At 40.3% G+C, this 144,179-nt stretch overlaps 1 protein-coding gene across 5 annotated transcripts; it reads left to right on the top strand.

Annotated features, from left to right (window-relative positions):
• The first annotated feature begins 53,361 nt into the window (after positions 1-53,361).
• Positions 53,362-134,138, top strand: ITGB6 (integrin subunit beta 6). Of its 5 annotated transcripts, none has more exons than XM_046019735.1 (16): positions 53,362-53,476; positions 53,584-53,659; positions 54,440-54,519; positions 57,503-57,707; positions 58,319-58,565; positions 70,597-70,762; positions 72,011-72,172; positions 75,629-75,724; positions 94,772-94,861; positions 105,910-106,044; positions 106,259-106,676; positions 111,614-111,836; positions 114,279-114,376; positions 119,993-120,112; positions 125,803-125,969; positions 131,988-134,138. In XM_046019735.1, exons 1-16 carry the CDS (start codon positions 53,432-53,434, stop codon positions 132,084-132,086), a joined length of 2,427 nt encoding a protein of 808 aa, XP_045875691.1. In that variant the 5' UTR covers positions 53,362-53,431; the 3' UTR covers positions 132,087-134,138. The 5 variants fall into 5 exon arrangements, with proteins under 5 accessions (XP_045875691.1, XP_045875694.1, XP_045875692.1 ...); XM_046019738.1 differs by having other exon boundaries at positions 53,407-53,476; positions 57,503-57,534; XM_046019736.1 differs by lacking the exon at positions 54,440-54,519 and having other exon boundaries at positions 53,407-53,476.
• The last annotated feature ends 10,041 nt before the right edge of the window (positions 134,139-144,179 follow it).

Raw genomic sequence — 144,179 nt, 5'->3', positions numbered from 1 at the left:
CGTTACAGGAAAAGCTGATAGGAGTTTGCTCGTTGGTTTGGATGCCAGCTCAGCTCCTAACTTGCCCGGTACTATTTTGGAGTATTAAAATCTATATGTGCTCCATGTCCCAGCCACCCTGCCATCCATTAAGTTTGAATGTCCTTTAGGGAATGAACTTGATCCCCGCCAGGCCCCCTCCCAACCCCGCCTTACTTTTGGTCTCTCTCCAGAGCAGCGAACACGCTGGCATAGTTCTGCCATTTGTCAGCCAGAAGTCTGGTTACACATTTGCTCGTCAATCTAAACCTAACCTATTCTCATACGAGCACTTGGGGTTTCATGTAAATCAACCAGACATTCTGTCATTCACCAACAATATCTCTCCATAGTAGACTACACCAATGTGCCTCCACGAAATATTTCACTATGTTTGTTGAAGAAATATTCAAATGAACGTGCTTTTTCAGGAATGGTGACACCAGAATGTTCTAAATCTGTTCATTACCACAACAAGGATAAATGGTATTTCTGCCAAAGACTTGATAACGGGTGCAGTAATGCATCTCAGCACTTTCTGAAATTAAAGGTCTGCCCTGAGAGGTAAGTAGTATAATGCATGACTAACAACGCAAACCCAAACTTGGGAGCTAAGTTTTCCTTGTCCGTGTAATCGATCGTTTCCTACAGACGCTGCCTTAGGAAGCGTCTACTAAGTCTAAGTTACTTCTAGTCTCTAGAAATTAACGTCCAGGTGAGGCTGACCCCCTGGTTTGTAAAAGGGTGGTTCCTCATTAATTGAGCATGCTTTCTTGTGATTTTTCTTACATTTGAATTCACACACACTTTTCACAGCTGTACTTCAAAAATCTGCTATGGTTTAAGGGCAGTATTTCATGGAATTATTAATTCATCATTAAGGAAAATATTGTAACATTCAGTTGAATAGTGTCTTAAGCAGATTTTAAGGGTACATGTTTTTGGTTATAGTAATTAATTTGTTAATTCTCTTGAGAAATGGGCAGTTTGACTCTGGCCTTCACTAGGTCTTTTGGCATTTTCAAGGGGTCACAAAGGACATATAGAACTGGGAATTTAAACAAGAAGAATTATCAGTTCTCATCGAAAGGTGCATGACATTAGGTCAGTTAACTTCAGTGTTACTAGATGATAAAATGATGTTTTAATGTAGACCTAATTCATGAGAACTATGGAAAAAACGAAGAGGGGAGGGCTGCCAGTCTAGGATATTTATAAAGAGCTCATTTTATTCCTATAAGTACCTGAAAATGCCTGGTATCATTACTATTCACTTTGAGCATTGGAAGTATGACTACCAGTGCTATAAAAAAAAAAAAAAAAAAAAAATCCAATATCTGTGAAACGTTACCCATCCAAAGAATGCGTCCTCTAAAATTAAAGACTCACAGAGTTCTATCATATTGGCTGTCAACATGCCTAAAATGGACAGAATACAGATTCTGATCAGAAAGTAATGGTTTTCCTTTAACTGTTTTGGATTCTGAATAGGCTCAGCAGATCATAGTTAAAGTTTTTTAGCACTGGGTTTCAAACATAATGTCACTTGGTCACAATATAAAGATTAGTGTGTACCTAAGTGAAATTCTGTTCCTTGGGGAAATGCAGAAATGCCCTTCTCCTCAGTCTCTTCGTTGCTGTACATTCTGAGATGGCCTTTTCCTCTATCTGACTTACGCCCTCTAGTGTTTTCTGGATGAAGAACAGGAACTAAAGCTCCATTTATACACAAAAAAACGTTATTGCAATTTCTCGATATTTTCCCCAGTTATCATACACAAAAGCACACTTACCACCAGGTGTTTTGATGTGAACACTGAGTGACTGCAAGGATTTTTTTTCTTTTTTCTTTTTTTTTTTACTTGACAGAGAAAGACATCACAAGTAGGCACAGAGGCAGGCAGAGACAGGGGGAAGCAGGCTCTCTGCTGAGCAGAGAGCCCGATGCAGAGCTCAATCCCAAGATCCTGGGATCATGACCTGAACTGAAGGAAGAGGCTTAACCCACTGAGCAACCCAGGCGCCCCAGGATTTTTTTTATCAGAGAGTCTCAAACTTAAATTCCTGTATTCCAAAGTCCGCTCCCCAAAGTAGGCATTGACTTCTAATCTGTCAGGGTTACATTCCTTTTTTGCCTTTGAACTCTTATATTCTAATTCACTTTTATTGTGATAAGCAGAAGGGGGAAAGATTCTCTAAAGAACTAAGGCATGCAAGCAGGCATTTCTTTGACATACGTTCCAAGAATAGAACGTTGACGCTTTGGTTCTAAGTTACCCAAGAGGTTCAAGGAGTTTTGCTCCAAGAGAAAAGTGATAAATTTTTTTAAATAGCTTTATGGAAACACTGCATATTTTCTGCCATAGAAGCCCTTAATCAAACCAGGAAGAGTAGCTTCTTGGGAAATGTACTGTTTATGGGCACTTTTTCTTTACAGAGAAGAAAATATACTTCCAAAGCTGTCAGCTGCCGTTGCTGCTACTTTGGAAACCAGCCACAGCTGATGTGAGAGCTAACTATAGGCCAAGGTCATCTGGGGATCTCCCCAGCCTGCATACAGAGATGGCACCCATGCCTCATTGGAGTGCATGGGTTTGCCAGTCCAGCCCAGGGAGCTATTTTCAGCTGGAGTTCCCACAAGCAGGGCCTTGATCGTCCTTCATGCAGCTGGCAGTCACTTTTATACTTAACCATTCTCAACCATCTTCTGCTTGATATACTGGCCTCTTCTCCCCTTTATACCATCCTGTCTGTTTCCAGAACCCCCAGATGGGGTTCCTAGGTATGGCCAATGATAATATTAAAAGTGACCTTTACTGATCTTTGTTGAACAACACAAAGCTTACTGATGCATATGACTCTACTTGGTCAAATCACTTCAGCTAAGTGCTGGAGCAGGAAGCCCTCAGGCTTACTGACCTTCCTCCTTTACTACCATCATCCGCCAGCCTCTGATCCCTGCTCTCCTCTTCCACGTCCGCTGTCACTACATTTCATCCACTTTTGCCTAGATTGCTGAAATAACTTTCCAACCAATCTCTTGCCTCCAACTCACCAACATTCCACCACTGGTTAGCTTTCAAAATTACAAATCAGAATACATAACTCTTCTTTTTTTTTAATGTAAGATTTTGTTTATTTACTCGAGAGAGAGCACACCAGAGAGAGAGAATGCGAATGAGGGTGCACAAGCACAAGCAGGAGGGAGGGGCAGAGGGAGAGGGAGAAGCAGACTCCAGCCGAGTGGGAAGCCTGATGACGTGGAACTCGATCTCAGGACCCTGGGATGGTGACCTGAGCCTCAGGCGGACGGTTAACAGACTGAGCCTCCCAGGGGCCCCTGGAATGCATAACTCTTCTGTTTAAAAACGTTCCTTGATTCCCCATCACCTACCAGATAAATCTGATACTCTCTGGATTAGCATTCTGCTTACTTTTCTAGGCTCATCTCTCATCATTCCCTTCATGCCCTCTTTCCATCACTCCCTTCATCACATAAATACCTCCCCTCCCTCAAGCCCATCATGCTCTCCCATGTCTTCAGATCTGTCTAGGGATCTCATCTCCATAGTCATCTTCTATATTTATTCCATCAATATTCAGTTTGAGCATTATCTTTTTTTTAATTTTTTATTTATTTCTTATTTTTTTATAAACATAGAATGTATTTTTATCCCCAGGGGTACAGGTCTGTGAACCTCCAGGTTTACGCACTTCACAGCACTCACCATAGCACATACCCTCCCCAATGTCCATAACCCCCTCCCCCTCTCCCAACCCCCCCTCCCCCCAGCAACTGCCAGTTTGTTTTGTGAGATTAAGAGTCACTTATGGTTTGTCTCCCTCCCAATCCCATCTTGTTTCATTTATTCTTCTCCTATCCCCCTAACCCCCCATGTTGCTTCCCATGTCCTCATACTGAGCATTATCTTTTTGATGGAGCTTTCCCTGACACTCTTCCAAAGCTCCCCACTGAGCTCATACACACGTGTGTGCCCTTGTCCCTCCACCTGTGGTGCTCCATAGGCCACTGTCGACTCCTAGTTCTTGTATCACCACACAAACACACACATGCACACACACCACAGACACACAGATTTTGGACTCTACCCTACAAGACTATGAGGCTCTTTATGTAAGGATCTTATATGACTGATTTTTTGTGTGTGTTTCTAACAACCACAGCCATACTTAAATTAAAACAGTATATACATTTTGTTGTATTAATAAAAATATAAATCTCACAAACAAATCATCCAATCACATCCAGAAAAGGGTATTTTAATTTAAGTCCTATATTTACCTATGCCCTTTTTTAAACAGAAATTGATTTAGCAGGTTTCCAGCTGAGTTGTGGTCTAAGGACCCATATCTGTGCTTCAGGAAAGTACCAAGAGAAAAACTACAAAAATATTGGGGACCAGGGAATTAGGTCAGAGGAAGAGTCAGGAACAAGGATGTGCGAGAGCTGGGCTGGGCTGTGCTCTCCAATGAACACAGTCCAATTCTGGAAGACTTTGGAACCAAAGGAGCTATTAAAATTGAGGCAGACACCATGTATGGTTCATACATATTGTATGCCTCTAGGCTTTCTCTTCTCTTACTTACAACCCTTTATCGTCTGTTCATCCATGCAAATTCTCAGCTTAGATAAAGGCTTAACCTGGTAACTTTGACTACAAGATCAATTACAAGCATGGTTCTTACTTTTGCCTTTCTAAGTTAGTTGTCCCCCACTGCCCCCAATGAGTTTTTCCCAAGACAAATACTTCTTCAAGAGAGGCCAAGGTTGAACTAATCTCTGCCTACCTTAGGTGACATTTGGGAGTCACAGTTTATGACCCACAGTCTTCTCTGTACCTGCTTGTCACACCAAGTATCAACACTTCTTAAGCTCTGCTCAAAACTCAAGCAGATGTTGATCCTCAGTAACTGAAAACTTGACTCCTAAAGAAGTCTTTTGACCATGAAACTCCTCTGGCTCCTTATCTAAACTTCCCTTACTCTTCGTCTTTAGAACTTTCCAATTTTTCATTATCTTATTATTTTAAAATAAAGTTACTAAGCTTTTCTTTATGTGCCAGATCTGAGGCATGGGCAATAAATGAGATGAGCACAGCTCTTCTCTCAAGAGCTTGCGGTCCAACGATCTCTCTGTTGTCCCTTGAATCTGACCTATAGGTAGGAATCTGTCTATGTGCACTGACTATGCTCATGCCTGCCATCCCTCGGGGCCTACGTGAATTCTTATAATTCATCAAAATTCCATTCAAGTCTTCCCACCAATGCCTGGTGTTGTCTCCCTCTTACAGAAGGGCATGTTAAGAACTGGCTAAAGCTCCATATCTAAGGATGCTGTTCCAGTGATGATCTTAAGGAAGCCTCTAGTAGTATCTTCAAGGGCTCTGTCATACCTACAATGTGTATTAATTGTAGATTTTGATACACAAAGAAAGGGCGTGCTTACTCCTTGTGTGAATAGCATGGGTGGGTAAGAAAGATATCCAACCACAGAAACAAAATGTATTCGTTATCTTTCACTACATAGCAAACCACACCAAAACCGAGTAGCTTAAACAAGTATTTATTATCTTAGAGTTTCTTGAGTTCACAAATGCAGAAGCAGCTTAGCTGGGTGTTCCTGGCTCAGGGTTTTTCATGTAGCTTCAGTCAAGATGTTCGTCAGGACTGTAGTCATCCAAAGCCTTAATTCGGGTAGAGGGTCTGCTTTGAATCAGGCTCACTCACGTGGCTGTGGGTGGGAGACTTTGGTTCCTCACCATGTAAGCCTGTCAATAGGCTGCATGGGCATCCTCAAGACATGGCAGGAACATCCCTCAGAAAGAGCAAGCCAAGAGAAGAAGGAAGTCATAGTTCCCTTAGGACTTAATCTTTAAAGCCACCCACCATCACTTCCACTTTATTCTGTTTATTAGAAAGAAGTCACTAGGTCCACCTGTACTCTAGGAGGGGAATTAGGCTTCCCTTGAAGGAAGGAGTATTCAAAAATTCTGTGATTATATTTTAAAAATATGGACGCTGCTAAAGAATCTTGAAGATTGGGGCTGTGGCTACTTCTAATCCTAGGGTGTGAAAGATACAATTTCCCAGCAGTCTGAATGACAACTCTTACGAGTTTTAGTCAACAGAAGTCATTATGGGCCTGCTCCAAAACTCAGTGTGATCCTCGGCCATATGAAAAACCAGGTGCCGTCTAGGGTGAGGAAGTGAGTCATGCCTACTCTACTGTGTTGGGGTCAGATCAGAGCAGAGAGCTATACTCACTTTGGGGCATCACGTGGAGGCACACACTGGGGCCCATGTGGAAGACAGCAAATAGGGTGGTCAAGAAATTTGGAATCATGTCTTATAAAAGGTTGTTGAAGGAACAAGAGAAGTTTATGTCAGAGAATCCCTAGGTATGCTATGGTCGTTATGCTCAAGAACGTGAAGAACTTTCATGTACAGAGATAGGCTTGTTCCATTCGCCTTGTGCTGCAGCCAGAACCAGTGGGTTGAAGTCATGGGAAAGACACTTTGGATCGATGTAAAGAAGGCATTTCTAAAGTCAAAACTTACCTAAGATGGAAGCAGCTACCTTCAAGGGTGACTGGTATTATCAGAGGCATTGAAACAGTTGGAGGGCTGACTTGGCACGTAGGAAGAGGAAACTAGTGCGGTGGCCTTGCATAGAGATTTTGTGATCTCACAGGCACTTTCCTCATGTCAGTGTGAAGTTACCATTATCTCAGCATGAAGTAAATTGATAGCAGTAGTCAGACTCTGTTCTTGGACTGGATTGGAGAGCAAGACATGTTTTTGGTTTTTTAAACAAGGATCACTAACTAGTTCACATTTCTTTGACTTGGAAATTTGGGCTGGCCTCAGCTGGTTGGTTCTTCTGCCAGTATCATCTAGGCCAGATGCTTGGTCTAGGATGAGCCTCACTCGGGTGACTGGTGGGTAACAAGTTGTCGCTGGGGCTTTGAGCCTCTTTTTATGGTGCTCTCATGGATCCAGGGAAGTAGGAGCTGGTAAGCTGCAATATGCCAATGATTTCAAGTCTCTACATATATTATGTTTGCTAATATTCAATGATCAAAACAAGTTACATAGTCAAGCCCAGAGTCAAATAGATTTCTTGATGGGAGGAGTGGCAAAGAGGCCAGCATACAAGAAAGGTATTTATGACCATTTTGCAATCCACTACAGAGACCTTTTCAAAATTACCTGAATGAAGCCTAGATGTAATTTTGGAGACCCCTCTGCTTTCCTTGAGAATCAAAACTCATCCATTTGTGCATTACTTTGCAAAATCCAGACCACAAGAAGGGTGTTCTCTCTGACATGGTGAGCCCAATGACAATATGGAGTAATCATTGCCCAACAGTCATGTACTAAGAGCTCAGATCATACCTATGAGTTGACAAAATGGGGGAAACCTCAGCCTTCTGGAGAAGTCTCCCAACCACTTGGGGAAAACAGAAGGACAAAACAAACTTAATTCTAAGGGACCAAACGGCAACATACTCCATGACCTGTGTAGGAAAGAAAGGTGTTTCAGAGGAATTGAAGATGTATTCTGGGACCCCATTTTCACTCAGCAAAAAAGCAACATGGCGCTTAGTAAGCAGCAGCTCCCTGGTAATAACCCCCAAGCTCTGCATCTGGACACAGTCCCACCACTTCCATGGAGCTTTTCCAATTGTTTCTTAACATTGAACTCTGCCATTGGTTGCCATTTGAATTGGCACTTACCCTACTGTTGTCTTATAGGAGAGTTGAAGAATATACCTTTTTCTCTATTTAAAAAAAAAAGTAAAAAACTAGAAATAGACCAACAGGGCTGTCATTCTGTAGTGAAAAAGACTATTCCTATGTATTAAATATACAAAGAAAATGTATCTGTGTCCAAAAAAATACCTTAAGGAGCTGTCATGTAACAGCTTCATACCCTCATCCATTCACGTTGCCTATCTGACCCCTGTAGTCCTCTGAGTTTTCCACTCCTGATGAACAAATATTCACCATATTTTCCAAGCTAAGTCTTAAACTTAACTTGTAAGATTTTGCTTCTTGCTGTACCCTTGGCTTATTAGTGTCAAATGAGATGGGGAAGTTTTCAACAAATATTTGACCAAATGATAGCATGGAGTCAAGTTTTTGGGAAGAAATAAAGATGAGGGGAAAGGACCCCCTTCTTCTTTTAGATACTGTTTTGGCAAACCCAAAGGGCTGATTCACATCTAATCATTGCATTTTAAGCAGGGACAGCTGGAGCTTACTGCGTGCCTCCTGCCCAGTCTTTATTCCTTCTATGAAGGCAGGAAACAGAAGGGCTCTGCGTACAGCAGTCACAGACAAAGTCAGAGACAAACCACTGACAGGGAATGTCACAAGGAAAGGCTTGTTGACCCAGTGATGACATTTGGGAACCACATGGAGGCACACGCTAAGGACCCTGGGCAGCAGCCCTCTCCCTTCATCTTTTGAGAGTGGAGGCTGAGGAACAAGGCTCCCTCAGTTTCCTAACAAATGACCTATTTCAGTGAAGTAAGAAAGGGAGGGGTCCCCCACAGTCGGTCAGTCAGTTGCATGCCAAACTGTAGCGATGTTAGTATTTCACACCACTCATTCAGTCTAACAGAAACTCACCCTGGCTTTTTTCCATTCGTTTTAGTGAGATTGCAGTTGTAAATCAGCAAGAGTGTCCTGGAGCCTCCTGCTTCAGGTGGGCTGTGGGGAGCAGTCTAAGAGGAAGAATCTTCAGAAAAATTTAGAATGTGAGTCTAAGAGGGAAGGTCAGTTTTGCTACTTAGAACCAGAGAACTACCAAACTCGGCTATGAAGGGATGCTCTAAATGGAGCTTTGGCATTTGAATGTAAAATATCTAAAAAACACGGTAGTTCATACTTGTACTACCATGAGACTTAGTTTGAGTTCTCAGCTCTGACCTCTGAACATCCTCTGAACTGGGGAGGCCCTTTAATAAAAATCCTCTTTGGAGTGGTAAAATCCTTTTTCACTCATAAGAAGAGTTCCATTTGTAGCTCCAAGAGGAACATAGGGTAGATGTTGTTTATTTCCCACATCCTCCAGCCCCTGGCAACTACTTTTCTACCCTCTGTTTCCATGAATTTGACTTCTTTTGTTTTTTAAAATTCCACATGTGATGGAACTAGAGATTATATTATGATAAGTGAAATAAGTCAATCAGAGAAAGACAATTATCATATGATCTCACTCATATGTGGAATTTAAAAAACAAAACAGGATCACAGGGGAAGAGAGGAAAAAATAAAACAAGATGAAACCAGAGAGGGAGACAAACCATAAGAGAATTTTCACTATAGGAAAAAAACTAAGGGTTGCTGGAGGGGTGAGGGGTGGAGGGATGGGGAACTGGGTGATGGACATTAAGAAGGGCACGTGATGCAATGAGCACTGGGTGTTATACAAGACTGGTGAATCACACACCTCTATGTCTGAAACTAATAATACATATATGCTAATTACTTGAATTTAAATTAAAAAAATAAAATAAAATTCCACATCTGAATGAAAACCATGCAGTACTTGCCTTTCTCTGTCTGACTTAGCTCACTTAGCATAATGCCCATCTGTGTTGTCACCAATGGCAGGATTTTCCTCTTCCTCATGGCTAAATAGTATTCTTTTGTGTGTATATATATATGTGTGTGTGTGTGTGTACCACATCTTCTTTATCCATTCATCTTTTGATCGGTGGTTTCCACATCTCAGCTAATGTGAATAGTGCCACAACGAATGTGGGAGTGCAGATATCTCTTCGTTATCCTATTTTCATTTCCTTTGGATAAGCACCCAGAAGTGGGAGTGAGTGCTGGGTCAAATGGTAGTTCTAATTCTTACTTTTTCTTTTTTTTTTTTTTAAAGATTTTATTTATTTATTTGACAGAGAGAGATACAAGTAGGCAGAGAGGCAGGCAGAGAGAGTGAGAGGGAAGCAGGCTCCCTGCCGAGCAGAGAGCCCGATGCGGGACTCGATCCCAGGACCCTGAGATCATGACCTGAGCCGAAGGCAGCGGCTTAAACCACTGAGCCACCCAGGCGCCCTAATTCTTACTTTTTCTAGTCCTACCTCTTAATAACAGTGCCAAGGTCCTTTGGGAAGTACTTTGACCTTTCTGGGCTTCTTTTTCTTTATCTCTGAAGTAAGAGATGGAGTTATTTCGAAGAATAAATGAGAAAGAAAGTGTTAAATGAGAAAGAAAGTTTGTAAAGTGTTAAGAAGGCCCAGTTAGACACTGGATGGCCGGTCACTCGCCCGGCCTCTGCAGAGCCAGGGCTACGGCCTACACGCCTCCTGACTCAGCACCTAGCCTAGTGCCTTGTTAACTACATGAATCTGTATTTTCCTCTGACACCAGACTCTCTGGACTGAAGACTGGATTGATGTGAGGCACAAAGTAAGCAGAGCATGGAAGGTTGGATCTATCCACTTCCTGCCCCTGTTCGGTCTACCCTGCAACTCCTCCAGATTTACCTAATCCTCAGTAAGGCCCAGACACAAGCAAGACTTGTAGGCATTCTTTTTTTTTTTTTTTTTTAAGATTTTATTTATTTATTTGACAGACAGAGATCACAAGTAGGCAGAGAAACAGGCAGAGATAGAGGAGGAAGCAGGCTCCCTGCTGAGCAGAGACCCCCCCCCCCCCCAATGTGGGGCTCGATCCCAGGACCCTGAGATCATGACCTGAGCTGAAAGCAGAGGCTTTAACCCACTGAGCCACCCAGGCACCGCAATATCTCTAAAGTCTTAAAGATGACCCTCTATGGACTTAAAGAGGAAGAACACAGACTCTGGGGACAAAAGCCAACCCCCTTTTAAAACAGCCTCATTCTTGGCCAGTCCCACAGTACCATTTTTGATCAGAAGCCACTGGGATAGAAAGAAACAGCTCAAGTAATATTTAACTCTGCTCACACTGTTTGCTTTAATTATTAACATTTGGCAGCCAGAAGAAATAACAGCACTTCATCTAGACACTTAAGAAAGAAAAAGGAACAGCTCACACCCCAGCCTTTATGAAATGTTTGAGCAATCGTCTTGGATGGGCACATGCAGTCTTCACACATACCAGCAAACACTGTGAAGTGTGATGACTGATTCATTCACTGTGCAAATATTTATTGAACTGGCACCGTTCTAGGTGCTGGCAATACATCGATGAGCAAAACAGACAACAATCTCTGATCTTCTGGAGGTTATATTCTAGTAGGAGGTGGAGGAGGCAAATATTCAACAATAAACATGATAAATAAGGAAATTACATGGTGTGTTAGGAGGTAAGAGAGAAAAATATAGCAGGGTAAGGGGGATGGGAAGTGCTGGTAGAGAGAGGGCCCATTTTATATGGGGTGGTCAATGTTGGCCACATTAACTGGTGACAGTTTAGCAAAGTCTTAGAGGAAGAGAAGGAAACCAAAGGTATCTGGAAAGTGGTGCTAGAGACAGACAGAATAGCCAGTGCAAAGGTCCTGTGGTAGAGCATTGAGTGGAGTGTCAGTAGAACATCAAGGAAACCAGTATGCCTAGAATGGAGTGGATGAGGATGAACATATAGGAAATGAGGTCATAGAGGAAACAGTGGCCAGAGAGGTAGGACCCTGTAGACTGATGTATAAGCTTTGTTTTCTTTAGAGAAATGAGGCCATTGGACCCTTTGGGGTACAGTGATCTGACAGGATTTAAATGGATCCCATTCTCTATGGTTTCATTATATGTTCAGACAAGGTCACGGAGATGGACATTTTGCATGGAAGACAACCGCTCCCATTGCTTTTCCTCCAAGATGTTCAGAGTTGGCCGGCTTCCTGGCTAACACATCAGCATCCTCCACAGAACTGAACTCCTCTGTGGCTCCCTCAGAACTCCCTGCCCCTCTGGAAGCAAAGCCCCATCATCTACATCCCAGCCTCACCTAGAGATGGACAGAGAAAAGGAAGAATCTCCTCTTTCCCTGTTTGCAGCTCCCCAGTAATTCAGACCCCACCTAGCAAGAGCCATTAGAGCTGATTAACGACCCTCCTTTCAGTAGGTGTCTCCTCACTATGATTAATTCTCGGTCAGAGACAGAAAGCTTGTTCCATTATGGTTCTTTTTTTAAAAATTATTATTATTCAGGCTTCTAATACTGGCATGAACTGCGGGTGAATTTTTGAAGTCATGTTACTTAGCTGTCACAACTAGTAATAGAAAAATTCAATTTATAAAGAATTAGAAGAGGCAGGAGAGGCATGCTCTTCGGTTTAGAACAAAGGAGATCAATCCTGACACAATGGCAGCATGACATCCGCGGACTTTGAAGATTCCAGCCTTCCTCTTCATTAATTAGAGAGAACCAAGAGTTCTGGTGGTTAATTATTTGCAGAAATCGTGCTCTGCAAAAGCAGATGCCAACTCCCTCCAGCCGCCCCCAGCAGCGGCTCCGCATGCTAATTAAAGCGCGCGTCAGTCCCAGGAGTCATCTCGGTAGGCAAATACACACTTGGACGACCACTGCCCTCCGCCACCCCTCAGGCTTAGGCAGGGCCGTGGGACTTCCTCATGCAGGGACCCTGGAAGGCCAACACCGCTCTGAATGGACTCCCCTGGATAGGTTGTGCTTTTAAAATCTGCATTAAGAAACCTAAGATCCAAGTCAGCGAGAATCTGCTCTTACAAAGTGTGTGCTTCAAGGGAGTCAAGTGTATTTGCCAACAGGGTCCGTTGGTACTCTTGTGTTGCCCCCCACCACTGCTGCTTTGTGCCGGAGTTGAACAGTTTTCATTAAAAAAGAAAACAAAACAAAACAATTTCAGCTTTTAATGTCCTAATTACAAAGGTAATATACATCCTTTGTATCAAACTGAAGCAATGTGGAAGTGTACAAAGTAAAAAGTGAGGGCTCCTTTGTGCGCCCTTCCAATCCCACCCTCCTGAGAACCGTGATAAGGTTTGAGGCTTTCCTTCCAGACTCTTCCCATGCTTTAGGCTGGAGTTTTCGAATTCTTTTATGACCCATCAGGAACTGACATCTTTTAAAATTATTATTATTATTATTTGTATTAATGTATAGCGTATTACTTGCCCCAGGGGTACAGGTCTGTGAAATGTCAGGTTTATACACTTCACAGCACTCACCATAGCACATACCCTCCCCAGTGTCCATCACCCAACCACTCTCTCCATACACCCCTCCCCCCAGCAACCCCCAGGTTCTTATGTGAGATTAAGAGTCTCTTATGGTTTATCTCCTTCCCGATCCCATCTTGTTTCATTTTTCCTCTTAACATGACCTTTTAGCATCCCAGCTGCTTTTCCTGTACCCGTGAGAGCCACCGTTGTCCTGATTCTGTGTTTCCACAAGATTCCAGGGCAGATTTAACACCAGGGCAACCTTAGCTCAGGAGTCGTGCCATTGGCCTTGAGCACATAGACTGGCCATAAGAAAGCTCTGGCCACTTCATTGTGCGATCTGAATCTTTCTACATCGGACACGAGAGGTACATCAGACAATCCTCTCTTGGTGTTAGCCATGCATTGGCAACTAAAGATACTGAGCCCAGACTTTAATTTGACAACAGATATTGTTGGAAAAAGAAAAGATGCACACTAGAAAAGCCATCAGCACTACTGAAGTAAACAGGTGCCTTTCATTTGCTTATATGCCAAGGGGAGGGAAACAGAATGCAATGCTGCTCTTCCAGAAATAGAAATGTTGCTGAAGTTAGCCCAGGGGCCTCATGTACCATAGGTGAGGCAGCAGACAGAGTCACATCTCTAATCTGCCTTCCCAGGCATCAATTTCTGGGGAAACGTATTCAGAGGACTTCAGTTCTAAAGCTGAGCAGGACCCTGGAGGGGTCTCGGAATTCAGGAAAAGCTGTGGGCAACAGAACGAGGTGGCTGCCTGGAAGGCCTTTCCTCAAATACCCAGATCGCCCTGGGTGTTTTGACATTTGCTGGCATTAAGACTCTGTGGCCATTTCACAGCCCATTTATTTGAGGTATTTGAAACTCTCTCTGCGGGGCAGCTAAGGTTGTCGTATTAGCTTGGCAGACATCAGACTTTCTCTCGGGTTACCACGTCGTTCTGACCACCTCGAGGTTTCCAACTCTAAACAGCAGGAAGCAAGTTTTATCTACATCTCGATTATGGCATGTGTTAAACTCATTTGTGATGATCTCCCTTCCTGGAAAGTCGTCTCCATGACGGCAAGTGTTTTAAGCATTTGGCAGCAGCTAGCACCTAGCCAGAAATGGGGTATCGGTTTTAAACTCTGTTTTACTGGGTTTTTGTTACGTGGTATTTGTTTGGTGGCAGGTTTTCTGTGGCGGTGGTGGTAATTGTTTCCATGTAACTTGACGTAACTTGACACAAGGTATGAAGGTTAGTTTTCCATGTCATTTGGTTAGGCTTGGTTAGCACCCAGTTATTCAATCAAACATTAATCTAGGTGTTGCTGTGAAGATATTTTGGACATAAGATTATCATCTACAATCAGTTGACTTTAAGTAAAGGAGATTACCTTTAATAATGTGGGTGGGCCTTATCAAGTCACTGAAAGTCCTATGAGCAAAACCGGAGATTTCCTATAGAGGAAGAAATTCTAAGACTGCAGTATTAGCTCCTGCCTCCTGAGTTTCCAGGATGCTGGCTTGCTCTGTGAATTTGGAGTTTGCCAGCCCCCACAAGCATACAGCCTAATTCCTTAAAATAAATACCTATATGTCTATATCCATATCTAAAATCTCTTACTGGTTTTGTTTCTCTGGAGAACCCCAGCGGATACACATCATATACATGGATCTCTGTAAAACACACCATTCTTTCATTCATTCATTCATTTCTTCAGTTCACTCCATAAATATTTTTTTGAGTCCCTACAAAGCGCCCGGTGTTGTGCTAAGTGCCAGAAATAATGGCTGAAAGAGTCCCAGATCTCAAAGAGAGCTTTTATTTAAGGCAAGTCCAAGGCGGTGCTGGAGGTCTCCTAAAGAAACAAACGCAGCCTAGAATCTGCAGGAACTAGACTCAGATGGTGAGTCACCTGCAGCTGCCATGGCCTGGGGCAGGGACAGAGACAAGAAGGAATGAATACACTTTGCCCAGGCATTCAGGGCACCCGGTTTCACCGTGCCAAGAGAGAAAAGAGAGAGAGAGAGAGGAAAGAAAGAAAGAAAATGAAAGAAGGAAAGGAGAAAAAGAAAAAAATAAGACAAAAGCTCAGTGGGGGAGAAAACGAGATGTTCAGTGTAGTTTTTCTGGATACAGTCAACCTTAAGGATGAAAAAACTTTCTTCCCCTCAAGATACTCACTCTCCAGAACTCCCCTGCCTGCTGTGATGGGATGACCTCACTTCCTTTTAAGGAGCCCTGGGGATTTCTCCTCTGCCCAGAAGCTTCACGGAAAGTCTGGCTTTGAGTTCTGTCAATGCACCTTGAACACACCGGCCCAGAAACAGGGCTTCTGGGCATGAGCAGGAAGAGCCTTCACTCTGAAGATTGAAAAGTGGCGCATTTTAAACTGGCTTTTAAAGGAATATGCTATCCTAATGTCTCTAAGTTCCAGTTGAAAAAAAAATGTAAGAGAAAGCAGTGTGAAAGGGAGCAAACCAAAAGATTCAAAGAGAAGCCTGTGGGAGGATTGTTAACTTTCATATAAGCCAGATCCTTTCCTAACCAGGTGCAGCTCCTTCTAGCTCCAGCTGTCTCCCTGAGTGAGAGCATGACTATGACTCTCCTCCTCACTCGAGGACAAAGTAGCAAGAAGAGAATTCAAGACTCAGATAAGGTATCTCTGCCCCTGTCAGCAGCTCAGGATTCAGGCCGTACTGGGTGAGCCCACAGAAAAGTCTTTTATGAATAAGAAAAAACTTTCCTTAAAACCTTTGGCTGCCATCTGTCATGAGATGGTCTTAATCAGTATAGGAATCTACAGTGACTAGGATTTAAAGATTGCCCCCTGGGGTCTGGCAAGGCACAACCCTGTATGGTGGACCAGGAAGTATCTGGGCTTCCTCTCTGGAGCTCCAGCGCCAGGCCATGCTCGTTTCCCACACTTCAGGAAGCCGTGGCTGGGACTTGCTCAGTTTAGCTAAGAAGCATCCACAGCTTCAGATCTCTCCCTAAATGGGACTGAATCCCCCAGGGTCCTCCCTGGGGGCTCACTCGGGAGTTGTGGGGCTCCAGAGCAAAGAACCGCAGAGCTACTCACCTGGCAACAACATGTGGTAGAAAACTTCCAGGTTCACAATCATCTTAATCTCACTCGCAAGTGTCTCCTCTTGTGAAGAGAACTGCAAGTATCTTCCTGGTTAGTTATTTACCTAAGAATCTCAATAAACCTAACACTTCTTTGGCTGAAAAATAGCCAACTGATTTTGATGACGTTTCATCAGCCAGTAGTGAAGCCCAGAGCTGTGATGGGCAGCCCAGGCATCCCTGTTCCACTTCCTCTTCAGGGATTTGTCTGAAGGCTGCAAACGCCCGGGCAAGTCATGCTCCTGACAAATGATTTTTTGCACTGGCTACTTGGGTTCTGTTGTCCCTCAGCAGCCTTGGCTTTGAGGACACAGACCAGCAGAAAACTTCCTCGTAGGCTTGACTTGATTCATCTGGACTTTGCCATCATTACCCCTTGGAGAGAGAAAAATGGTGCTCACTTCATCCTTGTCCTGCCCTCCATTACAGTGTCTATTCGGGTGATCTGAGGTGGAGGAGGAAGTCTACTACTTTGAGAGAGACCTGACTCAGTGTTAAGTGGGCCCCTTTCCCAGGGTGCAGGTGTACCCGCTGTCAAGCCCTCTCCTCTTTCTCACTGAGTCTTTGATTATCCACATTTCTCACTTGTACTGGAAGACAGACCCTTTTATTCTTTTATTTCTGGCCCGACAACCTTGTTAGTAAAAGGAAAGAAAAGCTAGTTGGATGTATGTGTGCCCTTGCCAGATGCTGTTGCCTTTTCTCCAAATATTCGAGGCTGTTTTCTAAGCTTACCACTCATTCCCAGGAGAGGTGTTTTCCTTTAGCAGTCCCCAGGCTTCTGGAAGGAATTGCTGTAAAGGAATAGCCAAAAGGAAGACTTTTTTTTTTTTTTTTTAAAGATTTTATGTATTTATTCGAGAGAGAGAGAAAGAGAGCACCAGTTGGGGGTGAGGAGGGGCAGAGAGAGGGAGAAGGAGACTCCCCACTGAGCAGGGAGCCTGATCCAGGACTCCATCCCAGGACCCTGAGATCATGACTGGAGCTGAAGGCAGCTGAGCCACCCAGGCGCCCTGCCATAATGAAGACTTGACAAGTGGTTGGGAGAATCCATTAGGCCCTGGTGCCATTTTCGAGCATGATTGTGGATGCAAAGGCTGTGGGGAGGTGAATCGCCCACTAACTGGGTGATTGGAGATGTCAGTCATAATTCCTGCTTCATAAGGTTACTGAGAACTTTAAATGAGGTAAAGGTACATAATATGCTTGATGCATAGCAGGTACAAAATGAGTACTTCTTTCCCGCTCTTAGAAGAGTTCTGTATAAACCCGCATTGTGGAGAGATCCATGTGGCATGCTTCACTAGAGTGGGGTGGCTTCAAGCAGGGCCCTTGGAAACAGGCCCTGGGCTTGAAGCCCTCATCTGCCACTTAACAGCTGTGTGGATTTAGTAGGTCTCTTAGCCTTTCTGTGTCTTATTTCCCCACCTGTAAAATGGGACTGACGGCAGTGGTGCTTTCCTCATAGAATCTTTTGTGAGGATTATTCCAGGTATGCAAGAAGTGAAGATGTAAGTTGACTGTTCTTATACTGTGTTATTACGCTACTGATTGTTGTTCCATTTCTGCATGTGCGTGAGTTGCAACACCATCCACAGTTTATTCCTTATCTCACAAATATTCTCCCACACCTGTGTCGTCCAGGATAACACTGCACAATTATGTGCTACAGAATTCTAAGTTTACAGGGTATTCGTAGGTGCTTTGTGAAAAAAAAATAGATCTGTAGTTTAAGAAATATGTGATTCTTTGACTTAATGATGTTAAACAGGTACTTTTACTGCAGGACGTCACAGATCATTTCACATGCTGACATGCTTCAGGTGGAGGTCTCTCCATCCAAAGTTCCTCCCAGACCAGTGTCACCAGGACACACTTTGGGAAGTGCGGGCCTAGGATCAGGCAAAGAAAGGATGAATACCCAGTTTGCATCAACAAGGATGGGACTAGAGGAGATTAGGCTGAGCGAAAGAAGTCAAACAAAGAAAGTCAACTATCATATGGTTTCACTTCTTTGTGGAACATAAGAAATAGCATGGAGGACATTAAGAGAAGGGAGGGAAACATGAAGGGTGGGGATTGGAAGGGGAGACGAACCATGAGAACCTGTCAAGACCACCTTCTTAGAAGGATGTGGTTTCTCATCTAGATACCCATAAAGAAAGGGAAAACACAGGACACCTGTGTGGCTCAGTCAGTTGAGTGTCTGCCTTGAGCTCAGGTCATGATCCCAGGGGACTGGGATCAAGGCCCACATCCGGCACCCTTCTCAGCAGGGAGTCTGCTTCTCCCTCTGCTTGCTGCTCCCCCTGTCCTCTCTCTCTCTGACAAATAAATAAATAAATAAGTAAAATCTTTTTAAAAAAGAGAGAAAGAAAAGGAAAATATTTCCATGTCATCCAGGGATATTAGAATTGTGACAAATTCAATACTCTTGGAATTATTCGTTTGCTTGTTCTCGCTTATTTGTTTTTTAAATTAATGTTATAAATTATTTTTATGACTTAGGCTAGGAAATAAGATCAATATGAATGTTTATATCTCCTTTTGCCCACAGAATATCTAAGGCAAGGTATTAATATACCATGTTGCGATGGAGTTTCTCTCTTCTTGAAAATGGGAGCTAGAGAATTCTTAGGTCCTCATTGCTTCAGGTATAATAGAAAGATAAGTATATGAGGACCAGGAGGTACCTGGTCCTGTCATTATCTAGCTGAGTCATGGAGTCAGTCCCCTAGGACTCTTTCCTCATCTCTAAAAGGTGGACAATAAATCTGTTCTTCCAATTTCATTCCATTGACAGGAACAAATAGAGTAGAAATGACATTTCTTTTAAGACTTGAAAGAAAGACTTGAAAATCCTAGAAGACATGGTGTTATAAATTACCAAAAAGTTAACTTTGAAATGTTATCATAATCTGGATAATTGGGAAAAGCTTGGTCCTCTTACTTCAGTCAGGAAAGTCCCAGGTTTTAAGCAAGAGTTGAAATTATTCAGAATCTGCTATTTGTTTTGAGCCATTATCAATAACATAAGCAGGCAGCTTAAGTCTTAAGTGCTATAAAATATATTTGTAAAAGGAGAGGCCAGAAAGAACAAATGCTGTGTTGAGTGAATGCTAAGTTCCTATCTGCATTTTTCCTACTGGTCAAGTTAGGTCATTCACACTTTAAAATTGGGAAGAGGGCCCATGCATTTCAAGTATGACCCTGATGGAAATCTTTCCATGTTAACTTCAGAATAAAGAACTTCTCTCCCTGTGGGGCCTGACTCAGGTGTCTAGAATGTATGCTTGCTCATAAATAGCAGGAGTGTTCAGCGCTGTGCATATTTTTCTCTACCTGGGTTGTTTGGAGAGTTCAGTTCACTCTGGGTAAATGATTAGTGTGTATCCTGATAGAAAAAAAGCTATGATGTGTGAGGGAAATTCACAAAAGATATTAACTGCTGGTGCTATTCCCCTGGCCAACAGAAACTAGTATGGGCACAGCCCCTTCTGCTCTAAGAGTTACTTACATACCTGGCAGAGTTATTTCAGCTCATCAGGATTCTTTCTCAGAAGCAAACCTTGGGGGGCAGAGAGAAGACAATGTCTGTTGTTTTAAAGTATCAGTAGGTAGAGAATCAGGAACCTGACATTCTTATCCTGAATGAGTGACAGTGTGACTATGGGTAAGCCACTTGTCCTCTCTTGACTTCAGTATCTCATCTATAAAAGGAGAGGATTCTTCAGCTGTACAAATGTCAAGAGACAAAGCCAATGCTATAAGTGCTACCTGTCCAGTTTGCCACACATCTCACTGGGTGGGCCTTATCTATAGGTAAATAAAGAGGTAGAAAATGAGGCCTAGTGGGCCAAATAAAACCCTAAAGCAGATTTTTATAGGCTCTTTATAATAATTGTTATAAGTTTTTATGTCATTAAAAATCCTTAGAAATCAGAAGACATTGCATAAGAAAGTAGATTTCTGGTTGCTCTTGAAAAATCAAAGATCTGGCTGTATTGGGCTCAAATCCAAATATGGCAAAAATTAGCTGGAGCTGGGTGAGGCTGTTCCCTATGGATCAGGCATGTGAGCTTCTGTTTGCCACAGTCCCCACCACTCCCTATTGCTATATACACCTGCTCTCCTTTATGCTATCCTTCTGATCCCTTTAGGCACTTGAAATTATGATCCTCACCCTAATATTTCTCTCTTGATCCCAGATGCATTATTTTTCACTTTCAGTACCTTTTCTGAAAGTAAATTTTCTGCAGAGAGATAGAGAGAGATATCCTTAACGCCCTCGCATGAAGTCAGTGAGCAGATGATTGTTCTCCAGAGAGGAGGATCTCAGGGCCCTAGTGAGGAGGAAGGAGGGCTGAGAAGCTGGAAAATACCAGTGGAAGGGTAGAAAATTAGGTAAAGAAGTTCTGTAGAACAGAGATATCATGCAAGCCATAAATAAGAGCCACTTGAAGCACCTGAAAAATTTCTAGTAGCCACATTAAAAAGAAGTAAAAAGAGATAGGTGAAATTCTTAGGCAAACATATCCCAAATATCTTCATTGCATCGTGTGATCAATTTAAAGGTTATTAATGAGATATTTTATATACTATCCACACAAAGTCTCTGAAGTCCAGTGTGTATTTTATACACGTAGCTCTTCATCATTCATGCTAACCACATTTCGAGTACTTAACAGCCTCACCTGGTCATGGTTCCCATAGACGACAGCACAGAGCTGGAGAACCAACTTACCAGTGTTGCCTAGAGCTCTTGCAGCTACGTAGCATTCAAAAGGGAACCACATGGATTTAGAGCTCACTATGCATTATATGAAATACAAGTACAATTTGTTTTCTTTTTGTTTGTATGTCTCACTAAAAAAAGATAACTAGAGCAGAAGGTAAATACCATTGAAACGGATGGTATCAAAATGCATCTCCTACTATTGCATGGTCCCGGACTTCATATTTTTTTAGGCTCAGTTTTCTCATCTCTAAAGCTGGTAATAATTGTATTTACCTTAAAATTTTTCTGTAAAATTCATGAAAATGTTTTACAAACTATAACTATGCAGGTTTAACAAAAAGAACAAGAGCTGTATTTTTTTGAATGCTAGCCTCTGTGCGAGAAACTTTGCACGTGTTGTCTTCATCTTTTTAATATCTCTATCCAGTGGTATTATTATGCAGATTTTAAGAAGAGGAAACTGAGGCTTTTAGAAATTAAATATCTTGTGCAAATTCACAGAGGTAGTGAGTGACAGAGCTAACTATGGTTTTGAAAACAGGTTAGATTATATCTATGATTTTATTCTGCTTACAGAGCCAGAGCGAGCAAGGGAGACACTTCACTTTTTAAGACACTTTGATAAGTGTATGAAAGATGAAAAAACTGGAGCCTTATAATTATACCCAGGATCACATGTGTGGCACATGAATGGTCCTGGGAAATCTGGAATTGGACAGTCTCTAAAGTTATCATTCTGGTTTTAAGTCCATTGAACCTTCTGAGCCAAAGGAATCTTCTGATTATTGAGATTATTTTTTAATTCTAAAAAATGTAGAACGAGTCCCTTTGAGGTTGAACTTCTTCAATGGATGGAAATGAATGCATAGTGTTAGGAGGTGAATTTGTTACCATTGGGTGATTCTGCCCCTTCTTTCCTTAAATAACTTCAGTATGAGTCCATCCCAAGTCATCCTGTTTCCCAGGAATTGTGTTACCACTTCTTTAATGAGATGTTTTATCATCGATTTTCCCAGCTCCAGCCTGACTCATGCAAATATAGATAAGAGAAGTGATTTGTCACCAAGTTCCTCCGCAACTGTACACAGACTCTGTGTGAACTGAGGCATCGTTGCCACCAGAGAGATGTTGTTTCCACCACAGCAAATGACATGAATTGTTAGTATCCATTATTGTTAGTATCCATTAATATTATCCACTATTAATTGTTAGTATCCATTATCCACATATCCATGTGTCTCGGCCAAACCACCTTCCCGGGTGGGTCCCTCCTGCTGCATGCACACACTAACCCCTCCCAGCGCACTACCTTTGTACACCCTGTTCCCACTGCCTGGAGTGCCTTGTCCTACTCTCTCCCATCCAAGTCATGTTTGTCTTTCAAGGATCATTTAGCCGAGGTCAGGATCCTGACAAGTCTACGATGCATCTTTTCTATGTCTTCCAAGCACCATCCGCTCCTCTCATTTTAGTCCATCTCACACTTTACCATGTTTTGTCATGGAATTTGAATATGAACTTGATTCTCGTGTGTATTTTCATCCAATTAGGTGAAGGTTCCTGGAAGACGGGGCCTAAATTACACTTTCGCAGTACTTAACACATTTTATTTACTAATTGCATGCACTTATTCTGTACAATGGGGCTGGGTTTATAATAGGTGTGTAATTTCTGTTTTAGATAAATAAGTTTTATCTTAAATAAGTTAAGTTTTAGATTTGAAAACCATATGAGAGTAGTTATTCAGGAGGCCACAAGCTCTGCCATAATTTCAAGGTGTTTTACTGTCTCATTCTCCTTTCCTCTCTGCCCCATCTCTGTAGACCTTGAATATGAGTTACTAAATCTTGCCATATTTCCATTTTTACATCTGTTTAAGAGTACTTTGATAATGCTACTTCTTACTTACAATACGTATTATTAATACCCTCAAGCAAAAGACCGAATTATCTCACAAAGTATGTGATCAGCATAACATGGAAAGCAATAAAGCTGGTGTGGATATAGAAAAACTTTGCTCCAGGTGAAAATGAAAAACCAATTGAAAGCAATGACTCAGTTGTCTGCATTTTCCCTGGTATACCAAAGCAGCATGAAATGTACGGTGGCCATGGATAAATTCTTAAAGCCCTTCCAGGTAATGAGTAACTATGTGTGACTAAGACAGAATTAGGAGAAAGTCTCAGACATTGGGAGAAAAAAGTCCCCATGACTATCTAGTCCTGGATACTCCCAGTTCTGGGAAAGATTATTATGTCCTCAGCTTGAGTGACATCAGCATTTTTATTTGTCAGTAAGAACCTGAAAGAAGCAGTTACTATCTTTATGTTAAAAGAAAGTGCAATTATAAAATCCAGATATCTGGAATTTCCTTGAACTCCCTCAGGGTCCTTATTTCATATGTTTACCCTTCTGTGGGGTTTTTCATATTTTCATGGAGATGTATTTGTGAAATCAGCAAACACTGGGACAGAGTGAATGTTGGCAAAGCAGAATGTCCTTCCGAGTCTAGGTTTTCAGGTCCTTAAAGGACAGACTGGGCTGGCAGTCTTCACAAGAGTAGGCACTCCGGTTTACCTTTAAGTTAAACAAATTACATTCCAACGTGAAGACTGTTATCACAAGTACCCATGCCCAGCCCAGCTCCTGAACTCTCCCTCTTGCTGCCATGGATATTTTATCTGGTAAATAGAACTATTGGCTACTTCAATGCACTTGACATGCCTTGGGCTATTTTTAAGTTATCTGACTCTCTAGCCTGTGGAATTGGTTATGGTTTGCTTCCAAAAGCTGTTTTTTAAAAAAATCTGGAACCAATTGATTCCTCTAGAAGATTTTCTCCATGTTTCTCCTATACCTGTACATACAGGGAGAGGGGGTGATGGGAGTGAAGGAGGAAGGAAGAGAGGGATAGGGAAGTGCTCATGCCCCTTTCCCCTCTCAAACCTGGAACAAGCAACCCTCCAGATACTTTGACAACCACCCTAGCTGAGGTCACCCACATCCCAAACTGGTGAGGGGCTTGGTTCCCTCTCTTGCCAGTTGAGAAATCCTTCTGGAGTCCCATATTTTCCTCAGTCTCCACAGCCAATCAGTAAGTCCTGTCAGCTCTGCTCCCAAAGATCCTGAATCTGTCTGTGGTCCGGGGTCTGACCATAGTCACCTGGTCATCATCCTCTCCCATCTGTCCTACCACATCAGACTCCTGTGTTATCACCCTGCTATTTTTTGCTCCTCTAAAGTTCATTCCTCCCACAGAAGCCGATATTCTCTTTTTAGAACATAAATCAGATTATGTGGCTCCCCTGTTTCAAACTCTAATTGCTTCGCATTCTACTTAAGACAAACACTAAATGTCTCTCCTGCCTCAGCGAGCTCTCTACCCCCTGGGTCTCTCATGGTGACTGACTGGCCTCTTCTGGCAGCACCCTCCCCTTCCCTGGACATCCTGTATTCTTCCCATCATCAAGACTCCTAGAGCGGGGCGCCTGGGTGGCTCAGCGGGTTAAAGCCTCTGCCTTCGGCTCAGGTCATGATCCCAGGGTCCTGGGATCGAGCCCCGCGTCGGGCTCTCTGCTTAGCTGGGAGCCTGCTTCCTCCTCTCTCTCTCTCTGCCTGCCTCTCTGCCTACTTGTAATCTCTATCTGTCAAATAAATAAATCTAAAAAAAAAAAAAAAGAAAGAAAAAAAAAAGACTCCTAGAGCATGCCTTGCATCCTTGACTGTGCTGTTGCTCTGCCTGGAACCCTCTTTCCTCTGATCTTCACATGGGTGGTGTCTTCTTCGTGCTAATCTCAACTTGTAGTCACCTCATCAGGGAAGTCTTCCTTGGTATCCGTCTCCAAAGGAGCCTCCTGTCACCCTACCATATCACCCTCAAGCAATTCTTTGCAGAGCACTTATCACAGTCTGATATTTTCTTATTTATTATTTTTATTTAATTTCTTTAACATTTCTCTTTCCCCATTCTTTCACTCACCCTGTATCTCCAATGTCTAGGCCAGAGCCTTCCAAAGAGTAGGTGCTTTTAAGTAGATTTGGAGTGGATGACTAGACAAATCATAAATGTCATGGCCAGTAGCCATTCAGTAATGGTACCTACGGAGCATCTACAATATGTAAGGTTTTAACCTTGTATTACAATGACATGGCCAGTTTTAATTTAAGTATAAGCTTCACCACATTATCACATATGATCCTTGTGGGAAACTCTGAAGAAATTAAGGGAAAGGAATCAAAGACACTTACTGCCAAGAAGCTGTTACGTTGCTTTCTGTCTAATGCCAGAAAAAGGAATACACATGTTAGGGACTCAGTCCTTTCCTTATAGCAGAGCCAGCTAAGCCCAAGCAGAAATCAGACATGTGAGACCAGGACCCACCAATAGTTTCCAAGCATTTATTTGCCTGGTTGATCTGCATCATCTTGTTTCCCAGCTGATGGTGCAAGGAAGAGTTTAATGAATGGGGAGGGATGCTGAAGGTGAAATGAGGGGACCCAGCAGGGCTTGATCCCTCAGAAGGCAAGACAAGAGCCAGAAGCTGAGGTGCTATTTGCAGGAAAGAATTTGGGATCTTTGAGCACAAGCAGAACAACTTTGGGACTCAAGGTATAAAACATGGCCCAGGGTGGGGTGAGGGTGTTTTCCCTTTCTCTTGCAAGGAATGAATGCAGTGTGCTTGCAGCATGAGCAGCAATGGCCAGGAGCACAGAGCTCAGCGGAGCTCTGCCCATGGGCCAAGGGCTGGGGGGCAGCTCTGGGGTGCTAGAATACAAGGATATTCTACCATTTCCCTCTGAGCAGCGCCAAAGTCCCAGGGCACTGAATGCAACCCTAGGCCACTGTAAAGTTCTGCACGGCCTCAGTACCCAAAAGCGCACAGAGGCCCTGGCCAGAAGCTCAGCACCCTGTGCCAGGCGGGGCTGAGTCAGACTTGGGCCCTGTGCAGACATGTTTGCTTTCAGGGCACCAGCAGAGTATAGTTTCAAATGACCATCAAACCATGTACCCCCACGAGTGGCAAACTTTGACTGAGTGTACTTAATACATCCTGCGGACTTACCCCAATAAGGAGAGAGACTTTGAGAGAGGATGCATTTGGAGGGCTAGCATGTGGAGCCATCAGATAGTAAAATGTGGGTGAAAATACGGTCTAATTGGCCCCCCGCAGGCTGGTGAGGCCTGGGGACATTTGGTTACATACTTGCCAAGGAGGCTCAGTAAACAGGTTCAGACCTACTCAATCGGGAGGCAATTAAGTACCAATGCCAAGGGGAAGCCAAAGGCAACAATGGGCAGAACAATGGCTCTACTGTGACACCCAGCCCTTTGTGAGCTGCTGGGGGGGTTGCTCTCAGCCCATCGGCCACTCTGCCACTATGCTTAAGTAGGCATAATTAATTAACAGGAGCTAATTGTAATGGCTTCTGCCTAAGGGGTTACATGCTGCGTAAGTTTACAAAATATGGAAAATAGTTTCCTTCTCTGCAAGGACACTGTCAGTCCAACAGAAAGGTGCCCCAGAACTGTAGCAAAAGTGTTCAATTCAGATTGGGTTTCTAAAGTTCTCTACTTAGGAGCCAAATATAAAACACATGTAATTGTCTTCCAAAGCACCAGCAAGAAATTTAGCTCAGTATAACCTATGCATTCTTCCATCCTCAAAAGCCTCCCTGAGATCTTGCACACAGTAGGCACTTAATATCTGTTGCATGAGAGAATGGACTTGCATCAAGAAATGAATGTTCTTTCTGACTTGGCAGCTCATCTCCAGAAGTGAAACCCTGGAGGGCAGGATAGAGGGGGCACTTTCCAAATGACATGGAGAAAAATCAGTTCCTTTCCCATTAACATTCCCAGGAAAAAAAATAAAACAATTCTGCTTTATAGAGCTGAAATCAAGGTAAAGCAAGATTTTAACAAAACAATTCTACCTGTGTGGTGGTCTAGCTGTCCCCACTATAGAAAAGATTCGCATGGTTGGTTTCATTCTGTTCGTTGGAAAGCTCTGTGAGTACATGTGAGGATACGGTCTGTGGGGCGTGTGCAATGTTAACAGAATGACAGAAACCATTACAGCCTACAGCCACAATGGTGAGCACTGTGAATGCCATGCTAAGCAACTAGAATAAAGTTCATCAATGTTCAGGATGGAGACTTAAAGGTTGACCTAAAAAAAAAAATGGGCCTTGTCACCATCGAGCAGCCCGGGGAGTTTGGAATGGCCATAAAAGAAAGCCCTAGATCAGTGTGGGGTTGCAAGAAAGCTGGTTGTTGTGCCTAAAGAAGATGGTCATGTTCACAATGTAGCAGGTATCTGCTGGAACAGAGTAAGGAGTTCACAGCCATGTCTCATTTACCCCTCCCTAGACGGTCTCCCTGGGGCCACAAGGTAGACCATCTAATCACATTGTCCCATGTGCAATCCAGGCAGGATCACCAACAGCTCAGAGAGTCTGCCTATCTCTGAGCTGACTTCACAAGTGAATCTCCCAGGGATTTTCAGGTGACCTCAGAAGGCCTTCAGATCGCGGCATCTTGGGGTGGGTTCGGTATACAATAATCATTACTTTGCATCACTACAACTGTTATGACCAGGAAGGGAATGAATCCTTTAGGAAATGTGTCTGTCCTTAAGGGATAGCCTACACTTTTAGAGAATTCAGGCAGCCCCAAGATCCTGACTTCAATTTCATATGACATATTACAGCTATCCAGGTTCCCAAGACCATTCTCAATCTCAGATATCCTGTTCCCTTGCCTGGCAAGTGCCTCCTGGGCAGCTCTCGTCAGGGCTTAGTGTTTGCCATGGGCGGGGAGTATGGAACTGCCCTAGTTAGAGAGCAAAGTTGAGGTTCTTTCCATCAACAGTTGCTCCCGAAATGATGGTGACTCACCCGTGCCCATCACCTGGAGAGCTGAAGGTGAGTCATCATAGAGGCAGGAGATGGTTATGCAAACCCTGAGGATCTGGGTTTAGGAAGGAAAGGACCAAGTCAGACATGACAGGAACAAGCCAGAAGTCCTTACCCACTCTCCCTGAGCCAAGCCATGCTAAGCTTTAAATAAATTTAATCCCATTTTTCTCCCAACACTTTTCATTTCTATTTATCGCTACCCGTTGAGCCAGAAGCAGAATGGTCAAAACATTTCCAGTGAATCTGAATTTTCAGGGTATTCCCAGTCCGCCTGGAAGCAGCAGGAAGTGGGATTTATAGATTGGTGTTACCCGGCAGGCAATTTCCCAAGCCTCAGCATTTGGACTTGTTTTTAATTAAATAAATGTGCAGGCTTAATGGGACTGGATCTCTGGATCCCTGGAGGTCTCCCAATAAATTGAGATAAGATCCTTAACCCAGAGGCATTAGCATCCCCCACAAAGCCCCGACAGGTGGGTGTTCGAGCGAGTGGGAAGGATGATTGCAGAGTGAAGTAAATCCCTGGGAGGTCAGGAAGTTCTTGGCAGGCGTGGAGAGTACCACGGAGTACTACGAGGATACAAGGAGAAGGTTCTCACAGATGAGGAGCTTTTCAGCAATGGAGAGGCAGCAACGATAAAAAGCATGGCTTTTTCTGCTTGGGCTTGAATTCTGGCTCCTGTCCTCATCGGCTGGCCAAGAGGGGACTTGGATTCTCTAAGAGAAGCTTCCTGGTATTAGAACAGGGATAATAATAGTATTTCCATCAAAGCTTGCTATGTGCAAACCTCGAATGGCTTCTGACTTAAGAGCCTTATCTGCCTATATCAAACCACATAATTCTTCTGCTCAAGATCCGCCAGTGGCTCCCATCTCATTGACAGGAGAACCCAAGTGTTCTCTGAGATCTCCAGGGGCTGGCTGCCTGCTGGCTCTCCCAGCTCCACCACCTTCCCCGCACCCTAGGTCCCAGCCCCACTGGATGGCTTGTAGTTTCTGGCACACAGAGTAGCCTGACCTCCCCGCTCCTCGAACACTTTGAATCAGTTCCCTCCCCTGGAAATGCCCCCATCCCCATGTCAGGCTCCTCCCTCAAGGTCATCTGAGGTGCCATGCCACCTCCATAGAGAGGACTACATTGGCCACCTGGATACAACAGCCAGTAGCATTGTCTTCAGTGCTCCTAAGTACGGCGTGAGGGAAGAACAACAGGCTCTCAGCTTCCCCCACAGGTCTCCCAGCTGTTTCTTGGTGGTTGTCTCCAAAGTCCATGATGTTCGTAGATATGAAGAACGGAGCGGTGGTCTGAACCTCCAGTTAACATTTGTCATCCCAGGGGCTCGCCACTCCATGTCTCTTGCTCCCGAAGCTGCAGAGAGCTTCTCTGGCAGCACCCATCCTTGGCCAATTGGGGTTTCTGCCAAGGTGGCAGCCAATGCCTGCTCCCAAGGCCTACGGTTCGCAGGGGCCAGAAGAGAACTGGGTGCCATGCAGAGAGAAGAAGGGCTCCTCTCCTAGCCTCTTGTCCCTGGGCCCTGAGGCAGTTCACTGACCACGCCTCCCCTCACTGAAATTTATTGAGTGGTTTTATCTGCTTTGGCCATCTGCCCTGTGACCAGAGTTCAGAGTCCTCAAAACTGGATGAAGAATAAAGGACACACAGTCCCTCCACCTTCCTCTCTTTGTTCACTCCTCCAGCATTTCCCCCTCCAAAAGGAAAGACCAAACTCTGGTGCATTTCTACGACAGTGTAGACACCAGAGATGCAAACAGAAATCCATAGCGGGGTACATGCATGAGGAAATGGGGTCCAAGTAGACTTAAGAATGCCCACATGGTGTCTTTATCCATGATAGAAGATGGCACCCCCCCCCCTCAAGACACTGTTGTCGTCTCCAAGAAAATTGTCATAAAGAATAGGCAGATCTACAATGTCCACCATGAGGATTGTGTTTACCCTGGTTAACACCTTCCTTCCAGTGCCTGGCACACTGTGGGCAGTCGGTAAACTTCGACCCATTCAATTTGTCATGCTCGTCAACATCCGGAGCCACAGTGAGCCATCAGGCCACAGTTCTTGGTTGTTTGCAAATAATCCTCCCAGCCTCTCTCTCTCTTCATCTACAAAATCAGAACAAAGACACTGGAGGGCAGAAAGGTCCCTCCTGGCCCCCAGACCGCCCCCACCACCGTCCAGCTATCAGCCTGGTCCTCTGGCCCTACACCAGCTGGCACAGAGGGGAGGCCCATGAGGCAGAGGGGCAGGCGGGGGGAGGACTGGTGCTAAGCCTGGCATTCCTTGTCCTCCAGGTTCTGCTGAAGAGCCAGCAAGTTAGAAGGAGCCAATTATTGACTTGAGGCCAATTATTATCAGCATGACTTCGGGCGAATTTCCTAACCTCTCTTAACCCTAAGCACCAGTTACCTTATTCAGGAAAAGGAAAGAACAGAATCAACTTCACTCTACTGGTCAGGGCCCCAGCAGGAGACAGAAACGACACCAGTTATCTCAACAGAAAGAACTAAGCATAAAGAATTGTTGACTGTGTACAAACAAGGCTGTCAGTTAGGAAACTGAAAGTGTGGAAAGATACATCAAAGAGGTCACTGAGGTAGCAAATGTGGGAAGTGGCTATCACCCTTGGGCGGGGGATGGGAGAGAAAAAGGAAGAACTGGGATTATTAAAACTTAGACACTTAAGGACCAAAGGAGAGCTCCCCTGGGGCTGAGACTCAGATCCCTGAGCGGGAGCACCGCTGGGCTGGCACGGGGGGTCTCTGGATGGGGGTGAGGAGGCTGGTTCTGCATGTCGCAAAAGAGCAAACTGGAGTTGACTATGTTACTGGAATGAGCTCCACTGCCAGGGTGTGGAGGCGTCGCTGGGGAGACACTGGAACAGGAAGCAGACAAGAAGCAGCAGGTCCTTCTCCCACCCCCAGCCTTGCAGCTTCCCTCTATTTTGGCCCGTTGGCAGAGCCTGACATGAGGCGCTGCCAAAGCAGAAATGGGGTTTGTAGACTCCCAGCTTCAGGAATACAAACTGGGTAGAGATGGCTGGGTCTGGAGCTCTGAGACATTAACTTAACAAATGGCCCATCCATAGTTGGGATTAAACAAACAAACAAAGCCATATATAATGTTTAGCCCAGGGCCAGGCACACAATACATACTAAATATCCTTATCCTTATCCTCCTCCTCCTCATCATTATTATGATAGACAAATGGGCTTGGCAATTAGATGGAAGATAAGGTAGGGTCTGTGGTGGGTTGACTGTGAGACCGGAGATTAATTTCTGGATTCCTTTTTGGAAGGATCACTGATTATATGTGTACTATAAAGTACAAATATGATATCAAATATAGGAAGTTGATAAATTAGTCATGTGAACTGACCTCTAAATTGTCCATCCCTCTTCATTCCCATGGCCCTGCATGACATCACACCCCCTTCACCTCTTTCCCAAATTCACTAATTCTTTTCTCCCACCTCCAAACACCTAAATCACTACTCTAAGCCCAGTGGTCATTCCTACTGACTGCCTTCCCATCCTTAGGCTCCCAATGCCTATAGGGTAAAAACTAAATTCCTATGACTAACATTAGCACACTCAACGATCTGGTTTGGGAGCCCCAGAAATGCTACCTTCCTTTGGATCTAGCACCGCCCTTCCGACACTAAGGTCAGAATAGTAGAACGAGGAATGGCAAGGAAGTCTGACTAGACCTAAGGAGTCTTTGGATGTCCCAACATCAGCTCTAATTCAGAATGTCAAGAGGAGGAATAATATCCCTTTGCTTCTCACCCACCCCTAAAACTTTAATAAATGCCTCATCACAGCTGAGGTAACATCCTAATGCCCTCAGCTCATGAAGTGCAGCTTTCCTCTTCTTCATTAACTTAGCAACTCCCTTCTCCCTCTTTGTTCTCTTCAACAGAGTCTTCTCTTACAGTTATCGGCTGTATCAGTCAGCTAAGACTAAAATAAGCTGCAGTAACAAATACAACCAATCCCAAATCTCAGTGGGTTTACTCCTCACACATTGTTTATTTCTTACACACACTGTCTGTAGGCTTTGGGTCAATGGCAGCTCTACTCAACTCCCTTTTCAATCCAGGATCTAGGCTTATGAAGCAGCTCCTCTGAGGAATACTACTAGTTCATGGTTGAAGGACATGAAAAGATAGTGGAACCTCCCAGTGGCTCTTAAAGCTTCTGCTTGGAAGTAGCATGTATCACTTCTACTCAGATTTCGTTGGCCAAAGGCCACATGGCTTCTTCTGAGCTCAGTAGGCATAGATATATGATAGTCATTAAATTGGGGTCACTGCAAATCATGGGGCCAAGATTGACATCAGTGGTCATGAATGTACAAAATTAGTGTTTTGATCAATAAAACAATCTACTATACCATCTTAGCCAAGAATCCTATCACCTCACACGTGGATTTTTAAATCTCAGGGGATGACTCATCCTAATATAATCTGGCCCCAATAGAAGTGTTCCCACACATCCTTTGCGGTTTCCCTGCTTCTAGTGTTTCCATGTAATATCAAGAGTGAAGTGGCTGCCATTTTATTATTTCCTAGATGCTGTTATCCTCTTGTCATTCCCTTGCTCAGAACCTGCAGCAGCTCCCTGTTGCCATGCAGTTCAAATCTGTATTCTGCAGCCTGGTGTTCAAGGCTTCCATCAACTGGTCTTACCTTTAATGTCCAACTGCATCGCAGCCCCCAAAATAGATCTAGCCAGGGGTCCGATGCTTTTCTACACCACTACTCCAAGATTTTGTGGTATTAATCTTGCTCCTGCTTTCCATCCTTGCCCTACTCTCTCTTTTCCAATTCTCCAATTTCTTTAAGTTTATATTCTCCAATTTCTTTAAGAGTTGTCTCAAATCTCATCTTCAAACACAATGCTCTTGAATAACTACTCTTCACTCTTTATCTTGCTCAAAATTCAGAATTACAGCTCTATCTATGTTCTGTTTTTATTTTCTCCTTCTGGAATTATTATAAATTGCTGTGGGGAAAGACATTGGGGATTTTCTACTCCACACATCGCACCTCTGCTGAATTTAGGTATGAGGAAATTGAGACTTAGGAAAAGAATGAACAGAAATGTCACTAATTTGCTGAGAGGCTAAATGGGGAGGGAAATTAAATCTCCTAGTACCTTGCTACTATTCTTCCCCTATACCAGTTTGTCTCTTTTAATTTATATCTATTTCTTCAACTAGATGATAATCTTTTTTAGGGTGGGGATGCCTCATTATATTATCCGTTATGGAAGACCCTTGACAAATACTGTCTCTAATTCTAACAACAACATTGCAGGGTAGCAATTATTCTTATTTTACCAATGAGAAGACTAAGTGTTAGGTAAGCCAAGATATGGGCCCAAATCACCAGTAAATGACAAAACCGTGTTTACTGAATGCCTACAGAAATGGTGCTAGTTCTTACTTAAAAGAGATTCAGATACAATTTACTTAAAAAATAAATGTCTCCACTTTAACATAGTTCTTAATAAATCCTAAAGAGTAATATATTCTGGTCTATGGAAATTTGTGGAGGACAGACATTGGGACAAGGTATCAGGAAAGAGATTAGACTTGAGCGTGACAATTAAGTATGCACAGAATACATACAATCTAAGACGACATGGTGGGTGGGTGCAGGAATTTCCAGCAAGGATAGGGGTGTTAGCAGAAACTGGTAAAATGGGCCTTTGGGAAATTGGGAAAGACTTGTTTTTCAGAAACTAGAGTTTTCATAGGAGAGTCACATAGTATACATTATAACAATAGACTGGGACAAAGTTACAGAAGGCTTTGAAGGCTGGGTCAAGGTTTTGGGGTTTTATTCTTTTTTTTTTCCCATTTTATTTATTTTTTCAGCATAACAGTATTCATTCTTTTTGCACAACACCCAGTGCTCCATGCAAAACGTGCCCTCCCCATTACCCACCACCTGTTCCCCCAACCTCCCACCCCTGACCCTTCAAAACCCTCAGGTTGCCCCAACCTCCCACCCCTGACCCTTCAAAACCCTCAGGTTGTTTTTCAGAGTCCATAGTCTCTTATGGTTCGCCTCCCCTCCCCATGTCCATAGCCCCCTCCCCCTCTCCCAATCCCACCTCCCCCCAGCAACCCCCAGTTTGTTTTGTGAGATTAAGAGTCATTTATGGTTTGTCTCCCTCCCAATCCCATCTTGTTTCATTTATTCTTCTCCTATCCCCCTAACCCCCCATGTTGCTTCTCCATGTCCTCATATCAGGGAGATCATATGATAGTTGTCTTTCTCCGATTGACTTATTTCACTAAGCATGATACGCTCTAGTTCCATCCACGTCGTCGCAAATGGCAAGATTTCATTTCTTTTGATGGCTGCATAGTATTCCATTGTGTATATATACCACATCTTCTTTATCCATTCATCTGTTGATGGACATCTAGGTTCTTTCCATAGTTTGGCTATTGTAGACATTGCTGCTATAAACATTCGGGTACACGTGCCCCTTCGGGTCACTATGTTTGTATCTTTAGGGTAAATACCCAGTATAATAAGAGATGAGGAAGGACACTATATCCTACTCAAAGGGTCTGTTCAACAAGAAGATCTAACAATTTTAAATATCTATGCCCCTAACGTGGGAGCAGCCAACTATATCAACCAATTAATAACAAAATCAAAGAAACACATCAATAATAATACAATAATAGTAGGGGACTTGAACACTCCCCTCACTGAAATGGACAGATCATCCAAGCAAAAGATCAACAAGGAAATAAAGGCCTTAAATGACACACTGGACCAGATGGACATCACAGATATATTCAGAACATTTCATCCCAAAGCAACAGAATACACATTCTTCTCTAGTGCACATGGAACCTTCTCCAGAATAGATCACATCCTGGGTCACAAATCAAGTCTCAACCGGTATCAAAAGATTAGGATCATTCCCTGCATATTTTCAGACCACAATGCTCAGAAGCTAGAACTCAATCACAAGAGGAAAGCTGGAAAGAACCCAAATACATGGAGACTAAACAGCATCCTTCTAAAGAATGAATGGGTCAACCTGGAAATTAAAGAAGAATTGAAAAAATTCATGGAAACAAATGATAATGAAAACACAACAGTTCAAAATCTGTGGGACACAGCAAAGTCAGTCCTGAGAGGAAAATATATAGCGGCACAAGCCTTTCTCAAGAAACAAGAAAGGTCTCAAGTACACAACCTAACCCTACACGTAAAGGAGCTGGAGAAAGAAGAAGAAAGAAACCCTAAACCCAGCAGGAGAAGAGAAATCATAAAGATCAGAGCAGAAATCAATGAAATAGAAACCAAAAAAACAATAGAAAAAATCAATGAAACTAGGAGCTGGTTCTTTGAAAGAATCAATAAGATTGATAAACCCCTGGCCAGACTCATCAAAAAGAAAAGAGAAAGGACCCAAATAAATAAAATCATGAATGAAAGAGGAGAGATCACAACTAACACCAAAGAAATACAGACAATTATAAGAACATACTATGAGCAACTCTACGCCAACAAATTTGACAATCTGGAAGAAATGGATGCATTCCTAGAGACATATAAACTACCACAACTGAACTAGGAAGAAATAGAAAACCTGAACAGGCCCATAACCAGTAAGGAGATTGAAACAGTCATCAAAAATCTCCAAACAAACAAAAGCCCAGGGCCAGACGGCTTCCCAGGGGAATTCTACCAAACATTTAAAGAAGAACTAATTCCTATTCTCCTGAAACTGTTCCAAAAAATAGAAATGGAAGGAAAACTTCCAAACTCATTTTGTGAGGCCAGTATCACCTTGATCCCAAAACCAGACAAGGATCCTACCAAAAAAGAGAACTACAGACCAATATCCTTGATGAACACAGACGCAAAAATTCTCACCAAAATACTAGCCTTTGGGGTTTTATTCTATATGTTATGGAAAATCTCCAAAGATGGTTGACTTTTAAAAGTAGTGTTTAATCCAGTGTGTAATATGTGAGTGACGGAAAAGGGACTGAGAGAGAAAAGACCACTTAAAGACCAATTGGAGTGGAATAAAGACCTCTTTAATCACCTCCTTTTTAATAGAAAAGACTGACAAGGGGGTGGGCAGGTTTTAGAGGGTGATAGAAACCATATCATTGACTCAAGAATTATTGCTGTTGTTTGTGGAGGAAGGAGGGAGTTAGATAAGTAAAATAAAGATTTTTTTTAAGTTGCTCGTCCAATACAGCTTTGTTTCCATGAAAACATGAACGGAAGTTGAGGTACAAAAGCTAATGAAATACTTCCTTGAGATGTGGGGCGGTAGAGTCTATTCCTAGAGAGTTAAAAAAACTTTATACCTCCCAATCCCATCTTCACGTTACATGGTCTTCAATAGCAATGCTTCCAATGAGTTTTTTTGTTTGTTTTGTTTTCATTTTGTTCTCTTCTTTCATTACTAAATTCACAGTTCAGTGAGCATCCATGTGGGGCTAAATTTGTGTTGTTTTCAACTTACTTGCTTCTAAGCTTATAATATTTCTTCTTTTTATAAATAATATCAGCAACTTTTTTTCTATACAATTATTTGAAAAAAATAAAATGAACCAAATTTATTTAGCTTAACAAGATACTCAATTTGCCTGAACTTTAAAAACAAAGATGGCACTGTTCCTCAAATGGAAATATGGACCACCCTGACAAAGCAATGTACAATAGCTTATATTTAAAATTTTAATTCATCATGGGGTGCCTTAGGTGGCTCATTTGGTTAAGTGACTGACTCTGGTTTCATGATCTCAGGGTGGTAAGATCAAGCCCAGCACTGGGCTCCAAGTTCAGCACGACATCTGCTTGAGATTCTCTCTTTCTCCCGATGCTCCATTCTCTGGCTCACACACTCTCTCTAAAATAAAACAAACTAAAACACAATGAAATGTTAATTCATCAACTGGCATATGGAAATGTGAATCACTTCAGGTAATTTAATGATTTCATACCTACAATGAGAGTTTTTTAAAAAAAAAAGTATAGATTGAATAAAAATTGGATTTATTATGTATGCATAACTCAGTACATTAATCATTGGAGTAATATTTTCTTTAAGAACTTCTTATTTTTAACCCCAGAATCATTGTTGGGATTCCCTTTTGGCCCTTCTCAAAACTTAGAGTTTTCCTTAACTTTGGGATTCAGAGACATCTGGAAGTATTGGCCTAAAGAACATCAGTGGTGGTCAAAACATAACTCCCAACTACTAGGACTTAGTTAGGAAACTCCAAGTCATGCTCATTTTACCTTTCACAGGGCCAACTTGTACATTTAATTGAACGACCCAGGAATAATGATGTGGCCTACATCTGTGTATCTGATGTTTTAATCTCATTTCAGGGATAAAAAAAAATGAAGAGAATTTTGGATTTTGGAAGGTCTTCAGCCTGCATGACAAGTGCCGTTCCTGACTTAGGGGTTCTAAACTTTTTTGGTGTGGCATGGACCCCTTTGGCAGTCTAATGAAGCCTATGAATCCCTTTGCAGAAAAAAAATGTTTTAAAATTCCTAGGCTAAAATATATACGATTAGGAAAAAAGCCAATTAGATTGAAACATGGTTATCAAAATACTAAGAAAGAAATTTATGTTATAATAACGCATGTCCCTCTTTTTTAACACTTTAAATAACAAGGTCCAGAAGCAGGTCTTAGGATTCTATGATTTTGACACAGTGGCCATTTTTTAAATCATTTTGTGATATCTGCTACAAATATAAAGTGATATGGAAAATATGTGTGATTTCTCCTGGTGAGAGTTAATGGGTACTACTAATATGACAGTGGCTTGTTGTCTACATTTGTAGGAAAGAAATGTTTCATTGTAATCTGGGAATAGTGCAAATTTTTTTCCATTTCAAGGTCACAGACCCTCCCCCTTAAGTTCTGTTAGTGGGAAGACCTCAGGATTAGGAACACCCATGTTAAAGGATTGTTTCTAAGTAAAACACAAGCTGCCAGGGATTTTACAGACCCCCTACTCATGCAACATGGCGGTGACCCCACTGGCACTCTGGGAAGGTGTCCACTGAGCTTACTCACCACTGCAACCAGCACCTAGCATCATGTCTCATCCAGAGCAGATGTTCATTGTAGATATATTGATTGATTGTACGAAGACAGAGTTGGAGAGATAATAGAGGAGATGGCACTTGGCTTTTGAAAGTCCTTTCTGCCTTAATGTTCTGAGACCGTGGCTCTGTGACAAGTGCAAAAGGAATTTCACTGAAGCCAGCTCAGAGGGCTATGGCTGCCAGGAAGTGACCGCAGGAGACAGTGCGGGGAGGGGGTAGAACAACAATGCAGAACAGCAGGGGTGAAGTGGGCCGGGTGTTGAAAACTCAGCAGTGAGTCTTAACTCCATCCCCAAGATAAAGATCCAGATCAGAAAATGGGGCTGCCACATCCAGTGACCACAGAGGGTAACCAAAGGGCAGAGAAACAGCTGAGGCTGCCCAGCTGGTTTTTTTTTTTTTTTCTTTTTTTCTTTTTTCTTTTCCTGCTGCATGTCTATCAGCAAGGGGAATGGACAGGAAATTCATTCATCAAGATTCTGGCTCATAATTCTCTTGATGAGGAGATTATTTGTAAGCCTAAAGTCTTTTTGTGTTTCTGACAAAAGTCATTAGTGGAAAGTGTTGATTGAGGGTGCCCCCCCACCTCTACCCCCTAGAAAAGAAAGAAGGCCGAATTCACACAGCCTTGGGAAGCTCCTGTCAGGACGAAGTGTTGGAAATTAAGACAAAATTAAGACAAAAAAATGTAAAGCAATCGTTAAGGTTAATAATGGTTGTAAACTAGACACAGATGAATGAATTTATTTCAGTTGAGACATTTATTTATTTCAGTTGAGACATTTAACACTTCTGTATTGGGGGCCCTCACGTTAGACAAAAGAACAATAAGAATAGCTATTATTTTTAAAGTATGCCTACCATGAATCAGGTAACTTATGTAATTCTATGATGCTCACAACAAGCCTGTGTGCTTACTAGCCCCTGCAGTGGGTTAAATGGTGGCTGCACCAGAAGATGTGTCTAGCTAGAACCTGTCTGTGAATCTGATCTTATTTGGAAAAAAGCTTTTACAGAGAAATTAAGGATCGTGGGATGAGATCATCCTGGACTATTTGGGTGGGTCCTAAATCCATGACAAGAGTCCTGATAAGAAGAGGGGATGATCCAGACAGAGGAGAAAGCTGCGGGCAGATGAGGTGTTGGGGCCGTGGGTCGCTAACTCAAGGAAGGTCAAGGACTGACATCAGCCACCACAAAGGAGGAGAGAAGTATGGAACAGACACTCCCTCATAGCATCCAGAAAAAAAATCAACCCCGTCAGCACGTTGATTTCAGACTTCTAGCTTCTTGAACTTCGAGGGAATCAATTTCTGTTGTTTCCAGCTTCCTGGTTTCCTCTAGGATGTGCTCGAGACTCTGAGAATTAGGGAACTATTGCTCTACTGTTGAAAACTGCCCATGCGACCGTGGCCAATCCACTAACTAGCGAAGACCCGGGTCAGGTATGCTCACTCCTCTGCTGCCTGACCAGACGCATAACTTCAGTAATTCAAGTTGAAATAATCCCATGAGGGTAATAAAAATTCAGTATGAAGGTTAATCCCATGCCTGGAATCAGAGTGCCTGGATTTGAGGCCAACTTTTCCACTTAGTAACTAGGAGACCACAGGCAAGTTATTTAACCTCTCTCTGTGCCACATTTTTTTTTCTTTTGTATGATGGGAAGAACTCAAGAGGAGCCTAAGGAAATATAACAACTGGTGTAATGTGGTTTCCTGTGTGGGATTCTTGAGCAGAAAGAGGACATTAAGTAAAACCTGAGGAACTATGAATAAAATATGGACTTTAGATAATAACAGCATATCCACATGGGTTTATTATTATAACAAATGTACCATAATAATATAAGATGTTACTAATAGGGAATAATAGGGACCCTTGGGTGTGAGGCATATGGGAACTCTCTCTTCTAATCAATCTAAAACTGTTCTAAAATATAAAATTAAATTAAATATTGTTTTTTAAATGGGGAAACTATCAGTACCTTGCCTCACAGTGTGAAACAAGATTTAGAACAGTGCCTGGCACATTGTAAGGGCCATCGTTTCCTATTATTGTTTTAGGATTAGTATCAAGACCAAGATAATTTTGTCTCCCATGTTTCATGAAACAGGCTAAATAATTCCCTTCAAAAGTAAGATGGTGCTACATTGTTAGAGTAAGGTTGCCTGAAAATGTTTTTGCAACTCTAGTTTTGTCTCACTCCAAAGCTAGTTGAAGCTAAATAAAGTCACTAAACATTCTCTTATACCTCAGTATTTCTTGGTTTTTAGATTTTCAAACTGATTTCTGACACCCATCTTACTATCTGCATGCAGTTCAAATGAATAATCCAGCTTATTTATCTGTGAACAAGAAAAAAATACTTGTCAATATAGCTTTGAAACATGTCTTCAGGTGTTAAAAAATGTTACTGGCTTCCCTGTTTTAAAAACACCTCTACCGCTTTACCCTTTCTTGGAAAATCAAGCAGACTGAATTATAATGACTCTTCCTCTACTATGCTGACACCCCACAAGGTAGTCAAATTATTTGTTTTTTACATATTCATGTAGATTCTCATCTCAGTGAAATAACATTTTTATTCCTGAACAATGACATAAAACTGACCACTATAGGAAGCGAGGTTTCTTGGGGCGCCTGAGTGGCTCAGTGGGTTAATCGTCTGCCTTCAGCTCGGGTCATGATCTCAGGGTTCTGGGATCGTGCCCACATCAGGCTCTCTGCTTGCCAGGGAGCCTGCTTCCCCCTCTCTCTGCCTGCCTCTCTGCCTACTTGTGATCTCTCTCTCCCTCTCTGTCAAATAAATAAATAAAATCTTTAAAAAAGAAAAAAAAAAGTGAGGCTTCTTATGAGAATGATCATGTCGTGGAAGGATGTCTAGATTCAAGCAAACTGTTCCCGCCTCACCTGAAGCCACACACCCAAAGAGTTTGAGTCAGTAGGAAGGAAAGCAAGTTTGGGACAAAGCGTTGCCCACTTTCTCACCTACCCAAAGAAGAAAATGCTATTGTCTTAGAGGGAACTACACTTCTACACCTTTTGCAAGCAAGACAGGCTCAAGGGTCCACAGAAGAGAGCTTGAGGATGGAATGCTGTACTAACAAGAAATAAGCAAAGGGTGGACACAAGCCAGATGGGGATCCTCTGTGTCATAGGGAAGTAACATGCAGTGTTTCATAAGGGAAACCAGACCAGATCATTCAGTACAAAAAATATTTTAAATAACCAAGGTCAAGGCCTGGGTCTGAGTTTCGAGATTTATGAGTCATCACTACCCCAAGTTTTTAATCTGAACTGTCATATAAATGGACTCGTTTTTTGGACTTGCTTGAGAAAGAGAATTTTCTCCAAGAAAACCCATCTTGAAAGGTCTTTGAATGAAATAATACGTTCAAACTGCAGCAGGAAACAAATTCACATGTGGATTCTTGGGAAATCTGGCTATCATGCTTAAGTTTGATTCTGGATCTCCTCAACAGGATCTTAGGTAAAATTTCACAAAACTTTCAATATCTCTATTCTTTCTTCTAGCACTTCTGAAACTATTAGGTGGAAATGGATCTAGGAATGCTAATAAGTACATGAAGAAAAAAGGCTTTCCCTAAGCAATTTTTTGTTTAATTGGCTTTTTAATTGTTAAACAAAGGTAAGCAATTTTCTTCACTGTGGGGCATCTTAAAGTGTTTAAAAGGTTAACGAGCACTGTGATTTCTGATAAGGGAGATTTGATCCTTTGCATTAACTAAACTATAGGAACATTTCGCCATCAGGGCAAGGATTAACAGCTCTCTTCAGAACAGACTTTGAGAGGTAACACTGATACATTATTTTGATCTGAAGTCCATACTTTATTTAATGCCTCTTCCTCCACTGACACCCATAAAAACAAATCATTCTATTGGTTAACATTTAAATCCTGTCTTCCTCATCCTTAACTGCCCAAAGTTTAGACCCTACACCGTCTCGAATTAATTTACACCATGCAACAAATATCCGGTAATCCACCAAGGTCTGGACTGAGACCAGAGCCAACTGCCTTTTCCATGAGTCCTCTATTAATGTTAAATTTTATCAATGTGTAGCAATATTTGCCAAAAAACAAAAAAACTCTCCTAAAATATTTGTGGCTAACACAAATTTTCTTCTACCAAAAAACTTTCATTACATGTGTTTGGGTTGGAATTTTAAAACTTTGAACTCCTTGATATGAAGAAAATTATTCACTACTTTAAAAAATGTTGAAACTATGGTTGAGCCCTCTGCTACAATGGACATCAGTTAAAATCCTGGAACTCCTTCCTCGGCTACCTGGCCCAGGGAAGGACTACCTGCCGGCACAGCTTCAGCCAGAGAAATTCTGAGACAACAGGATGCAGGACAGACAGGCTGTTTTCATAGTTCCTCAAAGTCCCCCACATCTGACAGCTCACTCAAGGCTCTTTTGTCTGAAAGTAATCATATCCAGCAATATATGGATTCATTCCTTCATTTAATTTACATGCCAGCTGAATTTGTTTTTTAAAAATTTTTATTTATTTATTTGAGAGAGAGAAAGAGAGAGAGCATGAGCCAGGGGAAGGGAGAGAAGCAGGCTCCCTGCTGAGCAGGGAGCCGGGACTGGATCCCTGGACTCTGGGATCATGACCTGAGCCAAAGACAGACGCTTAACCGACTGAGCCATTCAGGCACCATGAATTTGCTTTTAAAGACTTTTCATCTTTGTCCTTTTCCAATTCTTTTTTTTTTAAGATTTTATAAGTATTTTTTAAAATTTTTTTAAAGACTTATTTATTTATTTGACAGACAGAGATCACAAGTAGGCAGAGAGGCAGGCAAAGAGAGAGGAAGGGAAGAAGCCTCCCTGGGATCATGACCTGAGTCAAAGGCAGAGGTTTTAACCCACTGAGGCACACAGGCGCCCCCCCCCTTTTAAGATTTTAAATTTTATTTATTTGAGAGAGAGAGAGCAGGAGCTTGAGTGAGGAGCAGAAGGACAAAGAAACAGACTCCCCTCTGAGCAAGGAGCCCAGTGCAGAGCTCATATCCCAGGATCCTGGGATCATGACCTGAGCCCAAGGCAAATGCTTAACTGACTGATGACCCAGATGCCCCTCCTTTCTAATTCTTGAGACATCACCTTGTTAACAACATTTTGAATAGTTTGTTAGAATAATTTATTGGTTAGCCTTTTTAATGATTAGAGCATTCGATGATCTCAATCCCTTTCCCTATTTGACTTTGCATAAACTTACTGGTAGGATTTAGTGAGTGGGAATCAACAACAATCAGAAAAAGTCCATAAAATGGGAGCTGAAAAAAGAAAAATGGGAGCTGAAAGTAGTAAACTCTCTATGGACCTCCTCAAGGATAGTCCTTAAACATAATCATTGGTGACCATTTCTCCCAGCTTTTTAGAAAATAAAAACCTTCTCTACTGTTACAATTGCATGAATTACATCTTCAAGGTTAAAAAAAAATAAGTCCAGAATCCTTCTATTTTGCAAGATTTTTTAAAAATTAAAATATGCCATCTCACCTGCCTTCTTACAGTGCCCTAATGAGGAATTATATTTTTTTAAAAAAATCTGTTAGAATTGGAATTCATCCCAATGGTCTGCCTGTGCAGTTAGAGAGGACTGTGGGACCATGGGGATTTTCCAGGCTTTTTTTTTTTTTTTTTTTTTTTGCTTCTCAAATGCCAAGACACGGGGAATTCAAGAGCAGAGATGCCAGCCAATTGGATTTTCACCAAGCTGAAGGAATGTTAACAATACAAGTATGCAGACAGTCTCACCATGAAGCACTTGCCTGCATTGTTCTGACCCTTCCTATTCTGCCACAAAACACCTTCTGCACAGTCACAATTATACATGACTGCACAGGTTATTACAGCCAACTAAAACTGACCATGACTCTTACTATGGGCAGACCTTATCTGTTATCTCTCTGACATGTCTGGAGAAATCACTGATGATGGTTATCAAGCAGAAACGTTCATTATTCTTGGAGTCTTCCCAGAGCCCTGGATTTCTCTCCTTTCCTACACAAGACCAATTTGTAGATCCTGTCTATCTTGGAAGTATGTCCAGAATCTAACCACCTCTCGCTACATTCCTTGTCTGAGCTTTTGTCATCTCTAGCCTCAACTACTGAAAAATCCTCTGATAGGTCTCCCTGCTTCTGTCCTTGTTTGCTCAGAGTGATCCTCTCAAAACATAAGCTATGTTATGTCTCACAAAACCCCATAAAAACTTCCCTTCTCTATCAGAATACAAATCCAGAGTCCTACCCATGGCCCACAAGGCTCTCCTGAGGAGCTCCTTCCTGGTCTACCCCAGTACCTCCTCAGGCTCACCCACTCTGTCCAACCCAATCTCACCAGTCACCTTGTCTGTTCCCAAATACTGTGCCCCAGGATCGTATCCTTGATCTTCCTCCAGACAGCCCTGTGTCTCTCTCCTTCGCTTCCCCAGAGAATTGCATCATTCCACGTCAGAGGCTCCTCTGGCCACCCCACTTCAGTCATTTCCTGACTCTTCACCATTCTTCATGTTTCTTAGCATGTATCACTGACTTAGCATGTATATCATTTATCTTTGTTTGTGGGCTTATTGTCCATGTCTTCCAGGAATGTAAGCTCCATAAGGAAGAGATTTTGTCAGTTTTAATCAATGCTGTATTTCCAGAACAATGCTTGGAACAGAGTAGGATCTCCATAGAGAGTTGCTGAATGAGTATGTGAATGAACAAATAAATAAATCAGAATCCATTTTTACCAGTAATACCACTGCCTGTTGCAGCCCCAGAAATAAGAGATGGTGCTCGTCAGAAAAAGCATTTGCTTAAAACCAAGGAATCCTAACCTCTAGTTAAACTATTTGAATTACCTTTTAAAAAGAAAAGAAAAAAATACTTAGTTTTGGAAGCTGTGAGTGAGAAAATCACTTTACAGTCTGTGTGTTCATATGGACTTCTTGTCATGCCATACCATTCACTTCATAGATGGGGGAAAAGGGCACAAAGAGAGTTCTGAGTCAAGTTAGAATAAACTCCTAGTCACCGAGATTTTATGAAAAATCTTGTCGTTGGAATTTTTCCACAAACTAAAGTGCAGAAGGAGCTCAATTCTTTAAGCCTTCAAAATCATTTCCAAAACCTGAAGTGAGTGAGTTTCTCAAGCAGGCCTCACATGCAAGACGTACATCAGACTTGCTAAGTAAGAGCTATCTTCCTTGAACCATGTGTGACTAAGTCCTGAACTTCAGAGTTGGGTGGAGAGGGGATGGCAGCTGGAGGAGGAGGAGTTAATCCTGAGTCATTTCCTGGCCACTGGACATGCCTGCGACCGCCCTCTCCTGGACACAATGCCAGGCCTGGATCCTATAGGCAGAGTCACCTTCTCCTGAAAGGGCAAGGCAACAGGCTTTGTTTCATTTGCTTTTAAGTGATTTGTACCAGACTTCAGTCAGAGAAGGAATACAAAGGATTGTGTGATCCAGGACCACATTTCTGTCTCATTTTTGCTGGTGAATGATCCAAGGACGAACAACAAAACAAACCGAAAGGAAGACAGCTGGATACAGAGAGAGAGCTGGAACACGGAGGCTCGAGGTTGAGAAGTAGACATGTCTTAAAGTTCCTTGGGAATTTCATTTCTTGCTGACAGCTGCTTAATGATTCTATGAACACCTTGTGTCTATCAGGAGGCAGTGGGCCTGGTGATGCTAAGTTTGGGTTGGAGGGAGCATTCTGTCTCCAAGGCTTTGCTGCCTGGGCAGCTCTGGGACTCTGGGCAGTTTACAGAGCTTCTCATGCCTCAGTCTCCTCATCTGGTAAATGGAAATAAAGTAGTTCCTACATCATAGAGATATTATGAGAATGAAATAAGGCAATATTACCAGATGTTTAACAGTGCCTGGCAAATAAGGAAGAACTCAATAACACTAACTACAGTAAACATGAATCCTGAGTGAAATCAGAGGGGGTTTTCCATGAAAGGGACAAAGGCTCTGCTGAGGTCCCACCTTGTACAGGTGTGGGGGAGTAGCTGAGAGCAGTAGGTAGCTCCAACTGAGGGCATAAAGCCAGATAACCATCAGGAAGCATTTCTGGTGAACTCCCTGCCTAAGGAGATATCAAGAAGAATGGGACTAGAATCTCCAAGCCTTCCATAGTTTGTCATGTTTTTTTTTCTTTCCTTCTCATTTTAATGACAATAGACCCCTTCATATCTAATTTATTTCCAATTCTGCATTCCTTTTCTTTTTCCTTTCTTTTCTTTTCTTTCTTTCTTTCTTTTTTAAGATTTATTCATTTGTTTTAGAGAGCAAGCGAGCATGTGAGCAGGAGGAGGGACAGTGGGAGAGGAAGAGAGAGAACCCTCAAGCCAACTCCCTGCTGAGCACAGAGCCTGACACGGGACTCATGACCCCCAGATCATGACCTGAGCAGAAATCAAGAGTTGGACGCTTAACCAACTGAGCCACCCAAGTGTCCCCGCATTCCTTTTCTTTAAAAAGGCACCCCAAATCATATCATCTTTAGGCTTTTCACAAATGGATTCATCCCAGAATTATATAATTAAATCTTCACCATAATCTTGAAAAGTAGCTATTATCTCCATTTCTCAGGCTGGAAAGTGCTCAGAGATCAGTGCTATCCCCAGCAAGATACCATAGGACCTGGCAGGACTGCAATTTGAACCCAGGCCTCTCTATATACAAAATATCATTTCTTCCCACTAGACCCAACTTCCTCCCATCATGAGCATCATGATGATTCAAAAGCGAGCTCCAGACTCAAACCGAACCCATGTTCACAGCAGCATTATTCACAATAGCCAAAAGGCAGAAACAATTCCAATGGGTTTGGACAATGAGTAGATAAAACAAAATGTGCTTTATCCACACATTGGAATATTATCTTTGAAAGAGGAATGAAATTCTAAAGTATGTGGATGAACCTCGGAAACTTTATGCTAAGTGAAATAAGCCACATATAGAAGGCTTCATTGTATGGTTCTACTTTTGGCCAATTACCTAGAGTAGTCGAATTCACAGAGGTAGAAAGAAAGAGTGGAGATTAGCAGGGGCCAGGGACACAGGAAGTAATTATTCAATGGGTACAAAGTTTCAGTTTGGGATGATAAAGATTCTGGAAATGGATAGTGGTGAAAGTTGCAAAACAATGTGAATACACTTCATGCCAATGAATTGTACACTTAAAGAGGATTGTTGTGATAGATTTTATGTTACGTATATTTTACCACAATAGAACAAGTGAACTCCAGACTAGAATGTAAGGCCTAGGCCACCAAAAATTTCTCTAACATTTAATACATGTGGGCATTATGCACCAGGATGACAGGAGACTGGTCCATATCCTCTTTAAAATAATTTTTTTGAAAGCCTTGAAATATGAAGACATCATTTTTCAAGTGGATACAAATGTATCCTGCACTTTGCAAATGACACATACCTGCAAGTCATCCATAACATGTTGCCAATGCCCTTCCCTGCATTGCATCACACACATAGATACATCAGGGTCAGACCCTAAGACAAAGCACCCATTTCTGCTGTCTTCTTTCAGCTACTCACTGTGAAACATTTTCCTAGAAAGACAACTAGAGGTAGACCTCACTGGTACTTGAAATAAAGCTGGTAACACAGCAAGACCATCCCCAAAGCTGGCAGTCCTCACTAAGGTCCCAGGGTTTGAATTGGATACCAGCCAGGTCTACTCAGGAGGGTTTTGAGGTGCCCTGGGGCTCGCCCTGCTGGGCTCTAGATCGTCACTCTCTGATGTTGAGTGGCTACGTCAGGAGAGACCCAAGCCAATTATAGCAAGTCAGATGGGTTCGCATGTCTTCCCGAAGTCAGGGCTCCGCTGAGGACAGCCCATTGCTAAATCTCAGAAGCTAAGGCTCGTTGAAGGACAGAAGTGCAGACGTGCTTCCCTGAGCTGCGTTACTCCACCTGCCCCCAGCTCAGAGCCTTTGAAGAAGATCAGACTTCTAGAAAGAGTCAGAGCCCCCAGGCTGGGGCTATGAACAATCGGGACAGTATAATTCTGTAAGCCTGATCAGCCTATATAAAAATGTACATGGTGTGACAGGATCTCTTGAGTTTAAAGAATAGAGACTCGCCTCACTACCTGTAAGTAATGGGAATTTGTTTCAAGGATACACATTGCCCTAAAAGATACAGGATCCTGGGAGACCTAGGAAGAGTCAGGCCTCAGAGAGATTCAATCTGGAAGGGCATTTGGGATCTATAGCAATTATTAGCCTGGGCCGTGCTCCTTTCTCCTTGACAGAGTAAGTTTGCCAACCTGACTCTGGTGCCCTGTTCATGTGGCTATGGGTCCCTTCTCTGCTGCTTTGACTATGGCACTCTGGATGCACCATCTCATCTTCTGTCCATTATAGCTTTCCTCTGCCTTGGGCCTCTTCCTCCTTAAACCTCCTTGTAGCTGCCAATTCCTCCTGTCATCGATCCCCTCCTTGAAGCATCATGTTCCCTCCAAACTGAGTGTACTCCCTGCTAGCTTCTGGTCCCAATACCAAACCCCTGATTTTTAGTCTTTCTTTCCCAGTTCAAATTTCATATGTAAAGGAAGAGAGGTAATTAATCTGGGTGCCTTGGCTAAGGGGACACAGTTTTTATCCAGGATACTTTATGGGCTGCTGGAACAACTCAGGCCACTCCCTCCACAGGGGTACAGAGGATTGGTACTTTCCAGGAAAAGTCACCAGCTACCACATCTTCAGCAAGCAAGAATGTTTTTTCTATACATTATAGCCTGTTACAAATTTTCAGAGTGGTGCCAAGGTGAAAACAGAGTGGATGGACATTTTCTTGTAGCAATGTTCTACTTTATATTTTCTCTTAAATATTTTTTCCCACCCTGATTTTTAAGCTTTTTCTCAGCTTTCGTCACAACCCAAGCAAAGGACACCTTTTCCTTCTCCTAATTGCATTTGTAGCTCCCAAAAGCATTCATTTATTTATTTATCAATTTATTCATATCCATGGAGGGCATGCTTATAAGAGATAAAAGCCTAGACAATGAAGACATAAAATTCATCCACTGACTTGATAAATATTAATTCACTACCTGCAAAGTGCCAGGCTTACACCATTTGCTGGGACTATGAAGATAACTAAGACACAGTCCCTGTCTGATGTGTAGTAAGAAATCAGTAAATACTTGTTGGATAAACAAGTGCCTTAAAGGAGCTCCCAGCTTCATGGGCAAGAGACGCCAAGTATTAAGCAATTACAAGCAGAGTGAAAAAGGCTGTCTGGAGAAAGTCCTTGGGAAGAGACGTGGAGAGACCACGAAGTTCCTCCTGTGGGCACTCGTGTCTCCGCTGAGACATGGCAGTGAGTTGAGCTAGGCAGTGAGAAAACTGAGGTGAAGACGGGGGCCTCCAGCAGCACAAATGGCATAGGCAAAGGCTTGGAAGTAGGGCAGGAAATGAACCTCGAGGGGCTGCAGTTAGAGACAGGGTATATAAAGCCGGCAATGATGATTTTAAGAACTGGGAGGGAAGTCTGTACATCGGATGGTACAGGGTTCTCAATTTAAACACAGGGTCATGTTGAGCATCTGGAATTCCCCCAGGACCTTGATGCTGCCTGTATCTAGTTGGCAGAGGGATAGGTAGATGGTCTGGACCTGGTGTGTACCACTCCCACTCATATTCCATTGGCAAGAGCTAGTCATTGGAATTCTCTTTAACTGTAAGACAGGCTGGGAGAGATAGTCTGACTGTGTTCCCAGGCACAAGAGATTTTTGGCAGCAGTTAGAACCTTAGAGAAAAGGTTCCAGGAAGTGGTCAGTCGCTTCCAGAGTTGTACAGGCATCCTTGATCCCTGCTCATTGCCAGGGAGGGCAGTGGGCAGACAGACTACTCAGTGACCAGAGCAACACTAGTCCATCCGAGGTCCATCAGGTGCTTCAGGCAGTCTGGGTTGTAAGATCTTAGCTTCCAAAATGAGATTTGACAAGAGCATGTTCCATCTATAGAAAAAGGTAGATTTCAAGTAGAAATGGCAAGAACTATAAAGGTCTTGAGATTTTCCTTGCCGGCTAACAAGAGAGCTCATCACAGACTCGTGGATGCTGATAGACACAGGAGTGCTGGGGTCAGAGATAAAGCAATAGCAGCAGCCAGAAGGGCAGCATTTTCTTCCCCCAGTTCCCCAAGGTCAAGTCCCACAAAGTGACACCAAGGGAAAGAGGGGGCACCTGCGCATGTGATGGACAGTGTTCCAACAGAGGAGCCCTGAGTTGAGGGAAACTGAATGCTTTATACTGGGCCCTAAGCACGCCTGCTCCCATTCTAAAGGGTGACAAGATCTCTGTTTTCCAAAGCTGTAAGCAATCTTTTCTTGGCCCGACAGACCGTTTCCGTCCCTTCAGATATCCTTGAAAAGAGAATCTAGAACAAAGGCAGTCAGTGCCTCTGCTTGCAAGACACGCAGAAATGTGAGAGATATTTGGAGAACTGTCTTCCAGGAAAGAGGTTCCTTTTTAGCCAGGAGTGTTCTTCAGCCAGCGGCTTTCTTCACGGGATCCTGCTCCGCCCAACCCCTGGATGTGGGCCTATCCCAGGCTCAGTTCTCAGAGCTCTTCCTTATCTACACTCCTTTCCTTGGGATCTCATTCAGGTTCTTCCCTTTAAATCCATGTTGATGATCCCAAATTTACAGTTCACCCTTCAATACTGCCCCCACTTCCAGACTCAGATAGCGAACTGCCTATGTGGCATCCTCCCTTCCTTATCTTGTGGAAGTCTCGAGCATAGTATTATTGAGTCCTATCCTCCACGGGAAAACAATCTTTCCCCAGCGTAACCCCTCTTAGGAAAGAGTATTAGACATTCAGTTGCTCAGGCCAAGAATTTCTCTTTCTTCCGTATCCACACCAATATTCCATAAACCTATTCTATTTTTGCTTTCTTTCTTTTTTTTTTTAAGATTTTATTTATTTATCTGTCAGAGAGAGATAGCACAAGCAAGTGCACAGGCAGGGGGAGGGGCAGGCAGAGGGAGAAGTAGGCTCCCCACTGAGCAAGGAGCCTGATGTGGGACTCAATTCCAGCACCCCAGGGTCATGACCTGAGCTGAAGGCACATGCTTAACTGACTGAGCCCCCAGGCATTCCAAGCCTATTCTGTTTTCAAATTATAACTTACGTCTGAGCACTGCTATCCTTATAGTACCATATCCTAGTCTCAACCACCTTGTCTCTTAGACAACTGCCATCAATTTCTTTTTTTTTTAAGATTTTATTTATTTATTTGACATAGAGAGATCACAAGTAGACAGAGAGGCAGGCAGAGAGAGAGAGAGGGAAGCAGGCTTGCTGCTGAGCAGAGAGCCTGATGCGGGACTCGATCCCAGGACCCTGAGATCATGACCTGAGCCGAAGGCAGTGGCTTAACCCACTGAGCCACCCAGGCGCCCCAAATTGGCCTCCTACCTTCTAACCTTGCCCAATACGTTCTAACCCCCATGGCAGCCAGAGTAATTCTTTTCAAATGTAAATCAAATAATATTATTCTGCTTCCAACCTTCCAATGACATTCTAAATGCATTTAGAGTAAAATTCAAGGTCAAAACAACATACCCTCTGAACTCTGTCGCTAAATCGACCCACTAGGCTACCCTTCCTCTCCTTTCTTGTTCTCACTGTCTTTGAAAATGCTGAGCATGAGGCTATCTCAGGGCCTTTGAACTTTGTTGCCCAAGTCAGTTAGGGCTCTGCCAGGTGTCAGTTGAGCAGAGAACTCTTCTTGACTATCCTAAATAAAATAACACACCCTCACTACCCCTCTTTCCTTTTAGCCAGCTTTATCATTTTTCTTCACCTTTATTACTGCCTGATTTTAAGCAGCAGCTTAGAATATATGTTTCATGAGTTAAGAACTTGGGTTTGTTTACTGACATACCATCTCTGCTTCTACAATGATACTTGACACAGAGTAGATGCTCAATAAGTATTTGTTGAATGAATGAATGAATGGATGAATGAATGAATGGATGGATGGATGGATGAAAACAGTTAATATGAGGTATGAATATAGAGACAATATCAGGGGCACAGATATTTTATGCCTCAATCTCTTCTTTAAGCTAAATCAATTGATTTCATCCCGTGTTTTTCTCCTAAAAGGCTTATCTTTCAGCTCTTTAATAATTCTGGTTTCTCGCTACAGGATTCTTGCCATGTTCTTTCATGTTCTTGTGTATGATGGAGTTCAAAATTGAACATAGCCTTCTGAGAAGAACCTGAGCAGTCTATAATTAGTTTTCCCTCTCTCCACAGGATTCGCATGCTTGTCTAGAAATATACCTTTAAAAACTAATCTCCCAGGACAAATGCCCAGCCACAAAGAAGCCTGTCCAAGGTCAGACGGTTTAGAGAGTAACAAGGCGAATATTTGATTCTTACCTGTTTGCAGTTTTTACAAATCCCCAAACATTCTCCTGAATACATTGGGACAAATATATAATCAACCTCATGAATTTAGCCATAGATTGTATCTATTTTAAATTGGCCACTCTTCCTTTTAACCACTGATTACTTGCAATGTGCCAGGTGGTGAGCTAGAGGCTGGGACAGAGAAAAGAGCCCTTGGTTCCTATCCAGAAGGATGCCAAATCCTGGGCACCTATGTGTCTGTTTCCATTGTTGTTGTTGTGAAATTATCTAATCTGGCTCTAATTTCATTTTCATATATTATATTTATTTCCAATATCACTTCTTAATTAAGGATTCTATACTCATGGAAAGAATATCTTTCATCCGGTTTGAAAAACAAGGGAGCACAGTGTTTTGCTTTCCCTAGCCTGCTTTCTATTTTAATTGTGAAATAATTTTTATTTTTCAGAGTTCCTTTCAATTATCTGTGAAGGATTTAACAATGGAATTCAAAAATCTCAGGTATATTCCTTTAGCTTATTTTTAAAACCCTCCTTACATATAACTTATATGTTTCTGTTTTGTTTATCACCTTTACTATTGCTACTGAATTAAAATTATTTTAGGAACAACTTCAGATTATATTTCCATTGCTTTTCTGACATTTTATTGATCAACATTTCACTAAAGATATTAACTTTCTCTAGGATGCAGAGAGACTAAGAGAACTCGCACAAAAATTTCTACTGAATGAATTTCCCCACCTTCTTGGTGATTGTACACCTGCTTTCCTTATAAGGAGAACAAGGAAGTAAATCATGTTGAAGTTGCTTTTAAACACAGCTTTCCTTCTTTACCTGTCCAGGTAGCCTGTTTTCATTTCAGTCTTAATGAAAACTTTTAAATTTACATCTCGAGTTTCTTTCCAAAGCAGTGTAAGTAGTATTTAACGTTTTAAACCTCAAGAAAGAAAGACTTTAATGATGTTCAGCTTTGGTCTTATAATGCTGAAGGTAATTCATTTTTTCATCTGTCTGCACAGCGAGAACTGAAACGAATGGGGATTGAACTGCTTTGCCTGTTCTTTCTATTTCTAGGAAGGAATGATCACGTACAAGGTAAGACCTAAACTCTCCGATATATTGCTTTCGTGGTATGCTTGACAAATCTGTCATTTGATTCAGAAACTGTATCTGAAGTCATTTTTTATTTGATCTGTTCAATCGCTTGTTTGCCATTGAACAAACACTTTAACATATTACAGGCAGAGGCAGGGCTGTTCCCACAGCAAATGCTTCTAGGCTTCAGGTAAATAAATACAAAGGTTGCACAGGCATCTTAATGAGGAGAATTAAACAGCTTAACTACACAATAGGGCTCCTTAATTCCTTAGTGACAACCATCTTGATTAACTTTTCTAGCTATTCTATTGACAAAGTCTTCCACTTAAGAGAAATAATACTGAGAAAGAAAAACTTACTTTAAAAATAAAAAATCCATTCGTCTGTTGAACTAAAAAAAAAAAACAAAACATGCATTTAAGAGAGACGCATTTTTTATTGGTAGCAAATAATTTTTAAAAATTAAAGTGGGGGATAGTGAATGAGGATAATAAACATAATGAACGGTCCTAAGTTTGTGAAAGTTGAAGTAGTTTTGTATTTTAGGAAAAAAAGAATGATCCCTTTTGGCTAAAAAGACATACGTCTTCTCCATGGGACAGATGTGAAATATGAACTTTTTAACGAGTTGCTAACATCTTAAGGACTGATCTCTGAAGGCTAACATCAACTCTGATGTTGCTTCGTTCAAGCACATTAAGAACTAGACCTCTTTCTCGTAAATGAAAATGAATGTGAGTCTGCTGAATCCTTGTGTCTTGCTGGGTTTAAACACAGGTGGCTGTGCCATGGGAGGTGCAGAAACCTGTGAAGACTGCTTGCTCATTGGACCTCAGTGTGCCTGGTGTTCTCAGGAGGTAAACAAACCACCTCAGCATGCTGGTAAAACTGCAGTTACGGGTTATGCGGCTTCCCTCGATGATTGCTCTGGGAGTGTCCTGCCTTCTGTGGGGAACAGGAGTGAGACGAATAGGGAAAGGAAAATAAAAGCGTCAATAGGCCACAATGTCATTCATGTGATTACCTCCAAAAACAACTTGTGGAGGTCGCAAATGTCAAATCATTGTGAAAATTACTGACCTGGGTTCCTTTATTTAACCCGATTCCTCCTCTTACTTTAAAGTCATTTCTCACTGGTTACATGTGAAATACCAAGGCTCTGAGTAATCGGAGATCATGGAGATGATATTTTCTAAAGTTAAATGTACCTAGGATTTCCGTATCATAATTGCGTTCCGTCTGGGAACCAGGATCCCCTGGGAACTACTGCTAGCTCTCAGAGAAATCTTCCAGATTTGGGGCAAATTCTACTGCTCAGACAGTATCCAGTTCTTTTTAAAAATTAAGCTTTCATGAGCTTGGTGACTGCACCACACCGATGACAAAGCCTGAAGCAGACATTCCTTATATGATCAAACTGAAAAGTATGTGAAAGTAATATAAGGGGTGGGGGCATGGAATCCCCCAAGTAACAAGGAATCCCAAGTCACTGCCTCCCGTGGCCCTGAAGAACAGTCTGTAAATGATTCTGCGTAAGAAAGAGCCGCCTTAACTCTTTCTGGAGTTAAAACAGTTCTCTACTGAATCTCGTAAAGATCACCTGAGCATAAATGAAAGCATACAAATGCCAGGTTCAGCGAGAACTGAGTAACAGGCTCAAAGGGGAATAAGCCTGGGTGCCTGGCCCAGGAGGAAGGGGAGAGAACTATTAAGACTCAGATTCCAGGTTGAATGTATTCCATGGAGGAAGGCCTCACAGGCACAGAGTGTGAACCAAGCTTACTCCCCCACTACTGCTTTGACAGATGGGCCATACGTAACAGTGCGAAAGAATTATGCTTTTTTTGAGCTCATGTATCAAAAGCGGTTTTGAGAACATACCAAGAGGGGAAAACCCGTGTATTTTTTTATGTTGACTTCCTGAAGAAGACAGTATTAGTTGCATGCCAGAGACATAAAACAACAAATCAGTCTAACTGTAGGCCTACCTGTAGAATTTTTATTTAAATGTATTTTTTTAAAGAATTCATTTAAGAGAGCTTCTTAAGTTACTATTGATAGTTTTACTTGCAGATGATACTTATTAGCCAAATCACTGTTGATTTTTTTTAAAAGATTTTATTTATTTATTTGAGAGAGAGAGAAAGTGTGTACGAGCATAGGTGCGGGAGAAGGGCAGAGGGAGAGGGAGAAGCAGACTCCCTGCTGAGCAGGGATCCTGACACAGGACCCTGGGATTGTGACCTGAGCCCAAGGGAGACACTTAACCAGAGCCACCCAGGCGCCCCACAAAACACCATCAGTTTTTAAGGCCACATTTTTCTAAATGCTCTCTAATAGTAGTAGTAGTTGAAGCAACTGAAGCCAAAAGTACATTAGGCCTCTGTTTAGAGCAGATTGATAAAACAGGTCTAAGGTTAACACCACCTCTGACGCGCTGGCCAACACTGTGGTTACAGGTGGTAGCAGCAACACTTGCTGAGAAGCATCCTGAGACCTTGTCAAGCCACTGTTTGCCTTGGACATATCAGGAGAAGGTACAGCGTTCGTGATGTTTAGTCCAGGGCCTCAAATATGCACAGGGCTGACTGACAGATAATGAGTTATATTGTAAAAAAATCAATTTCGGGGGAGCCTGGGTGGCTCAATCTGTCAAGTATCTGACTCTTGATTTCGACTCATGTCATGATGTCATGGTCATGGGATCCAGCCCCACGCTGGGCTTTGCGCTCAGCAGGGACTCTGCTTGAGAGTCTCGCTCTTCCCTTCTTCCTCTGCCCCTCCTTCCATGCACACGCTCTCTTTCTCTCAAATAAATAAATGAATCTTTAAAAAATGAATTTCAGGAGAAATGTAATTTTTTTAGTTGGTGAAATCGCTAGAGTGGCTTAGAATTCTAAGAGATGAGGAAAAACAATATGCACATTGGTTTGCTTCTTTCCAAGCATGAGAGTCAATAAGCCTCAGGCTTGACTTTGCTTAGAGCTGAGAGTACCTCTAGAGCAGCCTTGGCTCTCAGGTAAGACAGGTCAATGTTGCAAGGTTGTACTGGCCACAACTCTGCCTGGAAACATTAATCTTGCCGTCTCCTGTTATGACATGGATCAGAAGGGGCCTGGGAAACTCCTGAGTCCTACACAGAAAGGTGGCCTTTTATGCCATAGTCCCTTTTGCTTCCCACCTCCAAATCTTGGAGAGAAGTTCTACAAGACCTTGAACTGGAACACTTTCAGACACGGAGTCTAAAGTCCCCAAGAGGCCTACTTTAGCGAAGTAAGGCTGCAACAATGGGGGTAATGAGGCTTCCACGAATTAAACCTCAACAGAGAGCTAAATAGGGAAATGTCACCATCTTTCGCCCTTTCAGACCCCACAGGAAAGCCTGTCTTTGCCACCAGATGTGGTAACAGACATACTGAGAGCTAAGACAGTCCAGAAACCTACACATCAACCCAAACAGATAAACCCATGGGATGATATTAACTCTAGAACTCAACTGTTTCAAGGATCTGGTCACGGCACCGAAGAAGCTTTAAAGAAGTGAACATTAAAAACAAAATGGCAATGCCAACAAATAAAAGACTGTTAGGTGAATCCAACCGGGTCTAGTTAAAAGGAGATTCCAATTTTACTCGGAATTTTACTGGCAGAATTCTCTGGTTATTCTGCTGAAACTTAATTTTAGACCTACAATTAACATCAGGCACATGGGAATATGATATACTGAGTATGGCAAGATGCCTAACTAGCAAAACAAGCCAAAAAAAAATTTTTTTTTTGTCCTATAAACAAATGGAGATTTGTCTTCTTTTTCTTTGTCTTTTTTTGTCTTTTTTTTAGAATTTTACCCATCCATCTGGAGTTGGAGAAAGGTGTGACACCCCAGCAACTCTCTTAGCTAAAGGATGTCAACTCACTTTCATCGAAAACCCTGTCTCCCAAGTAGAAATACATACAAATAAGCCTCTCAGTGTAGGCAGACAGAAAAATAGTTCTGACATTGTTCAGATTGCGCCTCAAAAGTTGACTCTTAAATTGAGACCAGGTATGTTATAATTTCCAGGAGCATTGGCTCTTGTAATACATCTCATGCCACATATGGTAATACCACTATTAAGCTAACATATCATGTACCATCTTACATATCATTGATTATTTTGACTCAGATTTCCCATTCTGAAGGAAATAGAGAATCACTGGCCTAACACTTTCCTTCATTCACATTGGTCACTTGCACTCCAAATGCCTTACTAAAATAAGCTTATCTAACAGTAAGCATTTGAATTACTCAAATGTTGTTAAGGCTCACCTCACATTTCTTTAAGCGCTGTAATGTAGCTTTAAACTCCTCTTTATGTTCTTCTCTTTTGCACATACAAAAAATTCAGCTTATCTTCCATCTAAATGGATGCTAGTTCTCCCAAGGAGATATAAAATATCCTAACTTTTACCTCCTTCAGTAGCTCTAAACTAGCTGCTGAGAGATTGTCATGGTCTCATTCACTTGTAAACTTTACCAGATAGTTTATGAAATCCTAAGTATCTTCAACTTCAGTTCTCACTGAAATGAAATAGCCAGGTGACCCAGTAACCGGCCACTCACGAAGAAGTCTCGAAGTATTTTCATGGATTTGCTTTTCTCCGGGGGCTTTGCAGGCAGTGAACAGACTCTACAAGTTCAAGTCCGCCAGACAGAGGATTACCCAGTGGACTTGTATTACCTCATGGACCTCTCGGCCTCCATGGATGATGACCTCAACACCATTAAAGAGCTGGGCTCTCTACTCTCCAAGGAGATGTCTAAATTAACCAGCAACTTTAGACTGGGCTTTGGCTCTTTTGTGGAAAAACCCGTCTCCCCTTTTGTGAAAACAACACCAGAAGAAATCGCCAACCCTTGCAGGTAAGTAAATGATTCTCTGGCATTGTGGATCACTGATTTTCTGTAAAGATAGCCCCACTCAGAGCTGTGCTTGGCAGGATATTGCTAACTCCCTGGCATTTCCCACCTTCCAGGTTGGATCTCAGCAGCTCTCTCAGTTGCCTGGGCTTCTTGAAACCAAGTTGACCTCATCTTAATACCTGGTTCTAGTCTTGGGTTCTTGCAGCTTTCTCATGTCTGTCTTCCTGTGTAGCAGCTTTTTCAGGATGTGGCAAATTTGACTTTGTGTTTTGTAGACTAGGGAAGCAAATTTTTCACTGTAGGTACCAATGGCCTGTGTCCATCCCAGCCCCTCAGAGACCTTCTAGGCCCAAGGACCACCACTTTCTGAGGCTATTGGACAGTAATTCACACATCCTCAAGGTATCTTTCTCCATTACTATGACTTCTGCCAAAATAACAATTTGTGCATCTCTGTCTGACATACTTTGGGAAATGCGGATTTCTCTTTCTGCTTGGAGAAGGACTTGGCAACCTTCACTCCTATCCAATTCGGTAGGAAATGAAGCATAATGGACCTCACTATACCCTGTTATTATCAGCTGTTAAAATCATTTATTATCCGGATGATTGTCGAGGGCAAGGTGCTTTGTGATGGCTTACCTGTACAGTCTATGACATATTCAGGATCAAATTATTCAATCTCTCTCTATTAAGAAGATCTATCATTTGCTCTGTGCCAGACTCTGTGCTGAAGGTTTCACATACATGACTTCATTCAATCTTCATAATAACAGCAGTTGAAAGCAGGTTTTATCATACCTATACTCAGAAGAAGTAACAGAGGCTCTGCCAGGTTAGTAATTTTCCCAAGGCCTCATGACTAATCAGTGATCTGTACCAAGTCTAAGCTGATCCCAAACCAAGGCCCTTTCTACTACGAATCTAGTGTATATGCAATGACTTTCCAAAACCATATTGACTTTTAATACTTGTATATACCTAAGGCATCATCTCTAAAAGACAAGAACCTTTATAATGTCATTTAAAAACACTTCAGTGTGGTTCTTAACAATAATCTAACACAGTCAAAATAATTTGACCATGAAAGGAATTCATCACTGATTATAACTGTTAGGAACTGTGTTTGGTTGCAAGCATCAGGGATAGTAGCTTATAAATGGAGAGTTTTTTTGTTTCTCACATGAACAGAGTCTAGAGAAAGGCAATTCAGGGCTGATACGTCAGGTCCCCACATCAGGGATCTGGACCTTTTCTGTTTTCTGCTCTACCATATTGGCTCTTGGATTTTATCTCCAAGGCCCAAGGAGTTTTCAGGGATATTACTCAAAACTTCTTCATTGTAGGCAGAAAAGAAAGAGGAAAGAGGGGCAGATCAATAAAGGGCATTGTCTTTCTCCCCACCTTTTATTTTGAGGTATAATTGACATGTACCAAGATGCACACATGGAAAAGCTCAGACTGATGAGTTTTGACAATTGAATATACCAACATAATTTCTACCTAAAACGTGATGTAAAACATTTCCATCACTTAGAAAGTTTCTATGTGTGTATTGTAGTCAGTTCTACTCCCCCAGAGGTAATCACTTTCTGAATTCCATAATTTAGATCGGTTTTTGCCTATTCTTGGATTTCATATAAATGAAATAATACAGTATATACATTTTATTTCTGGCTTCTTTTGTTCAATATAATGTTTTTGAGTTTCATCCATAATTTTGTGTTTGTCAGCAGTTTGTTCCTTTTTGTTTTAAGTAATAGTCCTCTCTATATATTTACATACTTCACTTATTCATTCTTTCATTGAGGGACATTTGGGTTGTTTCCCACTTTTTGGCTATCATGAAAAATGATGCTATGATTGACCACTTGTTTATAAATCTTTGTGTGTAGGTATGTTTTGTTCTCTTGGATAGATACCTAGAATTGGAAGTACTGAATTGTGTAAGAAGTGTCACTTTAATCCTTAAAGGAACTATCAAATTTTTTTCCAAAGTAGATGTGCCATTTTACATTCCATCAGCAATGTTGAGGATTCCAATCATTCCAAATCCTTGATAACATCTAGTATTGTCAGTCTTTCTAATTTTAGCCATTCTAGTAGCTGTGTATCTTCCTGGAGCTTTAATTTACATTTCCCTAGTAACAAATGTTGTTGAGCATCTTTTCATGTGTCTCTCTCCCATTCTCATATCTTATTTTGTGAAGTATCTTTTCAAATTTTTTGCCCATTCTTAAAAATTAGATTTTCTTCTTAATATTGTATCATATGAGTTCCTTGTATATCCTGGATAAAAGCTCTTCACCAAATCTATGCTTTATAAATATTTCTTCCCAGTTTGTGGGTTGTGTTTTTATTTTTGTAGTAATGCCATTGGCCAACCAAAAGTTTCTAGGTTTGTTGGAGTCTGGTTTGTCAATTTTTAAAATTTTTGCCCAACCAAATAACCCAAATTGTCTCCTTTTTTGATTCTAGAAATTTTATGGTTCAAGCTCTTGCATTTAAGTCTATGATCTCAAATAACTTTTTTATGTTTGGAATGAGGGAAAGGCTTAGATTTGTCTTTTCTTCCCCTGCAATTATCCAATTGCTCCAGCACTATTTGTTAAGCAAGATTTTCCTTTCTCCATTGAATTATCTTTATGCCCTTTTTAATAAGCAATTGAGTGCATATGTATGAGTGTAATTCTGGACACTTCATTCTGACCCACTGATCCACTGAATTACACCCATGTAAACACCAATGCCTTCCCATTTTTATTACTGCAAGTTTATAAAAAATCTTGAAATCAAGTGTGTAAATCTTCTTTGCTCCCCTTTTGTTTTGCTATTCTAAATACTTAGCATTTCTACAGAAATTTTAGAATCAGTTTGTTGATTTCTTCAAAAAAACATGCTGAGATTTCGATTAGAATTGCACTGACTCATAGGTCAATTTAGAGAGAATGGATATCTTAAAAATACTGAATGTTCCAATCATTACATATGACATACATTTCCATTCATTTAGATATTGTCTTCTTTCTCTCAGAAATGGTTTGTCATTGTCAAGATAGATATCTCACACATCCTTTGTTTGATTTATTCCTAGGGTTTTTAAAAAATATTATGGTTAATGGTGTTTTCTACTTGTTTGTTGAAAACATATAGAAATGCAGTTGATTTTGCATACTCCCATTGTATCCTGCAACCTTGATAAATTTTGTCATTGGTTCTAGTTTGATTTTTTTATAAATTCCTAAAAATTTTCTGTGCACTTGATCATGTCATTTATGAATAACAACTTCTTCCTCTTTGAACTTCTTCATTCTTTTTCTTGCCTTATTGCACTGTTAGGGTCGTATTAAAGTGGGGAAAGATGTCACTTATGTTTCTTGTGATTTTAGGAGAATATCTTCAACATTTCACCATTGATTGTGTTGTTAGCTAGTGGTTTTTTGGATTCCTTTTATGAGATCAAGGGAGTTCCCTTCTATTTCTTATTGGGTAAAATTTTTTTTATCATAAATGGATGTTGAATTTTATTTCCTCAATTTAAGGAGTTTTGTCAGAAATTTTCCTCACATCTTTATATTTGTATCTCATTGGTAGACTATGTTACATGGCTACAGCTAGTTGCAAAAGAAGCATATTGTACCCTAAATAAAGCCAGGATTCTGTTAGTAGGGAGGAAAAAAAAGAATGGATCTTTCTAGCACTTCCAACAACAGTGAACAAATAAATTTCTAGAGAAAAGATTTATGCTGTATAATAAATAGTAAGGTATGATTACTGTTATCAGTTGTTTGATTCACTTGTAAAGTGAAATAAACTTTGTTTTAACACCTCCTAATTATTTAATATAAAAGCATTTCTAATGCTCTGCCCCCCCTTTTTTTTAATCAGAAAAAGTCATACCTGTTTAAAATCTGTATTATTTAGATCTTAGGGTAGCGAGTCTAGCAGTGTAGTTTCATTTAGGATTTCGAAGTGTTACCTCTGTTTCAGAGGGCTTGTTTAAAATTATTCTTTCTGTCACAGGCCAGATAAGATGTAGGAATATGAAGTACAATTATGACAATGGGAAACAATGCTAAGGTATGTTTCCAGAGAAAAAAACTAAAATTAACAAATAAATGGCACAGCTAAGTGGGCAGGCCATCATCTAACAAGACCCTGCCTTTAATCAGATTCCTAGAAAAAAGAAAGGAGTTTGACCTTTCAGAGCTCTGACTCTTTTCATTCATGCATTCTTTTATTCATTCATTCAACAAAAATTTACTGTGCTCCAACTATGTACCAAGCACTGTGTTAAGCATGGGGATATCTGGAAGAAAAAGATTTGCTCCCAGTCCTCAGAAAGTTGAAATTCTTTGGGGAGAAGGCATGCAATATAGCATGGTGATATAAGAGCATGGGTTTAACAGTCAGCCCTGGATTTGGTTCTGATTCATCTACTCACTTATAACTTATAACTCACTTATAACACTTATAAATGAGTTTTTCATCCTCAAAGCTTTAGTTTGGAATAACCAGACGAATCACACACAGTGGTCATAAGGATTGGGTGAGGTAATGAAGAATTTGGTACTGGCCTTGACCATGAAGTGCTCCATAAGTGGTACTTACTAACAACACCAAAAGAGTGAAGTTAGGGGGAGAGCAGAGTATGGTATAAGGTGTGGTGAATGGGGTCCCAAACAAGGATTATACAATTGATCTCTTGGAAGGTCAATATTTTCCCATTTTTTAAAAGGTATTATCTTTATTCTTATTGACAAAACCACCATTAGTGGGGCGCCTGGGTGGCTCAGTTGAAGCGTCTCCCTTCAGCTCAGGTCATGATTCCTGGGTCCTGGGATTGATCTTGACATCAGGCTCGTTGCTCAGCAAGGAGCCTGCTTCTCCCTCTCCCTCTGTCTGCTGCTCCCTCTACTTGTGCTCTCTCTCTCTCCCTCTCTGTCAAATAAATAAATAAAATCTTAAAAAAAAAAAAAGACCATTAGTTAAAATTATAAATAGCAAGTTCTTTCCCACATTATGTTTTTTTCTTGCCCATCACATTCTTAATTCTTCCACTTTCTCTGTCCAGATTCTACCTCCCAGACATACATACACCAAGAACTCAAATACCAAACATAATAGTCAATCCTTTGATCAATCCAGACCTTATAATTATGGAATAAAATGTTCTTTAGTAGGAAGACAATGAGAGGTAGGAGGAAAGAGTGTGGAGTTTTTCAGACCTGGGTTTAAATCATAATTTTAGACAAACAACTTACACTCTATGAGCTTGGTCTCTTCTCTTGTAAATGGGGATAATAATATTCACATCCTAGGATTATTGTGAAAATTGAGTGAGTTTAGAACATAACAAACAAGTGTTAATTTTCTTCCTCTCATCAACTCTTGGTATCTCTAGTTATTTTAAGCTGGAGTCCTCAAACTTTTAGATGTCAGGACTTTCTTACACTTCTAAAAATTAAGACCCCAAAGAGCTTTAGTTTATGTGGGTTATATTTATCAATATTCAGCATATTAGAAAATAAAACAGAAAATTTTAAAATAATTATTTATTGAGTCATTAATAATTACAATAGGAAACACACAGCACATTACTATAAAACTGTTACTATAAAACTGCATCTTTGTTAAAAATAAATTTATTTTTCAAAGCAAAACAAAAATTGGGCACCTGGGTGCCTCAGTGGGTTAAGCCTCTGCCTTCGGTTCAGGTCATGATCTCAGGGTCCTGGGATCGAGTCCCACATCGGGCTTTCTGCTCAGCGGAGAGTCTGCTTCCCCCTCTCTCTATGCCTGCCTCTCTGCCTACTTGTGATTTCTCTCTCTGTGTGTCAAATAAATAAATAAAATCTTTACAAAAACAAACAAAAAATTAGCAAGAAAAGTAGCACTGTTTTACATTTTTACAAATCTCTTAAAATATCTGGTCTAATAAAAAAATGACTGGACTCTCATATCTACTTCGGCATTTTATTTGTTGCAATATTTGTTTGGTTGAACTCCATGAAGAAAGTCAAACCTCACATAGATACACAGTTGGAAAACAGAAAAGCATTTGATTTCTTCTTATAATGTCTGTGGACATTCTTCTCTGAGACTATGTTCAACCTAGATAAGATGTAAAAGCTAGTTTCAAGGGGTATCTGAAACAATGTCAATGAACTTTTCATAAATCCATTGGTCGGTCTTGCATTTTAAAAAAAATTTTAAAAATGATTATATTTATTTGTTTATTTGAGAAAGATCTTGCAAGTAGGGGGACGGGGCAGAAGGAGAGGGAGAAGCAGAGAAATCCAAGTATACTGTGCTGAACAAGAAGCCTGGCGCAGGACTAGATCCCATGACCCATGAGATCAAACATGAGCTGATAACAAGAGTCGGAAACTTAACTGACTGAGTCACCCAGATGCCCTGTCTTGCGCTTCTAATGGCTCTTTTACTTTGGTATGAGATTTTGTAATATGCTTCAGCCATTTGGAAAATATTGTTTCAGTGAATTGTGTAGATCTTCCAAGTTTCATGACACAGTATAAAAAAAGTCACATTTGTTAATATCACCATAAATCTCATCAGATTAAATCCTGAAGTACTGACAAGCTATTGATCTCATGGGTAGCAGATTAAAGTTTTCCAAATTTTAATTTTCTAGTTACCTCAAATTTTATCATTGGCAACAAATACTGACAGTTGTTTTCCTTGAACGGACAGGCTTTCCTCATATTTAAGAACATGTCTGCTAATAATAGTTTGGCTGTCATGTTGGACATGTAAAACATGTCCAGGTAAAACCGTTCTATTAAAAAAAGGGCCAGTTGAGCTCAAACAATTGCAAAATTTTTTCCCCATTATAAACTTTCTACTTTGGTGCTGCAGACATGCAATATGCGTATTTCCCATATAGTTACACAGAAATATTTATTTATTTATTTATTTATTTTTAAGTAAGCTCCATGCCCATGGTGGGGTTCAAACTCATGACCCCAAGATCAAGAGTCACATGTTCTACCAACTGAGCCTGCCAGGTGTCCCAGAAATATATATATATATATTTTTTTAAAAAACATGTACTCAAGGGTGTAGACTTATAAAATTAATAACTTTTACTGTTTTATCAAGGATAATCAAGTGCAACTAGCAATTTTGTTATGATGATAAACACTTGCCAGGAAAAATCCCATGCACCACTAGCCGGTTGCCAGCCACTGCTTTGATCCCGGTGAAGGCAGCAGCAGCTTTACTCATCATTGCCTTTGCAGCATCAGTGCAAATGTCAACACAGTGAAAAAGACAAATCACATCTCTTATTATTATTAAAAAATAATTTGAGCCGAAGGTCTCTCTGAAAATGTCTCAGTGACCTTTGTGCCTCTGTTTTAACCTAATCTCTAAAGCTTTTTGGAGTGGCGTGCTTTCTTTATCTTCCTTGGATGTAGAGTCACTAAAAAATTTTATTATGTATTTATTTATTTATTTATTATTTTCTTTATTTATTCACGTAAGAACGCTGAAGTGGCTTACATTTTTAAAGAAGTTTCCTAAGGCTGTTATCTAAGATGCAGTAACAAGAATATATTTTCCATTGCCATGTTTGTAGATAGGTTGTAATGTACATTTAAAAATATTTAATAGCACAAAGGTCAGACTTTCTTCCTCTATTGAACCCTGTGAGAGATTTGTTTCTTAACATCATTCCTCATGTGCTGTGTTTTGTTTGTGTTTTAATACGACACCAACAGTGAGGGATTCATTGTAGTTTTGCAAAAGAGGAAGCAAAACCATGACATGTTTAGATTTCTTATATGTACACACACATAAATATATATGAGTGTACAGAATAGTTTCTTATTGCAAAGGTAATACAAGCCCATGTGAGAATGCAGACAAAAAGAGGAAGAGAAAAATTATTTTTAATCCCACTCAAAAAGATGGTGGTGTAATCTTAGTTTATGTATATTTATTTAAAATTCTAACAAAAAATATAGTCTTTTTTATATTGTGTTTTCTAACTATTCTGCGTTTGAAATGTAAATCTATTGTTACCTAGGTACTTAAAATCAAATTATTTTGTAATGAGTACCTACTTCCTTCGATTGCTATGCTAAGAAAGTAACAGCCAAATATGAGTCTCTGTTAGAGGAAGGACTCTGATCAAAACAGAGGAGTCTCCACTCAAAATTTCCTGGCGTGACCCAAGTCTGACATTCTGTTTTGCTTTAGCTGCGTGGGTCTCCCAGCCCATGCGTCTATTTTTTGAATTAAACTAACATTTCCTTCCACTTTCTAAAAAGCACAGAGTTCTAGTAGGATCTATCTAGTAATTCTAAACCACAGAGGTCAATTTTTTGCAAAAAGATAGGAATGCGAATTCTTTGGTTTCAGAAGATGCTCAAATGCCATTTTGGTAGAGTATGAACAAGCCAACCCAAATAAAAGATTAAGCTAACGATTTCCAAGAACAGTTAGATTATAGGGACAGTGGCCCACCTCACATAGTTCCATACATTTTATCTCATGTAACCTTCACAGGAACTTTGTGAAGTAGGTACTTTATCAGTCTCATTTTACAGATGAGGATACTGAGGTCCAGCAGTGGTAGGTGACTTGCCCAAGAATAAAAAACTACTCAGTCCTTTTATTCTAAATTGAATGAATTTTCTTCCAGCACACAACTACTCTAAATGCTAGCAGAGCAATTAGAACAAACACTAAATCATTACCATTTAATAGGTAACAATTGGAAAAAAAAAAAAGTAACAATTGGAAAAGGAAATTAAACCTCTTTCTCATATAATTCTTTAAAATATATCTCACATTTTAAGGTTGAAAAACATTTGACTGCATAAAAAGTTTTAAGGAATATATCCCCAAACAGCATAAACAAAATTAAAAGACAAACCACAAAGACAAAATGTTGATATTTTTAAGAGAAAAGTTTCTTAAAATTAAGTTAGAAAATAAAAACCAAGAAAATGAACAAAAGATGTAAGTTGGCAATTGGCAAAAGAAGAAATACAAACTGTCAATAAATATGAAAAATGAGTGGTCTTGGTAGCAATAAAATGGAAATTAAAGATTAAGTTAAGATGCCATTTTTAACTAATCAACTGGTATATTTTTGTTTTGTCTTTTTTTTTAATGATATAACTGATACAATCTTTTTGGAAAGGAGTTTGCTAATATGGATGGAAAAGTAACTCAGCAGTTTCCCTTGAAAGAATCAACTCTAAGCAGAGATACGGTCTACAAAGGTGTATGCAGAAGGATCACTGTGGTATTTAATTGCAGAAAGATTTATTAAATAAATTTTTAGTAATAGATTATCAAACTGCGATGCATCTCATAACTATTAAAATTTATGTTTTTATTTTCTTCTTTATACTCTTATATTAACTCAAATTTTCCTCAGTTAACATGTGTTATTACTTTAATCAGGAAAAAAACCATATGATTCTAGAGGTAGCGTTGATCAAATCTATGTTTTGTCCTCAAGTCTGTGCTAGACTCTGTGTAAAATTAATTCATGTAAAAAGTGACAGTAATGTTTTGTAAGCAAGTACCTGAAAAGCTCATTGTGCTGTGAGCTTTGCATATTTTATCTCAGTCAGGCCTTACAATGATCCCACTAAGTCGAAACTATCTGTGGTCAGCATTTCAGAGCTTCCATGAAAGCTAATGCAAGATATTAAAAATAAGAGAATGAGATTGCCTTCTGAGAATTAAAGTTAAAAATAATGAGTCAGAAAGGAAGTACAAGAAGTTCCGTAGAAGCTAGAGGCTGGCTCATGGACTCACCAGGTGAGGTGTCTTGGCAGAGCGGAAAGATTGAATAGGCCTGTAGGCTACTCATAGGAGGTTAGGCGAATGCCGAGAATGAGCAGTCCCAGAGGCAAGTATGGGCCATAACCACCCAAGAGCCTTAGCCCAGGCTTTTGCAGAGTTTCCAGTCCTATCAGCTAGTAGGGCATCCCAAATTTTTGTCAGCTGAGAAAGCTGACTGCAGGTTAGAGAGAGCCAGATATGATCAAGAACATCCTTCTGGAGATGGTTTTCTTGGGACAACTTGGGCTGCTGAGGTCTTCCAACTCCCCTTGTTCTGAAGCCTGAGGATATTTTGGATAATGACCTACTTTCCATGAAAGTCTACCAACAGGAAGAAAATAACTACCTTTGCAGACACCAGCATTTTGGTCCCAGGAGAGCTCCATTTCTCAGTGTAAACAAAGCCATAGTCATTTTCTGATTTGTGTAGTTGATTCTCATCACTCATGGGAGTCTTGCTCTACAAACTCTCCGAACACTGACTTAGCCAATGCTAAAACTGCTGCTCCGAGGGAAAACACAAGATTAAGCTCATGCGAGGCTAATTTTTTTTTTCAGTTGATCAATATATATCTTTATTTTCTGTGTCTTTCTTTTTAAAGACAACTCAACACATATTGTTGATTCATTAGCATTGTATCACGGCCAACAACACTGTATAAGTCATGCCAGCACAAAGTTTATCTAACAGACATATTTTCTCTGTAAGGCCCATAACAGACTTATTGCACTTAGGAACACTAGACAACAGCACTACACTTGAAGGCCATTCTAAACAGCAAAATCACCAACAAAAAGCCCAAAACTGGAAAAAAAAAAAAAAAAGAAAAAGAAAAAGAAAAAAAGTGCCAAATAGACCATGAAAGGACACTTGTTTATAGTTTGAGAGCTGAAGCAGAACACAGAGCCTTGTTTTACCTCAGTGAACCAGGTGACTCAAATTTTTTGCCAGTCTGTGTGTGTACATGAGTGAGTCAGAACATATGGAAGGTATTGATTTGGGGGTTAAAATAAACATTAGTGTGTATTGTGAGAATGAAGACTGACTGTATACGTCAGGCAGATGAACTTAGTGAAGAGAAGCATCAGTCTGAAAGATGCTCCAGCTCTTCCTGTGCTCACAAGACAGGCTCCTGAACTTAGAAAGCTGTTCTTATAAGAGTCAACCTGCTCTCCCCAGCTGGCATAGTGGAACCTCACTGGGGGCCAGTCTTTTTGTCTCTGTACTTCTATATACATGTTTCTCAAACGTTAGAATGCATCAGGAAGATTTTAATGCATCACAGAACCCATCCCTCACATTTCTCACTCAGTAAGTCTGGGACTCTTCCCAGATTTTGCATTTGTAACAAGTTACCATGTGATGTTTGTGTGGCTGGTCCAGAGACTGTACTTTGAGAACCTCTTCTCTATACCATTACATCCATTTTATAAATGAACACCTGAAGCTCAGAAGGTTGAGTAACTTGTCCACAGTCTCATCCACAACTACTAACTGGCTTTCAGATTAAGATGTGGCTGAATTCATGATCAGCTTTTTCTGTTCAACTGCAATATCTTTGGGGCAGATCTCATCCTAACATGGTTTTTCTCCCATGTGTCAACTGTTTTAAGTGGTAGTTTTATTCCTAGCCAGGCCCACAACAGTCTCTTCAGTCATTGTTGAGTTGAGCTCCAGAACCAAGAGATATATTCGGGGGTCCTTGGCAGGCAGAGTTGGGAGTACAGGAAGGAGCAGAGTAGAAAGAAGACGGGTATCTTTCTCAATCTTGCTACAAGGTGACTCATACTTGATAACAGCTTAAGCTATTGGAATACAAAGGAATTGTTGTCATCACAGAAACTTAATGGTAGACTTTGGTTGAGAAGCACTAGAAGGTAGTGATTACACACACACACACACACACACACACACATACACACACACACACAGGAGTGGAGAGTCTGACCTGATTATCTGTTATCTGAGCTTGAGCCAAAATAAACACACAGTAAGCGCTAAGTGGTAGCTAATACGGTCAATTTGGAAGGGGTAAGTGGGAGATGCTGAAACAAGCTTAACCGGGACACTCATAGCCAAGTTCCAGAGTCAGGCACTTGAGGAAAATCCATCTTCACTTAAGATGAAGTTGCTAGGCTACTAGGTCCATTACTTGTGTGCTGTATCATATTTCATCAAGAACATTTTTACATCTTACTTTTGCAGTAGTATTCCGTACTTCTGCTTACCTACATTTGGATTCAAGCACATTTTGCCATTGACGAATGATGCTGAAAGATTCAATGAAATTGTGAAGAATCAGAAAATTTCTGCTAATATTGACACACCAGAAGGTGGATTTGATGCAATTATGCAAGCTGCTGTGTGTAAGGTACGCTGAGGGCTAACACAAATTACATCTCTTATCAGCAAGTCTATTTTGAAAAGTTTAGATAACTATCTTTCCTTTAATTGCTATATTTCTACATTTCTTAAAACACAACATTTCCAAAAATTTGTAATTCAGTCATGTTGAAACAGATACTTTTTTATGTCTGATATTCAAATGATCTAATAAAATTATAGTAGTGTTAGGAAAAATTGTTTAAAACAGTAGTCATGTATGATTCATTTTCAGAGATCAAGATTAGATTAGTTTTTGAATTAACCATGGTAAAAATAAAAATCAGAGTCAGAAATTAATGAAAAAAGTAAAAATGCCTTGTATTGGTATAAACTTCTACATAAATTTAAGATTATGATTAATAAGATTAGATATCTATTGTTTTGAACCAACAAAATAGGTATCAGAAGCTATGTTGTCCCTACAACAATGCAGGAACACCACTCCTCCTTGACAAACAGGTATCCAAGGGAATGATTTCCCTTCTTCAGAGCATAGCTCTTCCTGGAAAATACAAGGAAACAGACAGGGCTGAAAGTCCTGGAAGGTGGGTGGATGGCAAGGTATTATGGAAGGAAGGAAAAAAGTAAGGTGGGATGGCCCTGCCAGGATGAGCTTTCATCCCACTAGTTCTAGGACTAATATCAATTAAAGGGGAGCTCTGCTAAGAAACAGACAACAGACCATCTTAGAAAGCCATATCCTGGAGGTCATACTTTGATAGGCAATTTTTACCTTTGTATTACATTTATAATTTTTGGATGGTATCAGTAGAAAGAGAAAAATGTGCCTAATTTTGGGTGACATCTTAATAAAACAGGCATCGTTCAAGTCCATTGTGTATTACATTCTTACCAGTTTTGCTTCAGCTTGGATTTGGGATAATCTATGACCTCCCTCATTCCCTCTCCTCATTTTGGGGAAATGTGACATTAAAATCTGGATAGTAAAAATAAGTAACTATGTACAAGTCAAGATCAACTGGAAGTGATTATAGTGGAACTATTTTTTCTGAAGCATAAATCATCTGAAAGTGTTATCCAAGAAAAAGCAACTGTCATAGAATTTCGTGTTTTTAATACATTAATAATTATCAACTCACAATAGATTAAAAAAGGTCAAGATAGATCAGCAATATAGTTTTCATCGTCTGAATGTATCCAATCATAATTGATCTGCTCTCAAAAAATGCCTGCCTCTATCCCATATAACCCAAATGTTTCTTTCTCACTGTAGGAAAAGATCGGCTGGCGGAATGACTCCCTCCATCTCCTGGTCTTTGTGAGTGATGCCGATTCTCATTTTGGAATGGACAGCAAACTGGCAGGCATCGTCATTCCTAATGATGGGCTCTGTCACTTGGACAACAAGAATGAATATTCCATGTCAACTGTCTTGGTGTGTAACCTGCATTCTATATGGTTTCCAGGGTTGCATGTAGGCAAATGAAACAACACTCACTACAACACACATCAGAATCACCCACATTTGGTGAAAACAGTGCACATTTTCTGCTTTGAGATGGACAAATTCCCCTATGAGCTTCCTACAGGAACACATGTGGGGAGTGGTATGTGAGAAGTTTCGGTCTACTATGGCTTGAATGACGCCAGAAGCTCCTTCATTTTTCAAAGAGCCCAAAGTCAGTAAAAAGCAGTGCAGTCAGCTCATTCTGTTCTCAAAGACAGCTCCAGAAAGGGGGGCTGAGGCCAAAACAACAATCACCTAGGAGTTTCTTTGAATGATGGGTCCCAGAGTTGTGCCCCCTAATAACATCATACTTTTAGGCACCATGGTTCTTCATGGGGAACAGCTGTCAAGTACTGCTTGGCTGGTGTTTCTTCACATTTGGCTTATTTTTGTCGTTTAGAATTTTAAATATTTTTTTAAATGCTGGTAACATTAAAAGAAAAAAAAGCTCTTGACTTGTGTAAAACTTTCAGAGCTCTTTGACATACACGATCACATTTGATGCTCCCCAGAACCCTGGGTATCTAATAGTCCTCGTAGGAACTGCGAGGCTGCCACACAACGTGCATGTGTTGTTCCCTCTGTCTGGAATGCCCTTCCCTCTGAGGCTGCTGAGAGACTCTTAATTATCCTTTAAAACCCAACTCAATGATGACCACTCCCAGAGAGCCCTCTTTGACCTTTGCTGAACCCCAAAGTGATCAACCCTCCCCTTGCTCTAGTACATAGATGTCTTCTTACCCATCATTATATGGAAATGTGTTTGCTTATGTTGGTCTGTCTTTCTCTACTATGCATTCCTCGAGACCAGGACTGGTGTATTATCTCTATTTCCTGCCAGCACAGTACCGGGAACACAGTGGGTTTTGACTATGTATGGAATAAAATTAAATTATGAAGCAGCAACCTGGGAAGATCATATTGTCCCCATTTAACACTTGGGAAAATATGACACAGAGAATTCAATTCTTAAAATGACAATGCTATAGAAATGTATGGGCGAGAGAGAGAGAGATAAAGAAAGAGAGAGAGAAGAGAACCCAGAATACTAATATTAGATTGGGAAAACTATTCTCTGAAAAAAGAATTCAGTGAGAGATTATATATATATATATATATTTTTTTTTTAATACAGTGATGGTAACTAGTTAAAAAAAAAAAAAACTAATGGTTCACAAATCACCTGCTACCATTTCTTGACTTAAATTGTTAAATTTCAACATGAGTGTTTTCCCCTAAATTTTGACCAATAGTATTCCTCAAAATTTTATCATATAAGTTGCCTTTCCATATTACAATATTCATGAGAATAGCCACATTTTATCTTTTAGCCTTTGAGTGCCAAGAAATTGTGAGACACGAATCTCTTTTTTATTACTTTTTCTTGCGATTATTCAAATGCCCCATTAATAGACATCCTGGAAAAAGCAGGATCATAGAAGCAAAGATGATTGTTGCTTCATATGACTCTCTCATCTAATAAATGTTCAATTCATTGTTTCTCAATAAGTTGCTGCAAATGCACAGAAGTCTTGGGTTATCTCCATGCTTGCCTACAGCACTGGACTCGGTTCCAAGGGCCACTAAACAATAGGACATGGTCCCTGATCTTGAGGAACACACACATAATATAACTGTGTGAATTAAGCCAATTGATCTAGGTCAAATAGAAAACAACACTTGTCCACTTATGAAGGGCTTCATGGTATGATCCTTGCTACATCCCCACAGCAGCTGAAGTGCAAGAACCTGGAGACAGAGGGGCCAGCATAGGGGGAAGTCAGGCTTAGAGATGAAGAATTCTTGGTGTTCGGGTAGTTGAAAAAGCATCTGAACATGTCAGACTCTGGAAGATTTGTGTTATCTCTATTCTACTACTGTTTACCAGTAAAAATCCAAATAAGATGGCAAGCATGAATTATACAGCCATATGCAGTTGGGTCTTTTACCTGAGTATTTTAGGCAAAATTGCACTTTTCCCTCAATTTGAATCTTGGGTCTAACAAAGATATTAGAATTACTCCCAGAGTGCAGAGAATATGTGAACATGTTCGTGTCCAGGAAGGATTACTTCCTCCACTTTGGCTGACTTCATGATCAACATATTCTTAGTTTCATTGTTTTCAGGCTACTTTTTCATTTGAGTTTCCTCTTTGTACATTATCCACGTCTGGAGTCACACAACAGCCAAAGGTGCTGCACGGTTTTTAACTTTGGCAAGTAGAGGCCATGTTCAAAGTTGGTTAATCCATGCCTACTTTTTTTTTTTTAAGATTTTATTTATTTATTTGACAGACAGAGACCACAAGGAGGCAGAGAGGCAGGCAGAGAGAGAGAGGAGGAAGCAGGCTCCCTGCTAAGCAGAGAGCCTGATGCGCTCAATCCCAGGACCCTGGGATCATGACCCGAGCCGAAGACAGAGGCTTTAACCCACTGAGCCACCCAGGCGCCCCCCTACTTTATTTTTGAAAGAACTTGTATCACTTGGGAATGAATGTGTCAGTGAAAAAAAAAATACACTGTGTTTTCAGTTGTCCTGAAAAAATATGGTGGGATCCCATAAAACTGATTAGTGACATCAAAACATCAGTAAGACCAAACCCAAAACTGGTGCAGGAATGTCTCAAATCAAATGGACACAGGAATTGTAGGGTATCATCCTTCAGCAGGCTGTCCTTTTCTCAGCTCTCCACCCGCCTCATCCAATTCCAGCAGGAGTTTCTGAGCTATCTGAGTCCCCTCGGTCACATCTATCATCATCTATCCGCTCCTCCCCTGACTGTAACATTCTCTACACCTTGAGCCTGCTGCCAAGTGGCACTCAGAAGAATTGTGTCTCTACCCTTGAAAATATGACACATTATAAGTCTTTAAATAAATTCCAAGTGCCCTCCTTAGAAGCTGCGCGCTCGGTCGAAGAGGACGACCTTCCCCGATAGAGGAGAGGACCGTTCTTCGGTCAAGGGTATACGAGTAGCTGCGCTCCCCTGCTAGAACCTCCAAACAAGCTCTCAAGGTCCATTTGTAGGAGAACGTAGGGTAGTCAAGCTTCCAAGACTCCAGACACATCCAAATGAGGCGCTGCACATGGCAGTCTGCCTTTCTTTAAAAAAAAAAAAAAAAAGAAGCGACAGACTATAACACACCACATTGCCAGGCACTGACTCTTAGGAATTAATTGGATTTACAAGATTTAGGCAACAATTATTAAACCAATTAAGTGACTATGTTAATTGTGTATTTTTTAAATTATTATTATTATTTTTTTACTTGGAACCAAACCAAAATGCCAAACTCAGTATGGTAGCTTTGAAAGAAGCATTCCTTTCTTTATTTTACATACTTGTGTTAAGATGATACTTAAAATCTTTATGTCAATTTTAGGAATATCCAACAATTGGACAACTCATTGATAAACTGGTGCAAAATAATGTGCTATTAATCTTTGCTGTAACCCAAGAACAAGTTCATTTATATGAGGTAAGCAAACACAATTTGGGGAATTCCTCTGGGGAGAGTACTCGACATGAAACTTTAACATGAACTCTGAGGGTTTAATGCATGGAATGCCATTAGAAAATCGTGATCGCTGACAAATATACTGGACACTTGGTAAAGTGGATTCAGTTACTGTTGGCAATTTAAATTACAAACCCAGGGGCACGGTGGAGAGTGGGGGACAGATATGGTAGGACAAGAAAGAAAGAATTCGAGAATGACACGGTAAGTTGTAAGGCACCAATGGATGGAGGGCACCTACTTAACAGAAATCAATCTGTCTTCCCTTGAACTGTTCCATCTGACCTGGAGAGGGTTAGCAGAGAATGGGAGCAGAATTGACTTCAAATTTTCAGACAGCTATAGATCAGATGCATATATGTAGAGGCACAATTTCAACCATTGAGAAGAAAGAAGTTGAAAGAAAAAACTTGTTAAATTGGGCCAAAATAAATTTTCTCCTTCCTAGTAGCTGGATTTGCAGTTCGAGTTTGGAAACACCAGATGCAGGAAAGGGAACTGTTTCCTTAGATGAGCTAAAGTTCATAAAACACTGCCTAAACTGTAAAATGCATCTGCAAACACAAAAGGTTTCTGTGGTTTCATTCCAGCCCATGAAAACAGTATGTCAGAATACCATGAATCAAAGTAGTAGCAAATGATTTATTGCTAAAGGATGGTTTCACAGAGAAGTAAGGAATCTCCAGCCTGGCCCCAAGAAAATGTAGAGAAAATAAGTGTACGTTAAATTGTCTACATCTTCCTTCTATGCAGAAGCTTCAAATACTCCTAAATTCAGAGTCTGATCTCCCCTTCCTTTGAAAGGACCTCTTAACTCTCTTGGTGACTTCACAGGGCTCAGGAAACTCTGAGATTATTTCACAGAAGGTTTTGATTAAATGCCACTCACTGCTGAGGACAGTATAGCCCATGAGCTTGCAACGGGTTTTGTAGAAAGGATCCAGGAGGAGATCCTATCTTGCATTTTTAATGAGAGGAGGGTATTGTACTCCAGGTGAGATTGCCTTCTGCTGAAAACCAAAAAAGTCCTTGGCAATCAAGCCGCATACTCAAGGCCTTTGTTCTACTCAGAGACCATGTGGGTTCACCTGATCTGGGCATTTTTTTTAAAGCTCTTTAGTATGTGATACTTGTTTCCAATGGTTTTAAGCAGTAGAGCTGCAGTAAAGATTTTTTTTAAAAAAATACCCTAAATACAATAGGGAGCCTATTCTGCTCCTTAAGGCTATAGTGAAAGGACCCCAGCGGTCACAGCACCTCCTCCTCAGCCGGTTCCTGTTTAGAAAGGGCAGGATGGTTGCACAGAACTTTTCTTAAAAGGGGAGTCTGGGAACTACGATTGATGATCATGAACATAGTCGTCCATAACTCACTTCGGTAATGGTCTTTAAGACTCACAACTCATTTACACGCCTCCTCAAAACTGCTATTAAAAAGACAGAAGAAGATGAAAAATAACCACGTGGCAAAACAGAATCTGTCGGATTTAAGTTTGTTACACTGATGTTTCCCCTGTTGCAAAGGAAATGATCATTTCCAAGGAAAACACCAGATTAGAGCCTGCCTCTAATGTAACAGCAGGACATTTATTTTGCCTGCCTACTAATCTCATTATGAGGTGAATTTATGTTCTGTCATGATCTGTGGTCTTTACCATCCAGGCTCCACTAAATTCAAAAGGACATTGTCAGGGAGCCACGCAGCAGACCAGGGCAGCAGCCCACTCTATGACTCTGATGCTTTCTTTCATCATTTTATCTCTATTTTGATAGACTCATCATTTCATCTGCATTAGTGGGGGCGGGCGCGGCCGCCTGGTCTAAAAATAATAACAGCGACATTGCACTTCCCTGAAGGCTTCACACAGCATGAAAATGCTGATCTCTTGTTTTATTGATAATGAAAACTGAAAATAAACCAATAATGGCTTGTGTTGCATTTCCATTTAAATCTCTTAGAAGGAGCCCTATATGAGCAGGAGCCCCATGCAACCTGATGTTTGGATAGCTGGCGATAGAAGGAACATATCTACTAAAGAATCAGTGAAAAATAAAATCAGCAATAGGATAAATAAAGCAGCTAAGTTGTTGGGTCTATGGAAAGGCAATTTGCTTGGCCCGGCTCTGTGTTGAGCACAGTTTTGTGCACACACTCCAGGCAGGGGATGGCTCTGATTCAATGGTGGCCCCTCTTGCAGCAAATACGATTTATGTCGCCCATTCCTAGAATGCAGGAAAAATCACTGGTTTTGGTTTTGGGTTGCTTTTTTTGTTTTTGTTTGTTTTTGTTTTTTGAGAGGGGGTAACTTTGTTAAAGGTGCTCTGGACTGTCCAGGTATGTAGTGTTGCTGTTCTTTGTGGTAACAAAGAAGAACAAACAATGGAAAGCATAAAGTAAGCAGTTTTGCTGTCAGTTCACTATGACTGCAACGTGCACCCCAGACTCAGCAAACAGATGATTTTGAACAAACTTATTATTATGAATAGATGCCTGTTTGTCCAATTACAGGGTTCAAAAGATAATGATAGATAATAGACCGAGCAGTAGGTAGTATATTACATTCTAGTGCTAAACACCATTTTGGTGAATCAGGATTCAATTACCCAAGCTTAAAAAAAAATTTATCTTCTCTGCTGCTTTCAAATGTGTACTATTAATTTACATTAAGATAGTATCAGGCTGCTAAAGCCCAATTGTCTAATTTGACTAGTCTTTTCTTCCTAGTGAGATAGTGAGATAAAAAGCAATTAAATTAGCTTTCTTAACTACGTTGTCAAATTATATTATTAATCACCTGGGATTTGTTGCAAGACTTTGAAAAATTCTAATCTTTCAAAATGTCTACATCTGGCTGGAAAAGATGAGTTTTGTGAAGTTAATAATGATAATTATTATGTAACCTAGTATTTACAACATAATGTTGAAACTTTAGAAAGTAAACAAGACGTTGGTAATGAACACCTCCAGTTTAGACGCTAATATCCATGACTGCTAATTGATGTCCATGTGGTTATTAGGACAGAGTGATGTATCTAAATCATAGGGACAGGGGACCCATGCTGGGTTTAATACCACCAAAAGGTCCTTTCCTCTGGAGGTGAAATGTCTTCAATGATTGCCTGTTTGAGGAGAATGGTGGGTTTTGCTCATCTTTCTGTTTAGGCTATTTCTTGGTGCCAGTAGATTTTCATCTTTTGTCAAATTGAGTCAAAGTTTCTAAATAGTAACTTGGAGTTTTATGTGACAAATACTGTCAAAGTTGAGGGAGCCCATGTACAAGAGCAGGGAGAGGGGTGCCTGACCATTGCTACAATCTTCTGCAGTCCTGACTGTCCCCTCCTCCACCCCTTCCACCTTGGACCCAGATGGCACCAGAGGACAGGAACTCTCTGCCATCACCCTTGGGACCAACCGGTTGGATAAGCTTAAGAGCGTTCTTACTCGGTCGTAAAAGGAAAAACCCTGAACAAGTAACCCAACTTGATGATCGCTATTATCTAAGAACAAGCATAAAGAGTAGCCACAACATGCTATGAGCTTGATGTTTTTGTGTGGTTTGTGAATATTATCTATCACATACAAGTTTCAATTTTTTTAGGAATCAAAAACTAACTTTTTTTTTCACCTCTTCTTTCCTTTTTTGCTCCTCTTTTGAGCTTTTCACTGCAACAAGAGAGTTGAAAGGAGGCAGAGAATTAGAGAGGGAGATAAAACAAAAATCAGACCCTTTGCTGTCTGTTAGCCTGTTCTATTATTGTTTTGTTTTATAATGTTCACTACCGGAAAAGATCAAAACAGTTTTGCTCTGATGAAAACCCCCTTTTCTCTGGCTTCAATTTTGACAAAATAAAAGGACTGGACCAGATGACCTCCCACTAGAGTAGTCAGGGACTCTAAACCTGGTGGAGGTAAATCACCATGATGCCAACGATCTACACACCAAGTTCAGGTGGCCAAAACATAGCTAATTTCAGGGTATGGACAAAAATGTTTATTCTATCAACCCCATCCTATAATGAAGTATTCCAAATTTATGCTCTTTGTGGATATAAAATCATCGAAGAATAAAAAGAGAACTTCTGGATTATGAGAAATCCCCACAGAATTAACAAATTACTCTTAAGTCAAGTGTAATGGAAAAGGATTTTGACTTCTCTTTAATTGATAGTATCTGGGAATAAAGACTGAGGAGAGCTAGCCTACACTTTCCTCATTAATGAAAACAGCTCGTAGAGAGGGAGGATTTGGAAACAAAACTCATGTCCTCATATTATCAGGGCAAAGTTGTTAGAAGCATTTCCCACACTAATTAATAAATCACAACCGTGAAAAGTCACCAGTAGTTATCCCGAGTTTACATATAGTACTAATAAAGAACTCAAAGGCTCCTAAATCAGAAAATAAACACACAGGATAAAAAAATTAAAAAGATACAGGTTTAAAGTAAGGTTTTAATGAGATGTCCTATTAGGCCAACCCTTAGACAGATATAAAATGGGATTTTTTAAAGTTTTATTTATTTAAGTAATCTCTATACACAATGTGGGGCTTAAACGCCTGACCTTAAGATCAAGAGTCGCATGTTCTTCCCCCTGAGCCAGACAGGTGCCCCCTAGAATGGAACTTCAACACAAAGCCTAATTGTTTCAAAAATTTACACAGTACCCAGAATGTCTAGCGTATCATTAGAACCGATATGTTATTGATAGTGGCCATTTATTCATTCATCGAATATTTCATGAGAACCTCCCTTGGACCAGGCCACGCTTTCTAACTACAGAGGAGGGTAAGACAGAGTGACTGCCTTAAGAAGTCTCATGGAGCATTAACAGACTTGTAGACCAATAATTTGCCTAAAGAACAGGGTGAGGGCATCTTAGAGGTTGTGTTCTGGACAGACATCCAAGGCAGAGTTTTGCTGCGGGGTCAGAGTTTTTCACATCTATCAATGTTTTTACTTTTTTCTACTCACCATCTTTGTTAGGAGGGGCAGCAAATTAATTGCCTATTGTAAAACTAGCTTTGATTCTAACAGTATGATAGCCTTGGACTAAGCCCTTCACTTTATAGCAATGGAAACTGAGAGCCAAAGAGGTCATGCAGCTATGACTATGAGAGTAATAGGGATGGAATGGTCTGCTGAGGGCTTATTAGGTGGTAGCTTAGGGTTAAGTATTTTAACTCATTTTATCATTTAACTTGCATGTTATGGACGCAAAATAAACCCAAATAAAATAAAAAATTAAAATTAAACCAAATAAAATAAATTAAAATGAAATAAGTAATAAAAGAACTCAAAACAAGTCGCCTGTGAGAGCCAGGATTTGAACCAAGGCACGTTGAGTCTATAGGCCTCAATTACTGAGTTAAGTGGCACTGGAACCTTGGCTGCTGTCCCGAAAGAGCCTGCCAATCCCTAACTACTAGACAACCAGAGAAGCAGCCTCATCAACAAAGTAGCCAACTATGAAAGTCGATGAGCAGTAAAAGCACAAAGCCTAAGGGTAGAGCAGAGCAGTGTCACAGGTGAAGAGATGAGTACATAGAATTCTTGAAAATGGCAGAGTCCTTCAAAACCAGCGCACCCTTCATCTCGGGTCCTTGACGGTTTCTGTTAATTTAGATGAATACAGCAATTTTACAAATTGTGGACTTGCAAAAAAAGAGACATTGGGATTCTGATTTATGGGCTATTTAAGTTGAGTGGTAAGAACAGGTGACACAGCTTGACACATCATGCCATTGGCCAACATATTCTCAACAGCTACTGTCTGTAGTAATCCCCATCTGCAGTTCCAGCCAAAGGAGGAAAGGGGGACACATGGTTCAACAAAGACTACAGGTTTTGTTATGATGCTACAATTCAAACACACAGAAAGATAGATTCATATAATGACACCCACATGCCTACTACCCAACTGTCTCAAATCTTAACATTTGCCACCATCTTTGCTTCAGATTTTTTAAGGAAAGAAGACATTCCAGATATGGTTGCCTCCTGGGTACCTGTACAATGCTAGCCCTAGCCTCCTCTTTTCTTCCATAGAAGTAATCAGTTCCCTGAACTTAGTGTTTATCATGCCCATGTTTATTTTTTGTACCATAAAAAATCTATAGATCCATACATAATTACATAATTTTGGCTTACAAGTTTAATTTCATGCTGTACCTATTATTTCTGCAATTTGCTTTTCAGCTCAATGTTATGTTTTTGGGGGCGGTTATAATGGTAAAAAACACATAGCATAAAATTTACCATTTTAACAATGTTAACATATGCAGTGCTGTGACATTAAGTACATTCACATTGTGGTGCTCGATGTTATGTTTTTGAGGCTTATCCACAGAGATACGTGTACCTCTGGTGTACTCTGTTCCCATGCCAGGCCCGGTGCACTGAGTGTATGCACTGCAGTATGCTCATTCTGCAACTGACAACATCAGATTGTTTCCCGTTGTGCAGCATTACAAAGGTTGTGGCCATGCACATCCTCGCACACGTGTTCTCCACTGACAATCCATGTCTAGAACTCAAGTCCTTGGCTCACAGGAAATGGCATCTGCACGTCTCCTAAGTGTGTCCAAACTGCTTTCCAAAGTGGCTGTATCAAATAATCTACCAACTCTGTGGGAGTGTGGTCAAAAACAGGAAACAAAAAACACCAGACACTTTAAGTTACTTTTTTTCCAATGACAAAATTAATCCATGTTAGTTGCCAAAAAAAGAACAGGGGGGAGGTAGACACAGAAAAGCACAAAGAAGAAAATAAAGATCACTCATACACTCACCACTTAGACACAGCCAACCATTCTTGACATTTTAAAATAACTCTTCTCTTTTTTTGCATGTATTTACATAGTTTAACATAATTGGCATCATACTATACATATTAAATATATTCAGATTTCTTGAATGAATTTATACATTTATAGTCTTATAAAAGCATGAAAATTAAATTGTATTTAGTTGTATGTCAAACGATCACTTTTACTGACAAGAATCACATTAGATGAAATCAAGGTCATTGTACAGTATTCCAAATTTGTGGTTGCCATGCTTACAGGGTGTCTGCTTTAAAATAAAAGCAAACTTGCTCCCAGGCACCTGGGTGGCCCAGTCAGCTTAGTCGATTAAGCCTCCAGCCTCTGTTCTTAGTTTGGGCTCAGGTCATGATCTCGTGGTCGTGGGATGGATCTCTGCGTTGGGCTCCTGCACTCAGCCCTGAGTCTGCTTCAGATTCTTTCTCCCACTCCCTCTCCCTCCCCTTCTGCCCCTCTCTCTCTGCGTGCCTGCCTATGCTCTCTCTCTCTCAAATAAATAAATAAATAAAATCTTAAAAAGCAAAAACAAACAAACAAACAAACACCGTGTTCCCCTCCCACCAGCCCCAGAACATCCACAAACTATATTTTTATATTAACTACCAGGTCGCTTTTTCACATATTTGCATGGTACTTAGTTATTTTTTACGTATTCATGTAATAACCTTAATAGGACTAGCAAATTATTTCTAGTATTCTTTTTCTAATCCCCAAAAGTGCCCTTTTGATGAGACTCCAACATCTGTGAAACAAACTCTTTCTTCAAAGGCACCCCCTCTACCACAAAGGGCTCAAAGCTCTGTTAAGGGTTCCACTCTGCTTTCTCGGAGCCTCACAGAATTCTTATTTAACTCAGTCACCCATTTATACCCTGAAGCCCACCTACAGCAACAGTTGGCCACTCTGTCCATGCCTGCAAGGTTGGCCCAAATTACAGTGATGCTTAAAGGAAGCTCACCTTGGCTTGGATCACCAGACAGGAGTTTAACTACAACCAAGCATTCTTCACATGGCATAGCCTTTTGCAGATTACATAGAGCATCAGGGTGCAAGGGACAAGTTAAACTGACTGGCCCTGGGCATAGAAAAGTTTGGGAGTATTGTGCATTTTAATTTTATGCCTAATGACCTAAAAGAGCCAAAAATATGCTACAAGAGGTAACTACTAATTACAATATCGTTCAATATTTTCTTGCCCTTGTGGTATTGAATCTTCAAAAAGTAGACAGAAAATTCTCAAAGGAGAACATTTTGTTGAGCTTGAACATTTTGGACACATTTTATTCACTTATTCAGAAGTCCACATACTTTTTCTATAAGGTTGACAGATTTAGCACATAAAAATACAGGATATTCAATTTGAATTTCAAATAAACAAAAATAATTTTTCTTAGTATTAGTATGTTCCATGACATATTTGAGACCCACACTAAAAACTTTGGAAATATTACTAAAAAATGGAAAAGAATAGTGTGTAACAATGGAAAAAATTAAAGAGGAGAGTGTAAGACTTTCTTCTATAGGCTCTTCAGGGAAGACCCCTTTTAAGAGGTGATTACAGAGAAGCAACCTAAACGTTGAGGGGTTTTCAAGAGGAGAAGGCATGTGCAAAGGCCCAAGGCAGCAAAGGACTCAGTGCTCAATGTGTTTGAGAAACTGAAAAAAGGCTAGCCAGCCTGATGTAAGCTAGGATAGAAGAAGATGCAGTGGAAAAGGTAGGCTACAACTAGACACCTCAGTCTTAAAGACCTAGAGAAGTAGCAGGGTGTTATTCCATGGGCATCATGCATTCCAAAACATCACTTTTTTTTCTTGATTTAGAGAATAGATATCACAGGTACCTGACCAACTAAGGACCCCTTATGAATTATGGGTGTACAGTTTTTTTTTTTTTAATTTAATTAATTAATTTATTTATTTTTAGAGATTGAGAAACACAATCGAGGGGAGGGACAGAGTGGGAGGGAGAAAGGATCTGAAGCAGACTACTCACCAAGCACGGAACCCAAGGTAGGGCTCAATCCCATGACTCCAAGATCATGACCTGAGTCAAAACCAAGGGACAGAGGCTTAATTGACAGAGCCACCCAGGCGCCCGTGGGTACATAGGTTTAAAAACATAGCAAATTTATTTTCCAGATTGTCACAACCCTTCCTGGAAGCATCCATTTGGCAAGAAGAAGGATGTGGACAGATTATTCTATAATGGATATTCTTAAACTTTGGTGCTCATTAAAATCACCTAGGAAGCTTTCTAAAAAATCCAGTGCTCGGGCCACACCTTGATCTGATTAATTCAGTATTTCTAAGGCTAAGACCCAGGAGTCATTGTTGCTTTTTTTCTTTTCTTTTGTTTTGTTTTGGTTTTGGTTTTAAGTTCCTCAGGTGTCTCGAATCATTCAGGGAGTTTATTAAAATACCAACTCTAGGGGCACCTGGGTGGCTCAGTGGGTTAAAGCCTCTGCCTTCGGCTCAGGTCATGATCCCAGCGTCCTGGGATCGAGCCCCACATCGGGCTCTCTGCTCAGTGGAGAACCTGCTTCCCTTCCTCTATCTCTCTGCCTGCCTCTCTGCCTACTTGTGATCTCTGTCTGTCAAATAAATAAATTCTTTTAAAAAAATAAATAAATAAAATAAAATACCAACTCTGATTCAGGTATAGGATGGGGGTCTGAGGTTTTGCATTTCAACTTTTTTAAAAAGTTTAGGTATAATGGACATATTTCATTAGTTTTAGTTGTACAACAAATGATTCAGTATTTGTATATACTGCAAAATGATCACCATGATAAATTTAATTAACATCCATCACCATACATACTTCCAAAAATGTTTTCTTGTGATGAGAACTTTCAAGATTGACTGTCTTAACACCTTTCAAATATGTAATACAGTATTGTTAACCATAGTTGTCATGCTATACGTTATATCCCCATGATATATTTATTTTAAAACTGGAAGTTTTACTTTTTGACTCCCCTTACCCATTTCATCCCCCCACCATCCCCTCTTTCCTCTGGAAACTATCAATGTGTTCTCTGTATCTGTGAGCTTGGCATTTTTGTTTGTTGTTTTATTTTGATTTAATTGAATCATATGGTATTTGTCTTTCTCTGTCAAAATTATTTTACTTAGCTTTTACTTAGCATAATGCCTTCAAGGTCTAGCCATATTGCTGCAAATGCAAGATTCCTTTCTTTTTATGGCCAAGTAATATTCCATTCTGTGTGTGTGTGTGTGTGTGTGTGTGTGTGTACCACTCTTCTCTATCCATTCGTCTATGGGTGGGCACTTAGGTTGTTTCCATATCTTGGTTATTATAAATAATCCTGTAGTAAACATGAAGGCGCATATATCTTTTTTGAGTTAGTGTTTTCATTTTCTTTGAGTAAACACCCAGAAGTGGAATTGCTGAATTATATGGTAGAAATAAACCCACACATATATAGTCAATTAATTTACCACAAAGGAGGCAAAAATATACAATGCCCCTTCAAGTTCTCTTCAAGAAAGGATGTTGGGAAAACTGGACGGCCATAGGCAAAATGATGAAACCAGGCTACTGTCTTTCACTACACACAAAAATTAACTCAAATGGAATCAAGACTTAAATGTAAGACCTAAAGCTATAAAACTCCTAGAAGAAAACATAGGTGGTAAGCTCCTTGATGTTGGTCTTGGCAGTGATTTTTTGGATCCGACTCTAAAAGCAAAGTCAACAAACAAAAACAAAACTAAACAAGTGGAACTACAACAAACTAAAAAGCTTCTGCACAAAAAAGGAAACAATCAACAAAATGAAAAGGCAACCTACTGAAGAAAATATTTGCAAATCATATATCCAGTAAGGGATTAATGTCCAAAATATATAAAGAATTCACACAAGTCAATAGCAAAACAAAAAACAAAATCCCAAAACCCTAAACAATCCAATTTTTTAAAAAATATTTTATTTATTTGACAGACAGAGATCACAAGTAGGCAAAGAGGCAGGGAGAGAGAGAGAGGGGGAAGCAGGCTCCCCGCTGAGCAGAGAGCCTGATGTTGGACTCCATCCCAGGACCCCTGGATCACAACCTGAGCTAAAGGCAGAGGCTTTAACCTGCTGAGCCACCCAGGAGCCCCAACAATCCAATTAAAAAAAAAAATGTGCAGAAGACCTGAATAGACACTTCTCTAAAGAAGACATGCAGATGGCCAACGGGCACATGGAAAGATCCTCAACATCACTCATCATCAGAAAAGTGCAAATCATAACCACAGTGAGATATCTGCTCACACCTGTTAAAATGGCTATCATTGAAAAGACAAGAAGTAACAAGTGTTGGTGAGGATGTGGAGAAAAGGGAACCCTCTTGCACTATTGGTAGAAATGTAAATTGATTCAGCCACTATGGAAAACCATATGGAGGGTCCTCAAAACGTTAAAAATGAGTTTTTGCATTTCTCACAATTTTCCAGATGCTGCTGCTGCTCCTGGCCAACCCACCACACTTGTAGTAACAAGAGCTGATATCTCTTTAGAAGTCCCTGTATATATTCCTAATTTTTCTTTGTTGGTCCCCTTCATCGTGCTCCTCCTAGTCCTCTTTCAAAGTTTTATTACCTGCCGTTTGGTCTGCAAAGCACATAAACTGCTACTGAACCCAACATTGCTTCCCATTTTAAAACAGCTCTCTGAAGCTTTGGGACTTGCATTTGCCAGCAAAGGTCTGCAATCCCTCTCAAAGAGCAGGGTGTTCTTATTAAGGGACGATCTGAAGTCTCCTCAGCAACAAATAGTCAGGGTAGCCTCTTTGTTCTCTAAGTCTCCATTCTCCAATGCCTCTGTGTGCATTTGTTTGTCTCAGCACAGTCATGCACGGTGGGTCCATTCGTCTTCCCTTATCACTCTGTCACTGCTGCGGAGCACTCTCGTTCAGCTGCGTGCTACAGCTCCTTGGCTGACAAGATAATTACATTCCAGGGCAGACTGGGAGAAAGACAGGTAGTGCTCAAAAGTTCCGAAGCTGACTACCTAGTCATTGCTGGTGCAGACTTCAAGATCAAGCACCTGATCTAATTAGTACACTCCCTTTGCTGCCTGCCTGACTGGGGAATGCTGACAATTGAAAGCCTGAAGGCAAAGCAGATAGCATGCAACCCAGAGACAGACATTCATGCTACCTTGTGCCAGAAACAATTACATATTCTTTTTGGAATCTTGGGTGTCCTAGTAACACAGTCAAGCCTGGGGGTAAACTTTTGCATAATACTGGGAGCCCTGCATTTACGATAATGAACAAGAGAAACGAGCAGAATAAAATCCCACAAGAATGAAAGACCTCACTGGAAGAAAGCCTTCTGATTGCCTTCAGAAGGACTTATTTCAGCAAACCCAGCCCGCCACTAGCTCTGGAAGAAGCATACTGCTCAACAAAGCAAAGCATCACCTGCAAAGAGCTGTTTTCCTTTGACCAGATAAATCACAATATCGTCCCCAAGGAACAAAAAAAAAAAAAAAAAAAAAAAATTTTGCTTCTATGCTTTTGCTACTTGCTACATTTCTTTCAAGATGTAGCCTTTCCATTTGAAAGTGATTATAGCCACAACACTTTTTCTTCCTTTCTTTTTGCTTCAGGTAAGAAAATGTTCTGTATTCTCTAACCCACTATATATAAATACAAAGCATTATCTTAACTTTTTCTAATAAGCCTCACCCTTGATGGCAGTTGGCATTTGTGCCAGTTCCTGCCATGGCCTGGCAAGGGTCTGGGGGCGCAGAATGAGCACTAGCTTTGGAGTCAAGATCGGTTTCTAACCACTTATTAGCTCTGTGATCCTGCAAGGTACTGCCTTCTCCAACCAAAACTAAGGGTTTAAGGGTTAAACAAATCAAAAGAACCCTAGCAGACTGCAGGGGGTTGACTTGTATCCCCACAAAAGATATTTTAAAGTACTAACCCCTAGTGCCTCAGAGTATGGTGTTATTTGGAAAAAGGGCAATGCAGATGTCATTAGTTAAGATGTGGTTGTACTTGAGCAGGGTAGATCCTTAATCCAACATGAGTGGTGTGCTTATAAGGAGAGAAGAGGCTCAGAGCTGGAGACCTAGAAAAGAGAACACTATGTGAGGATGGAGGTAAAAACTCAAGTGAATGCATCTCTAAGCCCAGGACCATCAAGGAGTGCCAGCAACCACCAGAAGCTAGGCAGAGGCGAGCACAGATTTCAGAGGTGTCTATTGACACCTTGATCTCGGACTTCTGGCCTCCAGAACCGTGAGATAACAAATTTCTGTTGGGTTAAGCCACCCACTTAGATATAGCAGCCCTGTGGACCTAATACATTCTGTTAATTTAGACTTATTTGTTAACATCTCTCGGGCTCACCGATGACATCTCCAGACCAGAATAGCCATTGCCAGGCACTTTCCATCAGTGGCCTGGCTAAGAGATCTGGTTCTAGAGCAGAGCAGAGCAGAGAAGACCAGACAGATGAATCCAGCTCTTTCTAAGCTGGATGTCCTCAGGCAAGCAAACTAAATTCTCTGGGCTTCAATATCTTGGAAGGAAAACAGATATAATAATGGTACCTGAATGAAAGTGCTTGTGGGAAGAATGAAAGAGATGGATCTACCAGGTACCACAAATCTTAGCTCTAGTTCTTCTTTCCCAGATGATGGTGGGCTACAGGCAATCTCCAGGCACCTTTAGAACTATCTACATTATGGGCTCATTGTACCAGAACAAAGAACTATATAAAACTAAGGACCTAAAGAGCAAGGTGGTCCTGTCCTATGAATTTCTGTTACTTCCCCAAGGTGTCCCAGAGTACCCACAATAACAGATGCTCCAGAACCCTTGGGTTCCTAAGGATGTAGGTGTCCAAAGGCAGGAGGTGCATGGGGAGGCCAGGAGACTCGTGAGGACCTCTCCATCCCATTGTGAGGCCCCCTGAATTGGTGAATGGAGATCATGAGGACCTGGTCCTGAAATCAGCTCCTGAGGATGGAGATTCAGAAAGAAGCAGGCTGTGCTGTGAGTGCTGAGAAGTTTGCCAGTGTTTAGCTCCCCTGGGTCCAACCCCAAGTAGAAGAAATCCAGGGAAGAACTGGTTACTCCTTATTGGCCAAACACCTGAAGGATCTAAGACCCTTTAAGAATTATCTGTACTTTCTCTAATGTAGGTGACATCTTGATTACCAACATGACAACATGTTGACATGAATGAATGCCTCTTGACAACATGAATGAATGCCTCTCTATGCACTTGTTTGTCTCAGAGCAATCAAACCTCATGGGTTCAGCTCCGTAGTGGTCATACCTAGGAGTGAGATGGTAGAGCCATTGGCCATGTTCTTATTCAACACTGGCAGCTCCTGCCAGTTCTCCAAAGTAGTTGTCCCAGTATAGACGCCCCCTGAAAAGTACTTGAGAGCATCGTCAGTTCTTTTACAGTTTAGACATTCTAGTGGGTGCACACTGGCATCTCATTCTATTTCTCTAATGATTAATGATGTTGAACATTTTTGCCATACTCTTTTGCCACTTGCATATCCATTTTTTTCCCAGATGTCTTTTCCTTGTCGATACGCAGGAGTTGTTTAGATATTCTGGTGCCAAATCAGATGTATGTATTATACATATTTTCTCCCACTCAAAGGCCCCTCTTCACGCTCTTAAAGGCATCTTTTCAGAACAGAAATCCCTATTTTAAGTCCTGCTTATCAATTCTGTTCTTTAAATAGGTAGTACTTTTGTGTCCTACTTAAGCCATTTTTGTTATCCTTAAGGCAGTGGAATTATCTTCCCTGACTTCTGTGGTAATAAGTCAGAACAGTGTTTAGTCTTTTAAGGGTGGTATTCACTGGGAAGCAGCACAAGGGAGGATTCCAGAGGGCTGATTATGCCCTATTTCTTGATCTTGGTATGATTACTTGCTTGTTTACTTTTTAAATATTCATTGAATACTATTTGTTTACTTTTAAATATTCATTTTGTATAGTTATTACTTGTAGGCTGTGCATGTGTGTTATACTGCCATTAAAGTTTCTGAGAAAGAAAATGGACAAATAGTAGCTATTAATTGAAGATATATAAGGTAATAACTATACATATATATGGTAAGATATTACGGAAAATATTTGTGGACGTACTATATAACATCACAGGTTGTCAATCTCTACAAGCCAAACTCTGACTAAATGTATTTTAGCAAACAAAAAACATTTAGTAATATAGTTTAAGACCAGAAATACTGATGTTGATTAATTATATAATATGGAAAATAAATGGCACTGAGCATAAAGTCCCTCCATATTAATGAGCTTTTGCAGAAAGAGTTAAGCAAGCATAAAGTGCAAAGACAAGCAGCAGATTGGTTTTGCACATTCTTTACTAAAATGGTTGCTAGCAGATATATGGGAAGTCAACCTCTCTGCTCTCTGATGAGGGACATGTGTAGCATGCTCTGTATAAAATGGTGGCTACTGAGTCTCGGGTGGTGAAGAGTCTTCGAGACCACAGCAGAAATGGCACAACGGTAGGACAGAAAGAGTTCAGGAAGGTAACTATCTAAGACAGAAACCCAATCAAGATGTCCAGCAAGGATATAGTTAATACTAAACCATATTCCCAGTGCATAAACCTGGAGATGAGTGAACCCAACAGGAAGTGCAGTCAAAGCAAGAATGCAAGTCACATTGGAATGTCCCTTCTAGCACCAAAAGCAGCCAAGTATCTGCCAGGGTCCTTAGTCTGAGTTTCTTTGAAGAAAAAGCCAACCAGTAGTCTGCTTGTGGGTAGCTGGAGTGGCAGGTACACAACTGCCCTCAATAAAGCAGGAGTACACAGCTGAGAGTTTGTTCTAGCAGCCAGACACCAAGAGGCCCTGACTTTGGAGACATTCCTGAGAGGAGCCCAGAGTGCAGATGTGAATTCAGGCACTTTCCTCTCTATCCTTTGTTGCCTGCCCACTAAATGACCCCCTGTCCTCTTCTTCTTTTTTTTTTTTTTAATTATTTAAAAAATTTTTAAAGCTTTTATTTATTTATTTGACAGACAGAGATCACAAGTAGGCAGAGAGAGAGGTGGGTGGAAACAGTCTCCCTGCTAAGCAGAGAGCCTGATGCAGGGCTCGATCCTAGGACCCAGGGATCATGACCTGAGCCAAAGGCAGACACACTGAACCACTGAGCCCAGGCACGGCACCCCCACCACCCGTCCTCTTCTTACCCTTCTTCCTAGACAAGGAGGAAATTTCTAAGGAGCAAATGCAAACTGTTGGACAAATAAGAAATCTTTTTTTTGAGATGGGAGCATAGTGAGCAAATAAATAGGTTTTGATGAAGGAAGTTTAGAAAACTAAGGCAATCGGTAAAAGCCAACTTTGCAAACACAAATGAGAAAAGTAACCTCGGGAACTCCTGGGTGGCATGGTAGCAGAAGAGGGAGAAAAATCCATAATTAGGATAATCCATGGGCAGATAAGAGGGAATTCAAGCCCAAGAAATTCAAGCCCAAGGAGATGGCATTTTTAATCACTCATAAAACATCATGTTTTTAGAGTTTACCATTTCTAATACCAAGAGTTATCTTTTACAGTCACGGTGCTGTAATTTATCATATCCAGGCATGCAAAATTATCCTTTTTCTAACATTAAACATGTTTAATCAGGACAATTTATAATAGCACTTTAGGGCTTTAACAAAAGAAAGGCATTTGACACATGATATTTACAGTAATCATAATACTACAAGACTTAAAGTATAATTTTTTACAGTGTTAGATCAGGAAACCAAATTGCCCATGTTTTCAGTTAATTATTTGCAATGCTTTTGGGAGGAATCAGCATCCAGAAATTAATTAATAGTTTTCCTCTACACAATTGTCAGAGTCATCACGGGGTACTGCTATTAGCTGCCAACTCCTTTATACCCTTGCTCTAGTAGCAATCAGCAAAGGCGATTAATGCTAAACTACTTGTCCTAATAGCCAAATGGCAAATGTCATACCACATGCAGGTTCATAATTATGCTCTAGGAAGTAGATGGATTTGGCTGTGTTAACTACAAATTAACCCAAAATTTAGAGGCTACTTGAACTAGTGCTTGTGGAAAGTACCCCTTATACCTTGGCCTGGGAGAAACCAGGGCATTTTTCAAGGCTAGCAGTTTTGTGCAAAGCTAATAGCTGTGACATTCTTTTTCAGGAAGATCCAAACCTTTCTTTATCAAGCTTTAAAGTTTCCTTTTGCCTTCACTTTTGGGACCAGTCAAATTTACACACATTCCAGCTCCTCTTGAGTGAGATTCAAGTTCCTATTTAAGTATTCACTGTTAACCACAGGTCTCATGCTTCACAGCCCTTTTGACATGTGTTTATTTGAAAAGGCAAGTCAATGAACCGGTGCCTTCGTCATATTTGACAAGTTCTACCTGACTCAGGGAACAGAGTGGGGCCCGCCTTCCATAGGCAGTGATGTAGGGCACCGGGTAATGAGAGGAATGTTACCTGGATTACTGTCCATGACCTCTTCAAAAATAAAACGCAGTCAGAGTGACAACTGATGCTTGTAAGAGTTCAGATTTCCATCAACTTCAAACTTAAGCACAATCATAAACACTGAAATAAGTGGAATATTACAAAATCCACCAATTAAAAGCACCACCCATTTTTCCATGTAAGAGTTGTAAAGACCTTGGAGTTACCCCAGGTACCCGCCTCTAGCAAGTGCCTGAGACCTCCTAGAACATGTTGGTGTTCTAACGTCACCCTGGCTTCATTCCTTCCTCTCCTTGCCTCCCCTTGACCTGATCTATTTACCTAATATCACGATTATAATCAAGAATTACTATTAATTCTAACTTAGTCTTATAGTACATCTTCTAAGCTACTTACATTTTCCTGGGAATAAGACAAGATACCATTATGTTTGAATTAGAGGAGGTGCCCTAAATCCTTCACTCAAAACCTATTTCTCTTTCTATGTGCCATTTTAATAAATTCAGTCATCGGACTTCACAACACACAGCAACGCAGGAGACCACAGCTGACAAAAAAAAAAAGAGTGATTGTCTCTTCTTGACATAGCACAGCATATCAAGCCTACTTAATATGTGTTGAATGCAACAGTAAATGAATGAATGTGAAAATTGGTAGGTGAGTGATATCTTACAGCTTAACAAGGAGAAGATAGAAACTATTTAAAAACAAATAGAAGAAGCAAAAGCATAGCAGTTGGGGACCACTTGGTATGAATGTGATCTACCCATGGATTGTAGAAGTATTTGATGGTTATAGAGCTATAGTTAATATTGATAAGCATAACTGTTGCTTCAAGAAAACAGTCCAAATATGCTTGGGAATCTTTATTTAAGAAAACAGAGGTGTGTACCATATCCTTTAGAAAACTTCTCATTTGAAAATAAGTTTTAAAACATAAAACTTAAGGGAGGGGTAATTTTCAGCGGTCTGGAAAATTCCCTTCTTTGAAATGCCGCATTCCCTGGTCCTGCTTGATCCCTGGAGTGTTGCTGAACTAACGTGAGTTCTCCACAGGTGGGAACATGCCGATGGTTTAGAGATAGGTTCTGACTGACTCCATTGTGCTGAGTGGAGATCAATTCCAGTCAACCCCAACACCACGGTGACATCCCTCAAAGAGTGCTCATTTCCACTAGGAAAGAGGGCTATCTGCAAGCCTCCAAATAACTCACTCCTTTTCACCACCAAGCGATTGACAATTAAAGACCCCTGGGTTGAAAGACTCGCAGAGCAACCTGATGGCAGAGAGGGGCCAATGTGGAACTTGGGTTTCCATAACATTACAAAAAAAGAGAAGATGGCTCCTGGTAACGGGCTAAGAATTTTTTGGACAAAAGATGCTCTGCAAATGGAAGACATTTATAAGTGCTATTATTATTTGAGACTTGACTCCAGTTGTGATATAAATCACAGTTCTAGACTAAGGCAACCACACACACTTGATGTCCCCAATGGCAACTCTGGTCAATCCGTTTCCCACTTGTGCACATGAAGGAGCAGCAGACAGGACCACAGTTTCAGGAGAAACACTGGTTTATTACCAGGATCCTGTTTCCCCCAGCCAGTTAAATAGAGGTGATCTCAACCATCAGGCTGAAACCCACACTTAACATTTCTTGATTATAAGGAGAAGATTGACTTATTCTTTTTTGTTTACAGAATTATGCAAAACTCATTCCTGGAGCCACAGTTGGGCTACTTCAGAAGGACTCCGGAAATATTCTCCAGCTGATCATCTCGGCTTATGAAGTATGATATTTTATAGTTGGCTTTTTTTTTTTTTGGCATTTCTGTGGTATTCAAAAACTAAGATGTGTTTTAGGCAGTTAAATGTACTCAGATTTGTTAGTGGAGGGAGTACTTAACCAAAGAAAATTTCTCTGCATTTATGCAGCCAAAATATCAATTTCATTCTCCTTATTTGCAGATAGTCTTTCTGAAAGGTGAGGCAGAAAGTGAAAAATCATAACTTTGATCATAAAGTTGAGGTTATTTTTGTAATAATAACCAATAGCAAAATTTTAATTCTATGGAAAAGGCTCCATGGGCTCTATGATTAAGCTCCCCTCTTTTCTGCTTGAAAAAAAAAAAAAAATTCAGTTTTAAACAGCAGCGAGTAACAGAACTATGTGGAGAACTAACTCCACAGGCTTCATAAGACTACCTCATGACTCAAAGAGAAAAAAGGCACCAAAGACTTTGTTGATTCTCTACTTTTGAGAACAAGGAATTTTTCAATTTTGTGGATATATACATAGAGAGAGTGACATATATACATATGTATATACACATAGACATAATTATTTTGCCTTGACTTGATAAATTAGAACCAGAGGACAGCATTCCTCCCTTAAAATAAAATACATAGCTATAGGGTTGCTATGTTCTCTTGCCTGTCCCTATTTCATAACTTAATTAATCAATGGTAGATGGCCAGTTACCAATTCTTTTTTTAATTTTGTTTCCTAAGTACCATTTCCCTTTTTTGCTTTAACTTACAAAGAAAAAATACATACACGGGCACATGGGCACCCGCACAAAGGTGAAAAGGAAGCTCTAAATTAGAACAGGAATGAAAAAAGTAAATTTTTATAAAGCAGTAAATCTCTGATAGTTATTCTAAACAGCAGTTACATAATAACAAATAAATAAAATTCTAATTTTGGATGTTTTGAAATTATAAATAAATGATCTACATGCACTATATGCCAATACTTAACATATACTGACCCAGGTATCCTTAATTAAACATTTCAGAATCATCTGGGAAGCTTTTAAAAAATAGGTGTATACAGATTCCGCTCACAGACATCTTAGGAGAACTTTAAGGAAAGGAAGACCTACACATTTTGAAAAAATACTCCCCATTGATTTTTGACAACACTCCACCAATTTTGAAACTCACCTTACAGGGGAAAACAAGGTATTTCTTCTCAAACACATTTCCTCACAGAACAAAATAATAGCTGTGTCCATTAAAACTATGGTATGAGGTGGTTTTTTTGAACTCATAGCCTCAGAAACTTCAGTTGTCTTAGCTCACATCAAAAATTAACTGCCACGTTAGCTCATACTTGAAATTCTTCCAGACAGGAAAGCTTGTCAACAAAATACTATAAAAACCATCCTCCCTCTTATGCAGTAATTAAAGTTTTAATGTATAGAATCAGATAAAATCACACAGCAATCCTCCACTGCATTAGAAGACACTAAATTTTCTTTAACCCAGAACGCTCAGAAGCATTGGCCACTAACATCTTCACAGGATTTCAGCAAATTAGAAAACCGCGAACGTCAAAAACATTTCTTCCTCTTGTTTGACAAGCTCCTTCCATGCCCCTGCTTACTCTGTCTGGGTTTCTGTCTCACTTTGTGGTCCCAAATCATCCACATAACTTACAGGTGATAGAATCAATGCATCAAACATTTAAAGTGAATCTCATGTCCTTATTTTACTATCCAAAAATATAAAGAAGTGTCTGTTATTCTTCTATTATATAATCTTGCTCTGGAGTTATTATTGTAACATCATGATTCACTGAATGAAGTGTGTAATAGATCTTGGCACTAGTTCGAAATATTTTTCTGTTCAGTTATTTTTAAATGTATTCTAAAAGGACATTAAAATTATGGGACTCCAGGGGCACCTGGGTGGCTCATTCATTTAAGTGACCAATTCTTGAGTCTCCGCTCAAGTCACGATCTTGAGGTCATGATCAAGTCATGATCTGGCTCCACGCTGGGAGTCTTTCTCTCCCTCTGTCCCTCTCCCTCTATAAAAATTTAAAAAAAATAAAATAAAATATGGGGATCCATTGACTGGATTTCTTTTAAGTCTATAAAAAGAAAGGAAAGAGAATAGATTGAGAGAAAATATTTCTGACTAACTTCTGATGGGGCAGAGATAGACAATGTTTGTTTATAATTAGTGGCGATGAATTTCAGCTCAGTGTTTTACAATGACATATTGACATAAAAACCCTGAAATACCGGATGTGTATTCATTTGACCATCGTTCACTAATTTTCTTCCTTTCTTAACTATGTAATAAAAGATACTGAAATATCAGTGCTCCCCCTGGCAAGCTCTCCTAATAGCATTTAAACTCCAGAAGGGAAGTGACTTGGTTTGTTTTGTTTTGTCTGGCTCATAGTAGATGCTCAGTAAATGAGTGAATGATAGGATGAAATATACATATAATCATTTATGTCTTTTCTTTGAGAAATTCACATGAAAATATTCCTGGCCAAATCTGCAATATGATATTCCAATTATATCAACATTAAGATTTCCCTTATTTTGGTCAGATTACATCACCCACTATTCCTAATTTCAAATTCACAGACATGCAGGTCTTATCCCTCACTTCTTTTGCTCCTGACTCATGGAGCCACGGTCTCTAACATTACTCCTGCTTTAGCTCCTGATGATTTCAGTTTCAGTATACACATATTCCTTCTTGTACCCTGGCTTCTGTTTCTTGAACTCTGCTTCTAAAATGATCTTGTCCCCCTCTTTTGTCATACCTTAAACTTTGTCATTGCTAATAGACTCCTTTATAATCTCAGCTTCACGCAATCCAATCCCTGCCCACCACTTCCTACTTTTTCATCTCACTCCTGCAGTTCTCCTAGTATTTCTTCCAGCCCAACAGGATCTTCAATTAGTTGACCCTACTCTCTCTCTCTGTTTATTCAAGTGACCCTACCTTCTCTTTTCAGTCCCTCATCCCCTTGATGTCCTCTTGTGCCTGGGCCACCAGCTTAAATTCAACCATTAGGATCATTCTGTAGACACACCCTCACCTCCCATGCCCTTTACGGCTCCACTGAGGTTGCTTGGCCAGTCATGGTCCTGGTTAATCCCAACTATCCATTCATCCTGCACAGCTGAACAGGAAGGGAAAAACATACAATCGTGCTTTAAATTCATGATCATGGACCTCAGGAGGACCCTCGATGCTGCCCAGCAATCATGCTATATATATTTCTCTAGGAGACATCCAAGTGCAGATGTCTGGGAATCAGTTGATATCTTAGTTGGCAATTTAGGAGGGTAACCTGGATGCTCCTGTAGTTTTCTCCTTCTCAATTCATGGTAATCCCATCCTTCATGTTGCTAGGGCCAAAAAGCTTAAAATGATCTCTGACTCTCCTCTTTCTCTTATCATGCATATTTTTTTTTTTTTAAAGATTTTATTTATTTGACAGAGAGAAATCACAAGAGAGGCAGGCAGAGAGAGAGGAAGGGAAGCGGGCTCTCCGCTGAGCAGAGAGCCCGATGCGGGACTCGATCCCAGGACCCTGAGATCATGACCTGAGCCAAAGGCAGCGGCTTAACCCACTGAGCCACCCAGGTGCCCCTTATCATGCATATTTAATCCATCAGAAAATCATGCTGGTTCTGTTTTCAAAATTGCTTAGAATTTGATCCAGACACTGCCTCCACTGCGTCCATCCTGATTGGAGCCACCATTTTTACTCACTTGAATGACTGCAAAAGCATCCTAAATGCTATTTCTCATTTCCACCTTTGGTTTCCTACATTCTGTTTCAAAAAACAAACAACATAAGGGTTGCAGAGGGGAGGGGGGGTCAAGAGAGAAGGGTGGGGTTATGGACATTGGGGAGGACATATGGTGAGTGCTGTGAAGTGAATAAACCTGGCAATTCACAGACCTGTACCCCTGGGGATAAAAATACATTATATGTTTATAAAAAAATAAAAAATAATAATAATTTAAAACAACAACAAAAAAAAAACACACACACACAAATCACACACACACACACTAGACTTTTCCTTTAAAAATATTAAGTAACGTCATAACACTCTTTTATAGATAACTCTAATTGTTTTCTCATTTTATGTAGAATAATTGCCACATTCTTTAAAACCACCTACAAGGACCCTACCATATCTGTTCTCCTCCACCCATGACCTCTGCGACTTCACCTTCTATTACTCCATCAGAGAATTGATCCAGTAAAACAACTCTAGACTCCTGGCTATTCTGTTTCCAGAGCAAGTCAGACATACTCTGGCCTTAGGGCCTTTGCACTGACTGTGCCCTTTTCCTAAAACACTCTTTCGACAGATATCTGCATGCTGATTCCTCACTTCCTCAAAATATAAACTTCTTACAGGATTCTTACTGAATCCTACTCTAATTAATTTTTTAAAAATCGCAGACTACACCCCATACACACACTCTCTTAATTCTTATTATCCCACCCTAATGTTTTACATAGCATTTATCACCTCTTGGCATGCTACGTAATTTTCTTATGTATTATATTGTTTCCTCTCTGACTTTTCACACTGGCATATAAACTACAAAAGTTCAGCTATCTTTGTGGGTTTTGCTTCCCAAGCACCTAGGACAGTGTCTGGCACATCATGGAATTCAATAAATATTTTCTGGATAAATAAACTTATAATAAAACTAGTTGAAACAGATTTAAAGAGTAAATTTTAGGGCGCCTGGGTGGCTCAGTTGGTTGAGCAACTGCCTTCAGCTCAGGTCATGATCCCGGACTTCCAGGATCGAGTCCTGAATGGGGCTCCCAGCTCCTTGGGGAATCTGATTCTCCCTCTGACCTTCTCCTCTCTCATGCTCTCTCTCACTCATTCTCTCTCAAATAAATAAATAAAATCTTTAAAAAAAAAGAGTAAATTTTAATGCTAAATTGGCATAATTTGAGATCTTAAGACATGAGAGAAATAATCTTTATGACTGAGAAATGACACTTCACATTGACTGATTTGCGGATGTTGAACCAACCTTGCAGCCCTGGAATAAATCCCACTTGTTCGTGGTGAATAATCCTTTTAATGTACTGTTGAATCCTATTGGCTAGTATTTTAGTGAGAATTTTTCCATCTGTGTTTATCAAGGATATTGGTCTGTAGTTCTCTTTTTTGGTAGGATCCTTGTCTGGTTTTGGGATCAAGGTGCTGCTGGCCTCATAAAATGAGTTTGGAAGTTTTCCTTCCATTTCTATTTTTTGGAACAGTTTCAGGAGAATAGGAATTAGTTCTTCTTTAAATGTTTGGTAGAATTCCCCTGGGAAGCCGTCTGGCCCTGGGCTTTTGTTTGTTTGGAGATTTTGGATGAATGTTTCAATCTCCTTACTGGTTATGGGTCTGTTCAGGTTTTCTATTTCTTCCTGGTTCAGTTGTGATAGTTTATATGTCTCTAGGAATGCATCCATTTCTTCCAGATTGTCAAATTTGTTGGCGTAGAGTTGCTCATAGTATGTTCTTATAATTGTCTGTATTTCTTTGGTGTTAGTTGTGATCTCTCCTCTTTCATTCATGATTTTATTGATTTGGGTCCTTTCTCTTTTCTTTTTGATAAGTCTGGCCAGGGGTTTATCAATCTTATTAATTCTTTCAAAGAACCAGCTCCTAGTTTCGTTGATTTGTTCTATTGTTCTTTTGGTTTCTATTTCATTGATTTCTGCTCTGATCTTTATGATTTCTCTTCTCCTGCTGGGTTTAGGGTTTCTTTCTTGTTCTTTCTCCAGCTCCTTTAGGTGTAGGATTGGGCTGTGTACTTGAGACCTTTCTTGTTTCTTGAGAAAGGCTTGTACCGCTTTATATTTTCCTCTCAGGACTGACTTTGCTGTGTCCCACAGATTTTGAACCGTCGTGTTTTCATTACCATTTGTTTCCATGAATTTTTTTCACTTCTTCTTTAATTTCCTGCTTGACACATTCATTCTTTAGAAGGATGCTGTTTAGTCTCCATATATTTGGGTTCTTTCCAAATTTCCTCTTGTGATTGAGTTCTAGCTTCAGAGCATTGTGGTCTGAAAGTATGCAGGGAATGATCCCAATCTTTTGATACCGGTTGAGATCTGATTTAGGACCCAGGATGTGATCTATTCTGGAGAATGTTCCATGTGCACGAGAGAAGAATGTGTATTCTGTTGCTTTGGGATGAAATGTTCTGAATATATCTGTGATGTCCATCTGGTCCAGTGTGTCATTTAAGGCCTTTATTTCCTTATTGATCTTTTGCTTGGATGATCTGTCCATTTCAGTGAGGGGAGTGTTAAAGTCCCCTACTATTATTGTATTATTATTGATGTGTTTCTTTGATTTTGTTATTAATTGGTTTATATAGTTGACTGCTCTCACGTTAAGGGCATAGATATTTAAAATTGTTAGATCTTCTTGTTGGACAGACCCTTTGAGTATGAGATAGTGTCCTTCCTCATCTCTTATTATAGTCTTTGGCTTAAAATCTAATTGATCTGATATAAGGATTGCCACCCCAGCTTTCTTCTGATGCCCATTAGCATGGTAAATTGTTTTCCACCCCCTCACTTTAAATCTGGAGGTGTCTTCACGTCTAAAATGGGTTTCTTGTAGGCTACATATAGATGGGTTTTGTTTTTTTATCCATTCTGATACCCTGTGTCTTTTGATTGGGGCATTTAGCCCATTAACATTCAGGGTAACTACTGAGAAATATGAATTTAGTGCCATTGTATTGCCTGTAAGGTGACTGTTACTGTATATTGTCTCTGTTCCTTTCTGATCTACTACTTTTTGTAGTAGATCTACTACTTTTACTCTCTTTGCTTAGAGGACCCCTTTCAATATTTCCTGTAGAGCTGGTTTGGTGTTTGCAAATTCTTTCAGGTTTTGTTTGTCCTGGAAGCTTTTATCTCCCCTTCTATTTTCAATGAGAGCCTAGCTGGATAGAGTATTCTTGGCTGCATGTTTTTCTCGTTTACTGCTCTGAATATATCATGCCAGCTCTTTCTGGCCTGCCAGGTCTCTGTGGATAAGTCTGCTGCCAATCTAATATTTTTACCATTGTATGTTGCAGACTTCTTTTCCCGGGCTGCTTTCAGGATTTTCTCTTTGTCACTAAGACTTGTAAATTTTACGATTAGGTGACGGGATGTGGACCTATTCTTGTTGATTCTGAGGGGGGTTCTCTGCACCTCCTGGATTTTGATGCTTGTTCCCTTTGCCATATGAGGGAAATTCTCTCCAATAATTTTCTCCAATAGACCTTCTGCTCCCCTCTCTGTTTCTTCTTCTTCTGGAATCCCAATTATTCTAATGTTGTTTCGTCTTATGGTGTCACTTATCTCTCGAATTCTACCCTTGTGGTCCAGTAGCTGTTTGTCCCTCTTTTGCTCAGCTTCTTTATTCTCTGTCATTTGGTCTTCTCTATCACTAATTCTTTCTTCTGCCTCATTTATCCTAGCAGTGAGAGCCTCCATTTTTGATTGCACCTCATTAATAGCTTTTTTGATTTCAACTTGGTTAGATTTTAGTTCTTTTATTTCTCCAGAAAGGGCTTTTATCTCTCCAGAGAGGGTTTCTCTAATATCTTCCATGCCTTTTTCGAGCCCAGGTAGAACCTTCAGAATCATCATTCTGAACTCTAGATCTGACATATTACCAATGTCTGTGTTGATTAGGTCCCTAGCCTTTGGTACTGCCTCTTGTTCTTTTTTTTGTGATGAATTTTTCTGCCTTGTCATTTTGTACAGATAAGAGTATATGAAGGAGCAAGTAAAATACTAAAAGGGTGGCAAAGACCCCAGAAAAATGCGCTTTAACCAAATCAGAAGAGGCCCCAAATTGTGGTGGGGAGAAAGGTGATAAAAAGAGGTTCAGAAAAAAAAGAAAAAAATTTAAAAAAGAAAACAAATAAAGAAAAAATATATATATATATATATATTAGATAAACTAGTTAAAAACGTTAAAAAAGAAAAGGGTAAAAGTTTTTAAAAAATTTAGCAGAAGAAGAAAAAAAATTGAAAAAAAAATTAAATTAACCGCAAGACTAAAGAATCATGGGGAGAAAGCCATGAGTTCCGTGCTTTGCTTTCTCCTCCTCTCGAATTCTGCTGCTGTCCTTGGTATTGAATCAGCTTTCCTTGGTAGATGAACTTCGTCCTGACTGGATTTTTTGTTGATATTCTGGGGGAGGGGCCTGTTGTAGTGACTCTCAAGTGTCTTTGCCCGAGGCGGAATTGCACCGCCCTTACCAGGGGCCGGACTAAGTTATCCGCTCGGGTTCGCTTTCGGGAGCTTTGTTCCCTGAATGCTTTCCGTAGAGTTCCGGAGGACGGGAATGAAAATGGCGGCCTCCCAGTGCGCCCCCCCAGAGAGCAGCACCCAATCACTCCCGTATCCCCGGCCTCCGGCCGCACTCTGAGCTCACCCAGCCTGCGACCAGTTCAAGGTAACCCCGAGCTGAGAGCTCAGTCCTCGGCTCTGTCTCTGTAGCCAGCTTCCCCGTTCTAATACCTGCAAGCTCTGCGACACTCCAACACCCCCAATCCTTCTGTGACCCTGTGGGACCTGGGGCCATGCTGACCCCACATGGGCTTCACCCCGGTTTAGCCTCTGGAGCAATGTCCCTCAGTGGAACAGACTTTTAAGTCCTGATTTTGTGCTCTGTTGCTCCTCCGCTTGCCAGGAGCCAGCCCCACCCCCTGTGGTCTATTTTCCCGTCGTTTTGGATTCACTTCTCCGCCAATCCTACCTTTCAGAAAGTGGTTGATTTTCTGTTTCTAGAATTGCTGTTCTTCTTCTCCTCAATCTCCCATTGGATTTGTAGGTGTTTGTAATGTTTAGATAAGCTATCTAGCTGATCTCCTGCTACCTGATGTAGTCTCAGCTTGCTACTTCTCTGCCATCTTGACTCCTCCTTCGAGAAATGACACTTCAATCGCTGATCAAAACCATATTCTGAAAAATCAGCCTTATGTCCACCTACTGAAGGAGTGATGATATGGGGCAAATATAAACAGCAGAGAAGAAGAATGACTTAGAATTTAGTCAGCAACTTAGAATTTGGAGGAAAATAGGGTCATCTTACTATGCTGTTGGCAAAATTATAGTTAAGGAAAATCTGAAGCTGAATATGCTTTCAAAATTCCAGGAGGATAGGGATTCAAATCTTAGATGAACTGAAGTATTACTCAACTCATAGTGTTTTATAATTTATTTTTATTGTTTTATTGCCTTCATTTCTCATAATTTTGTCCTCCAAATATAGTCTTTTATTTTATAAAAGAGGAACAGAGAAAGTCCACATAATAACACTAGATTTCCCCATAACAAATAAATCTTTCTTCCTTTTTCCCTGACAATCTTCCTCCGTGAAAACCTTGCCCTTATCTCTCCTCTGTCATAACCTAGATGTGTCATATCTACTCCTTCTCTCTTCAATCTATGTCATCACATTTACTAACCACCCCAGGTGCCTGGTCCTTGTGCCTCAGGCCGGGGTGAATACAACATCCCATCTTTCTTGACTCCAGTCTACTTAACCCCTCGCCTGGAAATCTGACAGACCAAAAGTCTGTCCTGCACACGCCTCCCAGACAACTTCCCCGCAGCTGTATTTTCAGCAGACTGGACCCCTACTTTAAAGCTATAGGGCATGATTCCCACAGGTCTAAAGTCATCTCTGCAAACTTCTAGGCTCTTTGTTGTATGGTGTCTCCCAGGACAGCAGGAGTCTGGGCTGGGTCTAAGCCCCAATTTTCCCCATTATATATCCTTGGGGGACTGAGCTTTCTCTCTTCTGGTCCCTTCCCCCAAGACACCATTGTCATCCTGTCCACACATCTACATCCAACATAGGCGTTAAGGACTTCTAATACTTCAGCCTTCACTGACCACTCTTTTCTGAACTGTCCCAAACTTACATCTGTATGACACAATTTTTTAAACCTAATGGTACATTCATTGACTTGTATGTTAACTGCTCTACTTGGTGCCATCTTATTTGTTTTTTTCTCATCAAAATGATAATCATCTTGAGGGCAGAAATCCTGTCTTAAACTCATTCTCCAGACCCAACTCTACATTAAATGTACAATGGGCACATAATAAATTCCAATATTGATTTTGAGGAACAGTTTCTCCCACATTTAACATCTCTAAAATTGGGATATGTTTTATGATTAATGGTGTCTTACAAACACTGGGTAGAAGTCACAATGTAGTACTCATTGCCTGCAAATATATGAAATCGGCCCTAACTCTATATGTTGCTGTCACCTCAGTTTGTTAAGTACCCTATTGGTGCTATAGATGTTGAGCATAATTGCCATTTTCAAATATTTTCAAAAAGGTTGCACTATGATTTAATATTGAAATGAAAAGTTGTTGTATATGCAGCAATGTACCAAAACAGAACAGCAGGGTATAAATTTGATATCCGTGAAGCAAATATTCATTGTGAAAGGAATGACTTTAATTCGACATTCCTAGCAAAGCAGAACCAGCTGCTTTATGGGACCTAAGAAATGATGATACTTACAAGTAAAGGAAGCTGTTGTTATATTGTGTTACTGAGATACAAGCAAAAAAAAAAAAAATGCCTTTAGATGCTAAGCAATGCTACTCAGGGCTGGAGAATTGCCAAATCCCTTGGAATGGGTAAAATAATTTTCAAAGCCATGATAGACTAATAGGATTGATTCATATATGTTGCACAGAATGATCATGAGATATTTTGTCATAATGTCATTGTCATAAAATAATGGTGTATTTTATAACTGATGGCCTCTTAGACTCAATAAAACATAGTGTGTATATGTACACTATGTGTGCGTGTGCGTGTGTGTGTGTGTGTGTGTGTGTGTGTGTGTGTGTGTGTCTTGCTGGCTATCTTTCTTGATTGATGGTATGGTGAATTTCTTTTAGCCCCGATTTCATTTTATTCATTTGTAGTTTAATGAACAGGATTCACAGATTCTTCTGGTTGTATTTTTTGGTTGTAATTTTAACTCTTTATGTCCTAACTAAAGGAACTGAGGTCTGAGGTGGAACTAGAAGTATTAGGAGACACAGAAGGACTCAACCTATCTTTCACAGCCATCTGTAACAACGGGGCCCTCTTCCCACACCAAAAGAAATGCTCTCACATGAAGGTGGGAGACACAGTAAGTATAGGGTCAATGGAATGTCTGAAAAAATATTCAGGTAAGTCAGAAGTTCCCTTGTTACCCCGAAGATGGATTTTTCCTTTCAAGATTTTCAAAGGCGATTTCAAAAATGTCCTAATAAATGATTTTGGCAAAGCTGATCCCCATGCAACTCGTTTCTTCCTATGTATTTTGGTGGATGGAAGAAGATAGTTGGTATTTTCTTTTCCAGGCTACATTTAACGTGACTGTGAGTATACCAAACTGTGAGAGAAGAAACAGGCACATTATCATAAAGCCTGTGGGGCTGGGGGACGCCCTAGAAATACTTGTCAGTCCGGAATGCAAATGTGACTGTCAGAAAGAAGTGGAGGTGAACAGCTCCAAATGCCACAATGGGAACGGTTCCTTCCAGTGTGGGGTGTGCGCCTGCAACCCTGGCCACATGGGTCCTCACTGCGAGTGTGGGGAGGACACGCTGAGCACGGAGTCCTGCAAGGAGACCCCGGATCACCCCTCCTGCAGTGGAAGAGGCGACTGCTTCTGTGGGCAGTGCATCTGCCACCTGTCTCCCTATGGAAACATTTATGGGCCCTTCTGCCAGTGTGACAACTTCTCCTGCGTGAGGCACAAAGGATTACTCTGTGGAGGTAGGCGTTGTCTAAATCCACCTCACATTGTAAGTGGGCAAGTGTCAAGAAGGGGCTTTACGTCCCTTGCACTTTCCATAGTGGTCTGGGCGGAGCAGGTGCTCAATACGTATTTTCTGATCAAGGGAGTGGGTTAATCTCTAGACCTAAGGTAAGTGATCTTCGCTTGCATTTTCTCTGGCTCTCACAATTGCTTGGGGTGAGATCTCTGCCAATTCAACTTACATCTCTATTGTTATTTCCCTCAGAATTTAGAAAACAAAAAATGGAAACACCTACTCTTTGGTTATTACCCAGACTCCACAAAATTACCTGTAACCTGAACTCCATTATCTTCCAGACTTTTCTTGATCAGGCTTTTGGGTATTTTACCCAACTCTTAAATGCCTATTACTTTGGAAAAATAAAAAGCTAGGCTGCTTAAGGAACATATTGCCAAGGACAAGGGACACAGAAACACTAAATGAACTTTCAGGGCCTTCATTCATTCCACAAATATTTATTAAACACTTATTATATGACAGATACTAGATTAGGCACCGGGTATAATAAAGATCAATAAGGATATATGAAGGCTATGGAAAGGGTAAAAATGAAGCATTGCTTGGAATTTTTTAAGCTTGAGAACATGTTTAAATAGAAAAATACATGTTTTAAAAACCTTTGCATATGGGTGGCTCAGTGGGTCAGGCCGCTGCCTTCGGCTCGGGTCATGATCTCAGGGTCCTGGGATCGAGTCCTGCGTCGGGCTCTCTGCTCAGCGGGGAGCCTGCTTCTCTCTCTCTCTCTCTGCCTCTCTGCCTCCTTGTGATCTCTTTCTGTCAAATGAATAAATAAAAAATCTTAAAAAAAAATAAATTAAAAAAAACCTTTGCATATGGAGAATCACTGTAGTTTAAGAATATGTCGCATATACTATGACTGTTATAAAAATCATTCTGATATATATATCCATATATTTAAGTATAAGTATAATCTATCTGCCTAAGCATTGCAAATGTGTTCATGTTCTTTAAAATGATATAAATTTGTGTTACAACAGGAATATTAACTAACTGCTGAATTTAAGCTCCCAGTGTCTCCCTTTTTCACAGCGTGTGAGCAGGCAGCTTTTCAAAACAGAAAGCCATTATCTTTAAAGAAAACTAAGAAAGTTATGTTTTCAGACCACAGAGTCAGGAACATATAAAAGAGACTGGTTTTCAGGAAAAAAAAGGCCTGCGAAGAGAAGCCTCAAAGAATTCCGAGCTCTTTGAAAACGCTGTGATGCCCTTAGAAGCGTACCTCCGTTTCATTTCTTTGTGGCAGCTCTCACTACCAACAAGTTCCTCTGAGGTTGCCTTCTTTCTTCTCCCCAGAGAGTGAAAAATTTAGGGTCTGTCCGGATCGAGACACATTTCTCTCCCCTTTCATCGGAGGTCTATTTCCTTATTTAATGGGTGTGTGTCCAAAACCACATCAGTTCTCTTCTCATAAGATGTAAGGAGGACACAGCCCAAAGCCAGAGGCTGTCTCCACATCTTGAAATGAATATGCTTGGCAGATTCCCAGATTGCATCTCTAATGAAAAATCTTTTAATAAAATATGTGCCCAAAACATTTGAAATCACCTTTCAGAAAAAAATTCTGCCTGTAATCGAATACAATAGGATAGTAGTCCCACCCCCACCTATATTTACCCTTTAAATCTTAGATCCAAGAAGTCTAGAGCAGTGTAATCACTGAACTGTGCTCAGCAACATAGTTCTTCAGTTTGGCGATGGTCTCTGACTTTACTTGGTGCCATGTGTGCAAACGGAAATGCACTCAGAAAGGGCTGACTTGGTCTGTGCATTGTAGTTTGGGAGGTCTGATAATAGAGCCTCTCTTTGTATCAGAAACATTGATCGCTAGAGACGTTCTATTTAGAAAACAATTCCTATTTAGAAAACAATTATATCCTCAGTTGGACGCAGAAAACTTCCCTAATGTCAATTTCCTTCATATTGAAGGTACTTTACAAATCTCAATCATTACTGTTTCTCAAAAGCTATTTTGTTTGTAGTAACATCACAAAGGATGTCACTGTATTATTAGTAACTTTCTCTTTGAAAATGCATACTGGGGGCACCTGGGTGGCTCAGTTAGTAAAACTTCGGACTCTTGATCTCACTTCAGGTCTTGATCTCAGGGTCATGAGTTCAAGCCTTGAGTTGGGCTCCACAACGGACGTAGAGCCTATTAAAAAAAAGAAAAAAAAGTTAAAAAACGGTATAATAAAAGGAAGTACTATTATTCAAATTCAACAAATAGTTATGGAATACCTACTACGTGCCTGGCATCCTGCTTAGTGCAAGGATAAAATCTGTGCCTGGCCTTGTGGACAGACACTCTGCTGTTTGCAACAGAGGCCAGAATATGCTCCAGCTCTCCTTCTCATGCAGATCTCAGTTCTGCAACAACTAATTTACTCTGCAGTACGCCACTTCTCTGAAGGCCTATTACTACAATGTTCTTTTTCATGTAGCTTCTTTCATCCATCTGTAAATACTCATAGATATAGGGCTCCATTGATTTATTCCTTGCCCAAATTCCATTGGTCTTCTATATTTTGATTTTTAAGAGATGAGAAACAGGCAGATGGCATTACAGAAAATACTTCCTACCATTATACATTTACAGTTATCAGTCAATGGCATTCCAGAGAGACTCATCTCTCTGAAAAGAGCCTGACAATTTTGTCTTGATCTTTGGTTATCATCTTGTTTCTACATGCGGCCATTGTGGAGGTTTTGCTGTTGTTTTTGTGGTTGTGGTTATACGAACAGGTACTTCATAACTGGTTCCTTGTGGATATCAATTAGCAGTGATATGGTGGATGGTTCTGGAAAGCCCACAGAAAGAAGGGTTTCTAAATTCTAACAGGAGCTCTTGGAAGAGTTTTCTAAATTTCTGCCTTCAATATAGAAATTTATCCCTATCACGAGAATAAGTTCCCCTTTATGCTGAGGAAGAGACAAAAAGCAATTTTATTTTAGAGGATAACTTAGATGAGCTCTGTCTGCAGCAAGTTTCCAGGCACCGCCTCCTTCAAGCTGCCTTTGCCTTAGGTTTCTGCAGCTTTACTCTCCTTGCTCTTCTACCTCTCAGTCTCCCTGTAAGATCCTTCTCTCTGATCACATTTTTTAAAAGATTTACTTATTTGAGAGAGAGGGTACACAAGCAAAGGGAGAGGGAGAAGAAAACTGCCCACTGAGCAGGGAGCCTGAAACAGGACTTGACGAAGGGCCCGAGCCAGCGGAGTCACCCCAGCACCCCTCTTTGATCACATTTTAAATGCTGATGCTCTTCAGGGCTTTTCCCCTCTGCTTTCTGTATATGACCTGATCCACAACAGCTTTACCTGCCATCTCTCTCTGATGGATCCAAAATTCAAACCTTTCGGTCTTTCTTTTCATACATACACACACACGCACACACACATATATATATCTCTGCCTACAAGGATGTCCCATAGGCCCCTCAGAACTCAGCAGAGCCAACACTGAACTTGACATCTTCCCTACCCAAAGCTGCTCTTCTTCTTCTGCTTCAGAACAATGTATTTGTTCAACAGTTAAGCTCCGTGCCAGGCACTGGGGATAAACAGTGAGCGTGAACTGGAGGCTTCCATTCCAGGTCGGACAAAAGCTGCCCCAGCCACTGAGCACCTCTTTCTTCTCCAATCCCACTGGCACCACTTCGGACCTCAGATCTTCTTGCCTCATTTGCTGCAACAAAACCTCCTCACCAGTTTTCCTGTCTCTAGTTTGACCCTCTCTACAGATGCCAGGATATTTCTAGGCACATAGCTATTTGTTCAGGTCTCTACTTAAAATTCCATAACTTTCAGGATAACAGTTCTTTCTTTAACCCATAAAGCTTTTCATGATGTGATTTCTGGCTTACTGTTGACCTTTCCAACCCCCACTCCTGCCATCCTGCCCTCTTGCCACAGCTCATATGCACCTTTGACTCTATCTATACGAATTCACTGTGGGTATTAAGCAGGTCACACGATTACAGACTTCTGACATTTACCTGTGCTTTTTTCCTTGGTTTAAAATGCATGTAACCCTCTTCTGTCTTCCATCTGTAGCATCCAAATTCGGCTCAAGCATCACCTCCTTTGGAAACATCCCCAAATCTCTGGTCTAATTTGGAAACTCTCCCACTGTGTGCATAACACTTAACGCACTGGACTGTATTTATTACTGGTAGTATTTATTTGCCTGTCTCCTACTCTAGACTATAAGCTCAGTGACCTTATTTAATTTTCTATCTTCATGCCTAATGCAATCTTCAGCACATGATATATGCTCAATTAAAGTTTCTTAAATAAATGAACTTATTAAGCATTCACTGTATGCCTGTAGGACATCTAATTGGTGAATGCAAAACTAGAAGATTTACACATTATCTCATCTGACCACAACTGCTGTAAGATTTTATTCCCTCTATTTGATAGATGAGGCTTTTATGATCACTCAGTTTAAATGATGTAGAGGGAAGGCATTACCCAGGTCTGTGCTGCATCTCTATCTTATGGCACCTTAATTAAAAACAAAAAATTGTAAAAACAATTTAAATACATGCACACATATAATCACACACACACACACACACACCAAGTTGCTATTATAGGCTTGTATGTTATCTCATTTCATCTGCCTATAAGTTCTTTTTGATATAACATCAGGTAATCAGATTAGTCTTCAGTTAAGAGACCAGATCAATAAATATACACACTTAGCAAAATTCGTTCCATAAAATATAACTCCTCCTAGCCCCCACACACTCACTTTTTTCTCATTTTTCTCCAGTCTTTCTGAAGTGTTTAAAGGCAAAGGGAAAAGATGCCCCCCCACCCCATCTGAAGTGGCGGTGGCCCTGAGCATCACGGGGCGTTTGTTTTGCAGATAACGGCGTGTGTGACTGCGGCGAATGCGTGTGCAGACCTGGCTGGTCGGGGGAGTACTGTAACTGCACCACCAGCACGGAGTCTTGCCTCTCGGAGGATGGGGTGCCCTGCAGCGGGCGAGGAGACTGCGTCTGTGGCAAATGTGTTTGCACGAACCCCGGAGCCTCTGGACCGACCTGTGAGCGTTGTCCCACCTGTGGCGATCCCTGTAACTCTAAACGGTAATGTCTCGACTTCCCTTGTGTTGCTTTTGGTGGGTTTGTTCTCGGAGCATCCACCCAAACACATAAAGCCACCAAGCCCCTGTGATCCTCAGCCTGGAACTTCAGTGTCTCCCTTGCCTCCTTCTTTGTCCCCATTATAGAGGACCACAATGTCACATTTCTGCTAGAGGCAACCCTGGGGAAGCTGAGCTTCAGATGGCCTTTCACTTACAATACCTGCCACACGGAAGGAATGCCGCGGAGGTAGACTGATGGCACTCACACTCAGTGCCTTTTCAGGGGAAACAGACAAGCTTCTTCCTTATCTAGAAGTTTAGAGCCTGACCTTGCTGATACATTCCTCTCTATAGACTCATGGAGGCAAAAGGCAGAAAGAGGATCATGGCTTTCCATTTCTTCCCTCTTCTCTACTGCTCATGCTCTTTGGCACCTGTCATTGGTTGTCATTCTACACAACTATTGTGTGTTGTGTTTTCTTTTATACCATATGAACAGCAATGACAACAAAACCCTTTTTTGTTTTCTAGTAAAACACTATTTCTTTGGTTAGTAGGTAACTTCTCAGTGAAAGTGGGGGCAACATTTCTAAGTCAAGTGAAGCAAGTCTCCAAATAGGCGGTGTTATGACATTGTAGTGTATAATGTATTATGCAGCAAACATGCTTAAGCAGTTCATAGTTTCATTAACTCTATACCCAACGTGGTGACATTTGCATTTCCAGTGTAAATAAAGTAAGAAAATCAATATTCACTCAGTGGTTCCTCACCACTCAGGTGTCAAAACTCCTCTGTCACTGTGTCTGGACATACGCCAAGAGAAATGTGGGGACATGGTTAGACTTACTTGAATGGAATTAAATGTAAAATGTCCTTTTGGGGTGTTTCTTCCATTATTTATCTATTTAATCTTCTCTGTAGATGCGATTCAATTTAAAATGTGGTTTATAAAATATGAAGTTAACAGTCAAGGTAGTTTAAGTTTGAGGAATCAGGTAATTGCCTTGGTGCTTAGGTTAGCTTTGAGATGAGTCCATTCTTTCATTTATTCATTCATACATTCACTTACCAAATGGGTGTTAAGTACCTACTGTTCACCGGAAATTGTGTTAGGCCAAGGGCATATAGTGATGACTGAATCAGTTACACTTCCTGCCATCACAGGTGCTAAGAATCTAGTGGGAAAGACAGACATTATTTAAAGCAATTATAACAATATCTGAGCTGAGAGTTATAACAAGGGATATAAAGGGTGCTGTGGCACTGTATGGCAGGCTACCACACTAGCCTGGGCAGACATCATTGAGATGCATCAAAGGGTAGAGGGTTTTAAGGGTTTCCACAGTGTCTAGCAGCCCCCTGCGAAGCCACTCTAAGTAAATATATAACCTAGATAAATGCAATACGCTTGAAATGCAAAGACAATTTCCAGCCAAGACTTCTATCCCCACTCCCACATAGACTGCTGCTCCTCATCCTTTCCTACAAAGGAATGCAGAGGCTTCCAGGGCAAGAGAACTAACTGGTAAGGGTTAGGGAAGGCCTGCCTAGGGCAGGGCAATTTCGGCTGATTGGGGGAGGCCTGGGGTGAAGCATGGGGGCGAAAGTTTCCAGCATTTAAAAGAGTATGCATTTCCATGGCCTGGGGAAGAGAGAGGCAGGATGATACCTAAGAAAACTTTTGCTGTTTTGGGTTACTCCAAACAGAGTCTGGTTGTGAAGTGATTTTCAGCATAAGATTAATTCAGAGTCTGAGTTTTACTTTGCTGTATAGACATCATTAGAGAAGCTTAATTCTTACCAGACTGTTTTCGGAAATACACTTTTCTGTAATTTCTGTAAGTAGCGATTGTTTATTTAAAAGCCTGCATTAATAGGATCCAAGTTGTAACCTCAGCTTTTGAAAATACCCCTATAAGGCTTGGACTCTTTCAAAATAGTTACAGACAATTGAATCTTTAAAATAGTCATTCATGACATATATGAAATCTTACAGTTCTTGTTAAAATACAGACCACTTCTATTAGGAAATTCAAACTTTGTTTAGTCACCGATCATATTTTAGGAGCATAAACCCTTCTCGTGAGAATGTAAAATGAATCAAAATATTAACTCAAATACCAAAATAAGTATGTTATTGTTGGGGTTTTTTCGTTTGTTTGTTTGTTATTTAACCAATCAGAAGCAATCATTATAAATAAATGAGGATAGTAGCTATTATCAAGCCTGGCTCACAAAATACTGATTACTAAAGGGAATCAGAATAAGGCAATTCCCTCTTGAACATCACCCAAATATCTTTCTGAAAGTAACAAAAGGCAGCGCCCTCTATGAGACACTCCTATAGCACGAATCACAGTAACAGCAGTAAAGCAATACCCCTGCTGCATATCGGTTTTCCAGCAACATGAACTGATAAACCCTACTGAATAATGTTCACAGGAGCTGCATTGAATGCCACCTGTCTGCAGATGGCCAGGCCCGAGAAGAATGTGTTGACAAATGCAAACTAGCTGGTGCGACCATCAGTGAAGCAGAAGGTTAGACTTGTCTTAAATTGCTTTCTTTTCCTTTACGTTGTTCTTGATAGGCAGGAACTCTGTGAAGGGCTTTTCAGTAGCTTGACCTCATTTGAACCAGGGCACTGGTTCAACATTAGTTTTTAAGAGTAAATGCATCCCATAAGACTAAAAATGTGATGGTTTGGGATACAAACAATTTAAAGTCATAGCAATTCTTTTTTTTTTTTTTTTTCAAGAATCCATCTATTTATTTGACAGAGAGAGACCACAAGTAGGCAGAGAGGCAGGCAGAGAGAGAGAGAGAGGAAGGGAAGCAGGCTCCCTGCCGAGCAGAGAGCCCGATGTGGGGCTCGATCCCAGGACTCTGGGATCGTGACCTGAGCCTAAGGCAGAGGCTTAACCCACTGAGCCACCCAGGCGCCCCAGTCATAGCGATTCTATTTGACTTCAGCTCTGTTGGCAAGTTCACCTTTGTTTAACAGATGCAATTGTAGAGAACTCGAGAATGAATATATATTTTTTTAATTATAAGAGAAGAAAAATTTTAAAATAGCTCAATTTTAACCCCTAAACCTGAAATCATCCTTTATCATCCAATTGCCGTATTTCCAGATAGGACAAGGTGAAGTGTCATAGGGGTTTCCGGAGAGCAGCCCTGACATACCAGGCAGGTTCTGGCTCATGGACATTTTCCCTCTGCTCCTTTATATGTGCTTTTACTATCAACTTCACTCTTAACTCCCTGTCGCTCACCTCCCAAATACAAGAAGGGCCTATGACCTTTAACTGCTAACCAAATTCCGCTCTTGCTTTCTCTCACCTGTCATTTTAAGATTTAATGACTTAAACTCAGATTCTTTTTAGTGGCAAAATGTCCATCTCGAATATTTAAATCGGTTGTATTTTAGCTGGGAAAGCCACTTAAAAAACAATCTGTGAAGAAGATGACTAGCTCCTCCTCAAGGGACAGGCTGGGGGGTTTGTTTTTCCATCATCCCAACCTCTGCATTCTCGTGCGGCTCAGGTAGAACGGCTGCCCTACACACATGAGACGTTACCAAGACATATCTCAGGCACAGGGCAAAATCAAGACAATTTATGACACTCCAAGATATGTATCTTGAAAAGACTGACATGGAATAGAGAAATTAATCCATTTCCAAAGTGGAATAAGTTAGCAGCATTTATATTGTTTTGAAAATTACCTACATTGTTTCAAAATTGAGATTTCTGACTGTGCACAGTTGAATGACCCTGTATGGAGGAGCACGATTAGTGTTCAAAAGACCCCTCAGCTGTGCTTTTTTGGTGACTAAAGATAGATGTCCCCAATAACATAAATTAGGCAACGTGGTGTGTGCCTGACACTAACACTGAAAGCAGGAGGCAGTAAAAGCACTGAGGAAAGTCGCCTTTGTGGACTGTTCACATTAGTAACTAGTTCAAAGTCAGAGCATATCCTCGGGCTTCATTTCATGGCCGTTGAGATATTTACCACGTACTTCTAAGAAATGGCTAAAAATTGCAGAAAATGCCCTGCAAACGACTAGAACTCCATTCACAGGCAGCATGAGAAATTTGATGTTTTTGGGAGGAGGGGTAGGGAAAGAGGAGTAAACCTTGGAAACATGGTAAGTATTGAACAGAGAGTTACTATAGTTAAATATACAGTTTTCTGAGTAGCTTATCATAAATGCTTGGATTTGAGAGGAATACTAGTTCTCAAGGGGCATTTGAAATATTTGCATGATTCTTTTTGTGTAACTGAGTAAATTATCTTCAAAATAGGGGAATACAACTATTTCTAACTTAGAAACTGAAAAGGATAACTGGATTCCTAATATCATTTAAAGCACTAACCTTGCTGAATTTGAGAGAAAAAAATATACTTATCAGCCTATGAATTAAAAAGTCACTTTTCCAATGAGGATTTTTATAAGTTCTATTTCAAGTTACTCACCCAGTTATGACATTGATCACATCGCCTTGAAATTACCACCACATGTTTGGTCTTGTATAGTGACTCTTATCAGCCCATGCTTCCCCCCAGCGAGGACACGGAGAGTAAAGTAAAATAGCATAACTTTATAATCCAAAGACATTATTCCTCAACTGTGCTGTGGAGACTTCAGTGAGCATCTCTAAAGACATGTGGTTTAACTTCACTCCTTCCATTTTACCGAAAGTCACTTTTTAATTTACCCCAACACTCAGGTACTCACAACATTATTACTCAAAGTGTGTTCAATGCAACACGAGTTCCGAAAATGTTCGATGGAAAACAGCACCCATGGTCATATCAGTTTTGGAAATGGGAAGCTAAGCTTTTTGTTTATTTCATGGGACTCCTGAAAAATCATGGATATTACATTACATGTATTTTCAGGAGAGGCAAAAGGAAGTAGAGTAAGGAAGGATTCCCAGACTTCCTTGACCACAGAATCCTTTTCTTTTCCTTGGGAAACCATTTCCCATGAGAACTCCTGACTCATTCCCAGAGCTCAGGTTGTAAACACATAGTTGTCATAATTCTGTGGTTGCATGCACATGGTTTCTATTTCCATATCCTTCCTGGACCTTCCTAGATGCCAGCCTCTTCACCCCCACTCTCACCTTTCTTCCTTTCCTAAGTATGATTGCATGGACTGCCTGAGATCTTATTTTCATTGTATTATTCTAGGGCAGCACTGCTGGCACTCATAAAGGAGGGTAAAAAAGAAAGGTCCATTCCTTAATGAACAACAAAAGAAAACCTTAGCAGCTAATTATGCAAATCTCCAGCTCAAGCTGGACTCTTTCATTGCACATTCAATAATACCATTTTAATACCCAAACATGACAAAACTAGCTAAATCTAGAGTCATAACAGTCGTGAAAAGGAGTGGTGAAGTAATTAAAGCAAGAAGGGAGTCATGACTCAAAGGTCATATTAACAGTTTCATGAAAACTTAAGTAATCCTGGTGAAGTAAATTAAGCCTCTCTGTACTTCAGTATAGCTATTTAAAATAAAATAAAAAAGCAGGATTAATATTACTGAAAGGAGTGTTATAAGCTATCTATGTATTTTCTACCTGAGAATTAAATGTTGCAGTAAATAAGCTTGAGAGAAACAGAGTGGGTATGCACTGTCATGGTAGAGAGGGAGAGGGAGGGAGGAAATTTCACCAATAAGAAAAGGCATATTCGGGGCACCTGGGTGGCTCAGTGGTTTAAGCCTCTGCCTTCGGCTCAGGTCATGATCCCAGGGTCCTGGGATCGGGTCCCGCATCGGGCTCTCTGCTTGGCAGGGAGCCTGCTTCCTCCTCTCTCTCTCTCTCTCTCTCTGCCTGCCTCTCTGCCTACTTGTGATCTCTCTCTGTCAAATGAACAAATAAAGTATTAAAAAAAAAAAGATTTAAAAGAAAAGGCATATTCTCCAAGACTTCATGAATCCTAGTTAATTGAGCAGTGTGGTAGGAGGACATGTGATAAAGGCCATCTAAAAATGATCAAAGTATGGTTATATATGCTGTGCTATCATATGACATAACACATGAAATAACACAAATATCACTGATCTACTATTGCCCAGAGGTTCCTGAATGTCATCATCAGATCACCTTATTAAAAATACGGTTAAGGGGCGCCTGGGTGGCTCAGTGGGTTAAAGCCTCTGCCTTCGGCTCAGGTCATGATCCGAGAGTCCTGGGATTGAGCCCCACATCGGGCTCTCTGCTCAGTGGGGAGCCTGCTTCCTCCTCTCTCTCTCTCTGCCTGCCTCTCTGACTACTTGTGATCTCTGTCTGTCAAAAAACTAAAATTAAATAAAATTAAAAATACCGTTAACTCACTAAAATACAAGCTTCTGTACATACCACTGCCCTCTCAAATCAGATACCCAGGAGGGTCCCTGGAATCCTTATTTGAAAAAAATCCCAGGTGATTTAGATAATCATAAACATTTGGGAATGACCAGATGAGAATGATTTAGAATAGTCCTATGTAAATAGATGCTTCTAGTGAATTCATAAGCAATATCTTCACTTAAATCTATCATTTGAAATCCTATCCAGGAGAGAAGGGAGTTGAGGTAAATTGGAAGGGGAGATGAACCATGAGAGACTATGGACTCTGAAAAACAACCTGAGGGTTTTGAAGGGGCGGGGGTGGGAGGTTGGGGGAACCAGGTGGTGGGTAATAGGGAGGGCACGTATTGCATGGAGCACTGGGTGTGGTGCAAAAACAATGAATACTGTTACGATGAAAAGAAATTAAAAATAAATAAATAAAGTTGGGGGGAGGAGGAAAGAAATCCTATCCAAAATGCTAAATGTTTTACTAGTCCCTTTTTTCATAACTAATACAGACATTCTTCTCACAGACCCTGACACACATTTTTTTTAATCTTATAAATTAAATGCAAAAACAACTCAACATTTTTCTTTCTGTGGCTATGACATTGTTGAGTGAGAAATAGCATATTATTTATTTTTTCTTTGTTAGAATCAAAGAAGCACATACAGATTCTTTATGTGTTTTATTAGAACTTTTAAAATAAAATGTTTTATTAAAATTTTTATATTAAAGCTAATGAGAAAATTATAGGTCTAGCACGAGTATGTCCAAGATTATCTGGGACAGTCCCAGTTTCAATATTTTGACCCACTGTGTCATAAATCACTAATATTGGATCATATGTCAAAATTTTAGGTTAAAAGCCAACAGTTGTTCTGTTTACAGGATTCTGAAAAAAGTGTTTCATTGACCAAAAAAAAAGGTATAACAGTATCATTACAAAGTCTTCAACTTAGAAGATAGGAGAATTTTAAGCAAGTTTTTTTTTTTTAATTTGGAAAATGCTACATAATTCTGGCATAGCTACCAGACTGCTAAAAATTCTAATAGTATTAACATTGACCATTTTACTGTATTTTTAATTTCTGTAGTGACATTCATTTTCTGCCTCTTGAATAAGCTCCATAAAAAACCATTTCTATTTGAAAAAGATGTGAGGAAAACTGAATTATGTTTGTGGGGTTTTTTAATTAGCAAAGAGGCTATACTGAATGGTAGACAAACTGTCAGCTGCGTTCCTTCTAATCTGGGGCTTACTTTCATCCTCCCAGTCCCTGAGTACATAACACTTCAATGTCCATTTTCTGATATTAATTGATATTTACTATTGTGACAATACATGGCCAACAATCTTGACTGTGGGAAAGACCCTGTAGCAGTATCAGTATCACTTTGGGCTGCGTAGTCTTTTTCTGAAATGTAATCTAGGCTTCCTCCCAGATGCTCTCAGCCAAGAGGAACATACAGCCACCTCATCACCACAATCAAGGCCATTCTATTCCCAAAACAACTAGGCATACCTGCCTTCAAGTACTTTCACTGTATTGAAATCCCGGCCCCCATCAGTTTGATAAGTGCATTTGATAGTCAGTCCTGATTGACCACACCTGGAACTGTTCTTCTGGAACATGAATAGAAACTAAAACTTCAGGTGGTGGGAAAAATCCTGTGTTGTTTCTATTCCTATTCTGCAGTGTTGGAAATTCCTATTTGCATATTAAAACTCAATACCACTATGCTTTAAAAATAATCTCTTTTGGAATCTCATTTAACCTAATGAATGACTCCTTTATCTGCAGATTTTTCAAAGGATGGTTCTGTTCCCTGTTCTCTGCAAGGAGAAAATGAATGTCTTATTACATTCCTAATAACTACAGATAATGAAGGGAAAAGCATCATTCACAGCATCAGTGAGAAAGGTGGGTGGCATGCCTTCCATTGTCAATGGTAAGTGATACTACATGGGAGAGGAAGAAACAACAAGAAATACTTGGGGTAGCTTTCCAGGAAGGACATTTCCAGAATTTTCCCAGTGATTTAAATAGACCTGTTGAAAGGTTTGATGTGTTCCCATGTCTCTTCCTTAGCCCACATAACAAGATATATTTGTACCAATCATGATTGCCTCAAAAGCTGGCTGATGGTTTGTAGAAAGATGCACTGATTAAATCCAATGTAAGCACAAGGTATATCTTTAGGAAAGACTAGCACTGGGGAGCCTAACAGTCTGAAAGAATGAGATTTGCATCAGGCAAACCTTGGCTCAAATCCTGCTCTTCCACTTAGTGGCTGCTTGACATTCTGGAAGACACTTGCCTCTGAGTCTCTATTTCCTCATCTATAAAATTCTAAGGGTTGACTCAAGGATTAAATAGAATAATGCATATAAAACAGTGCCAGTATGTGCCAGTAATGGGACATCGAGTCAGGAAAGACAGGAAGCAGCAGGTGAGGAAGGAAGGAAGTAATCCATACATACAAGGACTCTGTTGCTTCTGTGGGTTTTCATCCATACCAATTGGTGGAGTTTGCTTGGGGCTTGGGAAGTTCGCAAATAAAAATCTCATCTTCAGCGAATGAGAGAGAGAAGTTTATATCGGATAGAAAAGAAAATCATAGGAAAGGTCCTTCTCTTGAGATGTTTGAAATTTTAGTGAGTATCAGACTTACCTGGGGAGCTTGATAAAACACCTGCATCCTGAGTAAGCAGGTGTGATGTGTGATGTGTGATGAGTAAGCAGGTGTGATGTGTGGCCCAGGACTCTGCATTTTTTATTGGAGAGAGAGAGAGGGAGAGAGCAAGCACAAGTGGGGGGGTGGGAAGGAGCAGAGGGAGAGGGAGAAGCAGACTTTCCACTGAGCAGAAAGCCTGCTGCATCCCAGGGTCCCAAGATCACAGCCTGAACCGAAGGCAGACTCTTAACCAACTGAAACACCCCGGTGCCCCAAGGATTTGGCATTTTAATACTATTCTGCTACAGATGGTTTCGAGACTTCCCTGGCTGTGTTCTTAGATATTCACTGGTGCCTTTTTCTGTCTTCAATTAATGATGTGTTCCTAAATCTTTCTGGCAGAAGTGACAGCTGCATTAAATCAGATCTCTCCAGACCCTGTCAGCAACATCCTCCTCCTCTCCCCAAAAGCTTGGAGCCTGGTTCTGCCCTAGACAATAGCAGCAAGGGCAGGTTAGCAGGCAGGTGTGTTTTGTTGTGCATGCTTGCTTATCAATGTGCCAACAAAATATTAAGTCCTGAATTTAAAGCCAAGAGTATCAAGCTGCCATCACTAAAGAGTGTAAAAACCAAAGCAAGAACAAAGTAACCAAAAAGTAAGTTCAAGACATTATAAATCAACCAAGAAAATATGATTAGAAAAATACCACACTGCAGTGTTGAGGGTGAAGGAGACGTAGAAGTCAGCCCAATACAAGATACAAGGGGTTGATTGTGATCTTGGCCTTGAAGCTCAGGTGTCGGACAGAGTGCACCTGGAGACTGGATCTTGAAAATCTCATATAAATCAACTTCTTTGAAATGCATATATAAAATGCTTTGTACAGGCCATTAGTTAAGGAAATTTAAGGTGAATCCTGCTGTACAAGGAAGAGTTACCTAATATAAAAAACCTGTCTCCTCATTACATGTTTTATAAAGTCAGATTCTTGGAACTACACCCTCCAACCCTCTTTGACAGTGGCAGTAGCTTTAGCAAGTTCTCCTGAAATCAAAGCCATTCCTTTTAATATAGATTCCATTGGAGAACTTTTTTTTTTTAAGTTTTTATTTATTTGACAGAGAGAGAGAGAGATCACAAGTAGGCAGAGCGGCAGGGGGAAGTAAGCTCCCTGCTAAGCAGAGAGCCCAATGTGGGGCTTGATCCCAGGACCCTGAGATCATGACCCGAGCTGAAAGCAGAGGCTTAACCCACTGAGCCACCCAGGCGTCCCACAGATTCCATTAGAAAAATGAGTTCCAAACAACAAAAATGAACTAGAATTGTTTTTAATTCAGGGGCTTTTGTATCTGGTTGGTTTTGTTTTTATTTTTATTTTTTATTTTTACCTTTATTTGGGTGTGTAAGAGAAAGATGCTTTTAGCTGATAAGGGCCTCCTTGTTACTGAACTGTTGGTCATTTTTTTGTTTGTATGTTTGTTTATTTTGGTGCTTCCACACAATCTAAGTGGCACATAAACACACCATCCTTCTGAAAGCACTCAGACTCTGATGACTTTTTATTAGGGCTTTTTATTCTCCATATGCTTTTGTAGTAGGGAAAAGTGAGAGGAAAATTACCTTCCCAAGGCTTAAGGGGCGTCACCTGACAGCTCCAAAGAGGCTTCTCCCTAGCAAATATTCCTGTTCATAGGTAGGCCCCAAGATTCCAGGGTCCCTGAAGACAGAGCCTGTCCTAGAATCTGTAGGCCCTTCTCACAGCGCTAAGACCAGAGAATCCCAGGGTAGCCCATCAGACACAAGGATAGGAAGGAGAAAGTGAAGGCTAAGGATTCCTGGGGTCCTACAAACAAATTTTAAAAGAAACCAAATGAACAGTCACCATCAGGGTGTGTGTGGCTGTAGGGAGAGCTTTGGCCGTCTTTTTTCTTATACCTGGAAGAATTTTCAGAGGAGAAGGGTCACATTCCTAAGAGCCACAGTCAAAGAATGACAGTTGGGATCCTTCCTGGCAGGGATGAGGGTGTGGATATTATATCCACAGGTCCCAACGTGGAGGTTCCAGACCCTTGAAGTCTTGAGGATAGAAAAGGAGGAAGAGTATAGTTGTAGTAGTAGTAATAATAATAATAATAATAATAATAGGATCTCTCATTTATTACACACTTACTAATGTCACACGCCAGGTTTCGTTCTGTGTGCTTTACATGCATTAATTCTTTTGGCACCCTCCATATTACGACCATGTAAAGCAAGTGTTGCTATTATTTCCATTCTACAGATAAGGAACTTGAGGCAAAAAGAAGTTAAAAAATACGTTGGGTCTAGCAGTAACTAAGTACCAGTGCTGGGTGGGGAGATCTGGCCGGCGGGCTGGGAGTCCATGCTCTTAACTACTGTGCTATACTGCCTCCCACTGGCTGTATGGTCATAATAAATTCCTGGCTTCCGGAAACATGTTGGATCAGCAGCATAGAAATGTTACGCAAACCACACATGTAATTTTAAATTTTCTAGTAATCCCACTAAAAAGTCAGAATCTGGTTAAATGGATGTTAGTAATGTCTTATTCAGTCCATTCTATCCAAAATATTGTCATTTAGCATGTAATAAATAGAGAAATTATTGAGATGCTTTATTTTTTTCCATACTAAGTCTTCACAGTCAATGTGTATTTTACACTTAGCACACAGCCTAATTCGGAAAAGTCACATTTCTGTGCTCAATAGCCACATGTGAGAGAGCTGGCAGGGTGGCAGCTCAGGGACTCAGGACCCGAGAACAAGCTGGCACTGGCCAGGACTCGACAGGCAACATGGCACAGTGGTGGCCCTCCTCTCCCACCTAGAAATACGTCTTCAGTCTGAGCATCTCAGGAAATACTAAAGAGAGTGCAAACAGTAGACATTTCTATTGTGTAATGCCTGCTCTGGTACTTGGGCCAAAATCTTTCCTTGAGAAATGTAGAATATTTTAATGTGTAATGTATTATCAATGTATACATGTATAATGACTCTAAGTTTTTAAAAAATTATCTCTGCCGAGCTATGCCTGTTCCTCCTTTATTTATTCTTTACCGGGGAGCCCTCCTAATTCACATTCTGGCTGCCGAGTCTTAGCAAGCTTCATCTTGCTTTCCACAAGAACATGCTACACCCCACCCCAGACATTTCGTCGTCAAAGATGTAGCCAGTATATATTCTCACTGACACATGCCTGCCACGTTCTTTGCAGGACTGTTGCTAATCTCTTAAAAGCAGCCATGATTCATTTGCTATGCTGGAAACAGTCTTTGAATCTTTATACTATAGTAACTACTTCATTAGCTCCTTTACTTATTTCTGCATAATCTCCTTACATGTTTTTTCTTTTTTTTAATCCAAAGAACAGAAGTGTGTGAGGCCAGGCATCATGCTGTTGTGGGGTCATTAGTCCTGCTCAAAATCAGATCAGTTATAGATCCTTACCTTGAAAGCAGCATGACTAGTCCTGTGTGTATAACTCTCCTTATTAAATATCTAAAGGCAATAAGAGTTAGGATAAACTAAGCATGATTCATTTCCTCCCCAGATACCACAGATTTGCCTCACTACTGGCGGAGGGAGGCAGATATTTAATGATAATTTTTATGTGGGATTTTTTTTCTTATGAAAGCAAGGGGAGAGTTTAATTATAATGTTTCATTAAGAAATGTATCGTCTCCCAGGAATATTGCAAGAATTATTAGTCATTCTGCTGTCAGTGAGGGATGGCACTGTATAATTGTGAAATTATATTAATATCATCAATAGAGTCAAAATAACATTTCAGAGAATGTTCCAGTTGAAAGGACTATACAGAACATCTAGTTTCCCAAACTTCCCTGAAAATAAGAATCCCTTGGGATACTGTTAATAATAAAAAATATCTGTGGCTCCATCTAAGACCCACTGAATCAGAATCTCTGGGGAGGGATCTAGGAAACTGTGAGTTTAATAAGCATAAGAACCTGCAGTGTCTTATCCTCAGGGAAGTTAAGGGATTGCTGAAGTCCCACACCTTTGTTTGATGGTTGAGGATCCCGGGGCTCAGAGATCAGGGGCATTGTTGTATATCAGGCGGCTACTATACATCAGAGGGCGACTGAACCCACCTCTCCTGACCCCAGTCCAGGAACCTTCCAGGACACCAGAGCACTGATTAACATTAAAACAAAACTAAAAGTCATCATTGTCTTCTATTAAAAAAAGAAAAAAGAAGTAGCAGCAGGTAGTAAACTTCTTAGGAGGGTGGGTTTTATATAAGTTTGAATATAATCTCCCAGACAGTTCATGTTTCAAGGAAATCCATGAAAAAGTAACATCGTGTGTGTGTGTGTGTGCGCGTGTGAATGAACATACATACACATTTCATTTCGATTCTGTCATGTACCCAGAAGAGACCATTTTTGTTATTAAACTCCAGTCTTTTCACGGTCCTTTGTATATACTGCTCATTAATCCTCATTCTTGGATTCTAACTCTTTTTGAGTCAGTCATTCAAGTATATATCCATTTGCCTTAAATAACCAAACTCTATCTTTTGTTCTCCTTTGTAGGAATAGGAATTTCCTTCAACAAGTAACTCATTTTTTTTTTTAAATACAGCAAAATGAAACATGTTACTATTTCCCTTCTACCGGAAAAAAAAATGGTTGGAAAATTAAATGAGAAATGTTTTCTCTCTATCACAAGATGTACTATACCATCTATCCTTCTTTTTTTTTTTTTTTTTAAGTTAAGTTTTTAAGGCTCCATGCTGGGAGCTGCAGGGCTTGGACTTAGAGCCCCAGGGCTTGGACTTAGAGCCCTGAGATCAAGACCTGAGCTAAGCGCAGGAGCTGACGCTCAACCAACTGAGCCACCGAGACACCCCAATTATACCAACTTCTTAATAAAAGTTTCTTTGTTTCCACAGACTGTCCAAAGCCCCCAAACATTCCCATGATTATGTTAGGGGTTTCACTGGCTATTCTTCTCATTGGGGTCGTCCTACTGTGCATTTGGAAGCTGCTGGTATCATTTCATGATCGTAAAGAAGTTGCCAAATTTGAAGCAGAACGGTCGAAGGCCAAGTGGCAAACGGTATGTAAACCCTTCGGGGCTATTTCTTGTCCAGGGGAGAAAGTGACTTGTGGGAGAGATAAATGTCAGCTTTCTTCCGCTCTAATTGAGAGTGAGAATGTCATGTTCTTTCCCTACCCCTTTCACTGCGTCCCTAACAGCTATGATGTATTTTCTGCTTTGAGGACAAAGGAACCTCGTCCATTATCTGGGAGCTTGATAGTGCTCAGAGCAGGCATTTTTCTCAGTGTGGTGGGGATTTCCCCCACTCTGAAGAGTCTCATGAAACTCCTTGTATAGCTGCTTAGGGACATCAAGGAAATAGATTTAATCTTCATCACCAAGAGGAGCATTCAGGCTCCATTTGATAAAGCATAGGTGCTGTATCTTAATGCCTCCAGAAACCGGTTGTGTTACAGCCAATGGAACAATGTTCACGAGTAGCATGGCGGCTCATGCCAATTTCCACAGAGATACTCATTACTTATAATAGGTCACCATGCGAAATTGAGAAGACTTTTTAAATACTATCCAGTTAGTTCCTCTGAATAACAAATTTTAAAGAGCTACCTGAAAAATACCTAAAAAGTGTCAACCATTATTTATGTGTACTCCATAGATATAATTTATGTGTCTCCTCTTCACAGTAGACAAACACAAAACAGGACTCCAATTTTCTGTGTTTCTTTTCCACAGGACAGATAATTACATTTCTGGAGGGCCATAGAAACAATTTCATGGTTTTAATTTCATCTATCTCTAATGGTGTGCCCAGCTCTCTAAAAGCAATTATCTTACATTGCTGATTCTAAAGACAGTGATTTCACTGGAGAAAATATAGAAAAACACAATGTTCCTTTGGGTTCGTCTACCCAAATAAATTGATGTTAACACTTTTTTCTCTAAGTATATAGTGATATCTTCAGTTCTTAAAGCAAATAGAATTTCTCTTTTGGATAAATTTGTCTTGATTAGGGATGTCTATATCTTATGCAGTTATTTTGAAGTAACCCCAACATATGGCACAGGGCAATGGACAGTGAAAATTTTCATCTACTTCATCTTCCTATTAAAAAATGCCTTTAGACACAACAAGCAAATTCAATGCATGGATCTTGTTTTGATCCTAATTTGAACAAACCCAACTATAAAAATACATTTCTTGAACAACTAGAAGAAGGATAATATAGACTGGGTATTAGAATGATAGCTAGGAATTATTATTAATTTGATTAGGTAAAATAGTGGCATGATGACTTTGCTAGAAAATATCCATATTTTGGAGTGAAAGGAAATGAAGAGTAGGTTTGCTTTGAAATAATTCAGCCAAAGGAGAACAAGGGATAGTGAAGTGAATGTGGCAAAATCTTGATAACTGTTGAATCTGGGTGAAGGGTCTAGAGAAGTTTGTTATCTAGCTTTCCTCTTCTTTTTTGTATGTATGAATTTTTTATAATTAAATAAGACCCTTTAGGAAAGTAAATTTGGACTTGCAATGAGAATATAACTTACCCATACATAACAAGGAAAATGTAACCTGATAGTTTAGTTTGCTGACTTAGAACACGGTATTATGAGGCTAAAGCGTTGGGTCAGTTAACTTCAACCGATCCCCTGGCCATAGATGTTTTAACTCTCACCAGCTCTCAAGCAAATGCCTGGCAATGTCAAAAAGGGCAATCAGGCAAAAGAATATAGTTAAGTTGGCACAAAGAACCATATGGCAGTAGTTGGTTGAACAATGCCAGCCCTGTGAAGTAGTTTGAGTAATCCCATTTTCAATGTAAGGAAACTGAGGCTCAGAGAAGTTAAAAAAAAAAAAGACTTCCCAATGATTAGTCCAAAGTGGAGCTGAAAACCTAACTGCAGCTTCTTCTAAGCACAGCCTTGACCCTCCTAGAAATAATAAGCAGGTGTTCTGCAAACTAGTACTTGGGCAATGATGTGATGTGTATCTACTAACCAGCACATTTTAATGTTCTCATACAAAGGCATGAATACTGACAAATGATTAATATCTTTAAAATAACATTTTAATTAACAGTTAATTTCCTCAAAACATGCATTGTTTTCCCTCAGGATGTAGAACATGACTGAAATTCAAATGCTGAATTTTTACTGTTTCTTCATCTAAAATGGAATAAAAATAGGCATTAAACAGATAAAATCATAAATGAAAAATATTATTCCCTTGTTAAATTGAGTTTCTTTGAATAACAAATATTTGATGTTCTTGACTACATAATAACTGTGTAATAATTATTCACTTGGATGCAAAAGAGGTTTAATTCAAATAATTCAATTCAAATTTCACTAATATATCCTATTAAAAATGTTGTTCAGTACATCTATTTTTGGGGTCCTCAACTTGATTCCATTTTTAATTTAAAACCTGTTTCTTCCTGAAGAACTGAATTTGACTGGTCTTCAAACCCCAGGGGACCTCCAGGGTTGGTAGGGATAGTTGGGTCTCCTGACCCATGGGCCTCCATTGGACTCCAAAAGTGACAGAGCTCAGGACAAGAAAGAGCTTTGTTTCTTACCCCTTGAAACATTTCATCATATCTATAAAGAAAGTTTACCTTTTGTTATACTTGTAAAAATAACCTCCCCATCCATATTCTTTATGAAAACACAAAGGGAAGATATTTAAATTCATCTTTGATTAGACATTTTTTCTAGGATGACACGTCATTAACTAGAGGCAACAAATGTTCAGTCTGACATTTCTTGCAGTCATGGATTGATTTTTGTACTGTACTAAGCGAATCAGGTCTGCATTTGGCAGTTAGGCAATCATTAAGAGAGCTGTGGGTCATGACCGCAAGCTTTCTTATTACCACTTTTTTAAACTCTAAAAATGTGCCATTGCATTTAGAGAATCTACAGCCTAAATTAGCACCCCTGGACTCCTGGGGAAATCAGCCTGGTCACCTCAGATCAGGGGGGACCCAAACCTTGTCTAAAGAGTGAAAGACTTCAGACCCATGGGAAATGGAGACCCCAGCCTGTATCTCAGCTGGAAATCCTCTGTAGAGACGTTTCCACCCACAGGGCACTAGAGGAGACAGTATTAGACATTGCCCTGCTTTTTCCTGCAAACAAAACCTGCTCTGAGCTTCTTCTCTTGAGTTCTGATCACCAGAGGAGGTCTGCCTCCCAGCAATATCATACTTGCTCTTTCTCCACCTTTAAAGTTCCCACCTTACCCTCCTACTACGGCAGCGTCTGCTTCATCCATCACCCCTTATTACCATGTCCAGGCCCTACAACTAGCTTTGCAAGAGATGCCCCTAAATATTGTAGACTTGAATAAAGCTGCTTCAAAATACAGAATGAAGACTGCACAATCAAAATTAATATTCAACTGAATGTCTACAAAATAACATCACGTATTCAGTCAATTACAACTTAAGTCAACTCCTTTATAGTGCATACTTAGTGTGGAACGTGGTACATTTTAATGTTTGTTTGTTTGTTAGAGAGAGAGAGAAGAGAGACAGCATGAGGAGAGGGGCAGGGCGAGGGGAGGGAAAGAATACCAAGCAGATTCCACACTGAGTGCAGAACCATATGCAGGGCTCAATCTCACAACCCTCAACTTGTGGTTGAGTTGGACCCTCAACTGACTGAGCCACCCAGGTATCCCTCATTTTAATATGTTTGACATGATACGGGATAGGGCCCACAAAAGAGTTCCTGGTCCTATGATGAGCTACGCTGGCCCTACTCACAGCCCATTTACTCTTTCAGAGTATTTTTTTTTCTCTTCCCTAATGTTCTCCCTTCCTCCCGGACAATGCTCCACTTGTCATCCCCAGTCTGCACTTATTTTTGCCATTTTTCCTCTTCAATTGAGTCCTTTATTTTTCCGTAACCAACTTAAACTTAATAGCTTGTAGTCTTTTTTTTTTTTTAAGATTTATTTATTTATTTGACAGACAGAGCTCACAACCAGGCAGAGGCAGAGGCAGGCAGAGAGAGAGGAAGGGAAGCAGGCCCTCCACAGAGCAGAGAGTCCGAAGCACGGCTCGATCCGAGGACCCTGGGATCACAACCCAAGCCGAAGGCAGAGGACTTAACCCACTGGGCCACCCAGGCACCCTGCATAGCTTGTACTTTTAACCTTAATAGAATTCATACATGATTTTTGTTTCCAAATGAGACTCCACCTGCATTTAAGACCATATTACTCTCCAAATTCCAAGTTCTTACGGCATCAGGACTAAATAAGGACTAGAGCGTGCTCAGAATTATCTAAGTTGACTTCAGGAGTAGAAGCAGTATGGTGACTTGACCTTCACTCATTATTCACCACCAAGGAGCCTCTTTTCTTTTTGCCCTCATTACTGAGATAGTATCTCTCCCTGAAGGCACAAGAGCAAAGGTAACATGTTACTCAGTCAGAGGTCAGGCCACTGGCTCTGGACAACATAGAAGCAGGTGCAAGATTGATTCCTTCTCACAATAAAGACACTGAGGCAGATCCAAGGGTGACAAGTGGGGAGATTCCTGGGAATGTTTTTAAATTTTAGTCAGTTCTTCCAAGAACTGAGAGAAATGTACTGGGAAAGCAAATACTATTTTGGTTTTTGAAATCTATGTCTAGAACTTACTGCCATCTCTACAATTCCTGGGTTAAGGAGACCAAATACAAGATTTAGTAATTTGGAAGGTCATTGGTGGTACTCAGACTTCATACACAAGTAGAAATGGGCTTGGGAATGTTGAATGTAAAAGCTCCAGGGAAAGTATCTTTCTAAACCCCTCCAAAACTTAGAGAAGAGGAAATTCCAAATGTGAAGAAGAAGTATAAATCAGAACTAATAAGAAGAAGCAGCATTTACTGAGCACTCGGTATGTTCCAGTGTCTGTGCTAAAGTATGTTATTTCATGGATGAGGCTGGGCACATTGGTAATGTCTCCTGTGGGTGAGGACACCACCACTCAGAATTGCTTAAGTGAGGTCATGTGGTGGCGCTGGGTTTGAACCCAGGCCGTCTGACATCCACGCCTGTGTGGTCAACCTTGGAAAGTGGGAGAGAAGAAGCTGTACTTTACCTGGATGTCTTGAGCCTGCCTGGAGCAATTTAACCAAAGGAGAGAAACTGGAGGATCAAGCTTGGCGTTTCTTTAAACACCCACAAAGACTCAGTCCTGCTTGTCTTGGTGATGGCTCCTAGAAACACATCTACAACCCGAGAAGCACAGCTGAATTGTCCAGAGATTGGCACAAATCCTCTACACTGCCCCAAAGGCAAAGCCATCTGCCCAGCCTATCTTGGGGCCTGCATGTCTTCCTGAGCCTCAAGTTCCACACTCTAGTGCCTTGTGACTGTGTGTTTCACACACTGTTATTCTCTAGTACGCGAATGCCACCAAATTCTTTTACCATCAGGCGTTCGCTGTCCTGGGGATCTTTCCTTGCTTCGCCAAGAAACTAGATGTTTCTCCTGAATTTTAATCTCATTTTAGCAAGATTATCAGTGCCCTTGTGGATTACCTCCCACCAACAACACATCTTTTAAAGGCAGGCACTATGTCATTCACCGTTGTATGTTTCTACAAGTTCACTTTTCCCGTTTTTCACTTTTTTCAGTTTATATTTCATTTGGGGGCCACCTATTGGTTCATTCTATTCATTCTGTAAATATTTGAGTGCCTGCTGTTGGCTAGACACTTCTTTCAATTCTGGTAAAACCACAGTGAACCAAACAACCAAAGTCTTAATTTCTATCTGTAAATTAGTGTGTTTTCAAACAGGGTAGGATTTTTATGATACATATAAGGCACTGGCCCTACGTATTAAAAATTTAAATGTAGAAGTATAAATTTTAAAATGCTAAGAGGCCTGGCCAGCTCAGTCGGTAGAGCATGAGACCCTTAAAATGCTAAGAGTATGATTGATCAAATTTATTCAAATGGCTTCCAAACTTGAGCCTGACCCTCTTCTAGTTCGTAATGGACAATGAAATTATTTAAATATATTAAAACCATGTAATAACATACCCTCATTTGAACTTTTTTTTTTTTTTTTAGGGAACCAATCCATTATACAGAGGCTCCACCAGTACCTTTAAAAACGTAACCTATAAACACAGGGAAAAACAAAAGATGGACCTTTCCACAGATGGATAGAACTACTTCATGCATGAAAAAAGTCTGCTTCACTGATATGAAATGTTAATGCACTATTTAATTTTTCTTTTTTTTGTTGCTTCAAAACGAGTTTGGTTTAAGATAATAATAGGTCATTTGGAGATCAGTCATTGTCTGTATGAAGGTTAGAGACTGTGTTGGCAGGTTCAAAATAATCAGGAAGAGAAATATCCTAGCGAAGGGGTGACTTTGGGGATCATTGAGGAATACTAACTTTGAGGCATAATAATGCCTCAAAAAATCATCAAAATGACACAGGGGGGCCTGATTTGCATTTGAAAAATGCTTGAAATTAGAATCTCATTTGTTGCAGGAATATAGCTACCTGAAGTCTTTGTCTCAGCAAAGTCACAAAGTCCATATGCTCACATTAAATAATCACACTTGTGAATTAATTCTAAACTTTTAGTAAGTCTGCCCTTTCCTAAAGGTGGATTCTTTTAAAAATCTATGAAAAATGAGATGCTGACTTTTACTTCAACAAAGAGGATGCAATTCTTCTAATGTCCCAAATGTAATAAGTGTTAATAATTTCCGTGGATTTGCATGTACCCAAAAGGCAGGTACACACACAAATAAATATTTTAGAAGAAGAAGTAATTTATAAATTAGAAAGTAAAAAAAAAGAAAATTATCAGTAAAAACAAAATAGTTTATTAATTAGATTATTTCTAACTACCTGAAGAAACTTCTACAATCGGTTTCCCTCCTGATCCTGAGTTTTCAAGACACTACTTCTCCCATATTTCTCAATCCATTTTTACTTAGTTTCATAATCATCTAAACCCTGGAGATGTCATATGAAAGTTTGAATTTCTTATTCAGATTTACTTTAAATGGTTAGATGATCAAAAGGAGCTCCAATAATGCACAATGAACAAGGGTTGAAGAGAATAACACTTTAAATGGCTTTAAAGAAAACACATCAAGAGTACAGTCTCTCATGAGTAACAGGCTTTCTATCTATATTCGTTTCCATTTATGTAAACTAAGTTGCACATTTCAGCTGCATATGGTGACTATGCATCTTGTACTTACTTTAAAAGTAAGATTTTCCTTGCAAACTACATGTGGATAATTAGGGATCCAATAGGTTGATTGAGGATATGGACTCCATAGAATATTATTTCCTATTAGTACTGCTTCACAGAGCACTGTCATCTTATTTGATAAGGAAGCTAAGCCTCAGAGAGTGAGTAGAAAAATTGGTCCAGAATCTAGATCTTCCAGCTCCAAGCTATTTCTTCTCTCCACAGTATGAAGCTAACTCTTTTGTCCATGAAATGATGGAAATATTCAGTTAGTTAAGCAATAACTATCATTTGTGTGAAAATGTCCTGAGATGAAAATAGCATTCAAACTACTGGAGCAGAGGTAAGGTCTTGTACTTTGGTGCAGTGTTTATTATCTTTGACTAAACTGACTGTGAATTCTTTTACTAGGTGAATAGTTCATTATGAATGGAAGTTTCAAATGTACCCACTGAATTGGCACAGATAATCTATGATGTTTCCTCAATTCCACCGTATAGATCTGTACACATCTGATCACTTGGAGTCTTATTTCTTTTCTGGTTTCTAAATGACTCGGGTAAATCAGACACTTGGGGAATTCACAGCTTACTAAAAGAATTACTAAGCAATCACCTTGGACACCTGAAGGGCAGATGTACCCCCCGTGTTCCTGACTGAAGCCTGGGTCTGGGGAAAATCTACAGCAACAAAGAGGTTGCAACAGTGATGATGCAACAATGGTATTCACCTCTACATGTGATATTTTTTATCATTACTAGAATAGGATTCTAGAAAATATGAGTTTCCTTTGTGTGTATATTGGGGAAGGTAGAGAAGAATCTGCTATTTCTCTGAATACTGTTTTGACCCAAGGCTGGACCTTGAAAAGGCCAAAACATTAACAGTAGTACTTCTGTTCACTGAAGAGTTATATTACATGAAGATAAATGGTTTTTTTGTAAGTTGTTTTATTGTATTATGTGTTGACATAAATAAACATGGTAATTTAAACAATGAACCTTAGATGGATGATAATTCCTTTTATTTATTTGGTACAAAACCCTCTTCTTGGATTTCCGGATCCCTGTGTGACCTACTCTGACTACCTGCTGGTCTCATTCTGGGGCCAAGGAAAAGAATGGAAAGAGGCAGCTACCAAAGGCAGGAGACAGCAAGGAACTGGCTGCAGTTTGCTGCACGGTTACAATACCAACATCATGAGGGTTTTTTTTTTTTTTAAGAGGCCTGGACATTATCCTACATAAAATCAGTATTAGTGTTATGGGCCAAATTGTGGTCCCTATTCTAAAACTTGTATATGGGTTAGAACCTGTATATGGAAGTCCTAAATCCCAGTACCTCAGAATATGATTGCCTTAGGAGAAAAGGTCTTTTAAAAGGCAGTTAAGTTAAAATGAGGTCATTAGGTTTGGTCCTAGTCCAATATGATCAGTGTCTTTATAAGAAGAAGACATTAGGACCCAAATGTGCACAAAGGGACAACCATGTAATGACACAGGGAGAATAAGGCCATCTACAAACCAAAGAGAAAGGCCTTGGAAGCAATAACCCTGCCAACGCCTTAATCTGGGCCTTCTGGCCTCCAGAATTGTGAGAAAAATGCATTTCTGTTGTGTGAGCCCTCCACTCTGTGATACTTTGCTATGGCATCCCAAGCAAACCAATACAGGTACATAGTGCTACTTTTCTGGGCCTCCATTTGGTAGATTCCATGACGCCATGCTCCTTTTCTCAAAATAAGCAGAGAGAATCCAGGGCTTACAAGAAGCCAGCCTAGAAGAAGCCAGCTTTTCTTAGAAAAGCTCTTTCCTTAAAAAAGGATAGGGAACATCAAGTCAAGAGTACTCATACTCCAGGGGCGCCTGGGTGGCTCGGTGGGTTAAAGCCTCTGCCTTCGGCTCAGGTCATGATCCCAGGGTCCTGGGATTGAGCCCCACATTGGGCTCTCTGCTCAGCAGGGAGCCTGTCCCCCCCTCCCTTTCTTCCTGACTCTCTATCTACTTGTGATCTCTGTCTGTCAAATAAATAAATAAAATCTTTAAAAAAAAAAAAGTACTTTACTCCAAAACAAACTCTGTGTTGTAGACAAAAGGTGGGGATATCTGGAAATCCAGAAACTGTTACCATTTTGAATAGCCCTGAGAAAATCACTTTTCACCTTAGTTTTTCCATCTGCAACATGTTGGCCCTGCCTGTATCTTCCAGCACCTATAACATAGTAGATGCCCACTAAATTTGTTCAGGCAGTATTATTGAGTGCCTATGATTATGGATACAGAAATGAACAAAATAAGCAGTTCCTGCACTCTCTGGTAGGGGAAAGGAGAGGACAGTAAACAAATGAATATGCAATATCAGTATGCACATCCCAGATCCACTTCTCCCTACCTGTCCCCCAGGTCTAAGCTGATAGTCACCCTAGCACCAACTCATACAGTTCCCTTAATAGTAAAGCCCCATCTTTCCCCTAACTCCCCAGGGATTGGGGAGCCACAGCAACTCCTGTGCTCAAGTCCAGAGTGCCTGCTGGATCTAGGTAATAAAACAGAAGTTTTAAAAGAAGACTGCAAGGTCAAGTTGCTCTGAACATTAAGGCACTGAGCCTGGGAAAGGAGAGGAAAGAAACAAAAACTTTACTTGGCTGGGCTTGGGGAAAAGCCAGGAAAGACTAGAAAATTTGGGAAGTGGGAAGAGAAAGTCTTTGGGGTAGCATCTATGTATGGGCGATGCTGAGAATGAGATATATAGGAATGGAGGTGATCAGCTGTTCATTTTGAAAATACTCATTCTTGTGAGCCTGCTGTTCCCCTGACTAAGGCAGCCTGTGGGGTTTCCCAGCAGGAAGACCCAGCTCCATGGGGGTTTTGGCTGAGAGTACACATGTTTGAATCTGGCTCATGTTTCCCCTTTAAGACTCTTCAACACAGAAAACATCATGCCTTGAAACACCCTGTGAAACCCCCCAAATGGCAAATGGCAACCCCCAAAGCAACCCGGGGTCTTCAGATTTGCTCTCTCCTTCACCTCTCTACACACAGTCATGTAGGTACTTCCAGTACCAGAGAAAGCTCTCCTACCAGTAACATTCTTTAACCATAGAAGAAAGCTGACCTCTCAAAAGAGTAAATTTATTTAAATGTTAGTGATTCATAGCAATTTTTGTCATCTTCATTTCACGGAAATCTAAATGAGAAAAAAAATTCCTTATGCAGGCAGGAAATGACAGATGCCGGCAAGGATGCGGAGAAAGGGGAACCCTCCTACACTGTTGGTGGGAATGCAAGCTGGTGCAACCACTCTGGAAAACAGTGTGGAGGTTCCTCAAAAAGCTGAAAATAGAGCTACCCTATGACCCAGCGATTGCACTACTGGGTATATACCCTAAAGATACAAATGTGGTGTTCTGAAGGGGCACGTGCACCCAAATGTTTATAGCAACAATGTCTACAATAGCCAAACTATGGAAAGAACCTAGATGTCCATCAACAGATGAATGGATAAAAAAGATGTGGTATATATATACAATGGAATACTATGCAGCCATCAAAAGAAATGAAATCTTGCCATTTGCGACAACGTGGATGGAACTAGAGGGTATTATGCTTAGCAAAATAAGTCAATCAGAGAAAGACAACCATCATATGATCTCCCTGATATGAGGAAGTGGAGATGCAACGTGGGGGGTTTGGGGGGTAGGAAAAGAAAAAATGAAAGAAGATGGGATCGGGAGGGAGACAAACCATAAAAGACTCAATCTCACAAAACAGACTGAGGGTTGCTGGGGCGAGAGGGATCGGGAGAGAGTGGTGGGGTTATGGACATTGGGGAGGGTATGTGCTATGGTGAGTGCTGTGAAACGTGTAAACCTGGCAACTCACAGACCTGTACCCCTGGGGATAAAAATACATTATATGTTTATTAAAAAATTTAAAAATTAATAAAAATATTCCTTATTCAGAGGGAATGAGAAACAGGGATTGAATGAAATGTGATAAATAGAAATTCTCCCTTCTATTAAATTTTATTATACTGTAGCAGACTCAAGTCAGCACAACTGAAAAGCAAAAAACCTTAAGTTCAGGATTTCACAGTGGCTCTTTTAAAGGTCAGTTGGGCTTGGCTACTCTAGTAATGGATGAGCGAAGTTCTGGATAAAGCTTCTGCAGACAGGGGGTGGGGCAGCAGCCACCTAGGCCCACAGCTTGGGTCAAGGCATTAATTCCTTTGGTTTGTGGACCACCACAGGGCTAAATGCTGCCTCCCTGTGCCTTGGAGATATCCAAGTGTGAATCAAAACTTCATCCTCTGTTCTCTCCCATTTGGCTGCACAACCAGCAAAGAGAGAGCAACAGGGGTATCCCAGGAGTTTTTGTCCTATAACCTGTCCCGGAGGTAGGCCTGGGAGAGGCACTGGGCCCGGGAAGGCACAGATTGGGCCCAAAGCTGCTCTTCTGTGTCATTAACAAATCTCACGGAGAGTCAAGTTCAGTTTGAAATTTCAGTCTGACCTTCGCAATCTCTAGGTGTGGGTTTTATGAGGAAATTTACTGCTCAAATTGTTTTGTTTTTTCAGCTTGAAATATATTTACATTCACAGTCCTTGCAAAACAGCCAAATCCTGCTCCAGGTCAACATCTAAAGATGATACATCATGAAACTCTATTGTTTGTCACTAACTGGGGAGAAAGTCACTAGGTTAATTTTTTCATCCTGCGTTGGCTTTACTACACCTAGTATGTGTGTGTGTGTGCGCGTGTGTGTCTTATTTTAAAAAACTTCCTATTAAACAATTTTTATCTGTTTGTATATCTTACTATATATAGGTATATATATACCTATATATATGAACATATATAAATACAAACACACATATATCTTATTCTAGTAGGTAGATCTTATTAGATTTATTTGAATCTATTACTTATTACTTGTTTATATCTATTACTACTTAATAGACATATCTATTGTTTCTTATTTTAATAGATGTGTCTTACTATCATTAAATGGCTTGCATTGCTAATAAAAATTGATAACACATACTGTTCCGAGTGCTAACTTATTCAGATGGTATATATGCTAACTTATTCAGATGGTATGGTATTATTGGTACCTCCTATTTTACAGATGAGGAAATTGAGGCACAGAGATCATAGATAGTATAAACACTGCATTGGGATCATAAAAATTAAAATAAGTAGACTAGCTGTTACATGTATTTTGCATCGTTTCAGTGTATTGAATGTCTATTTCACTGATTTCGAGAAATGTGTCAGATTTTAGACACTTTTTTACTAAGAAGGTGGGATTGGAGAAGAAAAATATATAAGAGAAAATTAAAATCTTTCTCAGCACACAGAGTTACCATTTAATATCCTACGCTTAGATTTAGGCAGTAACAGGATGTGAATACATGTGTCTACCTTCACCTGCTGAGAAGTTCACCAGGAAGAGCTAACAGTCTGATGACACTCCTGCCCTCAACCTCTATGTTGTATCATTATTGCATATATTGCCATATTTCCTAGGGTTCTTGTGAGAATTAAATGGAACAACATATTAAAGAATTTGACATATTTGTTTAATAAATGCTCTGTGAATGGTAGTTGTTTTTCATTAACTGAGTTCCTCCAATAATCACCCTCTTGGAAAAAGAGCAGAGTATCCAAGGCTGGGGTTTAGATAGGATTGGAAAACTATGACAAGTTTTAAGGAAGAACCATGAAGCACATGAAAAAGAAAAACATAGAAAGTTCTCTGATACCATGAGTTAGAGAACTCAGAATAAGGGTTAAATTATACACAAGAATGATGTTTCTGGGTAAATGTGGTAACAGCTTCTTAAACTAGCCCTTAAGAGAATTTTGTAGAAACTGAAGTCTGACATGTACGCTCTTGGGGCTAAGGCAATTCTATTGTGGTGCCCCTTTGGAAAGAGTGGGACACGGAAGAGAGGAGCTGCTTGCAAATGGTGAAAGGAAGATGGGCTCTACTGACCCAGAAGGCAGAGCATCATGCTGTCTAGTGGAAGTGAATGGCGGCATTGGAGGAGGTACCTGCCAGGGCTGCAGGTTGGGCAGAGACCTAAAGACAGGCAGTAGCCAGGAACATAGTGGATGATGGGAGACTCAGGTTGGACCCGGAGGCAGGTGCCCAGTCAGCTTATGCAGTGGAATGTGGAGCAGTGTTTTGGGCCTGGGTGTGATACCATGGAGAAGCAGCACTAAGAAGCTGCCATGGGGCATGTAAGGCACCCCCTGAAGATTTTTTTGGAGGCCAAAGGTGAGTTTAAATCTCAGAAGGGGTCCCTTAAGTCTTCCAGATGCCATAGTGAAGAATACAGCCAACAAAATTTAGGTCTAAATGTTAAAAAGACCTGGGGGGTCCTGGGTAGCTCAGTTGGTTAGGCATCTGACTCTTGATTTTGGCTCAAGTCATGATTTCACAGTTGTGAGATCAAGCCCTGTAATGGGCGTGGAGCCTACCTAAGATTCTGTCTCTGCATTTCCCTCTATTCTCACCCCACTAAAAAATAATAATAATAAATGTTGGAAAGACTTACTCATACACTGTGGGTGCTGACACTTAGGTTTGGGACTCAAAGGATAGGCATATTTGGTATGAAGGTAGATGAAGGAAAAACCACTTAAAGCAACATTTCTCAAATTAACATTTGTGGCCCCTTAGAGGTCATTGTTCAGTTCTAAGAATAATTTCATAATAATGTATTTTCGTTTTTTCCCTAGTCCATCTTCCCAGAGGGACAACCCACAGAACAAACCACAGGCTTTTCTAAGAAATAGGAAGGCACTGGGAAAACCAGCAAAAGGAGTGGGAGGATAATGTAGGTTGTGAGGACCTAAAGGCAAAATCAAGAATACTAAAGGAAATAATAAGGCCACAACTATTTATGACAAATAACAAACTCAAGTAACAAATATCAGATTTTGTTTTTTAAGAAACTTGAACTAACAAGCCAAGACCAGTTCAGTTTGGGGCCTAGCCTTTTTTGAAAATAATTGCTCTTACTAACAAACAGGAATTTGCCTGAATAGAAAGTACAAGTCAAAACACAGAAAGATTTAGTAAAAAGATGCACAGGTTTTCTGCAACTCACATAGATGAGTCACACAATCCCCTCAGGGATTACAATTAAAGACAAAGGACCAGGGAAAATCCAGGAGGCAGGGTATTTCATCACATTATGGGGAGTAGGATAGTGTACAAAGTATGGCCATGCCTTCTGGGTGATCAGGGTTATGCATGGCATAACTTTATGAGGCACACAGAAAGGAAGTGTGCCATCCCCACAGCTGAAAATTAAGTCACTCTGGAAATGAAACTAGTAAAAATCCTTACACAGAGATAATTAACCCCTTGTAAAAATAATCCAAGAGACTGTCTTGAAATAAGTGATTCAGGAAGATTTGGATATCCACAAACAGAAAAAAAACATTAGGACTGGAATGTGATTTCTGTAAAAAAGTCACAAGATGACTGATGATATTTTCTACTGTATGGTGTGAAGAAAGATAGTGCTAATGGAGAGCACTGATCTTTATGGAGCCTAGGAAAAGAAAGGTGAAGGAAAGTCCTGGTCATTGTTTTTCTCATACTGCCAAAAATGAATAGGAAGCTTTAGACACAGGCGTGTCCTCTCCTGGAGGGACAGCTGCTGGAGTGCAGAAACCACTAACCCAGCTTTTCAGTGAGAATGCCTAATGTAGCCTCTTGTCCTTCTAATATCTTTTCTATGAAATTGGGTTAAAACCTAATATCCCAAAGTTAGAATCATTTATAACATAAAAAGGGAGTCTGAAGTGTTCTCCTCAACTAAAACACAGACATTTTAGCCTAGAGACTTCAGTAACATGTTTCTAAGATTTTATATTTTAGTTTGGATGCTCAGATTTGATTTTTTTTTTTTTTTTACATTTACTCATTGGTTCTGGAATATGCTCTAGATAAATACAAAATGCATTCACACACACACACACACACACACACACACACACCCCACAAATACTCCTTGGGAAAAAACAAGCAGCGTCATAAGGCATTGAAAAAATGTTATAGTACAGATTTCTATAGTTCGTTATGCTAGTCTTTATTTCCTACTTCCTCCTTTTCCTCATAAAAGTGAGTTTGGGTGTCAAATGCAGATGTGATAAAAAAAAAAAAAATCCCTAAAAAATGGATGAGATTTCTGCTTCCAAAAAGCATGCCATTACTTTCCTGGAGTAACAGGAAACAGATTTACTCCCCCAATAAAAGCAAACAAACAAAATACATAAAAGAATGGTTTTCAAGACACTGGACATCAGGCATTAAAGGATACCTGAGACACAGAGGACAAATAAGGTGAGTCCTACATAGTCCTAGCTTATACAACTGACAGTTGTAGAACATTCTACTCAACAGCAGCAGAAGCTATTATTATTATTTTTAAATATACATGAAATATTTAGCAAAATAGACCATCTAGGCCATAAACAAATATCAATACATTTAGAAAACCTCAAATCACACCAAGTATGTTCTTTGACTATAATGGAATTTTATTAGAAATCAATAGTAAAAATATATTTGGTCAATCCCCAAATATTTGGGAACTAAATAATATACTTCTAAGTAACCCATGGGTCAAAGAAGAACTCAAAATGAAATTTAGAAAGTATTTTAACGTGAACAAAAGCATAATATGTGGGATTCCACTAAAGCAGTACATAGGGGTAAATTTGTAGCAATAATGCCTATGTTAGAAAATAAGAAAAATCACAAACCAATGACCTCAGCTTCTACTTTAACCAGAAAAAGAAGACAAAAAACAAGACAAAAAAAAAAAAAAAAAAACCAAACAAACAAACCTAAGTGAGCAGAAGAAAAGAAATAATAAAGTGGAAATCAATGACATAGAATATAAGAAAACAAAAGAGAAAATCAATGACACCCAAAGTTTCCTTAAGATAAATAAAACTGGCAAAACTATAACAAGATTGGGAAAAGAAAACCAGAAAAAAGCAAGTTCTCAAATACTGGGAATGATACGTGATATTTCTGTAGAGTCTACAATAGTAAATAGATAAATTAGGAAACATTATGAACAACTTTATGCCTATAAATTTGAAAACCTGTATGAAATGGACAAATTCCTTGAAAGACAAAAAAATGGTTTAAAAAAGAGATAATCTGAATTTCCCTATATCTGCTATAGAAATTGAAAGCATAATCAAAAACCTTTCTACAGTGAGGAGTGCCTGGGTGGCTCAGTTGGTTGAGCATCTGACTCTTGATTTCAGGTCAGGTCATGCTCTCAGGGTCGTGAGATCGAGCCTGACTTCAGGTTCCGCACTGGGCCTGGAGCCTGCCTAAGATTTTCTCTTCCCCTTTCCCTCTGCCACTGCCCCCTTAAAAACAAAAGAAAACAAAACAAAAAACCTTCCCACAAAAAGAAACCCAAGCCCAGATGGCTCCAGAGATAAATTCTATCAAATGCTTAATGAAAAAATTATTCTTTGAGGCCAGCATTAAGCTAATATCAAAACAAAAGACATTACAAGAAAACTAAAGACCAATATTCCTCATGAACATAGATGGAAAAGTTTTTAAACAAAATATTAGCAATTCAAATCCAATGGATAAAAGGAAAGTATATCATAGCTAAATGGGGTTTATATTCCAGTAATGCAGAGTTCATCTAATATACAAAAATCAGTGAAATAATTCACCATATAAACAAACTACAAAGAAAATCATGATCATCTCATAAATGGAGCAAAAGTGTTTGACCAAATGCAACATCTATTTTTGAAGAAACCTCTCATCAAATTAAAAATAGAAGAGAACCTCTTTAAGCTGATAAAAGACATATATGAAAACCCTATAGTTAAGATTATACTTAATGGCATAAGACTGAATGTTTTTCACTCGTACCATTTCTATTCAACATATACTTCTAGTACTAGAGGTTCTAGCTAGTGCAATCAGCCAAGAAATAAAATAAAAAGCATTCAGATTAAAAAGGAAGAAGTAAAACTGTCTTTATTCATAAACAACACCATTGTCTATGCAGAAAAATTTATGGAACCTATGAAAAGCTAGTAGAACTAGTAAGTGGGTTTAGGATACAAGTTGTAGGATACAAGATCAATACATACAAAAATGAAATGTATTTTTATATACTGGCAAAAAATTACAGATTGAAAAATAATTAAATGTTATTTACAATAGCATTCGGGGCACCTGGGTGGCTCAGATGGTTCAGTGTGTCTGCCTTCAGCTCAGGTCATGATCTCAGGGTCCTGGGATCGAGTCCCACATCGGACTCCCTGCTTAGTGGGGAGCCTGCTTCTCCCTCTGCTCTCTGCTTGTGCTATCTCTCCAATGAATAAATAAAAATTTTTTTAAAAAACAATAGCATAAAAAATATGAAACACTTAGGGATAAATCTGATGAAAGATGTAAAGAACTGTATATTGTAAACTATAAAACATTGCTGAGAAAAATTAAAGATCTAAATAAATGAATAAGTGTTTCTTATTCATAGATCAGAAGACTCAACATTGTTACAAAATCCTTTCTCCCCAAACTGATCTACAGATAGAAGGCAATCTCAATTTACATCCTGGCAGGATTTTTGTAGAAGTTAACAAACTATTTTCAAAATTCAATGCAAAAGACCTAGAATAGCCAAAATAACTTTAAAAATGAAGAACAAAATTGGAAGGCTAATAATACTTAATCTCAATACTTAGAACACTACCATATTAAAGCAATATGGAGGTACTAGTACAAATACAAATAAATAATTAATACATGAAACAGAAGAGTCTAGAAATAGACCTATATAGACAACTCATTTTTTATTAAGGTGAAAAGGCAGTTTAGTAGAGAAAGGATAGGCTGTTCAAAAATGTACTGGAGAGATTGAATATTCATGCATAAAAAAATAAACCTCACAGTATAAACAAATGTTAATTCAAAATGAACCACAGACCTAAAAGTAAAATCTTAAAATATGAAGCATTTAGAAGGAAACCTA

Source organism: Meles meles, chromosome 9 (assembly GCF_922984935.1).
Source record: "Meles meles chromosome 9, mMelMel3.1 paternal haplotype, whole genome shotgun sequence".
NCBI lineage: Eukaryota > Metazoa > Chordata > Mammalia > Carnivora > Mustelidae > Meles > Meles meles.
The sequence above is the reverse complement of the archived record's forward strand: the minus strand, read 5'-3'. Positions and strand labels throughout refer to the sequence as shown.

Coding starts and splice junctions, on each gene's coding strand:
- ITGB6 (XM_046019735.1), top strand. CDS start 53,432: ATGAAAACTTTTAAATTTACATCTCGAGTTTCTTTCCAAAGCAGT. Junction 53,477..53,583: donor GAGTTTCTTTCCAAAGCAGT/GTAAGTAGTATT, acceptor CTGTCTGCACAG/CGAGAACTGAAACGAATGGG. Junction 53,660..54,439: donor AAGGAATGATCACGTACAAG/GTAAGACCTAAA, acceptor GTTTAAACACAG/GTGGCTGTGCCATGGGAGGT.